Here is a 144179-nt window from a genome sequence, read left to right as displayed (position 1 = left end):
TTTTAATGATCATTGGTGGTAATGAGAAAACCGTCAGCATTATACATTGGCACTCAAAGCTGGATGATATGTTATTACTAATGATGTTTGCTAAACTAATGACCCAAGCAGTTAAATGAAATAAAGCTTCTAATCACCAGAAACATAAATTTTAGAGACAATGAAATGTGTGTAGACAGATAGATCACATGCAATCCCACACTAATAGCACATGTTTATCTGAAAAGTGTGTATTTTTTGGAGGAAGCCCACAAACGTCACACAGATCCTGGAATCATACAGTATATATAAAAAACAATAAGCACACACACTATTGGGAAAAGGGAAAATAGTATGTCAAGAATGTGAAGCGTTTAAGGTGCGAAAACGATTTCAAAACATAAAGATCTATGTAGACAATTTAAAAATCATTACATTGCAGATTAAGTTTCCACGACCACAGAAACTGTCACCAACAAACGACTGGATTAAAATTTAGCACATGGTGAATTTTAATATGAGTAATAAGTCTGATTGCAATTAGGTCTCTGCCTGTTTATTCTCGCAAAACAGATGGTGTTTTGCAGCTATGGAGTATCTGCAGTGTAAAAAACTCTAAAGTCCAGGAGTGTATTGTATATACATCAGTAAATAATAGATCCTGTTTTGAGTTATGAGAATAAAGGTCACGCCAAGACTCAGTATTTTTTTCCAGCACTGCAGTGCAGTAAACAAAAAGAAAAATACATTTCACTTCAGGTACTAAGTGGTCTCTCTAATGAAACGAGTGTCATTAACATGTAATAGCTGTGAACCATATCACAAGTCATAACAAAATATGATAGAACATTAATCTGCCTCAAGCCTGCACAGATCCAGGAATGTCAGTGATGATGTGGCCCCTCTACCCTGCCTTCACCTTTGTCCCTATTTATGAGGTCCAGACAAAGGAGGGAGGAACAGCAAGGTCACCTGGGTGACACCATCTAATGGACTCCAAAGATTCCTCACACATACAGATATACACTTACTGCTCAGCTTGAAATCCACTGAAGTTCCCTGTATGTGGAACTTGAAGACTCTTTATCAAAGCGTCAAAATGATGAACAATGCAGGTGGAAATGAGGAGATTTATTGGCCAACCTTGTGCATGAACAATGAACAGCATACAGTGCAAATGCATGGTTTGCTGTATAGTGACAGACATAGGGAGTGTTCCTCCACTGAATGTAGTAGTTGTTTACAGAGATGGTTTTGGTGCATAGGGTTGGATCTGATCCATTGGAGGATCTGGCCATTGTGAAAATGAGATTAATGAGAAATATTACCATTCAGATAATGGGCCTACATCAGCCGACTTTGGCCTATCCCTACATACCCTCCCCCAACCCCACCCATACCCCCATCCCATCTTACAGTGAGCAACTTACATGAGACAGTCGCAATATTTGAGAATTTTTATAATACATCTATATGTGGTCTAAAAACTTTCCCCCTGAATCTACCTCGACATTTTCCCTATCTTGACCCAAAGTGAATCAATTTATACTGTCTTGTGTAAACTAGGGAATGCGTTTCTATCTGACAATGACAAACAATGAATATTATTGGAGTGATAAGACTGCAGCAGTTTGTGTTTCTCCTGATCCAACTATACAGGAGCATTTGGGCGAGTTTAAAACCATTAGGGTGTTGTTAGTTCTGTCATTGGAGAACACACCACAGGCTAAGATGAGGTCATCAATAGTGCCATCTGAGCCTAGTGCTAATAATTGGGTTCGGGGCAGAGTACTGTATGTTATTTCGGTGTAGCCAGAGTGCGCTGTGGCCTGCTTGCTTGTGACTGGTAATTGCACCCTGAAGTGAGGACAAAGGGACCTCTTGCTGACTACGCAGAGGAGAGTTTCAAATACATGTTTTTTTGAAAACGACAGCAAAACATCATTACAAAATTAGGCATTTATTTTATTTATATATTTTATTTTTCTCAGGTTAATGAAGCTACAGTTTTCTCGAGGTATATAATTAAGCAAAAAACACATTCTCAATGAAAGTTTCACTAGACTTTTTAACCTACTTTGTAAAAATTCTGAAATAATACCTTGTATGAAATTAATGTTGCTCCATAACTTAGTGCCCAGCAATGTTGGTGAATTTCTTGGTAAAAACTGGTAGTGTTCTATCCTGGTACTTTGTACCTTCTCATAAGTGGTGTGTTTGTATCCTATAGACAGAGAATATAATACGTTTGTGTACATCAGATTTGTGCATTAACATATAAGTAAGCAAGATAGGTTTTTTTCATTTGCCCCTCAAACATGTCCTCTGACTATGCTTAATCCTAAATCCCATGCGGAGTGATATTACTTGGAATCCACCTACATTGGTGGCATATCAATTCATATATGACAGTGAATTAACATTATTTAACTGATGACCTAGTAAGTGTGAAGTAATCACATAAAGCCACAGTGACCTCATGAGTTCATGGTGAGCAACAGGAATTCATGATAGATCTTGCATTCATTTATGCATTAAATCATCATTAGTTAAGCATTACTTAAGTACATGATTTGTGCCCTTAAGTGTGATCAATACCATGGTCCAATGTCAAGCACAATGAGGGGTTACATTGAATGAGGTCATACTCCATAGCTATACAAACATTTTGGTGCTGGTCTCTGCCAGTTAGGACACTGTGATCAGAATGTTGCTGGTTCAAATCCCACAGTCAGCACTGTTGGGCCCTTCAGTATGGTCCTTTCCTCCAGTCGCTTTGGATGAAAGAGTCTGCCAAATAAATGTAAAATCTTCGATTGCATTCCGACAAATGACCAGCACTCTTGCTGGTGACTTAGAGACCATGGGAATGTCTCTGCCATTGGGCCCACATCCCGTCACACTTGAATTATGTTCAGCCCGCCAGTGCCTGTCCTCAAAGGTAGTGCGGTTATCGGAGCTCATCCTTGCCAATCTGATGCATGCGAGTTCACCCGCCTGCCAGTGGCCGCCTCTCCCTGCGGCCGGATCTCAGCAGTGAAGACGCTCATTCACTCAACTAATGTAAGCAGTTGCGTCCATGTGGATTCAACTGATGTTTCTCCCTCCTTTTTTATGCCCTTTGACGTTTGTTTCTTTGACATTGTTTTTTTTTCCCTTTTGAAGCCAGAACTGTGCTGAGAAAGACAGACAGTTTTTTGCAGTTTTCTCCCGGCTTGCTGCAGTGGAAGCTGGGAATGATTTTCAATGTCAATCTGATCGAAAAGCACTAAAGCCCTTCTGCATCATGTCTATAGCGAAAACTCTTAGACTTATTTCAGCAAAAATCAGCCCTATTCAACAACATTTCTACCATATCCTTGCAGCATTTCTGGATGGTTGATTGTAAGGTGCCTTGAATTATTGTAGTCATTTATCACAGTGTAGCCTGAATATCTCCTGTAGCATTTTAGCGTCATGCAGAGGCTACGTAACAAAGGAATGTGATCAATTACAATTATCTGAAATGTATTTAGAGATGGATTTTGGGGGTCGCCACCAGACTTGGTTCTGGCTATTCTGGACTCTGCTTTAGATCCTGCAACTGGGCTGGGTTCTACATCGTATGGTTTTCCTGCAGTCTGATATGTCCCTCCATGTCTCTCTTGTGTAAAATGAGTATCCTTTTTACTAACCCTTGGCCAAAGAGTTTTAACTTAATCACATACTTGTGATGTAATTTAATTCCGTAAAGGCCCCTAAACTCAATTATCTATTTACCCTTTTGTGTAACTGTAGCCCCCTCCCCCCCAGTCCTGTGACCTAGACCAGGTTAAGTGCTTAAAAGATGTATTGACATAACAGCAGAAGGCAAAAAGACCAGCTTCATTTTCAGTGTTTCATTCCAGTATCAGTTGGTTGTCATGTCTAGCATCAGCATCTAATGAGGAAGAAACTTTGGTTGAAATCAGGTCCCAGAGAAATACTTGTCACACGTTATACAATTAGGCTGAAATTAAATCAAACGTTTAAAAATCTGTATGCTAGTTAATGATGTTCTGCAGTTTCCTTCATCCTTTCACAGCACTGACGTGTACATGACACATCATGGTGCGCATGCAAGCATCCATCCATCTATCATCCATCAGGGCCCAGGAGTCTATAAGAAGCGTCACAGTACATAAAACTGGGCTATACACTGGGTGGGATGCCAGCCCACCATATATACACCACCATTCAAAAGTTTGGGCTCACTTAGAAATTTCCCATCCAATTTCCCAATTTTGAAGAAAAACAAGTTTTTTTTTCACCAAAACAACATCAGCTTGATCAGAAATACTGTGCAGACATTGTTAATGTTGTAAATGACTATTATAGCTGGAAATGGCTGTTTTTTGTACATAGGTGTACAGAGGCCTATTATCAACAACAGTTAGTCCTGTGTTCCAGTGGAATGTTGTGTTTGCTAATGCTGGTTTATCATTTTAAAAGGATAATCGATCATCGTTGGACTAGTTCTGGAGCATCAGCGATTGCGAGTTCGATTACAAGCTCAAAATGGTCGGAAACAAAAAACTTTCCGGTGCCCGGAGTGAAGCCAAAGGCGCAGGATGGCAGAAGTCGAGGAAACACAGGGTGTTAATGAAAAGTAAAGCAAACGCAGACGGACGATACAGTGACCAGACTGTGGAAACGAACAGAAACGCGGACTAAACACATTGGACTAATGACAATGATCAGAAACAGCTGGTAAACACAGGGAATCCACATGGGGTTAACGAGGGGGCGTGGCACACGGGACGATCGGGGCAGAACACTTTCTTCTGAAACTCCTTAGTGTATTGCTGTACTGAGGATTTAAGGCTATTCCATTCCAGAAATTGTCAGGAAACTGAAGATGCTGTGTATCACTCCCTTCACAGAGCAGCACAGACTGGCTCTAACCTCAATAGAAAGAGAAGAGGGAGGCCCCAATGCACAACTGAGCGAGAGGTTAAATATATTAGAAGTCTGAGAAACAGACGCCTCGCAGGTCTTTAAATGAGCTCGTCCCTTATTATTTATCTGAGCTTTTAAGTATCCACATCCCAGTTAGGACGCGCATGTATACTAAATAACTAATAAATGTGAACATTGAACTTTAGATACCATTATTGGCCCTAAACTTTGTTTGTTGGCTTTATGTCGAGCTGTTGGTGCTCATAAACACTAGGGTAGGCCAATGAAAAAAATATTCAAATTGACAAGATATTTAGGTAGCAATTTTCCTAGCAGAATATTGCCTAAAGTTTGTTGAATTTATCAACAAACAGCAGTTAAAGAAGTTTAGGGTTCTCTTTTACATAATTTTCCTGGCAGGAACATTTTCCTCTTCTTTCTGCTTTAATTACATCAATCATAGACAGAGAGGCCATTACCCAGGGTTCAACATTCTCTTTTTAGAATATACTCTCACGGGGTGTAAGTGGTGTAAGTGCACCTACAAATAATTACCACTAATTATCACCCTGTCAGGGGAAATACTTTCAGCAGCTTCTCTCAAGTCTTGGCCAGAATGCTCCAAAACGGCCACATGCTGGCAGGCCTCATGCACACATGGAGAGGCCTGCCCTCCCTCACACATGGAGAGGCCTGCCCTCCCTCACACATGGTGCTCCAGGGCCCACTGACAGAGCAGCTCACCTGCAAACGCTGAGCTAACTGACAATGACCCAAAGAAGGGGGCTGAGCGCCGACAACAGGCCATGTGTCTGCACTCACAAAGCTCCTTCTAAATCAGGGTTTTAATGTGGTGTTGATGCAGTACAGTTAGTTTCTGGGTTAAGAAACCTACGAACAATTTATAGTTACGAACAGAATACCATAAAGTAAACTGGATAAAACACATAATAACAAATGTAAGCACTACTTTGTGACGCTCATGAAATCACTGGAGCTTCAGCAGTTCGTCAGCTCAAGGTACAGTATCATGTGTAATAACTTTTATTATTATTTTACCATTATTATTGTTATAAATGTTTTTCTGACTTACCTACTAATTCAACTTTAAGACAAACCTTGGGAACAGATGTCATTTGTGACCTGGGGACCACCTGTGTACCACTCTTCTGGTTGATTTTTCCTTAGTCAGACACAACAATGTCCTAGTAACAATGTCCAAGGTGGAAAATTTTCTTTCTGTTCCATCACACTACAAAGGAACAGAACTGTCAGTTATAAAAATAATAGAAACTATAATAGAAATAAAAGTGAAGTTTTTGAAGGGACCCAAAGGGAAAGATGTGGGAATTAATAACTTGTTCTAGGGATGGAAGTCACGTGTGCCTTTCCTGCACAAGCCGGGAGAAACGAAGAAACAGAGAAACAGAGAAACAGCACCTCCTGGCCATTTTTGTGTTCTCTCTCTCTCTCTCTCTCTCTCTCTCGCTCTCAAAAAAAAAAAACAGGATCTACATTTGTATCATTGCATGCTTCACCTCTGTGGGTCGTACCTCTGTTATTCGGGCACTTGATTTAAAATTAGAGATTTATTTGGGGAGATGTGCAGAATGAAGAAGCCTTTCGGGAGATTTTGTTTACAAGTAACTAAATTTGTTTTCTCGCTCTTTCTAAATCTGGGCTTTCCAGTAGAGTAGCTTTATTAGACTTTCCTCAGTTTTTCTGGTTTTTTAGCAATTTTCACAGATTACGTGGCAACGACAGTAAGCTGAGGGACACCACGTGTCCAAGGTCACAATCCTAGCACATCTTCCTGGTACAGTACATGAGAGAGGGCTGACATACAAACTGTCCCCGACTTATGACTGGGTTCTGCTTTGACGGACAGGTTGTACATCGAAATGGACGTATGTTGGAATTGGATGATCACTCTGATTCTTAGGTGTGAGATTGAGACTGGGAGTTGCACTTGGGGCTGGGATGGTTACGTTGCCATAGAGTATAGTACTTTCCTGTGGCAATTATTGTATGGTGGGCAGTGCACACTAGCTAGTGTAATGGTGGGAGTCATATGTGTATGTTATAATAAGTCACAGTGTTTGTAAGCCAGGGGCAGTCTGTAGTTCCTTGTTCCTCATTTGTTTTTAAATCTCCTCCTCCATCTCCATCCTCGGTTGGTGGGCCTTCAGCTTGGCCCATTTCTGGGCCTCCTCTCTTCTGATCGCTCAGACGTTGCTTCTTTTTCAGAGACTGGTCTGTGAGGAGGAATTTCGCCTTACTTTCCTCTATGGTTTCCTGAACAGGTGGTTTTGGGAACAGATAATTGGTTATTGCAGTTCCAAAATGTTGTGTAATTACACTAAGACCCATAAATAATAGAGTTGAGTGCCTGCATCTTGGTACTTTTCCTTCGCATAGCTTTATCTTCCCGAATGACTTGTTTTTCTCGTTCACTAAGATATGTATCTTCCAAGAAATGTTTCCTTTCAGAAGGCTGGGGAACAATGAGCTGTGTAGGTGGGTTAGGGTTAGGGTTAGAAACGCGACGGTCCTTTCCTTTCCTTGGCAGTCAGATATCAACTATGAGAACAGCCTTAGATGCAAACCTTACAACAGGAGCTTATTGCTTAACCTGCAGGGGCACCAGAGAGGGTTAGACCAACGCATGTTTATTTACTAACCACATGTGGGGAATGGAGTCATGAAAATTGTTTCCTGCTCATTCATTTTCTGAATCAGATGAATCTTTTGCCAAATTTCACAATGTGCTTATGGAACTGCCTCGTTCCGCATCATCCAGCATGAGCCCACCTTATGTAGCACGATGAGACTGACCTTAAATACATATGCTGCAACAGTAACGTCCTGCTTCCTTCCTGCACTATTGACTGGTGCCCTCTATGCTCTGCCATCATTGTCTTCCTTGTTCGCTGTCGCACACAGTCCATATACTTAACCTAAAGGTTTCTATAAACTATTGAAATATTCTTGAAATATTGAAAAGCACTAGTATTAGTAGTAATGAAAGTGAATATGAAAGTTCAAACAAGGAGACCTAAAGAATGCCAGCATGTCCAATCACATCGGTCCAGATTTTTATATAAGGAGTAAGTCTAACCCGCTTCCTTGCCGTTACAGCCATTCAGTCCACCCACCTCCTCCCCTCCACCACATTCGGCTCCCCATCCTGGCCTGGGATTGGCCCCTTCTCCTCCTGCCTGGTCGCCCAGCCAGACCTGTCAGCTTCAGAGTCGATGGAGCCGACGATCAAGAGATGGGCTTCGCCAAATCACTTTTTTCATACACATTGAAATTGTTCCAACAAATAAACACTCTTGTCGAGTCAAACTATTGAGGCCTCCTTGGTTGAAGTAGACGTACTACTATCTACTGTGCTAGATTGTTTGTATCTGTTGGTTCATTAAACTGTGTCACCGGTGCTAGACGGGGATACCCAACATTCTCTTACTGCTCAGTTTTTCTGCTTGTTTTGGGCAGATAGCTACTTTTATTTTCTTTTTTTTGCTTAGTATAATTAGTAAGAGTTTGTGGGTGTGGCTAATGTTGGGTTAGGGTTTAGGGTTAGGGGTTAGGGTTAGGGTTATGGTTAATGTTGGGTTTTGTTTATTGATTTGGCTGTTTATTGACTTGGCTAGCCCCTGGAGAGGTGGGATGTTTGCCCCCCCCCCCCCGTGTGTGTTTATACCTGTAAATATTGCAAATATGTCTGTAAGTGGTGCCAGTAATATAGGACAAAGTGAACCACCGATGTGGTGTGTGTGAGCTTGAATGGTTACGTGGGTAGCAAACATGGGCCGTGTTTATATATCATGGTCGCTGTTCTGTTTATCCGTATATTTATATTTATTATTAATTTCCAGAACATCGGGGCCTTTTTGACAGCAAATCCCAACTGGCCCTATGACAGAAAGTGGGAAGTATTTACTTTAATTACTTTTGCAGAGAATGATTTTTTTTTCAAGATAAAGTAATAAAATAAATAAATTAAGCATATCCTGTATTAGGCAGTTAATGCCGCCATAAAATATTTCACTGGAAACGTAAACAATTCTGACATGTTTCCGAGAAGCCTGTCAGATCCTTTGCCTCGTTTTCCAGTGCACAACCCTAGAATGTAACACGGAACATCTCAGTGGCAAAGTAATTCATTTCCTAGGGGGTGGAGTTCCATTTATTAAATATACAATATTGGAGCCTTAATTTTAGAGACTCCTGCATGATGTTGTTTTGTCTAATAGGTTAAAATACATGAATTAAATTCCTTTTCTATCATGCCCATGTTCCACTAAGTGCTTAGACTTTGCACAGTATGCACTATAATCAAATGCCTCACAATTATAATGCCATTATTATAAAACAACCTCTTGTTCTTTATTATGTATGTTATTAGGAGTGCAACGAGTCTGGAGCATATGCTAGGAATCTCAGGACAGGGGTACATAAGGAACAGGATGGCAGGTGATCAGAGGGTGCACACACATGCATACTCACACACTACGGATGACACGGAGACAGCAATTTGCCAAACCACATGACGTCGGACTACAAATGCAATCCAGTGCGACACAAGTAAGACTTACAGATAGCAAACATGCAGACTTACAGATAGCAAACATGCAGACTTACAGATAGCAAACATGCAGACCAGGACCAGAATTCAACACACACACCTACAGCACTGGAGGTGTGAGGCAACAGACCCATGGCAGCCAATGGAGAACACGGATCAGCAAGCTTTTAGATCGCCAATGTTAATATTCTCTTTACCCATTTCTGAATTATTGAGTAAAACACATAAAACTCTCATTTAAACTACGCGACATGCAGAACTTCTGACTCATTTGTTGGGGGGGGAGCATAGGCCCTTTAAGGCTCCTATACCCAAACAACATTCCTGACATTAGCCTGACATAATACGAGCGTCAAAGCCCCCATTTACATATCAGAGAGCCCCAAGCCATGACTGCATGCATAGCCAGCCGACCTTCTCAGCACATTCTCACGACTGCCTGTGTGAATTTCATTATTTATAGTATCATTCATTTACTATGCTAGCTGTTGGCTTGAATCAGAATGTTAGAGTGCTATATTTGGACAGGCAGATTTTGACATTTGTTCTGCAGACCCTCAGTGGTTTATGAAGCTCTTAACTCAGTTGCTGAGCAAAGGTTACTTTTTTGAAAGACTTATAACCCCACATTAAGCAGCCATAATTGTACATGCAGTCTCAAAAACCCCATCTTTGGTATAGCATGTTCTATTTAAAGGATTGATATCACTGGACTGGATCTCAGTCTGAGATGAATGACTTTAACCTGCTGCCAGAACATTCTAACAAATCAATCCTAGGTCATTTTTCTGCTGTCGATGGACAATTTTGAGAGTTAATTTAGGATTGACTAAATGTCATGCAGCTGTAGTATAATTGCTTTGTTGCTGTGGTGTACTTATGCTGGAGAATTAAAGAGATCCCTCATCCATGCACTTTGGGGGCACACTGGGTTCATTATGGTCTCTTCTACATCAAGCACGTCCATTTACGTCAAGGGTAAACAGAATGTCTTACAGATCCTCTGTAAGAACAGTCATGGTCACTGTAATATTTGAGAGATGAACAGGTTCTTAGATTCTGATAACATTCCAGGAGTCAGCAGCCAGATCCCAGTGTCCCATGCAAAAGATCACTGGTTTCTAAATTTCCTTCTGGATAAACAGTGTCTGTCTGTCTGTCTGTCTGTCTGTCTGTCTGTCTATCTATCTATCTATCTATCTATCTATCTATCTAATCTCAGATTCCAGTCTTCCACTGTGAATATCACTGGTCAGACTCGAATCCCCAAACGAGCTTGATGGGCCAAATGACCTGCTCGCATTTGTAAATTTCTGATGTTCTTATGAATCCCAATTGCCCATTCTGAAGGTTACAGGTCAGATTCAAACGCCACTAATCTATGCTAAAGGCAGCACCACTAACTGCAGCAATAAACCAAGATCTCACAAAAACAAGCAGCACTTCTGGCCAGAACATTAAGATCTTTACATTGACTGCAGTACATCATAAACATACACTCAGCGGCTACTTTATTAATATAGTAACAACTAACAAGGACTCACCTTTGCCCCCAGAAGTGTTTCAATGGTAGATAATAGTTGTGTGCTTGGAGAAACTGTTCTGCTCAGCACTGTTGTACTGAGCTGCTATTTTGGTACCTGTGGTTCTCTTGTTAGCTTTTATGTTCCTGCCTATTCTGCTTTGACCTCTTTCATTGCGAAGGTGAGTTACAGTCACTGAAATGCCCCAGATGGGATACATTCTGTTTATTGCATCATTGTCTGTAAAATCTAGATGCGGTAGTATGTGAAAAGCCCAGGAGGTTGTTTCTGAGATACTGGAAATCCCACGTCTGGCACCAGCAACCTCCCCATGTCTAAAATCATCCAGTTCACACGTCTCAACTGTTCTGATGCTTAGAGCAGTGACTGACCTTCTTGACCCCGTCATGCATTGAACTGGAGCCACACAGTTGGCTGTTTGGAGGTGCAGACTGTTTGCAGTGGTACCTAACTCACCTGACCTGGCCATTGTACCTCCATGTTAACATATAATTAATCGTCATTATCTGTTCATGAGGGAGCATTTCTAGCACAACAACTAATGTCAGAATTATACAACTTTTTTTTTTTTGTAGAAACAATGCTACTATAGCTTTTAGTGATCATTGTTGACATACCACAGCACACAACAACCAAACATGTCCCCTGTATTTGACCCATATGTGACAATGTGACATAGCAGGGGGCAGCTAATTCAGTGCCCGGGGAGCTGTTTTGCTCAGGGTACCTCAGTGGTGACTTGCTGGTTGGGGATTTGAATCTGCAATCTTTCAATTGCAATTGCACTTCCCTAAACATTAAGCCACCACTGCCCAAAAGCAACTGCTTGAATTCAAGGTCATATCTGCTTTTGCATCTATGTTAGAGGAGTCTATTGAGGATCAGCTATAGTTACTTCTGCTTGTAATCAAGCAAGATGTGTCTGAATTCATTCTTAAGATGGAAGAGGGTCAGCACTGCCTCTGGGTACGGATATGTCCCCTTTGTATGTGTGCATGCAGAAAAAGACATTAAAATGATTTATTGCATTGTACAGAGGTATTGGTTGGGGTGCAGAAAGACACCATGAACTCCTTATGGGACCAGTATGTTGTCGTAGACTTTACTAGACAGCCATTACCCATAGACTAACCAAGGCTGGTGATTTTGAATTCTTAGTAAAAAAGAAATCGATGTACAAAAATGTTATGAGGGCAGAGGGAAAAATGATTGGTTCAGAGAGATAACAAATCAGACTGTAGAGGAGGTGAGGCCAAGCAACTAGAGGAGGCGGGACCAAAACAGCTGATTTGTTAGTCCTGCCTCCTCTAGTTGCTCTGTGATTGGAAGGTTGCTGGTTCAAGTCCAGCTTTGGGAGAATAGCCCCATGTCTGTGGGTCCTTGAGCAAGGCCCTTAACCCCCAGTTCCAGGAGTGCTGCTACAGGTGGCTGCCCTTTGCTGCCAAGCTTGCTCTCACCTATGTGTGTGTTATGGACAGCAAGATGGGATCAGTGAAAAGAGAATTTCCCCTTTGGGATCAATGAAGTGCCATTATTATTATCCAATAAAACATGTGAAAGATGTGAAATGAAGACTTTTTGTGTCCTTTCTAAAGCCTCATTTGGTGTGTTCCTGTTATCAAGGCACAATTTGCAGATTCATCCACATGGAACAGCTGCCAATATCATGATTTTTGGCAGGAAATGCACACGTCTGTTGTATTTCTTCACTATGGGGCAACAACAAAATCTTCTAAATAAATATTATAAATTGAATTTTCTACACCCCACCGGTGGCTCTCTGATTAATATACTCCCTCACTTTGTTTCTCTGCAGAATTTATGAATATATCGTCTTACCTATTAAGCATAGAATCTGGTTTCTCCTGCCTCCATAATCCAATGAATAACAGTTATCATTCATTAGACTATGAAACAAGTCATGGGAGTTACTAACTCTGATCACTCCCCAGGAAACAGTCTGCATACAATACATATTACACGTGTAGCAATGAAACACTTACACCTTTTAAAATATGAACAATGCACATTAAAATTCCAAATCAGAAAGGATTCTGGTGTATTTTGTTATTTATATGCTGCATTAGCACTCTTCCACCAAAGACATACCCTGAGTCTTACCCCCGAAGGACGAGCGATCAGCACATTAGGCGCCTTGGGCGCCATCCCCTGGGGGGGCGCTGACTTAGCCGCTGACATCACCCGGGTCTCCACACTGACACTGAGCGGAGTGCAGGGCTCAAGGCAAGAGAACACCTAGCATGGGATCAATCTGCTGAATTAACCACCCAATATACCAGCCCACAGTGTTCTGTTTCTGTAGATTAATACATTGCCTGGTTTTGTAAATAAAAATGCCTGGTAAACCATTCAATGGACAGACAAAGGCTGATTTATAATTGTACCTATTTTTAATTCCAATCCTTGTATTTAATGGGTTAATGCTGTATCAACTTGTTATAAATACAAACTGCAATATTGTTTCTGTGAGATATTTTCTCTTTATCGTTTGTTCTCTAAAAGAGATTCCATTATGTTTCATTTTCTTACATGGAAATTTGTTCATCAGTAACATGGATTCAGGCAGTATAACATGAGCGGTTCATAAATTCAGCTGTATATTTAGTTTATGTAGGTTTATGTTGCTTATCAGGCAGGAAAATAGCAGGGAATTCTCTGCTGTAATTCTCTGAGAACTTGTCTCCTCCCTTCTGGCACTGCCAAGTTCCTAAGTGGGTTACTGTAGGAATGAGTGTGGAGCTCGTTATGTCATTTTAATGAGGTGGTTTTTCTCAACATAGCTGTCTTAGAAGTTAAGGGGGGAAAAATGAAGGAGGCTATTTTAATGAACTTCTCATACTCAGAATGCGAACCAGTTATGGGCCTATAAAAGCTGTGAATATGGAGCAAGATATTTGGTGCAGGAAATGCATCAGCCTGCAATTTTTTCAAGGACCCCTTTATGTTAAAGACAATAAGCATGTTAAATGGGAAGAAACTAAGTAATATCCAGGTTGATTTTCACCTGTCACTGCAGTCGAACTGTCAGAAAGGGAAAAAGAGGGACACTGTCTGTTGCCCTAGAGCAGAGGTATTCAAACTGTGGGGCGTGCTGCCCTGGTGAGGTAAGAAGGAATTGCAGTGGGGGCACAGTTGATGGAAAGATGTAACAGAGAACTGTAGAGGGGTTTGAGGGGGGAGGGCAGATTTTTATTTCAAAATATGCTAAAAATAGAATTTGATAAGCTGTGTACAGGAAAACAGACAGTTTTCTCATTGAGATGCAAGGTAAAGTTTATTTGGGGTCTATGTGTGTGTGTGTGTGGGGGGGGGGGGGGGGTTAGGACAAGTATACCTGCCCTAGGGAGACCCTGTCAAAAACGATTTGAATACCACTGCCCTTGGGCAACAGGACAGATGGCCACAATTACCATAGAAAAAATTATATCAATATCAATACAAAGGCAGATGCACCACAAACATTCATCTGTTGAGGAGTCAGCTTAAGGGTTAGGAGAGATATTCTCATCGAGTGCCATGTTGAAAAAGTTCAAAATACAATTCCGTTTTTGCCAAGAAACCTTAAACAAGGTTGTGAGTCTCTTCCTTTTATACCGTTCGGGCTGCCAACATTCAAAGTGCAGAACTTAGACTAATCAGTGAATCTGATGAAATAATGAAGGACTGCTCCTCTACTCCAGCCTGCCGTGGTTTATTGATTCACTTCTGTTTGCCCGAAGGAGGCTTCCGTGAGCAGAACTGCGCTGGGGAACTCAGGCTCCGGCAAGCCAGGCCCCTCAGAATCAGGTGACTGTCAAAGTCACGGTTTATTGCCAATCGCTCAGCCTATCAGGACAGTTTGCCGGTAATGAGGTGGATGGAAACGATGAAATTGACATAAAGTACATTAAATGACAATGAAACCCACATAATGAAGATTTAATGATGGTGCATGTGAAAGGCAGGGATAAAAAAACAAATAAAAAAAAAACATGAGGTCATGAGGTCACAAGTGTGGAGCCAGATTGTTGCAACCGATACTTTATAGCTCTCTGAAGATAGATCATTAGGTTTGGAATTAAGTTTATCTGACAAATAATGGAACCCATAATGGACTTGGCTCCTCTCCAGGGTGCACCCCAGCCTTGTGCCCTCTAATGTCTGGGACAGACTCAAGCCTCCCATAACCCTGTCCAGAATATGCCGTTGTCCAAGAAGGTTGCATGGATAAATGCACGTTAAGATGGACTGGCATCCCACTCAGGGTTTTCCCATCTTGTACCCAGTGCTTCTTGAGAAAGGCTCCCTTATTGGATGAACTGTATAGAACAGGGGTGGGAAATCTTATCCAAAAAGGCCCATTGGGTATGTGGGTCTCTGTTGATTGGTTGATGAGTCCTCACACCTGGGACCTGTACTACGAAGCGGGGTTACTGGCTTATCGGGGTAACTTGTCAGATTTAAGGTAGTCTGGGCAAAATGAAAGTGAACGAATATGAAGTTCATTTAAACTGTGGTACCTTTAATCCGACAAGGTACCCCGACAAGCCAGTAACCCCGCTTTGTAGTACAGGCCACTGGGTTTGAACAGCTGACCTAAAGGTTATCCCAAGAATGCATATACACTGGCCCTTTGAGGATAAGACTACCCATTCCTGGTATAGAAGATGGATGGATGGACAATAAAGGATGTTGCAGTGGCTCCGTAGGTGTAATTCTTTAGTTTTGTTGGGGACCTCCTGTTACCAGGCATAGTACAAAACATGATGTTAGTCAAAATGGCACCTCGAAATCTATCTGTAATGTGTGTTTTTCATGTAGTCCATCTGATTGAATAGAGGGCAGAATCCAATGCACCTCTTGGATATGGTGAGCTGATAACTGGGCATTGTCCAGTTTAAACTATTATTCTTATTTAAACTTTGAAGAACAATTTACCTGCTGTATTCAAAATAAAGTTAGACTCAGTGAACAGAGTCACTAAGGAGGACAAACAGAAGTAGAATGAAATGTTTAATCTTTTTTTTACAAGAGATGGCCTGTGCATTAAGAAACACTGACAGGGGAAGATTGACTTTAATGAAACTTTCTTACAATAGGGGGTACGTGAGGTGCTGCAATTTTAGCGCCTTGGGAGGTTGATAATTGCTTTTCATCTTGAGCAGAACGATCTCCGCAGCACTCAGCCAGATGTCTTGTGAGGAAGGTTGCGCATTTTGCCACACAGCAACCCTCCAGTGCATCCTCTTCAAAAACCTCCGAAATCTGCATGTGCAGTTACAGGTGTGTGCTGGACAGGTACTCGCATGTGAAGTGACACATAACCCACTGCAGACGATCAGCACTAACACACGCACATTATTAATAAGGGCAATTTTACAAGGAGCTTCCAGGGATACAGTCTTGAAAATTTAATTCCTATCCAATAAATAATTTCCAAATAGTAAAAATGATTACAATTTTCAGAACAATCCTCAGGGCAAGAATGGTGCTTAATCACAGGGAGTCTGGGAAGAGTGTTCCTTTGCTTTGAAATATCTGATTCTCTGTGTTACATTTAAAGCATCGTCCAGCATGACAAATTTAAACTTGTATTTACTTGAAGCAAATGAAACAACTCTGTGTTATTCTGTGATTGGTAACTATTCCATTTACCTTTTTTCCAACGCTGACAGGTCACAAGTCTCAGGGTGAATCAGCTGACCTTTCTCGGTGGTCCACCATTCTGATTGGCTGCTCCGGGACGCAGCGTTTGTCCTGTTGTCCTGTGGGCGCCTTTGTAGGCTGTAGGAATAAGCACTTGGCAAAAGATGGGGTCTTTAGAGGATGAGGATTCTCCCATGAGATGATGACTCACTCAAATCGTGACTCACACCAATGACTTAGGCATTTCCCAACTGAGCTAACGATGCTAACACTGAAGGAGATAGGGAAGGCCTGTGGGAGTAGACATACAAATTAGATGTAAACACTGGATTGACCTCCCTTCACTTGTTTTAATTATAATATATCTCTGTGCGTGGGAAAATGAAATGCTAATTTGTGGTACCCAGGGCTAACTAACCGTAACCCTAAGCCTGCATGTACGAGTTCTTCTGCTGTTCTTTTGTCATCTCATTTAAAATATGCTCCAATCAAAATGGAGAACATATAGGAACAGTTGAAATTAAACTACACTTTATAATTATAAATTTTTGATGATTTCTCACATTTTTAAATGGTCCTAATAATTTGTGTACCAGTATTTGTACCATAAATCACAATAAATCGTTCTCTTTTCCAGCTGCTGTTATGACTCCAAGCTCACTAGTTTTATAAAGCTTCATATACAAAGTCTACGACGAATCACCTCAACCTGGGCAGCCCATCCATCACGCCAGGTCTTCTGGCCCGGCCCCTGAGACCAACAGGCCCAACACTGCTGGAAACAGAGAACCAAGGGGACTTGGGCGGCTGACTGGATGTGACCAGAAGGCAGATTCAAACACAGAGGACTGGAGACCCAAGACCAGGAACTGGGGAACCCAGAAGGGGCAAGCAAACAAACCCAGGACACACAAGTAGACACCTCCAGAGACAAGACAGGAGGTGTGGGATGCCGGTCTGTAAACCACAAACCAGCTAACCAGACGCCCAAAGCAAGATTCTGGTCAACAGGAACCATGACCACTGCCCCCCCCCCCCCCCCCCCCCCCCACCCTCACCCGAGCCACCCAAACCACCAAGCCAGTACCTGCTGGCTACTGACAGGCACATAAGACACAGCACGACACCATATAATCTCATAAAACAAATAGTGATGGTAGTAAGTTAATCTTGCTAAAGTAAAGTCTAGTGACTCATAGCTGGGAGGCGGAGTTTGCTTCATTTAAGCAAAATCACATCACTGCTGGAGTCCAACACACCCTGAGGCGTCAGAGGTTTCCAATCCTGTCGGCACTTTGAAACTTTTATAAAAAGCGAGATGAAACCTTTGGGCGTCATGGAGTTCTTTTGTGGTTGGGGAGATTGATTGCTAAACAGTTTGTATTACATACAACACCTTCTGATTCATTATGGAAAGAGGATCCTCAGATGTCTGGGAAAATTTTGAGGTGATGAATGTGTTTTGATATGGCAAAATACTATATCATTATTATTATTTATTATTATTATTCATTATTATTATGAGACTTATTATTGTTGTTCTTGTTGTTGTTATTATGATTATTATTATTATTATTATTAGTAGTAGTAGTAGTAGTACCATTGCTGGTTAAATGGGAGAATTTTCACCTGTGAAATCAATAAATGTACATTATATTTATATTATTTATCATTATTGTACTGGCTAGCTTTGCGTTGCTCCAAACATCATTTGGCAATAACACATCCTAAATGTGCTAAATCTCTCCACTGCCCCTGAGAGACTGTCAAGCTATCAGCACTTCATCCTCTCCTCAATCCCCCATCTCCCCAGCTTAAAAACTCCCCTCTAAATCCCAAGTGGAAATGGTCACACATATTGCAGCACTTAACTGGCTACAACTAAACAACAATTAATGAGCTCATCCCAGGTCCCTCACAATATTTGAAATATATGACTGAAAATACAAATACGTAAACTGAAATAAACACTTATATTTTTTAAGATTATATTTAGTGTAACACAATCTGGCCCTGCTGTCATACTAGCGACATTATTTATTCAATGCAAACACAGAAACTTCATTCTCAGGGGTACATTTCCAAAATCTCCTGTTTGGGGGCGGTGTGTGGCTAAGTGGGCTAAACCTCCGCCTGTGATCAGAAGGTTGCCGGTTCAAGCCCTTGAGCAAGACCCTTAACCCCCAGCTCTCTGGATGTTGCTATGGGTGGCATTCAGGCCAGCTTACTGTCACCTACAGAAAGCAAGTTGAGGGAGGTGTATAGAGAACTTCCCCATGGGGATCAATAAAGTATCTACTATTATTAGCAACTTAAACAGTAGGAACCATTCTGTCGTATGGTTCCAACCCTGTAAGTTGCAAATGTTGATAGGGAAATGTACCCGATTGTTCAAAGTGTTACTGAAACCCACTAGGTGTCTTCCTATATTTGCAAAAAAGGTTTGAAGCCTCAAAACATGTTCCAGACATTATGGGGAACACCCCGAAAACTTAATAAAGCTTTTTCGGCCCTTCACTAATAACAAACCTCTGAATGAGAGCCAACTGAGCCCAGTGCTCTAAGATCAATGTCGATGACTGAGAGCAGCCTGAGCCCTATGCTCTAAGAGCAATATCATCATGATTGACAAGTGGGCAGGGAAACTTGAATGCATGAATTTGTCCGCTAATCCACTAACTCAAGTAACCATTTATAATAAAATTGATGTACACCTCCCCCAACATAGTAGGGTGCTTCTGACAACTACAATAGTCCAAGAGCCTCTGCATGTGTGAGAAAATTGCTGATGTGTGTCTTATCTAAGATATGCAATGAAAAAAGCAGTTTCTTTTTACCGAGATGTCAGCTGGAGTGTGTTCGATAAAGTGTAACGGCACACACAGCAACAAGTTACCAAAGCAAAGCTAATTATGCTTCAAATGTTTGCACAAAGACAAAATACTGTCATTCTTTGACAGGGTCCACACTCAGCTTTTACCAGCACTGACCTGAAGCACCAATTTAACAATGGCAGAAAGAGATAAAAACGATTTAGGCACTTGTGTTGTCTTTCAGGCTAACCTGCCACTCTTGTTTGATGTGGACTGTGATCAAAGAGTCTTGTGGTGGTCAGCCAGCCCACATGCTGTTATGTCACTATTGCCAGGACTAACGACAAATTGCTTGGATGTCAACCATGTGTTTTTTATTTGAACATTTTTTATTTAATCATCTTAAAAATCTGCTTATTTACCCAACAGTAAATGAGCACCTCTAACTATAGCCATATGTGACATACAGTAGATGGTGTTTTACCTGTTACAGTAAGTATGTTTTGTCTTGCATATCTAATTATCAACCTTCTCCTCACCCCGGTTCTTCACCAGAACAATCCCCCAGACTCTAATTTGTTCACATGAGAAACAAACGCAGCCGTCTAGATAATATTGTGGATTAACAGAGGCAGACGCTGTAATCAGACTCAAACCAGACATTGCTGGGCTCTCCCTTTAGGCCCTATCACTTCTTTGGCTTCGTGACAGATTAACACTGGCGAGTTTATTAACAATTAATGAATAATAAATAAACAAGCTACGCAGCAATGCGGCCATACAACAAAAATGGCACATTGATTATGCACTTAGAAAACCCGCCAAACTAGCCCTGTATCATTGTGACCATTAGGAATTGGATTTTATCAGCATATTTATAACAATACAACAGGCGTTGAGCTGCTGCTCGTTACACTTATCCGAAATTCTGCCTTTATTAAATTGTCTACTATTAATCCAAATAATATTCGTCATGTAATATGCTATTTGGAACAGGTGGGGGAATCACATCTATATTTATTGTCCAGTAAAATTATAGTTTAACTTCAAAAAACATTGTATTAATGTGTTGGGCCTTGATATCCGGCACAGCAGCAGATTCAGCAAGCAGCAGAAGATGAGAGTAATGCGACGATTCGACCGCTGTGACACAGGTGACACCGCTGACGATCGCTGGCGGAGATGACAGGCACCGTCACCTTTCCGGGGGCAAATCAACCGGGGCTGAGAACCACAAGCGGGGTGCTCTTGGCGGGAGGCAGTCATTTCTAAAATAAGAAACATCCTTCCTTTAAACTGACTGCAGAATTGTTTTTGTGTGTGCCGCCTGGTATAACAATATCAAGGATGCTTGTTTTGGATTCATACGAAAGGCAAATATGCTCCATAAGAGCTCTCTTCTGCTCCTGGTATGTACACTTATTATACCTAAAAAGTAAAATGTTAATTCCTGAAATCTCCCTGATATTTAAATGACCTGCACCTTTACTGAAAAAAAATCTTTTTATTAAAAGTTTATTTTTGTTTCATGAATGATTTGCAAATGCTAAACATCACGATTTTGTAATAAGTGAGATAATTGTTTCTTTAATAGGATGAGAACAAACGCAGGCACTGCAGGATGTCTTCTGCTCATTGCTGCCCCCTGGTGGCACACAGCCAGAGTCCTCGGCTTTCTAATAGTGAGAGTGGAAACGCTTTACTTGACGGGGCACAAATAATATTGTAATATTTGGTTTTGTCAGAACTCTGAAATGTAATGAAAATGTCCTTCAGAAATCTCTGTAAGCAAGCAGGAGGATCACAGACAGACACAGAGAAATTGGTCAGTCTCAGAAACCATTGGGTTTAAGGGTGATGCATTTTGAAACATCTTTGCCAGCCATGGGATTTGAACCCACAACCTTCTGATCATGGGATCCAAGCCCAAACCGACAGGGGCACTCACCACCCTATCAACAGCATCTTTGCAAACACAGTTTCTGATGGGTTTGACGGCGCAACATCTGTGCCAACCAAAGGCATAAAAATCATTAAGTAAAAATACTTTGTTTCTGTGCTTAAGCATTTTTTCCCCAGGCTTGTATTTTACTTGAGGATTTCAAGCTATTGCAACTTTACTTTCATTTAAATATACATTTCTGACCTAAATAATGACTTTTTACTTTGCTAAATTCTGTATGAAACCATAGCTACTCACCCAGTTAACACATACTATTTGTGAAAAGCATGCAGTACACCTGACCGGAGCAACAAATGGGCAGGTCTTGATCGAGGTCCAGATTTGAAGAGCCCTGTTGTAATTGCTTATCTTGTTCAAGACTCTTGGCGGGAAGGAGGGCGGGGGTGGGGGGGGGGGGGGGGATGCCAGTCCAACACAGTGCTCACACACAGTACTCCTTCTACGAGTCTTGCAGCAGTTTGCTCCGGGTCTGCATGTGTAGGATGCTAATCAGTCTGCCTGGGCTTCGGGAGTCAGGTGAGTGGGTGTTATCTGTGCTGAGGCCAAGGCTCCAGTGTATAGATCATTGTACTCCAGATATAGTGAGACGCAGTGTGCATGCATTCATTCAAGTGAGGAAAAATTAAAAAAAACAACGCTGCTCTCTAAAGTGACATTTTTTTGTGTTTCACAACTACGGCACATACTTCCTACTGTACACAGACACATACTGTAAACCACGGCAGGACCTGATGTCCGTAGCTTCAGTCCGTCTTTAATTCTGAGAAATATTTTCTGTGCTGATTCCCCCATTGAGAGCAATTCACATAAATTATAAGTGCATGTGTTGATAATGTGCCCTGCATTGCTGAACTGCAACTCCGTCCTGCCCTGTGAACCGTGACCTAGCAACAAATACAGACTCTGAAGTATCATATTGCTTGATATGCATAAATCATCATTTATCAATGTATCTGGAGAGAATGAAAGTGGAAACCATAACAAGTGCAACATGTGCCCAGAGCATAGCTGCATACTGCGTTATGTGTAGAAAGTTCTGGTGTGACTTTTCTGGAACACTAGAGGGCGTAGTCTGACCATGAACGGAAGCATGCTCACAGCTGTCCACAACCCTACGCTGCCAAATATGGCAGACGCTGTGACTTATTTTTGCTAATTGAATACAAACCTCCCTGCAACCATGACCACAAAATATTTTTGCATTTATGTATGCATGATTATCAGGTTAAGGTGCATAACATATGTGGCTGCAGATCTTGTTGAAAGTGAAAATACACTTAAAGGCAGTTTATGAGGCGGATGGTTGAGTAAATTAAACCCAATATCCCAACACACTCATAACAATCTCTAGAATGTAATTCAACAAACAGCTTTCAGATATGTCGTAAACACCATATGTACAATTCAGGCAAAGTGCCATAATAACCACGTTAAGCTATAGCACATAGAAGTTTAGTTGCCAAACTGGCAATTTTATCCAAAGATACTTGACTTGATCCAAAGTGTATTAGCAATTCTGGTTAGGTACCTTGCTCAGTGATGTAACAGTAGGGTCCCATAGTACCTAAAGCGGCACCTGTCAGTTTTTCATACAAAGAATAATTTAGAAAAAAAAAAAATTGACATGCCCAGTGATGTCGACGATACGGCTTTGAAAGCCATGTGCTGATAGGCCAGGCACCACGGGCCTCCTGCTTATTGATAAATTCAAGATGGCCACCCTGGCAGCCATAGTGTCCAGGGGCCGATTCTAGAAACGTGAATATGCAGAAGTTCAGACAGACAGGTTCCCTGCTGCTCGCTCGAACAATTCATGAGATTATAGCATAAACTTTAAACAAGGCCAGTGCAGCGAGCATGAAGATTTACACAAAATCTTTCAGAAATTCTAAACATTTTTATTAGAACGTCTTGGTGTTATAATCCAATGCTTTAGGATTTTGTATTAGCAATTGTGGCAGCATTTAAAATAGATACATAAACTAGTTGGCTGTATATAATCAACTGCTTCCAACAGCTTACAATATACACACACACACACACACATTGGGCTGGCCCCCCATCCTGGGTTGCCCATTGCTTCCGGGATAGGCTCCGGACCCCCCCAGTAGGATAAGCGGTTTGGAAGATGGATGGATGGATGGATATATATACATATATATACATACACATACACTATATATACACACTGTTATTTGAAGTTGGCTTTGTGTAAAGTTTCTGAGATACTAAAGGTGAAAACAAATATTAAGCATTAAATATGGACTTGAATATGCAAACTGCACAGACAGAAACCCCAGATGTGTGACACCAACACGTCCCCCTGTAACTACAGCTTATTAAACTTGGTTATATGATTTAATTACAACCATATGCGTACATTAAGTGCATCGTCCTTCTGTTTATTTATTATTAATCATAATCTTAATGAATTTGTGTATAGTAAAATTCTACTCTAAATTCAACTGCATGGATATACTAAGATGTATATTAGCATATATATTTCAGACATATTTTGTGAGTTGAGAGTCTTATTTGGTTTTAAGGGTGGTTTAATACATTGCACCTTAATAAAATTAATTAATTGCACATTGATAAAAATGTATAACATACACAAAAGAAGCCACATTGGAAATTACCGCAAAATTCCTTGCAGGTCTTAAAAGGGGTTTAAGAAGGGGGGCGGAGCTGGCGTTCTCAGGATAGGTAGTTCCACAGGTATGCTAAATACTCAGTCCAGCTCTGGTTTTTGTAGAAGTAGTAGCTAATCTAGATCTAATCTACCTGCAAACCTCTAAAGCCACGCATAATTGTACTGAACCAGCTTATACTGTGCACTTCATATATGTCAAGAAAGAATAAAGTTGTAGACCTATTATCAATTTTTCGTACCCTTAGAAAGCATAGTGGGTAAGGCAAGAAACATTGCAATAAAATGGAGGTGGAGTCCCACTCCAGTAAATGTCTTACTTTATTATTAAGGGAAACAATTAGTAGCCTACAAAATACCACTTAAAATGCAATGTTCGGTACACGCCCAAGGTCAGGTCTGATCTAAATAAGAAGAGATAAAGTAGGAAGTTTTTTCTTCACTTGGGAAATAATGAAGGTGAAGGAAAACAAACAGAGGCAGCGGTGTTTTGTCGGATGTGTAATCGGCTCTCGGAAAGGCGCCCCGATCCAGGCTCTGCTCCTCCCGCTGCTCCTGCGCTCGCCGCGCATTCCTGGGATTCCTCCTTTCTGAAGTCAGGAGGGACGGACCGCACGCCTCCAATCCTGCGCTCCCCCTCCTCCTCCCTTAACCCATTTCGCGTCGAAATAAAGGACAACATCCAGAAACTCAGGGGCAAGCTGGATCAATCGTTTTTTCTTTTTTTTTTCTCGAAACTTCCCAGTTATTTTCTCCCAGTTGTGTGTGATCGTGCGATTCCAACAATAACTTCCCCCCCCCCTCTACGACGCAAACAAAAAAAAGGCTGAAGTGGGCTTCCTGGCGTCCAAGAAATGTTTCTTCGGGAGCTTTGAACAAAACGGGCCCATCTTTAAACTGTTCGGGACTCCCGTTTGCGGTTTGGGGTAGCAGCGCTCCGGAAGAGGATTTACACGCATTTCATATTAGCGGCCCGATTCTGCCCGGAGGGATTCAAACATGTTGGATTTCTTATGCGAGGATCAGGTTTTGTTCTCCACGTAAATCTGAACTGGTGGGTGAAGATTTTATACTTTCATATTTTTGTGCATTTTGTGTCTTAACCCCGGGTTGGAATAGGCTGATCGTCTAAGAGCCAATACAGGGGACTAAGCCGCAGATAAGTGAACTGTAACGTAATGTCGATGGCCTGGTTTCTCTCCAAAGTTTGGAAATGTCTCTTTTCTCCATGCCGAACCCAACAGGAAAAGGAATGTGCACTAGATCAGTCGTCTTATGGCGTACCTGGTTATTTTTCACACTCGGCTTGTTTTGCCCCGGGGCTCGTAGGGGGGACGACCTCTCCGGAGCATCTTCATTTTACTTTTTTTAATCGTAAAAACCATTTAATCATAAACCATTTCCTCCGATGTATTTGGTGGTCATAAAGCGCTAGGGGAAATTTTAAAATTTATAATGAACAATGTGCCGCCTGCAGCAGAGCGCGTTATATATTTCCATGGATTTATCTTAATCTTTCTTAGTTACATCTATTTCCTGCTTTTACCTATACATGTTGGTTATAAAGTTACCAGCGACGCCTTTAATATATGTATTAGCTGTATTTAGATCTGACTGTGTTGGTGTATTGTAGGATTGTAGGATTACTCATTTTAGTTGATGGCAATTAACTGTAGTCTTTTATATCAAATCCATATAAGTTATATTTTTTAAATATATTTTATCATCTTTATGAGGCCTTGTTAATCTGTACTTGTGTCTGAGTGAACTCGGTCTTTACAAAATCAGGTTTAAATTGTTCTTCCTTCTCTTAACCAGTGATAGTTCAGACTTAGATTAGATAAATGTGTTGGAAATCAATCAAATCTTGCGGTTTTTCCTGTTAGCACTTCTTTTATGGTTATACTGCAATTTAATTTTGAATCATGGTTACACAGTGAATCATGCTCAGCCCTTGATAAGACGGTCTTTCTGTGATTTCCTTGCGGTATTAATGCAGTGCTACACTGTAATCTAAACTGTCTTTTAGTAAACAAGAATCCACCATGTACGTAGTGCGCAAATAGGCTGTTTCTCTTTTGTCACTGAGAATTTCAGCTTAGGTAATGTCAGTAAGTGGGTTTTACCCATTTTGATAATGCTCAGTAGGTTTTGTGTTCTGTACCCTTTGGTTTCTGCAGGCCACTAGGGGTTGATTTTGTTGTCAACAGGCAAGTATTTGCACAACCTTGATGTGAAGAAAATAGAAAAATGTCAAGGATCACTGTTAACTGGCGGTCAGACCTGTGCGTTTATAGAGGCCCTCTAAGAAAATACAAACGTAAAAACCAGTCTGAACAAACATTGATAATGGATATCCTGGATGGAAACTTACATTGGGGTGGTAGGATTTTGTGGATTACTTTAATTTTTTCGGGGCACCACCACTGAAATGAATCTTCCCACCATCTTTGAGGGGGGGGGGCAGACGCAAGGCCGCAGCACCTCATCTATTCCCAGATTTTGTTTTGAGGGAATTTGTTTGGGCACGTTGCTTGTGACTTCCTTGTCGGTGAAGGGGATTGGCTGGGGGAGATGTGACTGCATTGCTGCTGGAGGTGAGGGTCTGCATCCTCACATCTGGTTGGCTTTGTGTGTCACTCGAATGAGTCCGGCTGATGGCTAATCTCCACTAACGGCTGCTGGTTTTGGTCCTGTGTTCGTTGGTGGTTGGCTTTCAGGGTAATTGGCCTTTTTCAGCCTTACTGGGAGCTTTGAGCCCAAAACAGAAAGGGGAAAACATCCACCGTAAGACTGGGAGTCACTTAGCAAAATTGTTTAGTCTATAAACTTGACTGAAATCTTGCATTATCTCCGATCATTTGTTTTAGCAGTTTTTACTTTTTTTTTTTATTCACACTAGCTTGTAGTAATGGTCAAATCAGAACCATGTATTTATTTGCAGTGCAAGTTCTTGCTGGTTAACCTTGTAGATGTAAATGTTTTTCAGTAATTTTACAGTGTCTTAATCAGTCAGTAGATTTGTTCCTTTTGTAGCGAAGAGATCTTTTTTTAACCTCTTTTGAGACAACATATTATTGAATTCCAAAGGAATTGTTTGCCCCTTTTTCTCAAGTATGTTGCTCCTATTTTTTTTTTAACCATCTCCTGGAATCACATGATTTTATCACCATGGAATCAGACCAATGTTATGTCTATGCAGTGTTTATAAATAATGGTGGAATTTGGAAATTGCCATCTGTTGGTAAATGTAGTGTGTAGATGCAGGTACTCAGAGTGACTGAAGGTCTTTTCCAGGAAATGGAATCACCCCTATGTTCTACCAGAAGGGGGAGGGGGTCAGGCTGAGACAACAGTTAATGGGTTCATAAAAAATTAGTCTTTCCTGGGGGAGGGTTTACATTTTTTTTTTATTTTGCAAATTATCTTTAGTTCAGCGGGTTGCATTTTTTTCAGCGGCTCACACAGCACCTCTAAAAGCTGTCAGGTCCAGGCTGATACCATTCCCGCTGTTAGTTTCAGAAGGCTATGGCTACAGGGATTTTGAGTTCCCTGCCTTAATTTCGCCATTGTGCTGTCCAGTCCTGCCCCATCTGAATAAAACCTTGGGGAAACCCCACTGGACCGAAGGAGACAAGCAGACGCCTGTTTCCATGAGGCCACATGTTGCAGACACATGCTTGTGGCAAAGACAGAGCTCTTGTGTTTGCCGAAGCCTTCTGTGTCCCGGAATTCACCCAAACGGGGGAGCAGCGGTCACCTGTCATAATGTACTTGCACTTCCATCTAGGGTGTATCTGCTCGGTGAAAAAGTTTCAGATGCCTGGACTAGTTCCCTTCGTGTTTTATTAGTCGTTCTTTATTTTCTCATTACTCAACTGATGATGGAAGTGCACAAGGCTTCAGTCTATTTAACGTACAATATATTTCTATAAAACATGTCTGCTTATGCTTTAAGTACAGTAAATTGGAAGCAGAATTAGATTAGCACTATTGATTGCAGAGGAAAATATTTGTGCATTAGGTAGCAGCTATGGAGAACACGGACTAACATGTATTTAGTGCAAATGACATGGTGCAAAGACAATTCACAGTGCAAACAAAAGTGCACGGTATACAAATGGAATACCGAAAAACGGAATGGTTTGGCATATCAATGAGCTGTTAAGAAAAAAAGTAAACAAGCAGTTTTAAATGCCATTTTATTGGCCAGTTGTTCTCCGCATTGAGCTTTAAAGCTACCATGCCTCATTAGTTCGTCATATTTTGTTTACATAAGAAAGCCGGTTGCTGGGAGACCCAAACAATATGCATTAACTGTTTTGGCTGCCTGAAACATGCCTCACAGCGAGCACTGGTGAGTGGCAGTGTGCTATTGTCACCTCTGCATAACTCTGAACGCATTCCTTTCTCAGTACTCAGTAATACCTCAAATTCTTTAATTCTTCGGTTGGTATGTTGTGCTATGTTTCTTCTGAATAATTAAAATCTTCAGTAAGTATAATGATCTGATAGGTACTTTTTATTGATGGATTCTTTTTCTGTGGACCCAATGGGTAGCACTGTTGCATCAGACCTCTAGGGTTGGGGTTCGATTCCATCTCCTACCTTTTTGTGTGGACTTTGCAGGTACTTTTCACATTGTGCAGATTTCCACTGGGCCCTTTATGGGATTGGTTGACATCCCATCCAGGGTTTACCCCAGCCTTGGACTCTGGTGCTGGGATGGGCTCCAGGCCCCCCTCATGACCCCTAACCAGTTAAAAGGTGGGAAGATGGAAGATGGGTGGTTTTGTAGCTAGTCTTGATCTGAAGTGACTAAAGGATGTAGAGGCCTGCCGGGTGTGGGTGAATGGAGTAGCTGAGTCAGCCGATTCTCAGAACACAGATTTAAATCCAGTCACTTAAATGAAAAGGGAGTGCTTGCATGGCTGGTGTTGGAAGGAGTCACACCCGAGCTGTTGGATCTGTGCTCAAGGCTTGGCATGAAAGGGTATCGCGTACGACACAGGCGGTGGTGTCAGGCATGGAAAAAGTTACGGCCAGACGGCCGGATGTGGGGTTATAAACAGCTAGGGAATGGTACCATGTGACTTTGTATACTGCAGTGGGAACACAATAGATCGCAGCTTCAACCTCAAGCCAGCCCCACCCTGCTGATGTAGATCCACCCTCAGCCTGAGAGCGGCTGTCGCAGCCTGATAACTGCGGGAGGGAAGCCCCTTCGAGATGGGCGATGGCCTATAACTGCGGGAGGGACGCCCCCTTCGAGATGGGCGATGGCCTATAACTGCGGGAGGGACGCCCCCTTCGAGATGGGCGATGGCCTATAACTGCGGGAGGGACGCCCCCTTCGAGATGGGCGATGGCCTATAACTGCGGGAGGGACGCCCCCTTCGAGATGGGCGATGGCCTATAACTGCGGGAGGGACGCCCCTTCGAGATGGGTGATGGCGTAACATTGGCATCACAAATCAGACCCGCGTCATTCTTTGGAAAATCCGGCCTGATGTTCCTCAGCTGCATCTGATAATCTGTTCTACCTGCTCCATTTTGCCCTGCCAGTTATTCCAAGCTCCTTCCAAACTTCGTCATAACTGTACTGTTCGTTTGTATTTCAGAGAGAATGTTATATCATTCTAACCCGTATGGGGAATTACACAGGGAATTTATATTTACAGCAAAGTGACTTGCAGGTGGCAGCTTTGTGCGGTAACATCTAGACCTGGGAGAGCTTCTGGGAACCATTTCTCCTAATGAATTTCGCTGTTCGCATTTAAAAGGCTTTTAACCCATTTGTGATGGTTGTTTTTTTTTGTTTAAATGCATTTTCCTTCAGTCCTGGCCTCAGGTGTTTTCTTCAAATCTTTGTTCTTCCTAGAAGAACCATCTGTTCACAGAGAATTAGTGGAATGCTCCTTGTCCTTCTCCTTGGAGGTCTTCTACTCTTTTGACCCTGTTTGAAACACCGCTTTGTAAGGCAGCTGGAAGCTCTGCAACTGCAGCCATGGCAAAACCAGTTGGACAGAAAATCCGTGCTTGTCCAGGATTAGCATGTTTGTAGCTCCTGCATTTATTTCCCAGTCTGAGTTAGCGACACTGTGCCTGTCCTTTGGAATAGCTGAGGACTTTCCTCAGGTAGTTCAGGTTAAATGCCTCGGTCAAGGGCACAATGACAGGGGGTTCCCTTGCGATGGGAATCCCAGTGACTTTTATGATTCATGACCTTAACGGCTATACTGCCTTCGGTGCCTGCATGGTTCTTCGTAGTCGGTTTCTCGGCAGGTTTGTTGCGAGTATAAACAATGCCAGCTGTATCAGTTTCATTTCAAAATATGCTGATTATTGAACTTCATATGCAGTCGTCTACGGCAGGAGGGTAGCCAGTGTTTTTACACCTGTTATCACAAGGGCGTTTGTGACGTGGGGGGGGGGGAGGGTGGAGAACAATAGAAGTGTATTATCTTTTTGGTCTCTATCTGTGTGTGTGTTCTGGGATGTTTGGGAGACGCCCCGGTTGCCCCATTAAGGTCTGGCAGGATGGTCTGGCAGTAGCAGTCCTGACAGTCCTGGGCCCTGCAGGGCTGCGGTCTGTGTTTATCTAGGCGTCAGATGTGGCTGTTTCTGGCCTCTACTGTTTTTGTGCTTCGCCCTGGTTTACAGTAAAACCTGAAAGTCCGTAACTGGAATGCTAGAACTTTTCTGTACAAAAAAAAAAAAAAGTTATTCCTCAGAAAACATGCTGCGAACAGCATTAATTTTAACATGATGTAAATATTACCATAAATTTGTGTTTTCTTTCCAAAAACCCGTTTCACTGATATAAGAAAAATCCAGCTCTGATATGAATAAAGCCTGTGCAGTTCGCAGGTCCAGGTCCAGGTATTGCTCCCATCTGCTTGATTTCATTCTGGATTGGGGGAACCAGGACGTAATCTCACTGTCTCGCTATACACAGTCTTGACCAGGACGTAATCTCACTGTCTCGCTATACACAGTCTTGACCAGGACGTAATCTCACTGTCTCGCTATACACAGTCTTGACCAGGACGTAATCTCACTGTCTCGCTATACACAGTCTTGACCAGGACGTAATCTCACTGTCTCGGAATACAAAGTCTTGACCAGGACGTAATCTCACTGTCTCGCTATACACAGTCTTGACCAGGACGTAATCTCACTGTCTCGGAATACATAGTCTTGACCAGGACGTAATCTCACTGTCTCGCTATACACAGTCTTGACCAGGACGTAATCTCACTGTCTCGGAATACATAGTCTTGACCAGGACGTAATCTCACTGTCTCGCTATACACAGTCTTGACCAGGACGTAATCTCACTGTCTCGGAATACACAGTCTTGACCAGGACGTAATCTCACTGTCTCGCTATACACAGTCTTGACCAGGACGTAATCTCACTGTCTCGGAATACATAGTCTTGACCAGGACGTAATCTCACTGTCTCGCTATACACAGTCTTGACCAGGACGTAATCTCACTGTCTCGGAATACATAGTCTTGACCAGGACGTAATCTCACTGTCTCGCTATACACAGTCTTGACCAGGACGTAATCTCACTGTCTCGCTATACACAGTCTTGACCAGGACGTAATCTCACTGTCTCGCTATACACAGTCTTGACCAGGACGTAATCTCACTGTCTCGCTATACACAGTCTTGACCAGGACGTAATCTCGCTGTCTCGCTATACACAGTCTTGTCCAGGACGTAATCTCGCTGTCTCGCTATACACAGTCTTGTCCAGGACGTAATCTCGCTGTCTCGCTATACACAGTCTTGTCCAGGACGTAATCTCGCTGTCTCGCTATACACAGTCTTGTCCAGGACGTAATCTCGCTGTCTCGCTATACACAACATTTTTTCCCTCGTCACCAAAATGTTTTGGGGTGGGGGGGTAAAACCTTTGCTGGGACAGGTTCTCACGGCAGAGCCCGGATGCCACACTCCATGTAAGCGCTTCAGTCATTATCTTTGCAGCGCTGTGAGCGATGGTGTTAGTGTGACCATGCGGCGTCCCCATTCTGGGCTCTCCGATAACCGCTTGGTGTCTTGTTTGCATTGGCCCTTGATGATGCCACTGGACAAGTCTGGCTGGCCTGACCTTTAGTACGGTTTCTGTGTGGCACGTGCAGCTCCAGGATGGCAGGAATGACACTCGCTTTTCATGTCCTGAGCCTGCCCTGTAACTGTCTTTGGTATTCGGTAGTGGGGGGGGTAGAAGAAAGATGGCAAGCCTGGGGTGAAGACAGTGAGGCGTTTTACGAGAAGGAGACCTGGGTATATTTCCCAGAAGGACCAGTATAAAGTGCCATTTCTTTTCTTTGGCACCCTCTCCAGCATGCCGGCAGTCCCGTGTCATACGGCTCGGAGGTGGGGGCTGAGGGACCGCCACCCACCCAGTGTCCCTCGGCCTTGATGAGCGTAGCGAAAGGCAGGCATGCCGTGGACAGCTGTCACTGGGGCCTGCATACACACATGCTCCTGTGTGCAAGGCCCCTACATTTCTAACAGCAGCTGTATCCCCCCCCCCTCCCCAAACCCAGAAGAAAAGAGAAGCAGATGGACAGAGGGCTTTTGAAAAACAGCAGTCTCCTGGCATGAATGGGTGCAGTGTCCTTATGAAGAAGATGGGCCGCCATTAGCCGTCTTACTATTTGCCTGTAAGAAATAACTGTCGTGCTTTATTTCCACTTGGAACAAAACATTGTCCTCCGTTCCCTCAATCAATATTTTCTTTCCGTGTACTATTACTTGTAAACAGGTGTTGCATTTAACATTTCTGGCCATCTGGTTATTAACCCATTGAATTTTAACTTCTTTAGGTTTAGTTTGTATCAGTGCATGCATGAGCAACAATCCTAACTCCCATACCAATGAACGTGTTTTAAATCTCCGAAAAATGTCATTTCTTTTGTGTTCTGTAAATATGCAGTTTGTGCGTGGGAACTTTTGGGAAGCGTGTAATTGCTGCTAATGCATTCATCCGAACGAGGTGTCCTGCCCAACCCGGCGATTCTCCTTTTATCGGGTTTCTGCTGCGTATTTGTCTTTCGCAAATATTGGATTCCCGTTTATCGCTCTTATTTGCATTTCATTAAGCGCATTAACGCCCCCTAACACGCATGCGCAGGGTGTTATGCATGTAACCTGTTGCCTGTGGTTAAATGCACCCCGGCCTCCACAGGCGTGCTGCCGCCCGCGCAGCTCCCAGCGGGGAAAAGGGGAAAGTGTCACACCAGCTGTGATCCCGATGAAAGCGGCGCTCCTGTACCTGGACAGTGACTCTGCCCGCTGGCTACGGTTAGCGCCGGCAGTGGAGGCGGCTTCGCTCTCTGGAGATTACAGGTTATTAACCGCTTTAGCCGCGAGTCCCGGTGGCACTGCACTCGGGTTACCCCGACCAACACCTCACCCTTAAAAGGAGGTGTAAAGAACGGGAGGATCAGGTGCGCAAGAGGGACCGAGATGCTACTGATCACGTAATACTGATCCCGATTTGTGCAGTTGGACCTTCACATCTGTGTGCTTGTGTCCTTCTTTCCTTCCATCCATCCTTCCATCCTTCAGATGCTAGGAAAACGTACTTGCAGGGAAAATATTCCTGTGTGATTAGGAAACTGTTAAGCATGTTTTTAATGTTTTCTCACTCTTTGAAAGAGTTACATTGCGGAGAGTCTGTATGAAGATAAATTAGTGTGCGTATAGTGACTGTTTTACATTTGTTCGTGGGCTTGTTGTAGGAGACCCCTACCCTTCCCCCAAGCCCCATCAATACAGTGCTGTCCCTAAATGGTTAATAGAACCAGTTTCGTTGCCAGGGCACCCACACGAAATCCTGCATAAGACAAGACGGTCTCTGTTCAGCAGATCCCGTGCAGCAGCGCCGTAGCCTGCAGCCGGATTCCCCTTCAGCCGGATTCCCCTTCAGCACCATCTGTTCTCTTCTCCTCTTCAAGCACGTCGGACCTGACTGAAGCCTGACAAGGGGTCTCTAATACCCCCAAACACTTCATTAGCTGTGCCACGTGCTGACGGGAACCTTGTATAATTTGCTTCATCCAGTCGATAGACCTGCTGTTTTCTTCTTGATTTGTTTGTTGCTTTTGTTGTAACTTTGTCTATTATAATAGTTTTTTCCTTCCCCCACAGAAGATGCTGTTCTGTTATACAAATTATGAAACCCCAAACACCCCAAAGCTAGCATTAAGACCATTAACTGAAGACCTGTGAATGTTACTCTGTGTCCACATAATTTGTTTGCCTCTAGAGTGCATGTGTAAGAAAGGGCGGAGCCTTCTTTTTAATCTCATTTTTGTTTGAGTAGCCGGACGTGTCCTATTGAGGTGCGAGACGTTTTACATCATCCAGACCCATTGATGATAAATGGTAAAAACAAAATTAAATTTCTTTCCATGTACAGTTAATTTATGCACATTTCTAACAAATTAGCATTTGAAACAGCTCTCTAAAAGTGCCAGGGAGAGAGGTAGGGCACCAAGAATAGGGCGCGTTACTGTGTTTCATGTCTTTGCTTTTGCAGACGCGATACCGTAGTACCAGGCCGCACTTTTCAACAGGAACAGCTGCCTAGCGAATCCCACTGCGAAGGAACAATTTCACATTAAACCTCGTTATACTGCAGAATACAGATGAAAAACAGCTTTTCCAGTCTCTTTCCCAAGTACCCCTTGTACTTTCTGCACCACAAAATTACAAAGTGCATATTTAAAAGCTGTGTTTATGCGCACTTTAAATAAATCAGACTTGAGACGTTTTAGGCCGTTAAGCAGCTCTTTGCCCTGGTCCCTTCTGCCTGTCCTTGGCTGTAAGGTGATCAGCAGAGTTTTATTGATTTGCAATTGGATTTCATTACTTTTGTTGGGGGAGATTTTTGGAGTTTTTGCGCTTTTGGGGGTGGGTGTGGGTGATGGGAGTGATTGTCACTTCCTCTTAAGAGTACAAAAAAAACCTGCATTGTCATAGCTTTTCAGCAGCACTCGTAGGTGTTTATGCTGTCATTGTGACGCTCGAGGCTAGAGGACGTGAGCCTGCCGCTTGTCTCTCTCATGTCACAGGCCTCTATAAACTTGCCCTTTTAGTTCATTCAGCTTGGCTCTGGGCCATGTTAATGCTAGGAAATGTGCCGTCTGACCTGCCCTTATTTCCACCGATGTAAACTCAGCCTTTACTGCCACCTGATGAAATTGTTGGCGCCGCATTGAAAATGACAGCATTGTCCGGCTTGCATGTGAGCCCAGTTAAGGAGGATTACTGCATGTAATGGTATGTGTCAGTGAAACTGCTTATTCTGCGCTCCGCTGCTGCGCTATGCATTTTCAGCACGACAGTCCTCAGTCCGGTCCTTCTTGGGGAAGCGTAACCCGCTGCTTTGGAAGACTCGAGTTAAGCATCGTCCTGTTGCATGTGATGAGTCAGGTGTGGAGTCTTTGAAAATGCCTCCTTCCCTGTTTCAGGCTCCTGTGATGCTGTTACTTTGTTTTTGCTCATTAAAATGACTCATTCTTTTCTTTTTGTCTGCTCACTAACTCTCGCTGTTCAGAAGGGGTAAATTCGCGCGCACGCACACACACACACACACACACACACACACACACACACACTCACGCACCCCTAGAAGCACGCATCTGAATGATGGTATCAGCAGCTGCCTCTTTATCTTTCCCTTTGTCTTGTTTGCATTTCCTAGCCATTCGAGGGAATGCAGATGGTCTGTATCTGCCCTTGTCATCCATAAAAACTGGAAGCAAATAGTAAAATCAGTTATTTATTGAAATCAATGGCTTTGCTGGTGATGCCTAACAATTTTTGCACCCTGTATTTCAAGTATTTCCGATATCTTTATCCTTAGTAGCATACATTTTTGACACCCTAGGCTCAGCCAGTCCCTGGAGCAGTTGGGGTTAAGGGCCTTGCTCAGGGGCCCAATGGTGAAATGCAGTCCTAGGATTTGAACTGGCGACCTTGTGATCACAGGCACTGCCTCATAACCCACTAAGGCGCACACCCTTAAAAAATGGTTTTGCTTGTTGGTTTTTGAGATACAGAAATTACAGAGAGTCTGATGGAGGTTTTGTAGAGGACAGGATACAAGCAGCATCTTTTAAAGTGAATTATCACCTCTTTGTCTGTCTTGGTGTCACGGTCTTCAGTCAGTACCCACTGTCATTACTCTAACAGGAAGAGTCACACACACACCCCGCTGCCTTTGGTATACGAGAGGCTCGCCTTTAACTGTCCTCTACCATCGTAAGAAAATCTGCTGACAGCTACATAATTTCCCTTTACTGAGAACCTCTTTCATTAACGTGTTCGGCACATTCTTAACTTTTTGCCCGCAATTGATCTTCCATGATTTATTTTGTCTTTCGTCAAATCCTAACATTGGAAACCAATGCAGTTCTTAGTGTTGCAACTGAATTGGGAAATCTGGGGTCAGTTAAAGCCAGCAGTAATTTCATTTAGAATTTAGATCTGTGGACATTAATAAGAATAAACGCTGAGAGACGCATCTATTGGCTGCAGAGGGGGGTTATTGTTCGATAAGAGACAAGTCAAAACCCTATTGCTTTTTTTTTTTTAATTAGTTTTAAAGCTTAGATCATCCACCTTTTGTGCATTGGGGATATTTTTTTATCCGCATGCCCTGCCTGGGACCTTCAAATTCCAAGTCCAGAATCTTCTACTGTTTCTATTGTCCTTGCTGCTGTTCTTCTAGTAACAAGGATTTAACTGTAGTATTAATATCATTGCACACGCCAGTGGTATGTGGTGTGTTTTCCATCTTATGAAACAAAATATGTTTGCTGTGCATCAAAGTCGGCTACATGTGACTCATTCGTCTTCAGCGTTTAGTCCTCCCCGTGGACATAAAAGCCTCGATGTGACGACTGATCGCCGGTTTCACATTCAGAGTGTGTTTGTTGCTTGGAACCTGCAGGAACCAGACAGCCCCAGGGCACTGTAGGAGAGTGCATTTGTGCAGTGGCGTTTAGGATATCAACCATAAAAATTGCTTTGGCGAAAGCGCTTTTCCCTGCCGGAGTCTATGGTAAATGTCATAATGAACGTCTTTTAAGAGCATGTGATGATAAAACCTTATAGAGATGGGGACAGTAGGGCTGGAAAATTGTGCGTCTAAGAAGAAAATGCACAATCGCCTGTAAGCTGCTGCAATGATTCCTTCTCCATAAAACATTTAAAGAACTGTCTTCCAAATTCTGCTGGGTGATGTCACATTTGTAGGTGTCATAGTTAATTATAATAAACGCCAGTGCAGCCAAGATCTGCTAATTTCTCGCTGAATTTGCACAGTGACTCTTGAGAGCAGCGGCACCAGCTCCACAAGTGACAACCTGATGTCATTTTACTATGTTTTACCATCTTCGATTGGCTTACCCAGGATTTAGATATTATCTGCATAAAGCTCATTATAGCAATGATGTCAGTTCGTCGTCGGTGTAAGAAGTTAAATTTTCTCTCAAAGCTCAAGGTCAGTTAATGCATGGCTGTGTCCTGGTCAACTGCCCTGTCTGGTAACTGCTGAGAGACCCTTTTCCTTTCTGGGCATCCTATTATCAGAACCCTAGAGAGAATAGATGGAGAAGAGGGGCGATATGAGACTTGGTGGGTTAGGACCCCATGCCCATGATTGGAAAGTTGCCGGTTCAAATCCCATGGTTGGCGCAGTGTCACTTTTGGGCTCTTGAGCAAAGCCCTTAACCCCGGTCACTCCAGTGACTGAGTGATGCTGCTTTCTGCTTTTTTATCGTATGATACTTTGGATAAAATCGCCGGCTAAATAAATGAAATACAGATTATGTAAATGATCTGATTCCGCCTAATTCAAACCTCATGTCTGGAATGCAGGGAGGACCACAGAAATCTATTTTTGCATCGTAAGCTTGCAGATACATTCTGGTGGGTAGCAGAACATGGGTTCATCCAAAGTTTATATGGATATTACAAGTGTCTTAATCTCTTAAATTTACGGTGATCCGAGTTTAAACATGCGACATAGACTGCGAAAGTGTGGGAACTGAGGTCTTGGTCATTTTGTTGGGGAATTTCTGAATGTGGGCTGTTGCACTTTCAGGATTGCTCAGGATATTTAAATATTAACGTGAAACAGAGGCCAGTTGAGTCCTCAAAAAGAAGGCTTCCAGAATCACGTCTGTGGATTTTTTACTAATTAGAGCAGCATGTGACTGATAACTGAAACAGTGGTGTTTACAGATGGATACTTCAAAGAATGGCCTTTGCAGACTGACATGGGACAGAAGCCCCCCGGAGATCCAGGCTTTGTAATTCTTTTTAAAGAGTAAACTGTGCCTTAATTGTGAGCTCGTCTGTTCGCCACTGGGGGTTGGTGTAAACAACCCGCCAGTGATACTGACTCTTGCACCCTCTATTGCAGGCCTAAGGGACCCTCTGCCATTCCCTGGGAATGGGACAGTGGATTTCTGCTTTCCAGTCCTTCCTCTGGGCACATGACGGTCTGACACAGACAAGAGCGGCAGCCTAAGTCAAAGCGCAAGAGAGGCTGGGTTGGTGAGCCCCGCCCCAGCCCCGCCCCCACCTGCCAGCCCCGCCCCCACTCGCCAGCCATGCCTTTCAGAATCAGGCTCGGAAGGCACCGTCGCTACGTGCTGAGCAAGAACTGCTTTGTGACGCGGATCCGTCTCCTGGACAACAACGTTATTGAGTGCACGCTGTCCGTGGAGAGCACAGGACAGGAGTGTCTGGAGGCTGTGGCCCAAAGACTCGAGCTTCGAGAGGTAGGGGCCTGTGTGTGTGTGTGTGTGTGTGTGTGTGTGTGTGTGTGTGTGTGTCGGCGACAGCCAGTCAGAGAGAGATCTGTCGCTGTCCCATCCCAGTCATTCTACATGAACACAGCACCCTGATCCTATCGCTGAACATCGAGGTCTTTGTCGTCGAATCTAGGATATCTCGGATTTTTCCCCATGGTGAAAGTTTGAAGACAGCAGCCAGTTCAACATCTCATTAAGAAACCAAGGGTTTGAATATGCAGTCGGTCGGCCCTTCGTTGCTGCGACAGCCTCTGACCTTTAGGAAAAGCTTTCCATTAGACGTTGGGACTTCTGGTGACGTTTGCTCCTTTCATGTTGGCTGATCAGGTCCTTTTCTATGAGTTTGTGTCACCTGCCACTTCAAACTGATCTTGCTTCCTGATGTTTTGATCTTTTACAGTCATTTCGCTGGCAGTTGACCAAGGCAGCTATAGACCAGTTTTTCTCAAACCAATCCTTGGGGACCCCCAGGTGGTCCACGTTTTTGCTCCCCTCCCAATTCCCTGGGAGTTGGAAGGGAGCAAAAACGTGGACCTTTTGCGGGTCCCCAAAGACTGGTTTGACAAACGGTGCTCTAGCCGAACGGATTTGTGGAAAGATTGCAACGTATGATGGTGCCAAATGGGAAGTCGTCAGCCTCATCTGTACAGCCACCCATTCTGCTACTGATGCATATTGCTAGAGATCTCATGGTTATGTTCTTAATTACGCCATACAGTATAACTTTGAGCTTGATAAAAGGACAATGTGCTTGATTCTATGCAAACATATCGCAGAAATCACAGAAGTCAATGGACACTGAAGATCTGAGCTCTCCATTGAATCACTTCGACCCCCATCTTGTGGTTGTCTTAGAGAAATGCCACAGGGTTTCAGTTGCAAACTCTCCCAACTTCACCTTCAACAGAGGTCTTGCTTTTGAAGTCCTTCGGTGTCCCCCTCCCCCCGTGTTCAGGCTGTGATGAGGCATGTAGGCTCCAAACACGGTATCCGCAGCATTGTGCTCCTTAAAAAATTCCCCTGCAGGTAAAACATGGTGACGTGTTGGTTCTTGAGTAGACTTCCCTTGGAGAGCGAGGGAGTGTATATGAACTATTGCCAGTTTTTCAATAATGTGTCGCAGCTTGTTTGGTTCTCCAGCGATTTAGCGAAGTGTAGGGTGCACGGTGGTGTTGGCTGTTCTTGTGCAAACAAACCAGAGCCCTGACCACACCATAGCTGCAGCCATCCCGAAGCAGCTTGCGTCATTCAGCCTGAATGGGTGGTATTCTCATTACTCCCGTGTTGAATTTATTAACTTTTATTTTACAGCTGTCATAAAAGAGCATGTTAAAGGGCCCTTTGGTTTACTGGAGGCTGTTCTAAGGAGCTGAGATCAAAGCTAGCTTTGCTGTGTGAAAAGGGGGGGTTGGGAGTTTCCTTAATTAGGTCCTAAACGTTTGATGCTAGGGCCCTGGGGGACCTTTCTGAGGGCTACAGAACCTGGGGTTACTGGGTGAGGTCAAAGGAGGCAAGCTGTGAGAGAGGGGTTGAGGGGTGCTTAGTGCTTGTCTTGTAATGCATCAGAATTGTCAGAGATGAGTGTAACAGGTGTTCATGCCCTGAATGGATGTACCTGTGTTTGCGGGGAGGGACAGAGAGCGTCTGGTGTGATTCTGTACACCCTTGAGCAGCCTGGCTCAACATCTCCGCCCTGCCTCATGGGCATGCCTGTCCACAACCAGCAGGGGGCAGGATGGTGACCTCACACACCCGGTGCTGAGTGCTCGATCCCTGCTCCCAGCTCTGCATATGGGAAGTTTGCATATCCGACCCATTTTGCACACGGCGTTGTGTGGGTTTCAGTACCTGCAAACGGAATGTTGCCTGTTTGAATCCCATCCTGAGCGAGGCCCGTAGCAGCCTGAAATACTCCAGAGATGCTGGGTAGCTCTGACCCCTGGCTTCTGACCCCAGGAGACCAGAAGAGATATGTGAAAGCCGAAGAATTCCGCACTGGCTACGCACTCTGGAGCTCAGACATCCCAACTCGTGTAATCTTCTATATATTTTGCGAATGTTGGTTTTGTGACAACATGTGGTTCTGACAACAGAAAAAATGCAAATTAGGTCACAAAATGAAAAACGCAATTGCTGATAAATGCAAATGCCCTGAAAAGTTATTGTGCTACATAAGGCGAGGGCTCGTGCACGTGAACGTTCCCAAGAGCACGTGATGCGGCAGCGCCTCTAGAGTCACAGAATTTGATGGTCACAGAATTTCGCGTAACACGGGCATGGTGGCTACGGTGCGATGTAATTCGTTTGGTTTAATGAATACGTAGGCTGCTATCCTTGCGACTATTTTCGCTTAAACTCTCCCAGTGGTGAATTAGAGGGAGTAGTCAAAGAACCACAAGAAAACAAGAGGTTTATTTTTATCGGCAGTGCGTGGAGAGCTTTGGGTGCTATGGAGTGCCGTCCCTCCCCTCCGCCTCCTCCTCTAGCCGGAGGTGCCATGTGACCCGCTCCTTACTTCAGTGAAGGCTGTAGGACTGTGTTGTGAAATGTAGCAGCGCCCTGATATGCAGGGTCGTCGGGGCTGTCGTGAGATACACAGCCCGCCTTGGGCAGCGCTGTGTAATAATCGCTGTTCCGTCTGGAGCCAGAAGTTCCACACAGATCCACGTTTATTGTCTGGTCACTGGGTCATTTGTGTTGCTCGTTTGAACACTGTATGTATTCACTCATCATCCCCTGTAATTTTTCTACCTCTTTAGACAATATGTTGCTTATCTTATTTTTTTTGCCCCCCCCTCCCCCACCAATAATTTAGTTTTTTTTACTTAAATTAGGTGCGGTCTTCTTTTTCAAAAAATTACGAGCAGCCAGCGAGCTCAGTGCTGTTGTGGCATTTGGGGGTGAGATGCCGGACTGAATCATCCCGTTTCTCTTTAAGAAGTAGTGCCGGTTCTGGCTAATGGACCCTGCGTGGCTCGTGCAATTTACCCAGCCCGTCTGTAAGCGAGAGGCAGCTGCTTCTGTTCCTGCTGTTAACACTTTTTTTCGAGGGGGTGTTTTATATTTTTTTAAAAAAGTGCCACATGTAATCGCTTCTGTCAAAGTATGCCTCAGACTAGTGAGTGTTTTGCAGTCTGTGGTAGAAAACCATCTCGGTCTTGTAGGTTGCCAGCAGCAGTACCTGGAAGCGCAGGCTGTTGTGATCCATATCCCGCATGTCTCTCATGCCTGTGGTGAAACGACTCAGTCCATTGCTAGATTTGGAGCGACGGTCTTGCGTCATGGTCGTAGATTTTTCTGAGCTGACTATACCCAGGCACTGCCAGGAGCCGTGCCCAAAAGCAGGTAGAAAACAAAGTTATTTTTACTTAGACATACCTGAGGCATTTCACCTGTGTCCTGCTTTAGCGGTGGCTAGGTGGAGCTGTCAAGTGTTAGCGAATGCTAATAGACGTTAGCGGAGGCTAGGAGGATTTAGCACGGGCTGGTGGGTGTTAGTTTAGGCAATTGAGGCTTAGAAGCGGCTAGAAGAAATGAGCACTTCGACTGAGAAGTCGCAGGTCATGTGGAGGCAGCCAGGGTTTTTCCAGCTTGGGTGAGAAATTTGGCTGAACTGGAAGGCCTCGGCGTTCATGGCGACAAGCTGCGATGTGACAGGCAGCTACAGAGTGCATGGCCTTCATCACCGCGCTTCAAAGGAAAATGTACACATAGATTTCCTTGGAAACCGCAGAGAATGAATGATTTCTCTGTGTCCAAGTTAAATTTCAGAATGGAGTGGAAAAATTGTTTGTGGAATTGTTTTTGAAACCGTTACCATAAAGTGACTGTAGTCCTCATTTTAACATTTTAATTCCTCTTGGTTTCTGTCCCCTTTACCACAAAAAAAACAGACGAGAGAATCTGGAGCTCGATTGCTGGCTGTTTGTTCATTCATTGTGATGCTATTTTAAGCTGTTGGGTGTTGTTCTGGATAAAATGTGTATTGCTTAACCCCCACAAATGTGTCCAGTATTTACACAGTCTTTTTGGAGAGTTGCGTTTTAATTTTAAGTGAGTCATGTTAGCTGAAGCCGTAATTTGGTCATGTTTTATTACCATGTAGCAGGTTATCCCTGACTACAGTACAGTGTGATCCATCGTTAAAAATCTCTTGAGGAGGTGAGGAATTTGTTTATTTCTCCTTATAAATGCCAACTGGTCCAGCCTAGCCGTTCACGTCAGTCCTGTCGCCTTTTGGCTTGGACTTAACCACCGCAGTGATATTTGGTACTCCGATGACACTTGGCAAAAGGCCCCCAAGTAGGCTGCCAAAAAGTCAGATGACGGTGGGGGTACAGGGGGGCTAACCCTGGCGTTTGGAATGCTCCGGCTCGTGCTCCCTCCCCTGATACCGAACACGCACCCCTCCAGCCCCGACCCATATTACTGCAGCACGAAGAAGAGTCCTATCTCTCGTTTGCACAAAGATAAGATACGAATTGTGGTGAACGCAGAAAAGGAGCAGAGCATCGATCGGGGAATGTGGTCCATGTGCATTTGAGCGTAAAGGGCGAGGAGAAGAATCCTTTACCATGAATAACATCTGTTCAGTTTCGTTAGCGCGTTTTATGTATTTATTTTCTGTGTTTCACTGGTGTTTTCCGTAGTTGTCTACAAGCTTCCTTTTTAGGTGACTTACCAGTGGGGAGGGAGCTGGGGGGGCCAGGCCTTTGTCTGATGTGTGTCTTTGGGGGTCTCTCCAGACTCACTACTTCGGCCTGTGGTTCCACGGCAAGTCCCAGCTCCAGCGATGGGTGGAACTGGAGAAACCCCTGAAGAAGCAGCTGGACAAGTACGGCAACGAGCCGCTGCTCTTCTTCAGCGTGATGTTCTACGTGCCAAACGTCTCCCGCCTGGAGCAGGAGGTGACGAGGTATGTGGGGCCGCCGGCGAGCGGGGAGGTTCGGCTGGTCGTGGGAAAGGCTGGGCAGTGTTTGGACGGCTTCATCTTCTCGGTCTCATTAAGGCAGTGTTTCTCAACCCAGTTTCTCGGGGAACCCTGGACAGTCCACGTTTTTCCTTCCTCTCAGCTCCCAGCACCCCCTGTACCAGGTATTCAGTGTTCCTGATTGGCTGGGAGTTCGGAGGGAGCAAAAATGGTAACTGTCCGGGGTTTCACAAGGACTGCGTTGGGAAACACTGTATTAAGGGGTCAACGGAAGCTTGAAACAAACCGTAGCAGTACTTTCTCCTTTACTGCTGCAAGAAAGTGTTAAGGGGTGGTAATTACCGACCCACACACACACCCACAAAAAAAAAAACTAAATTTCTGTGCCCAACTGCCCATCACGCTCCAGAGATATTTAATGTCAGAAACCACAAGTAGTAAATCTTTTGTGTTATATCATCCATGTTAAGCAGTGTGTTTAATTAGTTTAATCTGCTTCAGGACCATACAGGTTTCTGTCGTCTTTTCCTTATATACACAGTCATTGAAAACCTACAACATCATGATGTCACTGACTGTAACCGGCAAACCATTTAAGGAACATAAACCATGATCCGATGGTCAGTGATGCCCAAGAGGCCCAGGAAGTCTTACTTAGGAAGTATATCTTATTGCTATAGTGGTTTATTTAGGGTCAGTGTTCCTGCTTTGATCACAGAGTCATTAAAGTGACACATGACCAAGAACCATATTAAGCTTAAACACTCAATTGTCTCAAGTTACCCATAGTTTGGGGCACGTGGCTCATAATAGTCCTGAGGTTTTTTGAAGGTCTGTTTCAGTAAATCAGGTACCACTCCTTAAAATGCTCCCCTGCATGTTTCTGAGGACTGAATTCTCTATATGCGGTGCGCTGAGGTCAGATCTCTGAATAATGGGCCTGCGTCGCTTTCCTTGTGTCGCACAGCCTGGCCCGGGGGCAAATGCTTCTCGCCGACTGTCGTGAAATTGCACTCGGTAGTAAAATCTATCCTCTCCGCCTCTCAACAAGATGCAACAGGCCGACGGTAAAGGAGGTGGTGAGGAGGCTTGGGGGGGATGTTCATCTCCATCGTCAGCATAACGGGGATGGGCAGAGATTTTTGGGGACTCTCTGGAAGATATCTGACTATTGTATAGGATCCCAGTTGCTGCCCGGTTTTTAGCGTGAATATTGGCGTTTTTACGGACTGTAGAAGGGCGGCTCATTTATGCACCCTGGAGAACTGGGGTGGCCTGCTAGAGCCAACTGCTTGTCCATTGAAGGTTCTCGCATGCTGTTGGACTGCTGCATCTGAACTTTTAAGGCTTGGAGAGCAGTGGCGTGAGAGGGAGTGTGTGAGTTTTGTAGTATCATTGATCAGGTATGATCTACAATGCCAATACAGTCAGCGCTTGTTTATCGCGGTTAATCAGTTCCAGACTACCGCGGTAAGTGAATTTCCATGAAGTAAGATTCATTTATAAATCGAATATTTTCGTAGAGCATAGAAAACCTGTTTGCGACCTTTTAAATACGGTTTTTAACATTATTAGACATGAAATAACACCCTTTAGTCACCATTACTGTTATGATTGCTGGACACAGAAGCAGGAACGGGGAGACGAGGAATCAGGATCGAAGGGTTTATTTGGAATCACGCCAAATGCAGGACACAGGAACATGCAACATCAAAACGTCAATGACAGACCTGGGGTTACAGACTTTGACGTGACTTAAATACACCGGAGGAATCAAACTGACAGGAAACAGCTGGTAACGATCGGGGCTGCACACGTGGTTAATAAGGGGGCGTGGCACAGAAGAGGATCCTACAGGCAGGTCATGACAATTACACTCGTATTACCTAATATATTAGACAAAATAAGAGAAAATAAGACACATTAGACATTACAAATATCATATTATAATTATTGTACATTTAATTACGAAGAGCAAAGATGCTTCCAGTGCTTAGCGATGTATCATTTTTACTGTCCTCATCAACTTTTTAATGAATATACAAAAAACCGCAAGAGTGTGAAGCCGTGAAAGTCGAAGTGAGAAGTGGCGAGGGACGACTACTGAAATTGTCGAGCCGTTTGTTCTGATATTGGGCCTGTTTAATACCTGTTAACATCACACACGAGTCAAAGTACTCTGGTGTCCTTCCTGTGAGGTACTTCCTGGGGAGAGTTAATGCACATGAAATCTCAGCACTGGAAGCCTGCTGGCTAGTTTGACCGGTAGTGTCTGGAGTTTGGCCGTTGATACTTGGCACTGAAAGGGGTACCGCAGTGAAAAGAAGTATCTGCTGATGGCAGAATGGAGAGGTCAAAGGAAGGTTAAATCCTGAATTTCTTCTGCTCCCCAGTGGCCTCAGCCCTCAGGAACCTGGACATCCCTTTGTACAGCTGATTTCTCAGACGCACCTATCTGTGCTGTTTGATATTTGGAAAGAGAAAAACAACTTCCCTTTCTCCATCCATCCACCCATCACTCAATCTTGCAGTCCTTCCACCACAGTTCTGCTGTGGTTTCATACCGGATTCTACCTGAATTTAACAGCCCCTCACACAGGGAGGAAAAAAACCTCACTGACTCACTGAAATGCAGTGATTAGTAGCCTTTCATCACTTAAACCGGCAAACAAGTTCCTGCAGGAGAGGTTGGCGAACAAAAGCCACAAAGTTTAACGCCGCAAAATGCTTGGCTCAGTTACGCTGGCATGTTTGTCCCAGTGAATACCAATTAAGCCATTTACAGTGTTTTTTTTTTTTTTTAATCTTCATTTTTCAAAACAAAAAAAAATATGCAAATAATTTCAGTGCCTTTATTGAGTTAGAATCTAGTTTCTTACCTGCCTACGGAAATCCATCAGGAAGGTTGTGAAATTCTTCATGAAATACCATTCCTGATTTATCATCCCGAACTGGAGCTTTGCCCATTCCTGTAGAGAGCAGGACTTTTGCGAGGTTTTGTAATAAATCTTCAATAACATTTCCATGCTTTGACTCAGTCAATTGATTAATATGAAGGTGAAACGAGGTCAAAGGTTCTCGAGTTGTTTTTGCTGTCGTTGTTGTCATTTCCCAATTTGTCCAAACTTGCTGTATAGTGGTGGAGCAATTTATTTAATTTAATCCATAAAGAATAAATTTAATGTCATGGTGAACGATGTTGCACTGAACTTATCCATACCTGCAAGCCATTTTCCTTGTTCTTTTTTTGTGATGTTGTATCTGGATTCACTTGAAAGAAATTCTAGTACAAAAATGTATAAAATGTGCCATTCTGACTTGTCTTTTGTTCTGGCTGTAGTGCAGAGGATGAAGAGAGCCTGCCTTTGTTTTCTGCGTGGGATGAAATAAGCCGTACTATGGCAGGCAAATCCCAGCCATGTTAGCCACTCGCTTATCGTTAGCTTGCTCTAGCTTCAGTTTCTTTTCTTTCTAGCAAACATCGAAAGAAGTCTTAGAAAGTGTGTCACACCTACAGATGAAATTGAAGACGTGAATGATTTAACAGGCGAGCAGTACAGAAATGTTGAACTTTGCATGCCAGCTGGGCCTTGGCAGTCTGTGGATCAAGGAAGCCACAATGTCTTAATGTCGGATTATATTGTGTTTAAATCGGGGATCAGGGGTTAGAAACGTTACTGAAGACATTCTTGTCTTTTCTTAATTTGATATAGTGGCATAAACAAATTTTGTTTGTCTGAATTTATCCCTGAGTAATCAAACCATGCATAAGAATGGGTGATGACTTGGTAGAAGCTGATTGGATGTTGCTACATGCATGTGACCCCACCTCTTCACTCCAGCTGACTCCTACTGCGTTCTGTATTTTTTTTTTTAAACCAGCAGTGGTATTCACTCTGGTTCAGTAATTAAAGGGTTACCAACGCAGTGAGATTGCTCCTCAAAACAGCTTCTTCAGAAGGTAATAACAGCTTTCTAAAAGTGGGCAGGGTAAGATTATAGCCTCCTGAGTCGTCCGGGCTGCAGAGTACGAGTGTGGCCTACAGGACTGTCGTGTGTGAGGGTACAGCCGCCTTCAGAGGACGCCGGACCATTGGAATGAGGACGTACTCGCACTCCACCCGGGTGCCCTGTACCGAGTCCGAGGGCGACCGTCCCCCTTCCCACTCCCCTGCTGGTCTGCACTCACATTGCACTTAATGTTCTGGGCCCAAGCACGCTTCTGTCTTCATGTGGCTTTTGTGTTGAAGAAAATGCAACACAATGGAGTTCTTTAGCATCTTTATTTTGTGGCTTATTTGACGTTATTTTGAGTGTGATGAGACACGTGGCCTTCTTAGATTGATCGAATACGCAACACAGCGATTTTCATTTAACGGCGTGGCACGTATAAGAAGACAGTCCCGTATTTTACCAGATATGAGATTTTGTCTGCTGCATCCAGTTGTTCCTGGATATTCTTGTAAGGTGAAATTTACAGCGAACGCCCCACCTCTGCAGTAGACCAAAGTGATGCCTTTTGCCGCCATGTTTGTTAAATGTGTGTGTCTACCTGATCTGTGCAGCCTACCTGCTCCATTCATTTTGGGTCCAGTTCATGTACAGTGTACATGTGCGCATGCGTGTGTCCATAGTATCTTTGACGTCATGTCTGTGCTCCATACTCCGACACAGCCATCACACTGGATGTGTATCGACCCTGAGGGCACTATGTCCAGGTGCACCTCTTCAAGCAGGCCAGGGCAGTACCCAGACGAACTGCACTTTGGAGGTTAAACGCGCTGAGGCACACTGCGAATCGCCTGGTGTCTTCCGCGCGGCAGCTCGTGTTCATACTGCATTTGGCCGTGGTCGGCGCATGCATACAGCGGTGATACTCCACCAGACCAGCAGAGGGCAGATGAATTGCAACAAACACAAATACAAACAGTGTAGTGAAACGGGTACACTTTTATGAACAATTTTAAAGTTACTAGTCATGGCTTGGGTAGTATTATGGGAATAAGGCAAACCATAGTATTTTAGCTGCTCACCAACAGCAGCAACAACAGCTGTTCTTCCTCTACTCTTTCGTTGTTGACTACTGATCTGCGAAATTCGGTGCTGCCACCTACTGGAAATATCTAATCAGTTCTCTTGCACATGCATGGTCAATGCACATGGATGTGCAAGGTTTCCGCTAGAGATAAAAAAAAAATTAAAAAGGGGGGGGTGAGGGTGTAGCCTCCTCAGAGGAGTCAGAGGATTTAAGAAGTACAAAAAGACAAAGTGGAAAAATTTTCACGTTATCAGATTTTTAAAAAAGTGCCCGTTTGTGTTCGCCTGAAGTGGGACAAGAATTTTCCTGAACAATAATGTTTATCGTTGCAGATATATTTGTACCACCTGAGAGGAATGGGCAGTTTCATCTTGTAAAACAAACAGTTTTTGTTGAAAATATTTCCCAGGGCTTAACATTAACATTAGTGTTACACGGCATGCATGGTCTGCAGGGGTTGGGTTCAGCAGCTCTCCTCTGTTTGTTCAGTGTTGCGACAGCTGCACTCCAGCTGAGGTATGAATCCACATCCTCTTTGATCGAAAGCTTCGCCCGTCGACATCCATTATGCCGGCCTCCTCACCCCGTTCCACAGATAACGCTTTTCCATTGCGGTGTCATAAGAATATAGACTCTCGGTAATATATCATTAATCCATGTGTGTTTTAGATTGCATGCGTCAAAGGACAGAATTATTGTTTCAATTCAAGGGGTGTGCGTTTTCTTTGTTTAAACGGCTGCATATTTTCATTCTAATTCTTACCGTTTCTTGCACTACGGCCAACAAATTCTAAACTCCATCGCATCATGTGACTCCTGCATCATATACCTGAAGATGATGATAAAGACTTCTATAAGATCACCATTATGGAGGCAGCATTTTTTCCCAGATTGTCATTCCTGTGCTGAGGAGTTCTGTCTCACAGACCTGGCAGAATCTCCAGAATGTGCAAATCCTCCAGGAAAGGCTGTTTCATGTCCACAGTTTGTATATTCTGGCCCCCAGGCTTTTGACAGCCCCTAAAACACTTTTTTTTCTCTCTCTCTCTCTTCCAATCATGATGTCTTTCCTGGAAGAAAACATAAAGTGTAGGTATCTCAGGATCACAGGAACATTAGCCAGTGTAGCTGTAAATACTACCTATTTTGGTTGAAACACTTTTGGGTCTCTCTTAGAATTATCCCCTGTTGAAATTGTATTCATCCAAAGCACGCTCTAATCACAGATTTCATCCAGCAGGGCTGACTGCAAAGCTAACAATGACAGACAGGGCAACACAGTTTTTAAATAATTTTTTTGAAAGTCGTGCTGGCAGCACCTCTTCGGTAGTGTTTTGTGTGTGTGTGCGCGCGTTATATTAATATGACACACACACACACACACACACACACACACACACACACACACACACAGTACCAAGGTAATCCCACTTGCTGAACTCACCCACAAAGCACCAGAAAGTGTTAATATGTATTGTGCCCTGAAGCTTGGCATCAGTCCCAGCAGTCAGATTCATGTGTCTTGTCTCCCTCCCCCCACCTCCGATTTCTCCATGCAGGTATCAGTATTACCTTCAGGTGAAGAAGGAGGTGCTGGACGGCCGGCTGCAGTGCTCTGTGGAGCAGGGCGTCCGGCTGGCTGGCCTGGCAGTGCAGGGTGAGGAGGCTCTCTGCTCCCGGCTCGCTGCTGCTCCTGACTTCCGTTCGTGTCCAACTGGACAGTCAGAAAAAGTCAGAGAAACAGAGTGACATTTAGAAATGCAACTTCAGTAAAACATTACAACCTTTCCAATATAATAAACATTTTTAAAACTATCTATATATATCTATAACCTAAATTCCATTTTCAAATGTATGAATTTAGGGTTTTGGGAACATTGTCCTGAATTCCAGGGTTACCACAGTGGTAGCGCAAACAATGCTGGCCCAAGCCTTGAGCAATATATGTTTCCTGAAGATCTTTAGGAAAATATGCAGCTGTTTGGTTATTTGGGTTAACGTTCTGGGTCAAATCATCAGGTAAATTTTAATGTGATCTCTTGCATCGTGTATGTTAGTTGTTTCTTCACTGTTATGTAAAAAAATTGACGTAAACTGAAACCGTAGTGTCCAAGCTTATGTGCATTTGTGACCCAACACCTCAAAATGAGTCGTCTGGGTGTATTTCTACCAGTGTGACTTAAGACTCATTTCGTGGTGATGGGTCACATTTGCGCCGATATGGCAAGAAATGACCGTGTATTTTAACCTCTATACTGCAAATGAAGTATGAATTAGCGTATAAATGTTAAAATGCATGATAATTTCGTCATGTCGGCACAAACGCACATAAAGTATGTACGCATTCACGCTGTTACAATAAGCGATTGCCACCCATATAACTTTTTTAAAGGTGAATGCGCACTTGCATATCAATCATGCCAAGCTCTGATTATATCTGCGAGTATTAACTGTCTTGATGTTGAGGGTATCTCCATTTAGGGAACAGTGTGAATTCCAATTCTCCCCATCTTTGGCATGTGTGGCTGTTTGGTGTCAGCGGGTACTTGCGTACCATTCGCCGCTATGTTGTCGTGGAAACATGCTGAGTCACATTGTCTCTGTTTTCCCTCATGCAGCTGACTTCGGAGACTATACCCAGTTCCAGAGCCAGGACTTCCTCAGGGAATATGTGCTGTTCCCCGTGGTGAGCTATGTCATTTACTGCAAGCTTCCACACCTGGTTCTTTGATGACGAGCAACCTTAGGGCACTTCTCCACCACACCAAGTATGGTACCTTTGGTGCTTTTGCTATTCCATTGACTTCCAGTTGAATACCTGTACCAAAAGTTCCAGTACCAAGTGTGCCAAACCAGCTGGGGTTGTAATAAAGGTGATCGGCAGGTGTTGGTGGGCGTGGGTGATGCTTCACAAAGCAGGCGAGCAGAGCAGGGACCCAAGGAGTCAGACACAGTAGAGAAGCATGCTAGACATGACTGAATGGCTAAGAGGAGTACCTGGAATTTGGTGATAGTTTAATCCAAACTGTCCCAGGTATGCAAAGTCTCTGGGTGGGGGAACGAATCCCTACAGAGCTGATGCATTCCTTCATGACACTATCAGAGAGGGCCAGTTTAATAGAACTGTCTATCTTCCTCCTCTAACCTATTTGATTAGCTAGGCTATGCTAGTCTGACTCAGTAGGTTTAATGTTCAGGCTGATGGACGTTTCCTTTCTGTTGACCAGCGGGGTGTTCCAAGGGGTTAAAAGCTTTGTTGTATTTTTTCGAGTAGTTACTCATGGCCAGCATCATGTAGTCTCCAAGTGAGTCCTTGGCTTCACACGTTAATCACTTCTGTGCAGTAAGCAACGGTTGGACCTTTCAGAAGTCTTTCTATGTGAAGTTTTCAAAGTGTATCTCTAACTTACTGGGAGTTGGTGAAGGTACACGAGAGGCAACGGCTTATGTTGTAGAGTTTCCTGGAATTGTTTATGCATTTTTAAGTTGCTATCATTGCTGCATCATTTTGAGGCTGGTCTGGTAATTGTAGTTTGTAGTATTTATCTATGTCTCCATGCAATATAATGAATGTGCATATTTCGCCTGGTGCTGTGCAGACCTGCCAGCATCAGAAATCACACAATGACTGTATTGTTTATGCTCCACACGCTCCTTCAAAGACCATTTACATTCCAGTGCAGTTTGCAGTGAGCTTGGGGCAGCCAAGGTGATCCATCTGCTCATTCTGTTTTATTTCCATGATCTGCAGAACTGGCCTCACGTGGAGGAGGTGCTGGAAGAGTGGACCCAGAAAGTCGCAGAGGAACACAAGAGTCATTGGTAGGTTCTAACCGATTTCATCTCCTGGTTTCCCACCTAGCAAGAACTCGGGGTGTTTCCGAGAAACGCTGGACCCCTTGGGGTTGACGTCATAAATAATGTTGTCTGTGACTTTTATTTAAGACTTGGGTGTCCGTCTAACCACATGTCTGTCGTCGTCCAAATCTGTGATCACTGGGTTTTCTGGGGTCACTGGTTCCCCGACCCAATTCGAAGTCGGGCGGGATGAGGTCATTCTGACTGTTAATGGCTTCCTGTTGTGTGTGTGTGTGTGTGTGTGTGTGTGTGTGTGTGTGTGTGTCGCTCCCCAGTGGAATGCAGCCTGCTGAAGCGGAGCTGCTGTACATTAAAGAAGTGGAGAAGCTGGATGGGTTTGGTCAGGAAAGTTTTGCTGCCAAGGTATACATCTGCCCGCTTTTCGTTGCCAGGATGCGACGCCTTGTGCATGACCGGGCCTCCAACCCCCCATTCCTCACTTCCTTCCGCTTGCCCTTTCTTTCCACAGGACAACTACACCAATGACATTTACATCGGCGTCTCCTTCATTGGGGTCTTCGTAAAGCACAGGAATGGAAGATCGATTATGCTCCACAGGTATGGGGCTGGGCCTCCACCATTTTCTTGCATTCTGAATGCTACATGCCTCATGTCAAGATGGAGGTGGGAATAGTGGTGGTGAGGGGTGGGTGATGTCCCTTCATGGAATGGTGATTAACTGAGATAGCGCCCTCTCTGAACGGCAGATGGAAGGACATCGGCAACATTGCGCACAACAAGTCCGCCATCACCGTGGAGATAACCAGCAGAGATGACACCATCATGTTCCACACAGTGAGTATTGTGTCTTCAGATAGCAAAGCTACGTCTGAAGCCAAGGTTACCTCGCTGGATAATGCAGGGAATGACAGATGAAAGCATGTGCTCTTGATCTTCCACTGGTCATACTATGCGACAGGGAAAAAGGATCTGGGCAAAGCAAATTGTATAAACAGTCTTTTACACACATTTCCGTCATTAGAACATGTCTGAATGTTATATTTCATGGGACTGAACTGGAGGAATGAAGATCATACGGTTTATCCTTGTTCTTAAACAACTAGATTAACTGCTGTTTTTTTTGTCCCTCTGTCCTTCAGGAAGACATGGAAATGGCCAAGTATATTTCAAGGCTGTTCACTGCCAGACATAAATTCTACAAGCAGAACAAAATCTGCACAGAGTGAGTTAGTTTTTAAAGCGTTTCTCTCCATTGCCCAGCGTGGGCTGTCTGTCATTAAGCTTGGTGCTGGTGTCTCTGCAGGCCTGCTCGCTCCCCAGTGCCCATCCGGCGGCGCCCGACGTGGGCCGGCTCCTCTCTGGTAGGTCCTGTCACGCACCCTCCCCAAAATACGCTTCTCCTACCTCCCACTGACCCCTCCTACCAGACAGTCCATGCCGGATCCTCAGCTTTAGGCTTCATACTCACACCGACCTCGTGAAAAGGGCAGGGGCTCCAGTTTCTTTTGAATCGGCTGTGGGGCCATATTTCAGATTGTAGGACTGTATGGGACGTCGAACAAAAATGCCATTTATAACTATGAAAAGAACAAAACCCATTGAATTGTGGGTGGTAGGGGCTGGTCGAGGTTAACTATTCATAGGTCTATGAGCATGAATCATACACTCTATGTGCTCCAAGGCCGCCTCCCAGTCAGTCCCTGTGTTGGGCTCCGTTTCCGGGATCACAATGGAGGCACGGATTTCTTATTTTCTTTTTCCCATCCACTTTCTGAACAATGATACTAAATGAAGTCCAGTTATTTATACAGTAACTGTACTAAGTACTGTGGGCCCTTGTTTTCCCATAATCTAGCTTGTAGTACAGTGTGTGCGTGTTTAACCCATTTAACCGTGTGTAGCATGCTTCTCTACTGCGTCTGACTCTTTGGCCCCCTCCTGTGCTCACCTGCTTTGTGAAGCAACACCCATCCATCCACAAAAGTCCACCTCCTGTGAAATGTCAGGTTTCTGGAACGCCTTAGCGAATGTAGTGTCGGATGTCAAGCTCTGCATCTCGCGTGGTATTGGTGGTCACCGGTCACCCATTCTGTACTTTTGCTCCCCACCAGCCAAGACCTCGATCCTGTATCCTTCAGACCATGCATTCCAAGTATGGCGAGCCATACCAGGACACCCAGAGTTCCCAAGGTATGTCTGGGCTCGCCTTATGCCTGCCTGCCTTGTACTGCGTGTATAGAAATCCATTTAATTGTATCAGATCTGGGTGGCATGGTGATCAGTACATTACACTGATTTATGTGATCCCTTTATGCAAAGCGACACAGATCTTTTAAGAAGGCAAGGTCAGACAGTCCCTGATGCACTCATACCAGGTGTGGGGGTGCAATTCCCACCTCTGTTGCGCATGTAGAGTGATCTTCCTGGTTTCATCTGTCAACTGCAGTTTCCTCCTGCAGTCCAAAGTCATGGACTTAGAGCAGTGTTTCCCAACCCAGTCCTTAGGGAACTCCACATAGTCCATGTTTTTGCTCGCTCCCAGCTTCCTGTCAGGCAGTCCCCTGTTTTTGCTCCCTCCCAGCTTCCTGTCAGGCAGTCCATGTTTTTGCTCCCTCCCAGCTTCCTGTCAGGCAGTCCCATGTTTTTGCTCCCTCCCAGCTTCCTGTCAGGCAGTCCCATGTTTTTGCTCCCTCCCAGCTTCCTGTCAGGCAGTCCCATGTTTTTGCTCCCTCCCAGCTTCCTGTCAGGCAGTCCACATATTTGCAAAATCATGGACTGTCTGGGGGTCCCTGAGAATCGGGTTGGGGAACACTGACTTGCTAATTGCTATCTCTAAATTACCTATGAAGTGATGGTTGCATGTCATCCAGGGTATCCTTGGTATCAGCTATAGGTTCACCGTTACCCAGCTCTGGATAAATGATTATAAAATATGCATGGATATATCAAGCATGCCACAGTAAATGTGTATTGGAAGTCTTAACATAGTTAGGATCATGGTATTAGGTTTCCTGCATTGCATATCTTCAAAAGGGATAACATTCTCTAAGGCTTTTATTCATTTTGCTTTTCATTTCCCATTTTCTTGCTCTTATCTGGAGGATGCTATCATTTATGTTTTTGTTTGCTCGTTTAATTATTTTTTTTTGTTTGTGAGCTACAAAAAACAATGTGTTAGTAGTACATAGCGATGGCCAAATGAAGCTTCATGAGCCATTTGCCGTATTTTCTGACCCCACTAGATGTTGTTCTCTGTTCAAAAAATGGCTCAAAGCAAACCAAGTCGTCTTGACAAGTCGTCATACGGATCTCAGGTGACTTTTTTTCCCCCCTCTTCTGTCTCCACAGACAGTATTTTTCATGACGACTTGTATTACAAGTCAGAGACGAGCCTGGACCGTTGTACGGCTGACTTCTTCCGCAACGGCTCGGTGCCCAACGGCAGCGTGTATAGCACGTCCAGCATGAACTCGCTGAACCACTCGCAGAACTTCATCCAGGCCTCTCCTATGTCCTCCAACCTGAGCATCCCGGGGAGCGATGTCATGCGGCCCGACTACATCCCTAGCCACCGCCACAGCGCCATCATCGCTCCCTCCTATCGGCCCACCCCTGAGTACGAGGCCGTCATGAGGAAGAGACATATGGTTCCCCCCGACTGCCACAGCCAGTCCTTGCGCAACCTCAACATCAGCAACGCCTTCGCCTACCGCCAGCCAGAGGCCCTGGTATACAGCCAACCCGAGATGAGGGAGCGGACCCAGTACCATGGCCCCTACAACCCCCACGTGAGCTACAGCAGGCCGATCGCACCCTCTGCCCACATCAGCCCTGGTTGTGGCCCAGCTCCCTGCCAACCTCCGGGCAGTGCCATCTCCCACACGGTTAGCACCCCTGAGTTGGCCAACACCAAGCAGCAGGGCATGCAGGGATACAGCACCACCCATATGCTGAAGAACCACCTCTCCCGGCCTCCGCCGCCCTACCCCAGTTTCCGGCCTGCCACCAGCACCCCTGACCTGGCCAGCCATCGCCACCGGTGCATGGGGGGCAGCAGTCCAGAGCTGGTCACTCGCAAAGTGCAGCTGTCGGTGAAGACGTTCAAGCCAGACAGCTCGGCAGTGGTGCACCAATCCCTGCAGGAGGTCAGTGAGCCACTGACGGCCGCCAAGCACCACTCGGCCCTCAACAAGCGGCCCAGCCTGGAGGTGATCAGCAGCATGGTACGTGGTATGGAAGCCATGGCTATGAAGACCCTCAACGCACCATTGCCCCGCAGGAACACCTTAAGGGAGCCCCCGGAGATGCCTGCTCAGAAACCTGCCGAAGCCCCTGCGGCAGCCCCCTACCAGCACAAGAAGACTCTTTCCAATGCCACAATGCTGATCCACAGTAGCGAGAGTGAAGAGGATGAGGAGGAGGAGGAAGAGGAAGAGTCCCCCGACCTAGATGTCCAGATCCCGGCGCTCAACGAGGACATCAGCGTCCAGCTGCAGGCCGCCCTGGCCAAGATGCCCAATAAGCCGCCCCCTGAATACCCCGGGCCCCGGAAGAGTGTGAGCAACAGTGTCATCCGGCCTGAGCGGGGCCACGAATGTGGGCCGGCGCCCGAGGAGGAGGAGGAGGACAGCCAGAGTCAGTCAGGCACGCTAACACGCACTGAGCCTGCTGGCCTCAATGGGTCCGTGCTGGGGCCGTCCATCTCTGAACCAGACCTGACCAGCGTGAAGGAGCGAGTCAGGAAAGAGCCAGTCAAGGAGAGACCGGTGTCTGAAATGTTTTCCCTTGAAGACAGCATCGTGGAGAGTGAAATTAGGCTCCGGGTAGGCCTCTCACCTTGTCTTTTGTAGCTATGTTCCTCCTCCCGTTCCTCATCCCGTAAAATTTCCTCATTCTGTTGTCTTCCAACACATGGGACACCTTAAAGATTTGTTGGCCCTGACGTATAAGCGGAGTGACCCTCCTTTAAGGGCTACTCCCCACATTTTCCACATTCTTCCCCGATTGTCATTAATCTTGGGATTCCGCACATGCAGTAACGTTTTAGGTCTTATGCGATTAGCGCTAATTCCCATTAAAGCTGCCGATTATGCTGGGTGTTTTGTGAGTTTCGCATTTCTGAGCATGAATGGGAGCCGTTGGTTTTGGAGGGGGTAGTGGAGTGGAATGAAGTACAGAAGAGAGACTGAGTGATCATATGGGCTGTCTGCAGTATCATACCGTTAAAATTTTTGTTTAGGAATTGGATCAAATAGTATATGTCCATGCGAATATGCATCAATTCTTGGTTCCTCTCCAAAAATATATTTTTTAGTTAATAGTAATCCACTTGGAATTTTAATTAATTGTATTTTCAGTGAAATGAAAATTGAAGCTTTTCATCTTGTGAGAGTTATAATTAGGTCTCTTAAATCTGCAGTTTTTGTCATGTAATTCTCATCTCACATTTTTGGGTATCCCCGCAGACTTACATGCACGGAATTTCATTCTACTGGAGTGCTTATACACTCGATTTAACTAATTATCATACTAATTGAGCCAATTTAGCTTTCTCTCCCGGTTAATGAGGGTGGTATTCTTTTACGTGAAGTGGAATACTCGTACCCACGATGGCCTATCAGAGCGAAGGGGAGTGAAGCGTATTTTAAAAAGGCACTGAGCCTTTCTGAAGTGAAAATTCCGCCTGGAGTTCTTGAGAACGACGCAATACCTTTTGCATTCTTGAGCGGCACAGTCACCATGCTCATCCGCACCTCATTCAACTCAACTGTGAGCCATGCTGTTTTCTGGCAGACAGCGGAAAGGCCTCTTAAAATTAGCCGATTAGTCCCTCTAATCCCAAGCCTCCCTTGGTAAGTAGGGCAGGGTTCGTGGCTGCAGTGAGAGAACCCAAGGGTCAGGTTTTAACGAGCATGGAGAAGGCATTGCTTGTCAGGAAAATGTCCATGAACACTGCCGGGGGCAAGCCCCTGTGGGCGTCCCTCACTCTGAAACCGCAGCAGTAATCCTGTCTCTTTGGACATGGCAATGACAGCAGACTTGTCCTCTCTCCTCAAGACACTGGAGAAGCAGAAGATGTCAGCGGACTCTTTGAAGAGGCCTCTCATGATGGCAGCTCTCAATGGGCTTTATGTGGCCCGAATGCCTGTACCAGAGAACCAGCCTGAGGACCTCTCTAAATCATCCACAGATGAGTTGGTAAGAACCCAGAGGGAATGGGTGTAGGGCGGGTTTCACATCACAGAAGGAATTCACTAAAACTGTGTTTCCCAATCTGGTTCTCAAGGACCTACAGACAGTCCACCTTTTTGCTACTGGGAGCTGGGAGAGAGCAAAATTATGGACCATTTCTGGGTCCCCGAGGACTGGGTTGGAAAACACTGCACTAAAAGATTTATTCTTTCTCAAGAGCTCCTGCAAAAGGCTGCAGTGTTAGACAGGGTCTGCTTCTAGCTATGCGAGATTGTCCTTGGTTAGTTCCTGAATGGGATTCCTCTAGGGCAGCGTTTCCCAATCCAGACCCACAGCTGGTCCACGTTTTTGCTCTTTCTGAGTTTCCTGCCAGATAGTCCAACTTTTTGCTTCCACCTTGCAGGAATTATTATTATTATTGTTGTTATTATTATTGTAATAGTCATTGTTATGGTTGTTATAGTTTAATTAAAATTTTATAAAAAGCATGTCTGTCCACGTGGACAGAATTAAGCATGTTTTTCTTCTCATGAGTATTGAACCTTTGGTAAAATGAAATAGGACTTTCCATGAAAAATGAGGAGGGCAGGCTTGTTGGTACTAACTGTGAGTGCCACTGGGGTTTTCAGTCTTAAGAGGTACTCCTGAAGTGACCTGTTCACCCTGAGATACCACTTTGCTCCCCACACGTCTCCCTGGCTCACCATAGTGTAAGGTCCTGGAGCGGAAGGTCCAGGAGGAACGGGTTTTCACGGAGTATGAGCAGATCCCCAAGAAGAAGGCGGAGTGCGCGGTCACCACAGCCATGCTGCCCGAGAATGTGGAGCGTAACCGCTTTCGGGACGTGGTCCCTTATGAGGAGAACCGGGTGGAGCTGGTACCCACCAAAGAGAACAACACAGGCTATATCAACGCTTCGCACATCAAGGTGGGTCCATGGGGTGGGCATGGCCAAATAGCATGTACCCATAATGCTTTGTGTCAAAAAAATTGCTCTTAAAATGAAACCCGAATGTTTCTTTTAACAGTATTGGTATTTTTTGGTATTTACATGAAACATACTGTTTTCCATGGATGTTCATGACAGCACTGCCAAACAACATCATATCCCACTGTGTTTGCACAGTTCGGTGTTTTTCATTACGCACCTTTCTGTTCAATCCTGGAAAGCCCCTGGGCATGGAATAGTTAAGAGTCTGAGTCCGATTCTCTGCTAGCCACTGAGGAAACACTCATGCACGAATTAGCCTTTTCAAAGGTGTGATAGCGATTCCCAACTTAGCACTTTTTTCGAATAAGACAATTTGCTTCAGCAGACTCCGCACTGGAGTTTGGTGGACTTTTCTTTATTGATTTGTTGTAGTTTTTCTACTGACAATAAATTACATAATTAGTTTATGCAGCCTGTTGCTTTAACAAAGCATGTTAATTTTTGCTCTTTACTGAATTCCTGGCCTTTTAAGTGCTGAATCACAGAAAATTTGCAAGGATCACAAGTAAACCTCTTATTTCCACATTTCGACACAAATTGTTTGTTCTGGCTGATGTCCGTTTTAGCTGTCATGGGGCACTTTATTTTAAGAAGTTTTGCACAATCACCTATCTGCAGTGAATTTCAACAGGGTTGTTAAAGTGGCAGTGACTCACTAGGGCAGGAAGAGAGTCTACTGACCTTCTGTTAATAAACACACAAAACTCAACGTCGTAGTGACAAGCATAGGGCCAGAAAAGCAAAATATTTGGAAATACAAGTTATTATGATGTAATAAAATGAATAGTTCTGATTGGATGACAGTCTTGTTATATTTAAACTGCAGCATTGGGTGCTAAAGCTGTCATACCAATTAGGAGGACTCCTGGTCTGAATGGCCACATATTAAACAAGAACATAGACTGTGTACATGGCTGTGAATAATGAAGTGAAAATGTGTGAAAGAATCAAGAGTTGTGTGGATATTATTTTATTTCCAAAAAAGCAATAGCACCCCCTTCTGGCTAATTTGTGCATTATATTCTGTTGTAATACAACATATTAATATGACCGTTATGTATTATTATTGAAATATAATTTGATTTTCAAAAGTTTACTTATTGATCCAGAACAGTGTACAAGCTATTTTGATCATACAGTGAAGTTTTAAATAAAATGTGGTATTTTCAGCACCTTAAGAATCAGCTCCTCCAGCATGATGTAATCATGCTTACTCGATGTTTTCTGGAGGCCGCCTCTGTGCCCATCACATTTCAACACACTGGGCTTTATACCAGGCAGATGAGCAAGCGTGTGTAATAGTTTCTTGCTGATGGAGATATGCAGAAACTAATGTTGGGTTTTGTTGTTTTGTCTGGGTCTGTGTCATGTCCGTGCTTGTCCCCTTGCTTGGATCATTTCTACGTGCGTGTGTGCGTGTGCGTGTGCGTGTGCGTGTGTGCGTGTGCGTGTGTGTGTGTGCGTGTGTGTGTGTGTGTGTGTGTGTGCGCGCGCGCGCACTCACACGCTCACCTTGCTTGCCTGCGATCAGGTGATGATCAGTGGGGAGGAGTGGCACTACATCGCCACCCAGGGGCCACTGCCGAACACATGCCAAGACTTCTGGCAGATGGTCTGGGAGCAGGGTGTTAATGTCATCGCCATGGTTACAGCTGAGGAGGTATGTAAGACTTTTTCAAGGAACTATTTTCAGTACCCTGACCCCCCACCCCCAAAGAGAGGGACGAGCAAGAAAAAACACTGCTGTCCCATTTCACTCAATTAAATGCTTTATATATAATATATACACACACACACACATTCATATAGAGATATATATGCACACATATTTACATGCATATATACACACCCATACATATATTCACACACGTGAAATTTCTAATACAGAAATGAACATGCAGTTTGGAAGATGCTAATTTTAGGTGATGTTTAATCACGTTTTTTTAAGCTCTGGTGGGATTTCGGCCGCATTTTAGCCGCTTCCCCTGCCCTTTTGTGCGTGAGGCCCTTTCACAGCCCTGTTCTCCTGGCTGTGTGTGTTTGGAGTGTCGAGCCGTCGGCTTCTCGTCTGTCCTGGCAGGAGGGGGGTCGCTGTAAGAGCCACCGCTATTGGCCTAAGCTGGGATCCAAGCACAACTCGGCCACCCACGGCAAGTTCAAGGTGACGACCAAGTTCCGGACGGACTCGGGCTGTTACGCCACCACGGGACTCAAGGTCAAGCACCTGCTGTCGGGCCAGGAGAGGACGGTCTGGCACCTGCAGTACACGGACTGGCCGGAGCAGGGCTGCCCCGAATATGTGCAGGGATTCCTCTGTGAGTCCTTCAACACTGTAGACACACCCATGACCTGATGTCTAGAAACTGCAAAGTACCCAGAATGCACCTCCCACTATATAACAATGGAATAGTGATACTGTACCCATCCCTGCTGGCAGACAGTTTTTGAAATATCCCTTCTTACTCATGATGAGATACGCAGATAAATATAAAATATATTAGGAGTGTAACGGTACACGTAATCGTACTGAAATTTTCCACATGGGTTTTTCGGTTCGGTATGCATGCATCCCAAACGAATGCAGCAAATCCTCAACCTGTCTGTGTTTGTGCATTTCTGTGTTTCCCGTTCGGAAAGGGCCGGCTGAAGCCTGGCCAGGTGCTGCACGGCTATTTTTCTTAATGCTGCACCTTAGTGGATATTTATTTCGTTATGCTTTGTATTTTTTGAGACGGTATTTGTGTTGCACAGTTCTGACATGAAGCTGAAAGCTGCCGATGTGAAAACGGCACAGATCAGGTGCAGATCATTTTCTAAATATGCACCATAATGGATATTTATTTTTATTTACTTGAGAGAATGATTATTTTGATTTACCTTTAAGTCCATTTTAGTTTTTTTATGAATTCAAGTCAATTTTATCTGTGTAGTACATTTTCACAGTACATTGTCTCAAAGCCCATATTAGTAGGTTGCAACAGTACTGATAGACTTTTTATTTAAGTAAGACAGTCATACTTCGGTAAACCACCATTTAATAAAGAAAAAAAGTCGTTTGTTTTGTTTGTTTTTCCTCCACTGTACTGAAAGATGTACCGAACCGTAACTTCAAAACCAAAGTATGTACCGAACCATGATTTTTGTGTACCGCTACACCCCTAATATATACATAGGTGGGAGTGAGATTATGGTCAGAGAGGGGGGGCAGGCAGGGTCTCGTAAGGCCCTCGTTGAAGGGGCCAATGATGGCAGCACTCTGCCAAGCACTGGATTCGAACCTGGCACTATATTATTATTAATAGCATTGTTATCTGTCCTGCTCAGTATTGGGTGCCGTAGGGTCGGGGATGGAGAGGTTTACAATCCTTTAAGCCTCCATCTTGTTGTATGCACTTGCCAACACTGTGTCTGCGCTTGCTGCCACGCTCAGCGTATCTGGAGGAGATCCAGTCAGTGCGTCGACACACCAACAGCATGCTGGACACGTCGCGGAGCCTCAACCCCCCCATTGTGGTCCACTGCAGCGCTGGGGTGGGCCGTACCGGCGTGGTCCTCCTGACCGAGCTCATGATCAGCTGTGTGGAACACAACCAGGTAAATATAATCACCCTTTTATTAACTCTCTGTACAAATATGACCACATATTGGACCCCTACACCCCTAATATATACATAGGTCGGAGTGAGATTAGGGTCAGAGTTGGGGCTGCACAGCCCCACAGCACCCCCTGCTGTCCCACATGAGACTGCAGGCTACAAGCAGCACTGGACACACAATAATGTAGGCTTCTCCCCCACAGAAGGTGGATATCCCAGGGATGCTGGGCCGGCTCCGGCAGCAGCGTATGCTCATGGTCCAGACCATCTCACAGTACAAGTTTGTCTACCAGGTCCTCATTCAGTTTCTCAAGAACTCCCGACTCATCTGAGAGTGTTTCCACAGCTACCTGTGGGTCCGTGAAGCAGGCTGTTCAGCACGGAATTTTAAAGAAAGTATTGTGTGTATCTCACCTACTGCTTTTATTGTATTTAATTATTTTTTTTTTTTCGTTTTTAACATTATTCTTTATGCCTGATGCAGGATGCTACCCGATGTTTAATGTCCGGTGCCTCTTTCAGTAGCTACTTTTCTGTCATTCACATGGGTCTGTGTTGTATTTGTTCTTGTGGACCACAAAGTTACTCTTTTGGGGGGAAAAATTAAACAGTTTATTCAATAAAAAATAGGTAAGATTTTATGATAAGTTGAGTAATGTGTGGAAAAAGGATAGCAGTATATATATTTTAATATTAAAATGTCTGCTTAGAATTTCACAGATGTAGGTGCTGCAAAAATTAACCATAACATCGTTTAATCCTGTTGATATTAATAGGCTGTTAGTAGGGAATGATGTGGAAAAGGCCGTGTAACAAATAAGGATCCGTTCTTATGCAGCTAGGGATTTGTTGGCATTCATTGTTTGTTTTTTCTTTGTGTTCATGTCATAAAAGATTTTGGATGTAAAACCATTTTAAGAAGCACCAGCGCAGTTACATTTGGCCATGAAAAGTGACGAGCAGCCCGACCCTTTTGGTGGACATCAGCAGTTATACGTTTATACACTGGCGGTGACTTAAGCGGTTTCTCTAGTGCTGCACTTTCCTGAAACTGTACTTTGATAGATAATTGTAAGATACATTGTCAAGACATTTCAATATTTAATTTTTTATATTCTATTTTATTACTTTAATTTATTTTTCTTCACATTGAATCCTCCTGTTGTTTTGCTTTGTACTGTTTGCCTGTAAATTTGAATGTTGACATTTCCAAAAGGAACCAAGATTCGTGCTGAGACATGGCTGAGTAAGTAACACGTAAAGCTGCACAGCCTACATCATCGCCAATAACTACGTCAGACGCATTTCCGGAAAACAATGTGTTAGACGTAGCTGCAAAGTGTGTCACCTACATTTTTTAATCTTCATTTCTTGTTCACCTGCGTCTTATTTTCTCAATTCTCCGAAGCTATTTTAAATTCATTGTATATTATCTAAAATTTCTCTTGGAAATTTAGTCATCTGATTTTTTATTTTTTTTTGAAATGCTGTTTCTCTAAATTAGCAGCGACAAAAAAATCTCTCGCGTTTGTCAGAAAGCCGACTCTGCCTGTTTTTATCTATCTTCTGTAAATTGCCCCTTTCCATACTTATTCTCTCCCCAGATACAGATGCTGCTTCACTAATATCCATTATTCTTTTTTTCCATGCTGCGTTGGACCTTTAGTCTTCGTTTTCTATGCATTGTTGTTTTTCACAACTTCTGTGTAGTTATGTGGGGGGGGGGGGATGGCAATGTAGTTAAAGCGTAGCGCGCCTACTGAGAAGTACTTTACGGATCCACAAGTAAGCGTGCTTAACTTTAGGGGGCTGTGAGCAAATTCTAATACCTCTCACCTGAAAGACGCAGTCCTCAAAGACGGTGTTAAAAATAGTCACCATTCTGTTTATTTTCACCGTCTCCCATCTTTATCAATACTGCAGTATTCACACAATATTGTGAAGTTGATCGACTGAGCAGTCATTGCACCCCGTAATCAGTATCGGCGTCTACAAGAAAGTTTTGAAGCCACAACTTCTACTCAATGTAAAACATAGATCCAGAACTTTTTCCAGGTACAAATACTGTGCCTATATGTGTACCTTAGACATGGCTGAAGACCTTTTACTCGCTGATGTTACCCTGTTAGCTCCCCACCACCTTTCCCGTGTTTGTGGGACATCGCGTAGAACCGGACAGCCAGCCATCTGATAACTGCAGGGATCGAGGCTGTTTCCAGAGAATATTAAGTGCCTACAGTGTTTATGGGATGTAAAATTCACGTGTGGTTCATCTGACTCCCCCTTTTTGTAAAGCATGTGATAACTAGTCACAAGGAGTCTTGTCCTTGTGCCGTATTACTATTTGGAAATGCAATAATTTGTATGTATGATGTATGCCTTTGACTTGGTACTTTTTGATACCATAAAGATAACTATGCATGCCTTTTATATTCTAAAGTGTATGTGTACTCAGACTGGTGTAGCAGCTTCTGCTTTTTAGATACGCGTTTGCACTTCCGTCGTGACAGTATTCTCCACTGCATTCCATGGTTTTGGTCTTTCGTGCCACGGCTACATCCGAATCGGTTTCATTTTGTACAGACATTTTGTATGTGCTTTTCAAGCCTGTTAAATCTTCTTAAAATTTGATGTTGCTTCCATTCCCACTCATTAGGCAATAAAGCATTATTTTCTTTATTGGTTTTCTGTTTCGTACTGCATTGTTCTCACCCATTATTTCACTGACAATAGATGTGTGCCTTCTGTACACATAGGGTTTTTGCATCATTGATTCCATTTCTCATTTATTGCCTAAAACCACCTACCATACTCTTGGCCCTTTAATCACAATTGTGTACTCTAACTTGTGGGTACACTGGTTCTAGCTGAGATTCTACGTAAGCTTAACCGATCAGTTAAATGAACTGCGAAGTGTCCAGTGGTTTTAAGTAATTGACGACGACACATCCTAAATATGGCAGAATTTATTAGCTGTTGTCAGAAGTTCACGTGACAGAAAATTCTTCATTATCTTCTGAACGATTGCAAGCTTCAGGCCTGTAGTGGAGGTTTGCGGTAATATTTGGTCTTTGTTTGACACCCGGTTCCCTCGGTGCGCTTCGCCAGAGCCTGTTACTCATTATGTGTGTTGCGGAACACAGAAAAAATACACTTGTGTGAACCTTTCAATGACTATGAGCAACACTTTAAACTGCATTTCAACTTGTTCTTGTGAGTCGGAGGCAAACAATGTATTTTCTGTAATACCACTGACTTGTGGAACCTGGACATAATTTGTGAAATTAAATCAAACAGTTCATGTCCTTTGTTTTCTGTGGCAATGATGTACTTCACAAGTGTCCTTGAATTACAAGTTGCCATGGAGTTGCTAAGTTCTAAGCCCATAAGCCAGTGTTTCTCAACCCAGTCCTTGGGAACACCCACAGCTGGTCTTTTGCTCCCTCCCAGTTGTCACAGGGCACATGGCTGGGCTACACCCTGCATGGGATGCCAGTCCATCAAAGGGCACTAAACTTGCCCATCTCAAAATTATTTAGCATCTCCTTTAAAATGTATTTTGAGCACTGGAAATCTGAAATCAGATTATTTTTTATCTTTAATGCTTTTATCTTAATGGACTATACTTGAAAGCATATCTTTCTGTTATAAGGTAGCGTGTGCCTAGAATTTACCTTTTTACAGAAGCATCTTTTTTGCCATAAAACAGTCATAGCTACACATGGAATTGATACATTCATTTGCACATTAAAACTGAACCGCAGTGCATCTCAGAAATTCAGTATACAAGAAAGGTTTTTTTTTTTTTTTTTTTTTTTTACTGTTAATAACCCCAAACCCCTTTTCTTTGAAAAATGAAAAGCATACATCTGAATTTGCATTCAGAAAGAGCAGAAACCCTTGGAGAAATACAGGATTTCACTAATTACTGCCAATTTGACCATGATGTTTTATGGCAAATGCTTCACTGTAGTTTTGTATTAAATTGCATGCTGAACAGTGCCCAGGGGATGTGTTATTTTTATGAAAAGGGACTAAACTGCAATATTGATAGCTTCCTGAGTTTGAATTTTGCTTAACGCCTATCAGGTTGCAGGTATATGTTTGTAAAGTTCGCATTTTCTCCCTGTGTTGCATGAACTTTCTCCAGTAGCCAAAAAATGTGGTTAGAGCTGTGTGATGGACTGGTGTCCTATGCAGGGGATTCACATAGCCCAAGACCCGGCATTAAATAGGGGTTAAACCAAAACACATTAAATATGACTCATATTTTCCTTCAAGTAAATACGTTCAGGCAGTTATTAGACATGGGCCAAGTCCACCTGCATAATTTTTGACACCAGCAGTGAGCTGCTAATTCTTTTTACAAATCCTAATTGTGATAGCGCCCCCTGCTGTCCGGCCTGCACAATAACTGCCGCGTGCATGTGGCTTTCATGTGTTCGGAATCCCGCTGTTCGTAACAAAAATAGCACCGTCTCTGGATGTCACACAGCTCAAAATGGCCAAAAACTGAAAAAGCAATACGGGGGACATTAAGTATACAACCGTCTTCCTGTTTCAAATACTGAAGGTACAATACTCAGTGTACAAAAACTGACATCTCACTCACACTGGAAAAACAATCAGCGCACTTATTTGTAAAAAACTGCACATTGGCTTTTAAAGCAGTAGTGCAAAAAGTGAAAGTCAGTGAAAACAAAATCCATAGCAATTATAACATCACACGCATTTTTATAATATTTTAGACAGGGTCCCTTTAATTTAGTAAAACCCAGCAAATCCAGTATCCTCCCTAATGCACGGCGTTATAAAAGGTCTGCTGGACGGCTGCAAAAAGCCATTGTCGCGTGAATAGTGGCAGCATTCTACTTGACGTCCTTCCTGATATCAGTGACGTAATGGTGATCCTTCCCGTAAACCACCTCCATGATTTCTATGGCCTGAGGGAGACAAGAGTTCGAGGAGAAGCAATCTGATGCCAAAAATCACCACATGGGAAGGTGGGCAAACCAAGTACATCCCATGTGATCCTTCCGTCAAGCAATTACACGACACTTAAGTAACATCCATGCAGCCACAAACGCCCCTTCATAGTATCTCATAGCATTTCTGTCAGTATTTCAAATACTATCAGAACAGGCACATGTTCCAAAGACGTCCAGTTCAGTTACACTTTAAACAACCATTTTACCATTTAATTGCCTGTGTTGATAATCTGCTTTCAATTTAAATTTAACTGCATATTGATCACAAAAAGTTTTTTTTTATACCTTTTTCAAGTGTTTGACTCCAATGGGCTTTTTCTCTAGTCCCAAGTATAGTCTTCCCAGCTTGAGGTACATGGAGGCCACATTGAGGGAGTAGGCTGGATAGTGTATGCTGAAAATGTAACGGATGATGTGATCATTACACAGCCACAAGGCGAAACTACTTACTAACTTCAGACATTAAATCCAGTTTCTACATTACACATGCTAAAGTATCGACTATGTCCATTATAAAGTATATAAAGTATATTAAACCTGTACGGCTTGATGATCTTCTCCCCGTATCTCAAGGCCCCATCCCAGTCCTCCATGTAGAGGCACACCCCCATGGCCTGGTACATCATGTGCAGCACGTACACGTTGGTGTCGTCCAATATCAAGCCCATTTTATCCAGACTCAGCTCGCACATCTCCAGCAGCTCACTAGGGGGTGCTAATGAGTCAAGGCTCAAGCATTTTTGCATATGGATTTTTTTTTAAAGTGATTTCAGATTCTAATGTTGCTGTTATAAGCTAATTAATCATGATGTCACATCTTTGTTTAAAAAAAATATTTACTATTGCAATAAGATGAAAAGTAATATATAGTGTTCAAATAACAGCAAGAGTAGTACTCAGTACTGTACATATATTGCAAAAATGTATGAATGCATGAAAATAAAGCGCTTCATTTATATGGGCATTTTTACAGTATGAATGCTCTGATTTACCAGAATGTGCCGTTATAATTTAGCTAACTTGTTGTCTTGCTCCCAAAAAATCTAAATACAGCTCAGTCAATTCCAGGTACTTCGACGTCTGGCTGGAACAAAAGTGTGAGTGTTTTTGTAGGAGTAGAAGTTAGAAACGTGGCACAGAAGAGATGAGGATATTTTTGGTGTGTTTCGCCTTCCTGAACTCCTCAATGATATTCCTGCCATATTTCACCATCTCCCTGATCGTCTCTGGCGCAGGACTTGTGCTCAGTTTTCGTATTTTCATTTTTGCTTTGTCCTGAAAAAGTTGATTGTTTTTAAACCAATTATCAGAGGAAATGTATGAAATCACAAATTGGTTGCTGATGTTACATATGAGACTTCAATCACTGTGATTTATGTAAATCAGCATTGTTGAATGTTAGTATTTTTCACAATGGCATAGCAGAGAGTTTGATATCAGGGGGGACATAAATGGTGAAATGAATGAAGCCAATTTAAATATTGGAGGGAACACCCCTCCCCCCCCCATGATTATTCAAAAAGTTAATAGTAACAGGAAGATATTTTATCAGAAGCATACTCTTAAAGTTTATGAATCATTTGGGGGCACTTTTCCTGTAATGGGAATGATTTTTAACATTATAGTTTCCATGTTATACAGTACAAGGATCAGTCTTGGTTACAGCGGATCAGTCTTGGTTACAGCGGTTCAGTCTGCTGTTGTGTGTTGCTGTAATGTTTCTCTCTCTCCACCGGAGGCAGTCCTGTACCTTGGATTTTGTGCTGCATTCTTTACAGTCACAGGTGAAGTAGTACGCATCTCTCAGTCTCTCGATCCTGTCCTCTGTTGGATAGAGCAGGTCAATGTAGCTTGTGAAAATCTAGAGGAAGAGAGACATGAGGCGGAGAATTACTGATGTTTGCCAGTGTCAAGGCAAAGCTGCAATAAATTAATGTTTGTTCAACAGAATTCCAATCAATCTCATGTATACAAAAAACATCGATATTCTATTCTGTTCTATTCTATTCTACTGTATTCTATTCAATATGTGGAAGGTAATTCATATAATATTATAAAAGGTCTGCAATCCAATGGAGATTTAAGAGATGTGTTTTCATTGAGTTCCTTTTTAGCACTAATACTTATTAATACTTCATGGTTTAAAATATAAAGTGTGATTCTCAAAGAGCAGACACCACATTAAAAAAATATCAGAGGATTCAATGGCTAATTAATACTGTTGTCCTCCAGAAATTATGTGCAATTAAGCAATTAAAGTGATGCACTATACAGGTCTCCATGACAGTGTTTAGCTAGCTCCACATATCAGAAATGCTTTGCATGCTCCTCAGGAAGCTCTACCCCCCACCCATAACCCTTCCCAATCCAAAACCCTGGTAGCTGGCTTCAGGCCTCACCTCCTCCCCTGGGTGGATGTTTGCAACAGCCCGCACCATGGCAACAGTACCACTGTAGGTAACAATCGCATTGGGGCAACAGCTGTGGTTCATCAGGGCAACGCTAGACATCCAGAGAAGGGAGGAAGAATGAAAAGAGAGAGAGCAAGTGAAAGAGAATGAGTGTGGGATCTGTACCATCCATGTCACCCTCTGACTAAAAGATCTGCCATTAGCACTCAAATGTGGAAACCTGCTTTAAGGTCCAACATCAACTTCTGAAAATGTTCACTGGGATTTTCACACCACATGTTTGCCTTTGGGTCCTACGCTTACTCTGGGAACAATGCAGAGCCCAAGTGGGACAGCTCTTCGTCCTCAACTGTGAAGCCATTGCAGTTAACCTGCAGAGGAGAAGGATGAAGTTTAGTCTGATGAATAGCGCATCCTGGACGGGGATCCGGACTGATCATGTAACTACATCACTTTCATTTTTTTCATTCTTGTTTATACTTGGGTCTTTCAGGTGTCTTGCTCCTATAGAGGAGCTTTTCAGACTTTAATTAGCAAAGCACTGATAATAATAAATGAGACTTTTTTGATCCCCATGGGGAAATTGTATTTTTATGCCTCCCTCAACTTTCTCTTTGTAGAGCAAGCTGTCCATGAAGGGCAGCCTGTTGGGGCACCCAGGGAGCTGGGGGTTAAGGGCCTTGCTCAAGGACCCGCAGACGTGCTGAGACTGGCTTTGGTTACAGGCACACAGGCTTAGCCCACCGAGTCACACGCTGCCCTATAATGACAAACATTAATAATGCTTCTGCATCCCAACTGAAGACACCTGAGGAATGGGACTCTCAGATGCATAATCCCCCAGTGTATGATGCCTGGGGAGGGGTCAGGAGGCATAGGGGGCAGGATTAATGCTATGTTCCATTTACCTCTGAGTTGGGAAGTCGGAGCTGGGAATGACGTCACACCTGAGTTCACCATGTTACAGTAAAACAAGTCAGAAAGCCATTTAGCAATACCAGTTCTAGCTAGGATCACTGTTAGCCATTGTTAGCAATATCAGTTGTTGATAATACATTTCCCAGTATTTTGCGCAAACAAACACCGTACCAACAGGTCCACAGATAGCGGTTGGACGGTGCTGTGTGTATGACCGATTTATTGAGACGCTAATAATCCATGTGCTAATAAACAGTATATAACTATAGATATAACTACAGCTTTCACTTCTGTTGATGAAAGGTGCAGCCACTTTGAATTCTGAGGTTGATGGTCGTGTAGTTTCCTCCGACTTTCGGAGTCAGAACTCCGATTTCAGGGGGAATTCCAGTTGAAATTTCCAACTAGGAACTTGGAATTTCCGACTTCCAATGGAATGCAGCATAAGGCTTTGGTGTGGAGCCCCTTTTAGGAGCTGAAGGATTCAAACAGGCAGGGGAGCAGCTGAGACCCCGGCAGCTGGTGCAGGAGGAGAACACTAACCAGGTAGCAACACTACCACTTAGCTGTTGTGTAAGTTGTGTATGTAACTAGCATGCCTGTAGCAAACATGGCCGCCAAAACTAATTGGAAGTCAAAAGTCTTGGGAGGGCACCTGAGCGAAGAGCACGGTGAGCGCAATGAGGTCGGGGAACTCCAGGTGCTTGGAGTAGAAATGGTGCAGAGCAGCAATATCAGCCTGGTTTATTTCCCTCCTCTCATTGTCCATCTCATCCAGGTCTGTGGGAAGGGCACAGTCATGTGGGTTATCCTGCTTGTCAAACTGCAGACTTAATTTGCCTTAGATATTAAACCCTGTCTTTGCGTTTTTCACTGTACATGAGGCCCTATGAAGGGCGGCAGCCGTCCATGTGAGCTGAACTTAATGGTGGAAACCTAATGAAGCTCAACCACAGGCACCGTATGACATGAGCTACATTCATAACCTAACAGACACTTCAGTGCGAACCTACAGCCCAGAGTAAAATCGTTATGCCACTAGTAAACAAACAATTACAATGGATCTCTACAGGCAGCAACTTCCATATTGTACTCAACCGGCCATATCTAGCTATGTAGCACCAACGTGAAAGGCGCAAAGACACTATTCCTCAGCGGACAGATCTGTGGGTATTCCTATTCAAATGCTCGGTTAAAGTGAAGTAGGGCTATGTGACAAAAACACTAAAATGGATAAAAACGCAGTGAGAGTCTTAAGAAACATCAAGTTCTTTAAAAAGGATATTACAGAGTCTTCTTGGTGCAAATGCAGTTAACATATTTAATATGAATGAGAAATTTTGCAGTAGTTAATCAGGCAGGTATGTATACAGACCTGAATTAGTATGATTAATATATACAGAAAAATTCTTACGTGCTTCCAGCTCTTGCACCGGTAGCAGCTTCTCTGAAGAGCTTCTCCCTACTTGTGTTTTCTGATAAAGAAAGGTTCGGTTCACTGAACATGAAAATACCACATGAACCCACCCAACCCTATTTCTCCCAAAAACACTATCTGGACAAAAGTATTGGGACGCACCTCTTAATCATTGAATTTGGGTATTTCATTCAGACCATAGACTGTCTTAAAACACACTTTTATTCTTTGGCTTTAACTCAGTATAGAAGCTGCCTTGTGTCTTTGTTATTTCTACAATACAGCCGTGGAAAAAATTGAGAAACCACAGCACAATTTTTTATTTCACTCATTTCTCAATTTATGGGTGTGTGTCTGAATAATTTACATATTGTTTTCAAACTGCAGCCTGGCTCTTCCCTGCTTCTCATTGATGAAGGGCTTCTTCCTTGCTCTATGGGTCTTTAATGGCTTCTAGGAGTCCCAGCTGTCTTAGCAGTTTAATGTTTCCCATTCCTTTTGAAGGTCACTTGATGTCTTCTTCTGATTCATGAGAAATAGTCAGATACGTCTTCTCCGGCATTAGGAAGTTGCTTCTGCCCTTTACCTGCCTGGTTTCTGCTCTTTCCCAGTGTCTCCTGGTTCACCTTGTTCTTGTGTACTGCTGGCTTACAAATTCTGAGCCTTGAAGCAACCTGCTGCTCAGCAGAACCACAATTAAACCAGTATGTAAAAATGCAAATTTGTCTAAAACTAAAGAGTGGTCTCTAATTTTTTTCCACGGGTGTTGTGTTATTTTGATTGTACAGCACTTTGTTCAACTGCTGCTGCGTGAAATGTGTTTTATAAATAAATCAAACTTAAACTTAAAACCCCTCTAAAATCATTCATACAATATAGTCGACATACTCATATTTATCCTTAATGTGTAATTCAGTAGAGTAGAGTGGGAGGAAGGTATGGTCTGCATTGACAATCATTTAAAACGAAAGCTGAGGCGATTTTCTTATGATCATTTTTACTCCTGTGCCCAGATGGTTTTGCATCTATTATAGGCCTAATACATTATAAATGTTTTTGATATTCTGTCAAATTGCGCTGACTGCGCTAACCGCGCATGCACCTGATGTCATTTTTAGCTCGCATCACTACCCCTATGGCCCTGTTTGCCAGGTACGTGCCCTGGGTCCCTCACATCCGACCAGACTGAGAAATAAGATACCAGACGAAAGTGTCCTACAAATTACGGGACGTATAACTAAATATCAGAATTAATTACAGGCCAGTAAACGGCAGGCGTACAAACCATCACTGTGCACTTCTACTAAAACAGGTTACAAATGTAACCGTAAATATGTTTTCCATACTTGTTTCGTGTGCGTGGGGGTAATATTCCTGTTAATTACTATCTTGTGGTTCTCGTTATCAAGATGGATGAATCTATAAAGACAGGTTTCAATAAACAGTTGCTTCCCAAAGAAAAACATTAAAAGCAACAATTACAACTGAGGTTATTGTAGTTTTATCCTTTCCCCACCCATGATGACAAATGATTTATCCTTCCTTTTTTACCTGCGAAATTCCCAGGTAAGCAGCTGGCTGTTGAGGTCGTTCAAACCTCCCACACTCATTCCTTTCTTCTCCCTTTACGCCTTCATCACCCCTTCCCGAAAAAAAACGAGCCCCGCCAAGAGTTTCTCCACGGCTCAGCGCACCTGCTTGGCGATGATTCTGGCCGCCAGCCGGACCGTCTCCGTAGGACACCAGTTGTCGCCATAGTCGCACATGGCCGCGCATTCCAGCTTGTGCATGGGCCAGTCTCCTCTCTGTGGGGACAAACAGGTCACTGCACTCCACGTACGGACAGCAACACAGGATGAAGGCAAAGGGCGTTTCACAGGGAAAAACGTCTATATATATATATATATATATGGACAATATTTATGGTCATTTTATATATATAAATAAGAATCCATGCATCCATTGTCTGAAACCGCTTGTTCTGTTCGTGGGGTTATATGAATAATATAAAATGAATATGGCACGTGCACGTCTTTTACAGGAGAAATTGAACTTGTCTGCATTGTTAGTATACAGTTTTGGCAGTTTTGATGTGTTCTTTATAATATGTCTAGTTATCCTTGTGTATAAGTGCATCACAGTAACAATAAGAAAGAAAAATGTTAGACGCTTGCAGATATCTTTATCTTATGTTCACATAAAAACACATGATGTAATAATAGTGGTTTCGCGGGTCCACTTAACTGGCAGTCGACATTACAGTAGAAAGCTTTCTTACACTTTCCGCACTTAGACAGACCGTCCTTCCTGGGGAGGCACATGGGGAGAGGCAGAGCGCATGAGCAGGTAAACCACCTACAAACATGGCGAACTACCTGGCAGCGACTGCAACGCAAACTGTTCAGCAGATTGGAAATTCAGGACATTTCCTGTATAGTTCAGGTATCTTTTTTTTCATGGTAGCGAATGTCGAAATAAAACCACACACACATTTAAAAAACCGCCGTGGAAATCGCAGTCAGATGTATTAATATGTTCGCGCAGGTATGCCACAAATCCCAGTATACGATTGCTGATAATGAGAAACATCATTTTAAATTAGGCCTATCACTTCTTTGTGAAATATATAGTATATCCCCGGGGAGTGATTACTTTCCGAGAGGGCATTAACAAACAAACAATTATGCAAACAATTAGCCCAGAGAATGATGTTTAGCAATGCAAAATGAATCGGGCAAGGTTGCAATTGCACAAGATGTAGAAAATCGGCCTATATGCTTAAGTTTCACCTGTTCCACATACGTTAAGGGAAAGGGTGACCGATGGTAATGCAGTCTCTCGGACCGTAGTGGAACTCTGACGTTTTCAGTGACTTATCTCATTCAACGGACCTTATTAATCGTTTTGGAAGTTTGGTAATATAGTGCTGAACGACTGGACGAGCAACTTCTGTTTGCTTCCGGTTTAGAAAGTTATTGTGTGCTTCATGAATCACTTACAGCGCTCATGCTGTTGGTTTTACTATCCTGACCGAGAAGTTCTGGTTTTAGGTTTGCCTGGATATTAATAGCCGTGACCCTTATCTCGACCATCTGCTGTGTAGGACAGCATGCGAGAAACAGAAATGTCTTACTATACGTTAGTGAGACTTAGTGATAGTGAAGCGAGGCAAGAGAACAGATAGTGTCTCTTTGCAACTCACTCTGTTTCTTAACATTCGAAAATGCACCCTCTTCAGATGAAAAATGATTTTTTTAAATGTTCAGAAATAATGCATTGCACACAACTATCAGTTTCTTTAGACTGTAAATCGACCTCATTCAAGACGAACGGAAAGGTTTTATTTTCATTCAGATCAGTTAAGACCCACTTGCAAAGTGCAGGAGTAATTGTTTCACAGTGATCTTCGATTTCTGTTCACTTGTCTCGGATTAAAGTAACTTTCAGTCTAATCTGTAACTAGTTTTTAAAGCCATAGATTTTTTCAATGCTTTGGACAAGCAATAAGCGTTTTGATTCTATTTAGGCTTCGTGGTCCATCTGTGGTAAATATTAAAATATGATGAGTCATTAAACAGGATCTTTTGGGAAAGACACCGTATGTTTACGATTTAGTAAAAGTCCTAACGTTTTAATTACTGCTCTCTGTCCTCTGTGTTTATGGCTGGTTGTATTTCTCAGTTATTAATTTTGTTGAAATGTACAATTGCAGTACGGCGAAGGGAACTAAAGACTGTCTAATAACATCGATCCAGTTCATTGTCAGACTACATTCTCTCTTCAACCGGAATCTGTCATGCACAGGCCAGTTTATGCAAATAGTAAATAAAGTCTGCTAGTTACTGCTGGACTTTTTGTTTTTAGATTGCTGAACTGTGGAGGTTACCATATGATGCATACTACGCACAAAACGCATTGGTCTGCATTTACAACAGGCACTAGGGTGGTTGACGTGTAGTGTAATCACAGGCACACTGTGTAATAGCTATGATAGGCTTAGGTTAATGAATGTGGTGTATATACAATGGCGCAGAGGGCAGTTTGATTTTAGAGCAGGGAGGGCACGCGATAATTTATATACAAATGTCTATTTGTTGGGTGTTTATTTTGGGATACACGTCACCCCGGTTCTTACGCTTCTCTGTAGCCTATATAGGCCTGTGTTTAGGAAGGCTGAGATCCTTTTTGGCTTGTGTCCAGTAAAAACATAAAAAACAGTATTTTGCAAGTAAAGCTATTTTGTAGGCAGTTTGCCTATAGTACGAATCCGTCCACATTGTGTGTTGGCGAATGATGTTTGCATCTGTTACCCCAATCGTATCCCTAATTAGATCGCACGTGGCTGACCACTTGTCCGAAGGCGAGCGAAGTCAGCACTGTTAACTACCAGTGTGAAGTAGGCCCTGCTACTTGTTAAAAATAGATGTTATGCAGTGCCCAGTGTCCCCATTACGCCAAGCTAAAGTCAGGCCACTCGTGACTCGTAGCCAGTTTTTCTAGATTTCTCCGCATTTAGATGATGAGATCGGTTAATCTTTAGTCTTATTTTAAGAGATGCAAAGGCAGCAAAAAACAGCATTAATGACGGCAAAACCTGACCGGTAATTTTGACTGAAGTGCAGTTATGCGTGCTTGCCAAACTGAACGAATTCTACATTATTTTTATTATTATTATTATTGTTGTTGTTGTTGTAATCGCTAAATGATTATTACCCGAACAGTGGAACCCCTTTTAGACGGGCTTAACTTACTCATTATAAGTTAATATTTTTTAAACATTAATCATTGTATGCTGGCCACTTTCCAAACGACAGCCTACCTTAGGAAGCAGAATTCACAGTAGCCGCCCCTCTCCGAGACTGTTAACACGGACGCGTACGCCGGACAGGAAAACAGGAGGTCCCCAACTTTGAAATGTTTCGCCGCCTTCAGTCCTCTCCCCTTACCGGGACTATCGAACTTTTCGATACCTTCTATTACTGCAGTTTTCATTGTCCCTTATGGTTTTTTTTCTCCCCTCCTGTCCCGTTCTTTCCAAAAAGGTTTAAACTAGGCTGCAGTCCAAGCGCGCCGGATTAATTACCCCTGCACCACTAAGGGGGAAGGTGTAAAATGCCCCAGTGTCCGATTGCTCTGCACCGATCCGGGACGGTGGCTTCGGCAATTCCGGGGTAATTCTCAGTCGCCAGATCCCGCCCATATCTGTGTCCGTCCGGGCGGGGAGTGGCAGCGCTCCCGTTTGCCAATGTACTTATCTGCATCCCTTCTTGTTTAATTTGTGGTATGGATTCCAGTTAAAAACGTCCCGCTATTCATCTGTCTGTGATGTTGAGTGGCTAGTAATTTCTTTTTTTTTTCTTCCCATATGGCGAATATGCTAAGCCTGTAAAAATCGTTTTGTTCTGCTATGCGTGGAGCAGTAATTCTGCACTAAAGCACTTTAAGTTTGAATAACAAGGAGGTAAAGCTGCTGTACTAGCTGTTTCACATCGCATTTTGTAACTGAAATTAGGTTGTATTTAATCGAAGTTTAGATATAATACAGTAGAGGTATTGCGTTATTCTTGAGAAAACCTAACGTTACACGTTCGTTATGTTTTATTCAAATTTAACATATTGGAATAAATGCTATATCTACAGAAAACTCTCTCAATTCACTTTATTTACAATTAAAGCACAGCTTGTAAGGCGTCACGCCAGTCACCGACCAGTTATACCAACGATATATATCACCGAGTCCGTTACTGGACTCACTGCTGCAGCAGTTCCTCAGATTTTAGGCTTTCCCTGAGCCTCAGATTGCCTGGCTGTTTACAAATGAGAGTTTTCCTGGAAAAATCGCCGAGATTACCAAGGAGCTAAATGTAATATAGCGTAATTGCTAGGCAAGAGATTATTAAAGCGGGATATTCTTAAGAAGTACAAAAATACAAGCTTATAGTAATAATATCAAATTTAGTAATACGAACAAAAATAGTCCCCTCGAACCCTGTTTTGTCGTGGACCTCATCACACAAGGGCGCACTATTGAACACACAAGGCATGGAAACCAGAAGTGTACATATATTTATTCAGCACAGAGTGTGGTCACTCGGGGTCACAGCATAGGGTCTGCCAACATCCAGGACCCCTGGAGCAGTTAGGGTTAAGGGCCTTGGTCCAGGTGATACGAGATTCTAAGAGCCAGAGTATTCAGATCAAGCTTCTATAGACACAGAGACAGAGGCCATACCCTACTGAGGTAAATGCATTATTGCAGTATTAATGAATATAATGTTGGGTCAGCTGGATGGTGCTGATATCACAGGAATGGAGTATTTATATCTGGAACTAGCAGAACTTTATGCATCGTAGAATTTAAAATGTGTTAACTGCATTATATTTCATTAAAACAGAATTGTTTTCATGATCAGGAAAGATTTTTATGATAATTTTACCCCAAAACAAGTAACATAAAATTTAAGAAAACACCAGAAGCAGAAGATACACAAACATACACATCTTAGGAAAAATGTGGCGGAGAGAAGCCAGTAGACGCGATTGGAGTGCCCTCTGGAGTTACGCGCTGAAGTGCGTCCTGGAAGGTGACTTCTCTGCCCCTTCTTGAAGTGTGAGACCGATCCTGCAGTCGCCAAGCTCCGGGGAAGAAAACAGATGGGACTTTTATTTCCAACTTTTCAGGCCTGAAACTGTCAGATGACATGCTTTTATGTCGGTCTTGGTGAGATCTTGTAGATATGGAGAATCTGTTTGCAGTTTTGGTACAAATTCCAGGCTGTAGCCAATGAGAGAGAGAAGGAGGGGGCGCTTGAGGTTGTCAAACACAACTGAAGAGGATTTTTAAGACGACCCAGAAGCTCGTCAATAATAGACTTGCAGAAGTCAAGGTGAGAGGTAGGGCAGCAGCAGGGGTTAGAGACATATGGGTAGATTTGTTAAATATCTAGAAACCTCATATCTGCAGAACTGGATTACCAATGATCTGCGATGCTGCTGTTCATACAAAGGGTGGCCCTAAGGCCTTTAAAACAGTTATTGCTACATCGTGTTACTTACAGTTATGGTGAACTGGTAGCTAATGAACTGGGATGGTTGGGAAGTGGATAATCACACTCTCCCACTGATTGGGAACTGACGTAGGAGGTGATGGCCATGTCAGGACAGCATACAGCAATCTAAGAAGAAACATGACAGTTAGGGTTGGGATGACGTCTAACCTTGAAGCCAGATTGGTGTTGTCCAGTAATGAATTCTGGGAAAGCAGCACATTTGAGGGATTTAGATAGACAGCGGGGAAAACTTGTCTGTTCTCCTGACCGTCAGTTGTCTGAGGGTCAACGTCTTCTGAGGAAGGGTGGCTTGCACCAATTTGAAAGGAGCCAGTGGTGAAGGAAGAGTTAAAACCTAATGGGACAAGTGGGAAGAGGAGGGTAGAAGAGAAGATGGGGTTAGGAGGACAATTCTTCCAATGCTGAGGCAGCAAGGATTGGAATACTTCTGTGTAAGAAGAAGAAGCTGTAAATAATGCACTTTAGAAGACGGAAGTAATGAGAGGAACGTCGGCCTTGAAAACTAACTGCCAATCATCTTCACCTTCAAATGACAGGCAAAATCACCCATGGTGAGAAATAGGGGGGGGGGTTTACGGGGGGCTGCAAATTATTCTGAAAGTAAGTCACCTTGATGTAAGAAACGGCTAAATGGAATGAAGCCAGGACACTCTCGTCGGTCACAATCCCGGTTTTCTTGAATTTGAAGCATTGTTGTCCTGATGCACATTGTGCTGGCATCTGGCGAACCTAAAAGCCAGGTACTTCAGAAAAGTCGTGAGGGCCTGTGAATGATGGTCAGTGAGCAGAAGTGAGGCGAGGACTGTGAAGAAGAGAACAGACAGTGGGTCGGTTTGATTGTGAGAGAAATGGTGCTTTTCCACTGCCACCAAGAACCGAGCTGCACTGTGAATTGACGATTTCCCTTTGTAAATTATGTGAACTTTGCGGGAGCTGTGCCTGCGCTGACGCGATTCAATTTTATTTATATAGCGCTTTCAACAACAGCCATTGTCACAAAGCACTTTACATTTAACCGGCCAGAACCCCACCAAGCAAGCCTGAGGCGACAGTGGCAAGGAAAAACTCCCTCTAGCAGGAAGAAACCTTGAGAGGAACCTAGACTCGGAAGGGGACCCCATCCTCCTCTGGGCAACCGGGGAGCATGAAACTGCATTTATACTGAGATTCATTAGAGTTCACATAATTATAAAGCCCCAGCTGCTTTCATGTTGTTATCTCCAGGAGTCCAGGTGCGGGTTCACTGGGTGTAGAGTCTGCAGTGAAATACCAAAGCGAGCTGGAACTGTCTCTCTTTGCAGTACATCTCGGGTATGGGTCAGCTCCTGTATGCCAGTGGAAAAACACCAACAGAGACTATCAGGAGGAAAGAACAGTGCATGAATTGGTAATGAGATTGACAAGAGGGTGAATTCTGAATGAAGTGTACTGTGGTTCCTAGTAAAATGCAGGGTACCCTGGTTGTCGGGCTTCAAGGCACAGACTGAGACGTGGTGAGGGCAGGTTAATTCAGCCAGGAGAATAGGGTTCAGCACTGAGCTGATCCAGGCCTATGAGAAAAGCCAAGATGATCTGCTGGCCAGTCAAATGCAGTAACAGAGAGGCTGGCTGCTATAGTTACAGTAACCGCAGGAAATTCAGATTGGGAGACAGATGTGTGAGAAAAGGAAAGATATTATGACCGTTGTAGAGTAATTAGTACACTGAACTGCTCTGCTCAAGGGGCAGTGTGTCCGATAGAGTAAAGAGGTGTGTTAGATTGGCTGTTGGATTAGCCATATCACAGGAAAGCCCATGTCATTGTTGACAGAACACAATGGTGGTACTTTAATCATTATTCATGTATATTTCTCCCTGATTTATATTTGCCCACAGCAAACATGCTATCCTAGTTCAAACCGTGAAGTGGGCTGAGTGATGTCACCCATTGGGCCCTTGATCCGGGCCCTTAGCCCCAGTTGCTCAAGGGACTTGCTGACCCTACTCTCTCAAAAAAAGGACGTCACTTTGGATAAAAGCACCTGCTGGATAAATGAAAAGTTACTTTCGGAGGGATCAATGCCTTCCATTGCCTTGGGTGTGAACACATAACATCCATTGTCTCTTTTTATTAACTGTCATTTGGCACTATCAAGGTATACCTGGTGTGTTGAAGAAACAGACTGAAAGTCAATAAAATGTCATGAGGGATGCTGGGGGGGGGGGGGGGGGTAAGTCTGCCAGAAAAAGGTTTTTCTAGAGGGGGCACCTGGGTTTGACTGCCTGTGCTGGGGTGACTGTTTGGGTAATTTATACATTGACATTTACAGTGCTGGCAGTGAATAATGCTGTCATCTAGGAGTGGTCTGATGGAATCCATAGCTTGAAAAATGTGTGCAGAAACATTTTAGTTGCTATGTGTGTTGAAAGAGGACCAATGCCGGCATTAATTGGCTGTTCCAAATATAAATAAATAAATAAATAAAATTAGACATAAAGGCTTCCAACTGTGAAGAAAAATAATACATGGAAAAGATGGAGAGTGGAGCAAGACAATTACAACACGGTGGCTTTTCTCTGTTGCCTGGAGGCTCTGAGATATAACCGTACAACCTTCAATTCATCACAGCGGGTTCCTTAGCGTGTTGCAACAGGGACGTCCTTTGCTGGTACCGGGCGTGAAGACGCAGAAACCGCCTTCCTGACGAATGCATTCATTCAGCGGGCTCGCGGTCTGTGGCCGCCTGAAAAATAAAAACATCCGCCCGGTAAGTTGCAGGCGGGCTCAGGGAGAAACCGATGTGAAATGAACCGAAGGAGGCAACGCTCTATTTTCGGGGACCGGTCCCGCTTCTACGTCTCTCGGACGGTCAACCGGTTCGCGTTTTCCTGAAGGAGAACTAAGCTCGGCGCCTTGGATCTCCATCATAGTGTCACCCTGTAATTGCTTTTTGGGCACCTCAGTGCCCGGTACCCGCTGGGCAGCCGCCGGTCACCTTCCCTAAAGTACCATCTGAGGAAAGTTAAAAAAAAAATAAAAAATTAACAGCTTGTTGTTCGCAAATGGGGGGTGTATAAAAGAGGTTTTTTTCAGGATGAATTAAACCTGAAGCAATACTTCATGAAGGCTTATTGCACGCGCATATATGTGTGTGTGTGTGTGTAATATATATAAATATATGTATATGTGTATATATATATATAAAATGTCTTGATAAGCATTGTGACCTACCTAAGTCCTGCCTGCAAAATGATGAATTGCTCTTCTGCTGTATCATTATGATGCTTAAAATAGTGGTCGAGCACTAAGAAGGGGGAGAATGATGTACTGTGACGTGCAGATTAGCACCTTGTTCAAGTTTCAAACCGTTATCTGTCAGGCACAGTGCGAAAGCAGCCAGCGAGGGGGTAAATGGTTTTTGTTTCTGTGCTAAATGAAAATGCAACGAAGCACCATCTTAGAACAGTATATGACCTTTACGTGTGCACGCGCGTGTGCGTGGGTGCCATGTATAACTAACTGCAAAATCTCAGTAGGGAATTACTGTTATACCGTACGCGTAAAAACATTATTACATGCAAAGTAAATTATCAAGCCTAAGTAATACAGATAAAACTATAATTGCCTTTTTGTTGGTTGCATTTTGGTGCTAATTAAATGTCGTAATCCCCAGTTGCCTCTAAGAGAACCAAGCTATTTTTTAATCCCTCTTCGCCGTCATCAATCTTCATAAGCAACATTGCACAATGTTATTCGTCTTTAACAATATCTTTCAATGCTCCCATGGTACTGTAGATTCAGTTTCTTTTTAATATAATGCTAGTACGAGTCATTTTAAAAATTTTATTTACCGATATATGATGAGATATCCTAGCTGATTTTTTTGGCGAAAAGTAATATTATATTAATTAAACCTTATTAATTTGGAATATAAGGTATTAATGCTCCATCTAAAAGTCAGGTAGGCAGTTAGGCATGCTCTTTTAGTAAGCAAAAAGGTCTCAAAACCAAATTATCTCTAAAGGCCTGTGGCACATGCGCCTTGCAGTCGGTCCGCGTGGTGCACTGTACCGGTACCAATAGTATAGCTTTGCCTGCAGCCACCAGCCTCCAGTTTGCATTAAACCAGCGCGACGTAAGGCTCAGCTGCAGTGTTCGACACTGTCCTCCCACCTTGGAGGGGCAAGGCACAATCCAATTTTATATACATCCTACCTAAAAATGCACAAGTTCTTAGTTCCGAAAAGATAATGAGCAGCCTAACTTTCTGCTTTCTGTTTTTCCAACTCATTTTACTTAAGCTTATTAAAGCTCTTAATAAACGCCAAACATTTACAGAACATATATTATAAATTTTACTATAGTGACATCTAGTGGCCAACGTACTGAATTATAATACCACTAGTTGTGTTATACTTCGATTAATACTTTATGAAATATTCAAATAACTAAATAAGCAAAAAGCAACGAAAATTATTTAAGCGTGTCAGGAGGTGTAAGTGACTGCACGTGCATGTGCCCTGCGTTAGTTCGTCCTGGGTATTACTCGAGTCATGCGTCGCACACTGCCTGGTTCAAGCGGTTGGAAAATAAATGGATAGTTTTCTCAAAATACACAGGCACACAAACAGTTTTTGAATGTCCCCCATGAACGCACTTTGATATATAGACGCACAAGTTTTGTAGTATTATTATCATTATATTATAACAGAATCCCATAAAAAAACATTTGCTCATATTGCAGCGCCCTCTTCTGGACACCTTAAAGCATCTGACTAATGAAGAGCCTTATCAAGGAGTCAGATTCCAGAAATATATACTCACTGTCGCTCATATTTAATGGGCTAACTGCTTTGCACCCAATAATTTTTCATGCTAATTTCCATCATTAAAAGCAGAAGGTCTGAAAAGAGAATGTCAAGAAACATTTTCCTACAAAACAGAGAGGTCATATAAAAAAAAAACGAATAAATGATTTTTTTTTGTTACATACGTTGCTGTTGATGCTGCTCTTGCCTTATTCCTTCAGAGAACAGTAAGACATGTTTTTCTGTTACAGAAAACCAGGAACAAACATGGGCAACACGAACATAAACGTTTATATGTTGACTTCCATTTAACACGCAGCGAGCTTTTTGTAGTACGTCTGTGTTTTTTAGAGCATTTGATTGGATGAAGACAGCAACCCTTCTGATCTGCTTCTGTAGAGGTGGCCTGCATTAATATTATTAATATTATTATTATTATTATTATTATTGTCGTTCCTGATTTAAATTTAAGAAAAGATCTGATCCTCTGGCCTCTCTCCTTTCATCCGCCTTCAGCATTATATTTCATAACACACTCTGTGTATAAATACAAAGATTTGGCTCACATCTGGGCCTAGGGGTGGAGGGACATCTAAAGCTCTTACCCCAGATGTACAGTTTAATTCAATTGTTTAAGTCTTTCTGACCTAAAGATTTATTTGTCATTCTGGTGAAAAATCAAGCCCGCAGAAATAAGGGAATTTCCATTTATGATTGCTGTTGTTGTTGTCCTACCAAATTGTCAAAATTAATTAGCAAATGCTTATACAGTAACTGTAGCTGTTTGCTGTCTCTCTAGAGCTCCTTCACTCTCAATAACAAGAATAATTCTGAAAGATGTGACTTAAAACATTAGATTGTTCCTGGTTATCATTATGAATGAAGGAAAATGATAAGGAGTGAAAAATCATAAGTAGATTTAGTTCTCAAGGAGACTCAGTCATGATAAAACATTACAATCTGTGCAGGTGACTCTGTTGCTGAGGATATTTCTGTACCTTTAATTCTCCCCGGGACAAACATGTAGAGATTAGCTCATGCCAAAGCTCGTTAAATTGCCCCAAGGTGTAGTGTTTGTTTTTCTGGAAATTGATGCAGTCGACTCCAAATATACGAGTCGCTGTAAATGCTGTATGAAATATCTTGCCTATGTGTGTGTTCTGTGAATTATTCTGCATTTCTGTGTATACTTTGATATCACGTCTGTCTGCTATTTGAGGAGAGTGCATTTCCTGGACCATTGTGTACACATATCAGCTTTAATGCATGCAGAAATGTGACTTCTAATAATCAGTAATAATTCACAATCATTCTGAGAACAGTAACGAATTTTGCGTTGTAGTAGTCAGACATGATTACGGTGACCAGCATCCATGTCAGACACTAAGAGTTCCTTCAGGTTTTAGACACTAAAATTGCTCGGCTAAATAGTTCAGATCTTCATGTACTGTTACTGGTTTAACATTAGTGACATGCGCATGATTATAGAAGACTGACCAATCAACACACAGCCAGAGCCCAGTACTTAGGTAAAATGCAGGGTCTTTTTAATTGAAATGGTAGTTTACAAACCCTGTCCTAGCTCATAGTGCCCCCCCCCCTTATGTAGACATGATGTTTTAGCCTCAATTAAGTTATATTCAAGGCAAAATGTGTAAAAAGGTGCTACAGTGAAAACTACAGTCAGCTGATTAATAATCGTGATATAAGCTGCTTCATACTGAAGGAGTCTGCTGATGGTGCCCTTAACAAATATGAGCCCAAGAAAGGTTTAAAGTCTGCTGGCAACTCGCTGCACTGCCCTTGGGGTGAAGGAGGAGTCTGGGTTGGTGGCAGATTTAGGGGAGGGTGGCCCGAGGGGTCAGGGGCAGATCTTTGGAGAGCACAGCAGGCTGGATGGAGGACGAGCTCAGCAGGGAGGAGAGCCTGACCGTATCAGGAATCTAGTGCTACGAGCTATGATCCGCAATGTGCCGTAAACGCCTGTGTGAAGCACAGTTAGAAATCGGCATGATATCCGACCACCTTGGTACCCATATGCGTGTTTTATACATGTGTCAGAGCACTGCAACCACGGCAGTAGCGCCCAGGCAGAAAACACAGATGATAATACTTTACTTTCCGGTTAGTGTCAAATCACAGGCAGTCTAATCCTCGTCATAATGCCGAAAGGTACATGCTAGCGTGGGCTGTATGGTATTTACACCTTTTTACGCGATTAGCTTGCCTGGTAGCTACATTTAGCAGACACTGTTTCACCAGTTAATGCTCACGTTTAAGAGCTGTCAAGTTATTGCCCTGTCAACTATTAAAAAAAGCAAAAAAAGGTTGAGCCAGCGTGCTTTGTTAAATGAGACAGCTATAGTTGTATCCATTACATTACAGGGAGATGAGTTTGGGGGGTGGGGGGGGGGGGGGTCAGGAGGACAGGTAGAAGGTGGATGTGAGTGCTTAGCAATCCAGGATGTGTCGCTATGGAATTTGGCTGTCCTTTTAATAGGAGCGGCTCAATGCAAGATGCTACCCTTCTCTTTGCATCCCTTCACTCCTAGAAACATCTGTTCAGGATCAAATGAGTTGCACATGAGTCGTATTAAATTAAACATGTTTCACGAGTACATGCCAGCCCTTGCTTTCTATGACATTTCTGTCCTCAGCTCCAGAGGGCTTGTGAAAGACAATGTTGACTTTGGCAGCTCCAACATGTCGCCCTAGGAATCTCAGGGATGCTAAGCTATCTTAGCTTGAAAAGGAAGGCCTCCGTCTGTCCCGTTTATCCGCTTGTCTCTGGCTTGGCCCAGGCCGAGGTGCTGAAACGGTGCCTCATGTCACTCCCGTAAGCCTTGCTTTCACTGCGGGGCTTAGCGCTCAGCTCCCGGGCCGTTTATGACCGGACAGCTGCGAAGCTAGCCACTAAAGTTAGACACGACAGCAGCCGCTGAATGATCCCACCGCTAAATCCTAGGCCAACAGCAATGCCATCCCCGCTAATAAACCTGCGTCGCATTTTACGCCATTCCCCTGCTTTCTGCATCCTGCGCTAATGGCTGCAGCCGGGAGCAGAGTTTGCAGCTCACCTGCAGCCAGTGAACGCGTAGGTGCTGACGGGAAGCACGTGATGAGGAAATGCCAAAAAAATGCCATTTGGAAACAAAGGGATGTCATGCGTTCCTGCTCCCAATACACAGCTGATTTCACCCCAGCTAAAAATAGCTCCCCTGAATTTTTTCCTACTGTAACAGTTTAGCAATCGAAGGAACTCACTCCACAGATGATGAAAGTACTTACCTTTGGCCTATGTATAGCTAGAGAGATGCCACGTGAAAGTTAGGTGCTTTGGGATGACCTATAAAAAGAGCACCCCTGGGTTGGGGGTAGGGGGGGGCATCGCGGGAGGTATACAGTCACATGTCACGGTGAACATTCCGCCTTTGCGGTTAAGACGCGAGTCGCCATTCTTGTGTTCCGATCGATGCCTGCAGGAGGCGGTGCCGGCCTGAGGTCGCAGGGATATTCTGGAGCTGAAAGGTAATCTGATGGTAATCTGCAGTCTGTCATCGGGAGTCGGCAATGGGGAAGGACGGGAGAGCAAAGACAGGCGGAGAGGCACGTCTGGATGCATTTAAAGCGGCATAAAAATCAATAAAAAAAAACAAGACCCTCTTCTGGATATGCAGTAGTGGACAACGGATAAATAAGGAACACTTAATATCTTTAGTGCTCTATGTAGTCAAACATATTAGCCGAGGTAATATACCACCAATTCAAGGCGATCCTCATCCTAGACAGTTTAACCTCTGAAGATTCGCTGATGCACAAATTTGTATATGACAGTTGAATTACTAATTAGGAGTAAAGTTGGATTTATTATGTCTTATATGAGAGGCTCATTTTTCCAAAGTAATTTTCTGTGCAAAGTCACAGTTTTGCCAGGTTTTCTTTCCGGCTCACAGAAATGATCAAGCATTTGCATTAATCATTTTCTTTATTCTTGTCCTTACACAAGCAATATTCTGGAAATGGATCTGAAACACCTTTTTTTTTTCTCTAACAATATCAAGCAGAAATGCGTCTGCATTGGATTATAAATTTAGAGATTATCAACTTTAAGGAATATCCATCCATCCATTTTCCAAACCGCTTATCCTACTGGGTCGCGGGGGGTCTCCAACTCGAACCCGGGTCCCAGAGGTGTGAGGCGACAGTGCTAACCACTGCACAACCATGCCGCCCCCTTTAAGGAATATGTCACTTTAAAATGCAGCATAAAGTAACATCCTTTACTATGCAGCAGAGATACGAGTCGATAATCGGTGCTAGTTTGTATCTGCTGATGGCAAAGCCAATGAAAGGAACTTTAAGTCTTTAAATAATATTATACAAATAATATACAACATGATCCACATTCAGATGCGCTTTTGTAAATTATGCACAACTAAATGTCTCCTGTACATAGATCCTGTACATTCCCCCCTTTTATATTTAGTGTTACATTACATTGTCTTATATTATGAAGTTTACTTTGCACAGGTTCTCACTACATGTGTGGAAAAATTAATTAGCTAATTAACTAATTGTCTGAAAACCCACAGTGTGGTCCAGCAGAGTGCTCCACGGCTTCCTGTCTACTGCTAAACCGCCATCGTACGGCATTATGGGAAGTCGATGCTCATGTCAGCTACTACGGCGCTTCGGGTTTCGTTTTATGGTTCCCTGTCACGGATTTAGATCAGGGTTGAGTAGAAGAACCTGCTCTTACGTCTACAGAGCGACTGTGAAGATCCAGGGCACATCGTAATCTCAGCTGGTCGGCAGCCGAGAGAGGAGATAAAATGCTAGCTATCAAAAATTAGTAAGAGATACATAGACTGCAGTTTGGGAAGAGCAGCACCACTCAGAAAGGCCAGCCCAGGACCGGCTCTCATGAGGTTAGCTTAGCTCATAGGTGATGACAAGGTGGTCGTATGTTACTGGAAATTAAGGCTTAGTGTTATCAATGTCCTTCCCTTTATAACATAACGGCAATTCCCGACTTCAGTGTCCCAAAGCACATTACCTTTAATTTCCTCTTTGTTATCACCATATTAACGTGAACAGGGCGGAATATTTGGACACTGTTAAGAGACATCCACATATAATTTGCATATCTTTTACAAATTAAGTGAATGAAACACGTTAATACGTAAAAAAAAACTGAGATTCAAAAATATATTTAACGTATACATGAATTTTAAACATGTATGTAATGTTGCAGAAGACTAATGACAGGGGTGTGTTTCAAAAATCATTATCATAAATTTGCATGGGTGCCCATGTGCTCTGAATGTGCCAGGCTGTAAATATAGGGCGTGTTTTTACTGTCCCAACATCTAATAAGGCTGAGGGGTTCACTGGTGTACATTAGATTAAGCAATGGCATGTTCCCTATTTTTCCCTCATCTTTCCTTTAAAAAAAAAAAAATAAAAGTATGAGATGAGATTGTCCTTGTCCCTTTATGAACTGAAGATAATTCTGGAAACTTCCTTGGGATTAAACGCCCGGGTCTGGCCAAGCTCATCGCTAAGGATTAAGTCCATAAAACATCCTTGCTTTATTCCTGCACGATTATTGTGTTTCGCTGAGAACTTGACTCTCAGAGGTAATCTTCTTGTCTTCGACTTCTGCGAAAGGTCGGCAGACCACCTCGCTGCGTTTTGAAAACATCACAAGAAGCTTATTTTTACATACAGCCCCTGTTTTTCCGAACAGCTGAATGTCACCCACTCCTATTTTGCTCGGGGCACTGCTGATTGTGGGGTTAATGATGTTACGCCAAGGTCTGGTACAAAATCAAAATGCAGACAGGATCTACGAATGCATTTAGCGCACTTAAACAAAGGGGGAACGCGACTTCGTTGATAGCTGGTTTGGCCGAGCACAAGTCTGAGGTCATGCCGATGGCTCCACTTTCAAAAGGAAAACAACAGTCGTCATTTTACAAACTGGCGCAGTCAGATAAAAGACACATCAAATCAAAAGCTGCCGCTTTTCAATTCAGTATTATTATTAGCGTGTGGTCAGTGCAGCTCAGCTATCCCTGTCTGTTATTAAATTAGTTTTTCCCTTAAAAAAATCATCCTTTGATTAAAATGGAAAATTTGCAATGATTATTAAGAAAAGAAATGAAAAAAAAATATTGCCAATCTTGAACACTGAACATTCTGGAATTCTAAATATCTATGTATGTATGTGTGTGTGTTTGGGGGAAAAACATATTTTATTTGTATGCTTCCTTGCATGTGTTTCCCCCACTGAAGGTGACCTGCTAAAAATCTGAAAATGATGACTATGTCTAGGACACTCAAGAAGTCTCCTGTGTTTACATGCTACAGCCCCCAGTCTGAAATATACCCATGTGACGTTGCTGTCAGCATCCAAAAATGGCAAAGTCTGTCTGTAATCGCGAGGACAGTGTGACACACAGATAGCAAAGACCCCTATTTGAATGTGTTGATTAGTCTGTATTGTCCCTCGAAGAAGAAAAAAAGTTGAGTACGGTGAACCTCAAAAATCCAGCTCTGAGTCTCTGCCTGGTGAGTTTGGGCCAAGGGCACAAGGCCACAACACTCAGTCATCGGCTTCCCTGGGACACGTCGCCTCCATGATCCCTCAGCAGGGAATGAAGCTCGCTACATCAGAGCGTTATCTTCCACGGAACTCATCGTCTGTCGAGTTGTTGTCGCTCAGTTATCAGATTTATCAAAGAAAATGCAAAGATGAATGAAAGATCGGGGACAGACGGTGCCAGTGGGCACGTCATCCCTGAGCGGTAATCTAATCACAGGACAATTTGGTTCTTGGACTCTGCTCGGATCCGGAGTGAAATCCGCCCCCTTTGGGAGCAGAGATCCGCTTCGATTTGAGATCTGCATGTAGAAAAGTCTCATTACGGTCCCGGTCCGGTTTAACCCTGCTGGAAACAACACGGGCAGAGCAGCTGGTGACTGACAGCACAGGACAGTCCCGTCCATGTGTCGATGTTTGAGTCTTGCATCGTACGTGACTGAAAGTTGATGTTCCCCAGAAAAGCTGCAGCATCCAGGCAATTTCTCTGCCTCGACCGGCTGCTGTTTCCTCGACGATGAGACAGATCTATCTCATCTGCACAGGCCGGCATGTAAATAGCCAGCAGGAGTCTGAGGAATAAGAGTTTCTCTGTGGGATGCTTTCCCTGCCGTCGCCCTTAGCGGACATCGAAGAGGTCGCTGGCCCAGATGCATGAGCTGCAATCTATTACGTATAAGTCGGTGAGCATGTACGAAAACATATAACAAAAAACTGCTTTGCAATACCACGTTAAACTTTTAAGAAGCTCTGGAGATAAAGAGGCTTTTACAATAGAACATATTGTGTGGTTGGGAAGCCGGGCTTGATTAATGTGTGCGATAATCACGGCATCAAATCACTTTCACTTATTAAGTCATGTTTAATATCCTAATGAAGCTTTAGTGAAGCAGATTTGGCGAGTTCCTTGCTCAGTGTGCATGCCGTGGCCCCTACAGACATGAGGCAGAGTCTGGTCACCGTAATTCCCTCCAACCGTATGGTCATCCCCCCCCCCATCTCTCAGTGGAGTAACGGCAGCTGGTCTTCAGTGTTGGGCCGCCGTCAGCTCCCAAAAGAAGTGTTGTATGTAGGTAACATACTGGTGTCTAAGCAGGAAATGAGGGAGGCTGGTCAAAGGAAATTCCCCAATGAACTTGTGACTACTTGGTCAAGATGGTACTGGGAACCAGACCTCATAACTTTTGAGCACTTCACAATGAAGATAGCTTTCAAACATGAAAATCATGGCACTTTCTAATTGAATTTACACCCACAATTTTTCATTAGGTGTCATTATTTGAATTAGAGTAAATGACTTTGCCTGTCAACTATTTCCTTTCAGCTACAACTTTATAAATATTCATTCTCCTTCAGCTGACCTCAGAGGGCTTCCAGACAGCACTGCTTCCAAAAGAACAGCATGCCATTGTCTTATTTATGGTGTACATTTGTCAGCCAACATCTTGATAGTGGACTGGTAATGCACGCTTCTCAGAAGGAAGGAAAAATATCTCTGGTGAATTATTGGTGTCCCTCAATAGCCACAGAGACTTGCCAATGTTGCCCTGGGGGAACAACTGGCACAAGGTTACAAAAGGGTGTTCCACTTCTTCTGTGGGCGATTTTTTTAATTTATTGTTGGTCAGCAGCTGTCATATACCTGGCCTTGCTGGCCCTGTCTATTCAGACTATCTTGGCAGCGGGACCTGAGCTGCACATTCCATGATGAAGTCAGTCTTAAAGATGACCCCTTCAGCATATGCCTCAAGGGCCGGTCTCCCAAAAATTGCACAATGGTGCATCCTTCCCTCAAACACCAAGCTATTTGCTCTATTCTGAAGACAGAGAAAATGGAGGCGCTGGTAGGGCGCCCAAACACCTTTCCATATGGTGCTCTCCATCCCCTGTGAGATGACAGAACATGAACATGAATTCGCAGAACATGAACTCCAATGCTTGCAGATCAGTCAACCACCCTCCCTTTACCCTTCCTGAGCCCCCTGTTCCCTATATCCTCTTCACCACCCCTCCCCAACCCACTCAGATCTCTCTTTGTTCATCTGGAATGACACCCCTCTGTATCATACCTTGGGAAATGTGGCGTTATAAATAGCGAAGTATCGAGGAGGTAAGTTTTGCAACCAGTATCCATTTCATGACAAATGAAATTCCTTGGCCCAGTCGGCAACAATGAGCTTGGAGCGCCGGCTAGCTTAAAGGGCCGCTCTGCCGGCTGCAGCTGTCAAGCTCGTCATCTCTTGTCTTGAGGCTCACCCTGGGCTAAACGCATAATTTCACGGATAAAGCATACAGTACAGAGGGGCACAGATTGCTTCGGTCTGGTTGCCAAAGTTCAAAAGACGGTTCAACACCATGGACGGGCTCACGAGCGCCTCTGTGGGCTCTGACTCGGCAGCACCTGTTGCCGATCAGGATGTCGTTCGTTCAGCTTCAGCGTTTGATGACATCATTCTATTGCCGACTACCATCGCCGGAGCCTGGAGGTTGGAAGTGTGACATAAACGCAGAGGTGGTATTAAGTCAGGTACGAGCACGCTCCACGGGCATGTGGAAAATCAAAAGCCTCAACTGAGAAGGACACCCCCAGGGGTTGGTACAAATATAGCACAAACACAACAGAAGCACAGGCCTCATTTTGAAGAGCACAGCACATCCTCTCCATTTGCCAATCTTAAATAAGTGTCAGCTGATACCCAAAACTGGTGATGCTGGTACCATAAAGTACAGATACAGGAAAATCTAAATACCCATGACTGGTTCTCTCTGTGCGTGTAATGATACATGGAAAATGCTAGACTTGTGATATTAATGGACTCAGCAGTACTTCTATGGTTGTTTGAGGTTAGAGCTGATTTCACAGACTGTGAACACAATTAAAAGAATTATAATCTGCTAGGCGGTTTGAACTTCAGGTGTGTGATGGTTTGAGAATATTTCTTTTAAGATGGTGATACTTTATTAATCCTTGTGGGGAAAGACGTTTTTTGATTCACCCCATGAGACTTGCATGCAAGTGAGAATTTGCCCGGGGGGGGGGGGGGGGGGGGGTCACAGTGAGAGGGCAGCCACCTTGTACTTGGGGAGGAAAGAACCTTGCTCAGGGGCCCATGAACAAGTGACTGGTCTGCTGTGGTTGGGTTTGAACCAACAAACATCTGCTCATACTCACAGCTGCTGAGCTATACAGCCCCCCCCCCCCCCATTTTTTTGTTTCCTCATTTAATGAATCGGCAAAGTAAAGCTGAAACAAAGCTTTGTTGTCAATAGTGCTTCTCAACTTAGGGAAAATATTTATATTTTGACAAAATATTGACATAGACTTGATATAATAAATTCTTTGATAGGGCATGAGTAAATGCAAAATGTGGGATTTCAGTGTGTGGGGCCTCGTGTTTAATTTGTGTAAATGCCTCCTGTCCATTTAAGTAACTGTAGCGGAATCAGCCCAGATCATACACTGCTTTAGCCCTGAGTGTGTGGCTATTGCGTGTCATTACTACCAAATAGGGCAATAATAGCTCATAATTTTGAAGAACTGTGATGCTTGTAATGAAATTAAACATTGTCTCACTTTTTCTCTGTGTCACTTTGCCTGCATTCTGCTATTGTTTAAAAATGACAAAACATTAATCGTCCTAGCTCACAGTTGTAAGCATTATACTGAATACTCTTAACTTTATAATAGTACGATAAATACGATAAATAGTACGATAAATAAACCTCAATCATGTTAAGAATCTGACAGAACAGTAAGAAAAATGAAATATGAGTCATTTTTAAATGCAGATGTCTCTGGTCATCTAGACAGCATCTTATATTACAAGAAAGTCTTTCCTCCAGACCCCAAGGGCTTATGAAACTCTGAATTGAATATAATCTCTGTAGTGTTCTTGTCAATGATATGAGATTCGTCTTTCAGAAGCCAGAAGCGTCTAGTAAATCCAACCAAAGATGTTTCAAAATTGCTCTATTTCAGCATGTATATCCCAGAGACTGCCTAAGGGCTGATTTTGTCTTCTCAATTGTATTTTTTCAGACACTGAGTTGTTCAGCGACCTCTTCAAACAGATTTCGCCAGTCCCTGTCGAAGACGCCTTTTGAAGCCACCCGATGAGTCCAGTCACCAGCTGTTTCTGAAACAGTCATGCCGTACATGGAAAAGCCGAAGTCCGTGACGGATGCCTACCTAAGAGGTGACAGTCTGAGAGGAGCCTGAACTTAACTAGCAAAGACATGCGAAGTTAACCAAACACGGCCCAGTATGGTTTGATTATGTGCGAAAGCATTGAATAGTTAATCAAACCACAGCAAAGGTCATACTTTTCCTAAGTTCACTCCTGGTGGTGTAGATCTACTCTGGTGAGCCGTGTGGGCTGTAGTAGTTGTCTAGCTTCCAAACACTCTTCTTGCCATCAGATCTGCATTCTCCTCTACTTCAGATAGGGGTTTGTGTGCTTGTTGTTGGACAAGATATCAGTCATGGACTATCTGTAAGTTAGGATCAACCCACTCCAGACGGATGACTGGGCTGTCTCTCTAGACATGACCTGAGCCCCACTTTGATTAGTTGCTTGCACTCCTTCACCAGTTCGATGCTTGGTGGTTCGTGAGCGTCCCATAACTGGTTGTGTTGATTAGCTCCTGCTCAAATACTGCTTACACTTGTAAGTGGACATTCATTGGAAGTTCAGCCTAGCTGCACTTACGCCTACTTAACTCCTTGACAGCTGTATTGCTTTGAGCCAAAGCCTCTCGATAATAAAATTAAATGTCAATGTGAAGAATGTCCTAAGATTGCAGCCCCTGGCCAGCTCAGCTCATCAGCTAGGTTTCACACCAGTGTTACCTGCTCGAGACGAAAGAGACATGCCTCACAAATCGGACCGTCAGCCGACTCCACATTCCCATGGGTGTGCTAAATGACAATGGTCCCCCACCAATGATTTTTGGTTCACTTTGAACTAGAAGAGCTTCATCCTAATTTTGCTGTTACTGTTGGCATGTGACGATTGTCAGATATCAGCAGTGAAAACACCATCGTGCTATTTCGGCCATGGGCAAAGCAGATTTACGGACTGGAAATGCTTATATCTTATTCTGATATTCATTTTGCCTGGGAAATTATACCAATGGGTATCTTACTGGGAGCAGACTTTTTGGGAACAGACTGGGTATCAGTCTCAGAGATTCAATACTCTAAAAGACGTATAATTCATTGCTCCCTGACAGTTATGAATTGGTAGGGCTGCATTCTGCGTATTGAATTTGAGTACCAGAAATATTTAGGAGAAAGAGGTTAGGGATAATCCCGACCTGATAAGGCTCTATCGCGCGTAATAACCTGACAGTTCAAAGAAATTAATGTTTTTAGGCAGAAGCTAAGACGATTTCAGGGAGATTTGATTGATGCATTTCAAATCCTGAAGGAAATTGAAAGACGGACTGAGCCCTTGGAGCAGGAGGTCGCTGCCAGCTTGATATCCGGTATCGGCATTTCATCATCCACTCAGATAATCAAGATTATTTGTGTAAAAAAGGAAAAACATACAGATAAATAAATTCAAATGAAATAGCAGGTTTGGACTCCATTCCCAGCAGCCCGATAGCCCAAGACACGGTCAATCAGGTTCAAGAACGAGCCTATAGTATAGATGGAAATCAAAAATTCCAAGTCAAATTTTAGTTTATAAATAAGATGAATCTAAGAGTTTTAGTATGAGGAACCTGAGCTCTAGTGCTGGTCATAAATCCACTCTGATAATCTAGGATTTTCTTATTACAGAGCTTGTCCCAAACAGCCTGAGACCACCTGCGCTGATTTCCTCAGGGTACCTTCAAGCCATTGCACAGGCATTGCTGCAGGACACCGTTGTCCGGGCAACCACAGAACCACATGAATCAGCCTCACTTACCGAACCTTTGGGACACTGATAATCACCGGTAAGTCTTTATGGTGTCCTGGGAGCAGGTGGTGCCCGTCCCGTCTAAGTTAAAACATGGTGGTTCGGTCACCAAAAAGTTCTGGGCCTGCACACTGTCCAGCTCAATGAGAATACAGTAATAAATGTACTGTTTTGTCAGGAATTTGCAGTTTTCAGCAAAAAACCCCCAAAACACTAGCTGTGTGCAGAGCTGGATAACTCCTATGTATATTTTAATAGCAGAAATTAAAAAGTAGGAATGCATTAATCTTTTAGAAATGGAGAACTTTTGACCGAATGGCTGGAAGAGCATGTTAGTCTTTCGTAAAAGAGCTTCCGGCTTGATTAATACTCGCCCCACATAGGACTAGGGGCAGTGCTGTTCCAGGAAAATATCCAGAGGGGTTTTTACAATGGCGAACCGGTCTTGTAGGAGTCGGAGGCCCCAACGCGCCAGTCTTTGCCGTGCCGCACGCGAGGCGTTTGGAGCTGCTCAATGCAATTAGGCGGGAGCTGGTTTTGGCCAGACCCCCCTCCTCGTGTCCCTTTTAGCCCCTGGGCAAACACCTGTTGCAGGCCAGTCCGTCAGCCTCCTGTGAAGTCCCTGCCGTTCTCCACAGAGGCTCCTTAGCATGGCGCTAACAGTCGGCCCCTTTAATTAAAGGACCCCCTCTGCTTTAAGGCTGCAGCCAGCTACCCCTCACGCTCCCCCTCCCCAAGCCAAAAGGCACCCCAGGTCCAACACCCACTCTGAGCCGGTCACTGCACGGCTATTGCAGCGACATGGGCCAGTTCTGCAATATTTAAATGAGCAGCTGTCCGAATCTTATATTTTCCTCGTTCTTGCATCAACCATTATGAGGGCATCTCAAAGGTAAAACATATGACAGGGAGAGGACATGTTTTAGGAATTTTTCCTTTTATTCATAATTTCTGCGCTCGCAGCTGTGGCCTGAAGCTGCCGATTTGGCCCACAGTTCAATTAAAATGTGTAGCCTTTGTCTGCCGCTTCCCAGGCTGCCCTCGTGAGCTACTAACTCTCCAGTTGGGTAGAGTTTCCACATTTCGGCAAGAATAAAAGAGAGCACAGTGATCTGTCCAACTGGAATCTGCTTCTGAAAAAAGAAGGGAGGGGGATGGGGGGGGTTACAACATAAAGAAGGCTAACAAGAAGTCTATTTCAATCCAGCTGCAAAATGTATAACTGAAGCTTACATGTGTTAACAACACACCTGAAAATACTAACCCTAAATATTGAAGAGTCTTAATAGCTAATTAATACTTAATAGCTGTCCCATAAAATTTTATTTTCGTTGTTAATGGTAATTACAATCCATCTGTCTTCGTACTGCTTATCCCGGCAGCCTGGAGCCTAGATAACAACAAAAACAATAATGATAATACTAATATTGACGATGATGTGTGAGAGACAAAACATAAGAGTTTACAAAAAAAAAAAAAAAATTAAAAAAAACATCAAGAATGTTTTTCCGGGAGAAGAAACATGGTAGAGAGTGACTTCAGGGCCAAGTTCATAACGGGACGTTTTGAATCACTGCGCTATTTAATCCCTGTGTCCTGCTGCAGTCACGTGCTCTCTGCAAGCATGCGACCTGGAAAAAACGAATGTAATGCGTAAAAATCAAACCAGCTCACAGCACACGGGCACAAGGCATTTGCTGAGTGATCACGGTCTGAAGAAGCGTATTGTGCGGGACTAAAAGGCTGACACATAATACGGGAGCCCGTTTGAATTGCGGGGAATTCGCGGGTGTGTACAGACTTTACGAAAGGAATCTGACTGAAATGGAAATGCCAGTAGCTTCTAATGCCCTTGTGGTTTCTGTTGTGCTGGAAGTTTAAAGACGTTGGTGTCTTTTTAATGGACTTCGGAAGCTGTTAATAAAAAAGGCACATTGTGATCTAACCTTGCCACCACCGCTAATGCGGTTGCAATGGCGATTAGCGTGAAGTTCAGGTTCCTGCCACTAGGTGTCGCTAAGCCATCTGGTACCTCTATTCTTATTACCGATTTCTTCCTATTTACTCACAAGCGTTGCCTCCACAGATTTATTGCCGCAGAGTTCACTGGTTCCTCTTCTAAAGAGGACACTTTTTTTAAAAATAAAGCTGCGCGTTTCTATATTTTATGCCTCTGGGCCACTTTGTAAGTGTTTATTCGATTATCAATCCATCATGACGAAGAGCGAAGTTTAAAAATATTTTTTCTTATATATGCACATTGTTCAAGTGTAACGTTTCCCATGAGATAAATCTAACGTGACAAAAGCTGATATCGATCGTCCTCAAATTTTATGAAATAAACATTTTTTTTTTAGGGAATGACACACAAGAAACCCCCCAAGCCTGTTCGGCTCTCCTACTTGTCACCTTTGACAGAAGACACCACCCCTCGGCCTTAAATGAGGCAGAGGGACATTTAGGTGCCTCCCACCTCCAGGTTCAGGCCAGCTTCCAGGCTGGGTTTTAGTGCCATGCTGTCGGCGCCCGCGTGAGCATGCTGCCGGAACATCTGCTGTCGGTTTGGCCCGAGGTTCGTCAATTCAGAGGCATGTGCAACGTACCGCCCTCTGAGGGGCATTTTGCTGAAGCGCGCCGGCAGATCGGCCCAATTCTCCCCTCGGTCGCTATCCCGTCCTTAGCGCCATTTAGCCTAATAGGGCTTCAGTGAATGATCGGCTTTCAGGCATTTTGCTAGCAGGAGTAGGACCCGGTGCCTGGCAAAGGAAAGTGCGCTTATGAAGAGCCGCCCCCCCCCCCCCCCCCCTCCCCATTCGCTCCCTCCACCACCATTACTGTCCTCTGCTCCCAACAGGATCTACCATTTCCTCTGCTCCTGGCTACCCACCGCAGGCAGATTACGAATTAAGCCACCAAACAAAAAAAAATCGCCCAATGGGTTCTCTCATCACTTGCATAAAATTAGCGGGAAGATTTGGGGAAGGTAGTAAATACATATACATCCAGGCACCGGGCTGTGAAAGTCGCGAATTGGATTTTAAAGCTTTGTCGAGAGTGCAAGGCGCAGATGTTAAAGCCCCGTTCAGATGTAGCGACAGATGGTATTTGATCGCAGAGCAGACTGTTCGTACAATAAAAAAGGACGCCTCTTCGGCTGGGTGCGAGGGGCTGCAGGGCTGCTGCTGGGGACGGGGCGGTCGGACGGCAGGTGGTTCCAGGGGTCGTCGCGTGGTTTAGGACCCCTTCGTGGACGGGGCCGGTGGAGCCAAACGTTGAGTGGTCTGGCGCTAAAGCCCACCCCGCTCACCCAGGAGAGCAGTTTGGCCTTCACCGTTTCAGGCTTTCCCTTGTATCCTACAAGAGGGAAAGTGTTGGTCAGACAGGGGGTCTATCTGGAGTCGAGTGGGCCGGGCCTTGTGCTCCTGGGATGACAAGGTTGTCATGTACGTATGCGGGAAACAAGATGACGAACATCCTAACCGATCTCGTCTTTTTAATTTTGGACTGGGAAGAGCTTCTCGCCGAATATGGATCCTTAGCTCCTGTACTCACACCCCAGTGAGCGTGGCTCCTATTGGGATCACTCACACTCAATTGTTATTTTTAAAATAGACCATAGGAATGAAAGCGAAGCTCATAGTTTTTGATTAATTTGCCGTTTTACGACTGATACGGCACAGAAGCGATGTTGCGTGATTTTGTCATTTAGGGAAGACGGGGAAGCGAGTATTTCTGGGCCGAGCCGGCCAACATAAACACAGCTGTTTTATTGTGGCACCGTTAAGAGGTGGCTTTGGAAAGCGCAATGAAATCAAACAGAAGGGCCACCCCCAATCCCCCCCCCCACCCCCAACCCGGAGCTGCTGTCTGGCTCATCGTTATGGAGAAGAGTGACATCCCCCACCTTACCCCAGTACGACCCTTCCACAAGACTAAAATATCTATAAATCACCCCCACTGGCTGCAATCGGCCTGCCCTCCTCAGGCCCCTTTGCCCAGCCCCATTTTTTGCATTATTACATTATTACATATTATTTTAAAAGCATATAATTACTCATCAAATCCATCAATAACTGGATGGTTCTGTGTTATTACACTCTGAGCTGTGGCACGCAAACTTGAAACCTTGAACTCTTCTCGACAATAAACCAGCCCAGGAGATTTATCACTGGCCTGCTAATAATATTTATCCGGTAATAACATGGAGCAGCATGACACAGGCACATCAGACAATTAGAAGTGTCAATAAACATCTGTCAGTATCTCATATCTGATCCTGAATGGCTGTATCTGCCTGGAGATATTGTAAAGTCAGCGCAGTCTAAACGCATTTAATTATTTCTCAGCTTGCTGATAAAATAGCGAAAGATTTGTGGTTCTGTGTATCAAGATGTCCATTAACTTCATATGTATGTGCGCATCCTCGCAATCACACTCATTCACAGAAACTCTGCACAAATTATTACACATAATTCATGGACTTGTGATGAAAAACCTGAGAATTGAAACCTTTTAACCAATTTGATATTCATTGTTATTTACAAAAACAGTATTTTGTGACTATGGGAAATGGATGGATGGCTTCCTTAACATGCTATCTTAGCTAAACAGGTAAAGCTACCAGGTGGGCAGCTTCAGATGACAGTAGCTATAACAGTTTTCCTCAAACACTTATCCAATGAAGGGTCACTGGGATCCTGAGATCAATCCCATACAACATACGGGATAAGACTACGATAATCCCAGACAGGATGCCTTTCCTTTGAGGACATACACACTCCAACACAATCGCTTATGGGCACTCTTAGAGATACCAATTAGGCTAAGAAAACTAGATGAACAAATAATGTCCTTATTTTATCTTCTAACCACTTATCCTGGAGGAGTTTCAGGAGGCCCAGGAATCAGTACAGGGCACGGTCCAAGGGTCTTACGTCCAAGGGATGCCAGACCATCACAGAGCACATGCAGGCTCTCACACATAATCACACACTATGGGCAGTTCAGAAATGTCCTTTAGCAAAACTGCATGTCTCAGGGCTTTCAGATGAAACCAGAATAGAAAACCTGTGTGACACAAGGAATTAATACAAAGACATTCTAATCATTTTTACTCTGTGGGCATTAGCCCTAACACCGCTGATGACAATCTTAACCACAAGTAACTAAACATAATACAAAACTGAAGACTTTTAGCATTTTTAGATGTTTGATTGCACTCATAATAATCAGGAGTCTATTACTTCTGATTCTGCTAGAGACGGGAGACGTTAATCTATGCTGCAGTTAGTTAGATGGTAAACAACGTGGTTTGTCAGGTGAACAATATAAAGTAACGATACAGCATTAGACGTTAAGCTTACTGATGTTGTGTAGCTAAAGTGAAAAATATTAAATACCGAGTACAACGCGAACCGGCAGTGTGAAACGTTTATATAATAGATTATTATATTAACGAATATAAGAATCTAATTAAAGATCCCCTCGACCATCTAAATAATACACACTACAGTGTATACGAAGGACTCCAGCTCATTCTAAGGACAAGTAATTAAATATTCGGAGCTTTAAACCTCACCGCACGCAAAGGAAAGTACTTAAGTATTTAAGGGAACATAAAAACATAAAATCGCAAACACAGAAACTTTAATCAAGACATGGTGTTCATAAAACGTTGTACATACGTATCTACATAACCTGCAATATAAAATAAATAGATCTTGGCTGTCACGTCATATTTCACAGGCTTGTGAATGTCAGTAAGCGGCGTAACCAGAAGCGCCGCGTTATCCGCCTGCGCGCCAGACGCGGTCACGTCTGCGCGATCGTTCCGCACACAGGGCCGCCGGTAAGGCTCCGGAAGCCGACTGAAAATAGCAGCCGAAAAGGAAAACGAAGGCGAAAAGTTTTGGGATTTGTTTTTATTTTGCACAAGCTTGCATAATATACTGCACATACATTCAGTTCCGAAAAGATGGAAGGCACACGAGGCAGTAGAACTACCGTTTCGTAGGTGGTACAAAGCAAAGGTAAAAGTCTTGGATAGTATATAAAATGCTTAAAACACACAAAATAATATTTTCTCATCTTTTCCCCTCCTTCAAGCAAATAAAAAGTACAATTTCTGTTTCTTCAATTAGCTGCCAAGCTCGCCCTGGATCTTAAACTCCAAGGGTACTTGTACTTTTATTTTGTTTATTTATGCATTTACGTATTTACTTATTTTTGTTTCAGAATAATTGAAAGGGCTTCATTAATATCGTCTGATTCTACTAAATAGTATTACAGTACATCCTTGATCAAAAAAGTACACCATCAAATAAATTAGGATAAATTAAAACAATAAATTATGTAAAATCTGCATGACAAAAACTGACAAAAAAAACCACAGTCAAAATCAATATCTATGTAATGGTAATATAACTTAGCATGTATCATGTATAGCATAACATATGTATATGACAACGTATTGTGGTCATGTACATACGTGAGTTATATAAAGTCAGGTCAATGTCAGGTGGAATTACTGCACAGGAATCAAACTATTGAATTCAAAAAGCATAATAATAATAATAATGCTATTTACAACATATAGCAAAATAAGATAGAGGCAGTGGTTGTTCACTTCCTATTAATTATTTACATGTATATCAGGGCCAGTAAAAAAAAACCGGGAAAGTGACCTCTTTTCAACATACAGCAAAATGTATAATTTAACAGGAGAAAAAAAGAGGATATATGTAATCACATTTCGCTGGATAGCTGCCCCCCCACCCCACCCCACCCCCGCCAGACCCACACACACAAAAATACGACGCATATTTCTGTATTTCTGCATCTGGATGTTGCTACCTATGCAATGTCGCCCATGGCTGGATTTGAGAACCCACAGCGCCACAACGTTCCACCGCCAACGGCCTCCGGACCGCCCACACCCCCGTCATGAGATGGACTGTCCCACAGTGACACGTCTTTCTTGGGAGCATAGCGGAGGGGTCGCTAGAGCGTCACGTGACGCACCGGTGACCCCGACAGACGTACAGAGATATGGACTTGACTCTGCCCTTTGAAGGTGCAGGTCGGGTTAAGGCCCAGTAACGGGAACGACAGGGCTGACAGTCTGGAAATCAGGATCCGCTTAACGGGTACTGCTGATATAGTTAAGGGGCCTCCATGAATCCCTTGTAATAAAAATTACAACAGGGGGAAAGAGAATCTGTGGCACAGTAATACTATGGCCTAGTAATTCAAAGACAACCTCGCTTCCCCTGACTCTGGAGAGACCCATCATGCATGGACAGGCTGTTCGGAAAGCAGCAGGAGATTAACCAAAGTTGCACTTGTTTGAAAAGCTACCTCCCCCCCCCCAGTATTTTTTTTGTACCCCCTCCCAATCTCCGACTGTGACTACGGTCGTTATAATACTTTGAGGCACAAACCAGAGAGAACAAACGGCATTAAAAAACAAAAAAATACTAAAAAGTTCCCTTCTTAAAACATTCTAGTATCACATTTTATACTAAAGCATTTTTTTTCTATACCACATCAATTCAATACAATATAAAATGCAAATAAAACAACCTCTTTACAACAAAATAAGCAAAAAACAAACAAAAAAAAACTTATGAATAAACAGGAAAGAGGGCAAAATTAAACGTTTCAAACATTTTTCAAACTCTTAAGCATAGTTCTATGCTACATCAATAAGCAAAATAATCTAATTTTGCACCAGAGGAAAAAAAAAAAACCTACAAGAATCTTTACATTTTGAACGCTGCTGAATAATTAAGGAAAAAATATTTTGCTTTATCAAATGGTTTCTAAAAATGTCACTATCCAAAAAGGCTTGACCAAATATAACTTCCTTAATGATTGTTATCAAAAATGATGATCAAATGCATAGCTATCGTTTAGCTGGGAAGCCAGAAAGGAATTGAAAACGTGTGGTGCGGTCGCGGCGATCAATGGTGACGTCATGTGACTCAGGGCCAGTTTCATCAGCCACAGAAGGCACAAGAGCAGTTGTACACATTGAAGGTGGAGGTCCTTCGACAAGATGGAGTCTGTGCTGCTTAGGTGGAGGCACAAGGACCTTTTGCTGGTGGTTCAGGATGGAGCCTAAGATGGAGCCGGTGGCAAAGCGGCTGCGCTTTCAGCTTTAGTTACCGAATCGGGCCCGACATGGAGGCGGAGAGGGGAGGGGGTCAGGTGCGTAGATGGGCACGGTCACGTCAAACTGTGGTCATTTACTCTACAGAGAACCCCCCCAACCCCCCACCTCCGCCGTCTCAAATACTGTGTCGTTTCACCGACCAATAAAAACCTGCAGAGGGTAGGGGCCAACAAAACGCTGTTTTTATAAGTAATTAAAAAGACCGACTCTGTGAGCATTTAGGTCGCAAACGAGTTGTGGGGCTGGCGCAGGGTTCCATCACAGAGCTCTGCTTCCAAACAGGACATGCTGTACCCAAGTTCACGCTTAGCAGCAGGCCATGTTGCACTTTCAGGAAACAAACTTGTTCCTGAACATTTATAAGCACTTGACTGTCTTAATACTAGACCTTTCAAGGACTAATGGAGGTGATGTGTGATTAGCCTGTTTATATTTTAAAACCCCTCCGCCCCCCCCCTACGGCGACTGCGTCGGTTCTGTTCAGTCCCGCGCTGTCCAGAGGCGGCGCTCTCTGCACGTCCTCGCAGGCCTTGCGCCGGCTAATTTAGAAGTCAGCAGGTTTTTAAGGCATTGTGCTGACGGTAATTTGCGACGTCGCATTTCGGTTCATCAGCTTTATTTCTAAATGCAAAAAAAGGAAAAAAAAACGCAGAGCTTATGGAGGTCACAGGGAGGACTTTTGCCCTCTGTATTCAGGCATAGGGGCAAAAAACGAGGGGGGCGGGGGTGGGTGGACAGACCTGAAAGTGAACATGGCACTAACCCCGGCGGGCAGAGGGAGACACAAAACAGGTTTTACTGGAGATTCAGCCATGAATCAGAATGAACTTGGACTCTTATCTCCGCCATGACTTACCCCTATTTGACCAAGTGGGTAAAGTGAGCACCCGTTTATCTTTCCAGTGATAACCTGGGGGGGGGGGAGTGTCAAGGTGGAGGTGGGATGCAACGGGGGGGGGGGGGGTGGTTTATAAAACGGATTAAGTGAACTTTGCTGAACTGAACAGAAAATCAAAGGAGCAAAAAAACATTATAGACAAAAAAAAAATCTAAACTGAAATTATCTTTCTAGCTCTTGGTCGATGAAGAAAACAAAAGAAAACAAAAGATACTAAAAGAAAAACAAAACAAAATGAACTTTATCAAAAGACACCAAACCCTCCGCCTGCAACATTATGTCGCAGTGTTTATTATCAACTGCTGGTGATTTTGTTTCTTTTCCTGGTTGCATTATGTTTAACAAATTTCGTTTGTATTTTATAAAATGTGCATAATCACGTCTAAGAGATGGACTTGACAAAATTACACTTTGCCTTTTCAAATTAGTCACATATTGAATATGAAAGTCCCTTGTCAAAAAATAAATCTCATTTTCATAAGTGCAAGGATGTTTTAATACTTCTTGAGATACAAACAGTCTTTGAGGGGGCCGTTAAATTTAGAATTAATATCCGTTGTAATTGTTCTCTGACAGCTTGGCATTTATCGGCGGCAGCTAAGTAATTAATTATCGTGATATAATTATTGCCCTCTGGTCCTCACGTCGGGGAAAACTAAAGTGACGATAGCGTGGTCGATCGCACACTCGCACTTGTGTATCTGGTGCGACGGGAGAGATTATTCAGCGGAAAAGCATTTTATTAATCAGACTTGGTGCGGTAGGAGTGGCCCACCTGACTTAGCTCACTCTGCCGTGGGCTTCCCGTCGTTCCGAAGGGGTACATGGGTGTGGAGGGAAGGTCGGATCCCAACCAGTCGCAGATTCACTTTTCTCTTACATAGAATTTCTACACTTTTTTCCTTGAAGTAATAGTCTATTTAATGTAGTAATGAATAATTACATTGCTAATAAAAATAATCCACCCCCTGCGTATCCAATATAGGGTCTTGGGGGGGGGGGGGGGTCCCTGGAACCTATCTCAAGCAGCATAGGGCACATGGTAGACGTACCCCCCCTCTGAGACAGGACGCACGCACGCACGCGCACACACACACACACACACACACACACACGACAGGCAATTTATGGATGGAAATTAGTCTAACTGCATGTCTTTGGACCGCGGGAGGTAACCTGTGTGACACGGGAGAACATGCAAACTCCACACGCAGAGCGGGGGCAAGATTCACACCCAGCCATGGAGGTATGAGGCAGCGACTCGACCCATTCAGCCGCCACGCCTCCTGACTAATAATAGTAATCATGATGATGGGAATAGTAATAATAAATAATTACATCTATACAATCTATAAATGTAATGCCCTATTTCACATGAAACCCTCACACGCCCTCTGTGTCTGTTAGGGAAACAGAGCCATCCCGGTAATAAAGGGAATTTCAGCTCAGCAGGTTACCGATTAAGATTGCCCAGTGTCTGCGGAAAGAGCGATCATCCCATCGGCAATCATCCCGGGTGAGGGTGGGGGGACGGGACTCACACCGCCAAGTAAAAAATAAAAAAAAAAAAAGGTCCTGAAAGTTTTTTTTCTTTCCGAGGAAGGAATCAAGGAGGGAAAGGTTAGCTTGCTCCAAAGTAGCCTGGTCTAGTCAAATATCTTCATCTCAGGAATGCTACTTCATATGTTCAGAGGAACAGAAGAAGAAAAAAAAAATGAATAGATGTTAAGTCTTTACTCATGCAGGAGCTCTTGCAGACAGTTGGGGGATTTAAAGATCTCGGGGACCTCGCTGTCCAGCTTGCAGATGACCTTGTAGATGGCCTTCTTCCAGGAAGGATCGACATCCTTGCCGGCGATGATGGCGTTGAAAAACTCCCGTAACGTGATCTGCGCCACCTCCAGGAATCGCTCCGGAACCTGCTGATACACAAGGAGACGGTGACATTAGGGAAAGTTTTCGGTTTCAACCCCAAGTCTCTGGTCCGCGACCCGAGGCTCCGAGACCTCGCCTCCTCAGCGAGCTTCTCTGTCAATAAGCCCCCTCCCATAATCTTTACGGGTCGTGAAGTCGGTTTCGTGCCCTCGGGTAGCCCTGGAAAAGGACACCGGGTGACGTACTCCTGTGCCGGTTATTCAGGTAGTGTGGGGCGCGCCGGACACCCTGCCTGGAGGGTCCTGGTTCGCCACTCGTTCTCACGGCTTTAGAAGGACGTTGACGCGATTTTCGCCCCCAGCTTCCTCTTTCTTGACATAAACGTGTGCACATGACCTGTAAAACTTGTCAGATAAGGCGACGGTCGGCAGATAAAAGCCTCTGGGCTGCAGGCCTGTAAGCGACGTCAGGGCCACACGGTCCTTGGTGTGGGCGTCGTAAATCTGAGGGGAACAAACAACGGCGTGGGGATACCATTGTGCACGATGAGCCGGGCACGATGAGCATCTTACGGCATGGACACAAATGGCCCCAACGTTAATGCAGCAAATGCCTCATTCAAGTCGCAGCCTCCCTGATAACCGCATCCCCAGGGGTAAATTCACCTTCGTTAGCATTCCTGCATCGAGACCCCCTCCGTGGCCTCAAATCCTCATCCCAGCTCCTCCCTCCCTAGCCTGTCAGGCATCCCTACCCTCCGTACGCTAGATCCGTGAGACAGCTCTGAACAGTCCATAGAACACTGCCTGTACCCAAGGCAAGATTAAGCCCATGGTATGGGGTCTGTCTGCAGGACACCTTTCCCTCTTACTTCAGCACTAACTCTAACCCATGCGCTAATGCCAACCACTGGGCTACCGCTAACCTGAATGCTAAAGCTAACTCTAGCATTAATGCTAACCTTTGGGCTACTGCTAACCCAGCGTTAGCTGTAAAACACGCTCATACCGTAGCCAATGGCGTCACTTGCCAGGTTGGGCAAGTTGTGGTCACCGAACATGAGTTTTGTCAAGAAGCAGCTTAAAAGATAAACAAGACAACCCCCTCCCACCCCCCCAAGGACTGAAAAAGCAGACCAGTCCTTTGCCAGTGCTTTCGGGAACCTTGAACATCTAAACCGCTTATCTGTGGACAGAGTGTAAACATGAATCTGTCTTGTTCTCATCTGACCTGGGACAGTCACACACACACACACACACACACACACACACACACACACAAACACATGCACACACACACAGATATACACACAGATACACAGCCACACACACACACAAAGCCATCCACATTCATATACTCACACACCTACCCTGGATATACACAGACACTCACACACAGTCACACACACACAGTCACACACGCACGCCCCCTCCCCCTTCAGGGGTCACTTGGTTGATTATGCTGACTGTCCCCAGCCGCTGCGGCGCACAACAAAAGCCTGACATAGCAGCCCGCTCACCTCCCGCGTCCTGCAGAAACTCATCACAGGTGTCAGGACATACCAAGGTTAGCGGCGGCCGCTGGAACACAAGGCAGGGGCTCGCCGGTGCGCTTGGCTGATGAATGAATGTCACATGGAGGGGGGGGGGGGCAGGCGGGGGGCAGGCAATGGGTGCTGTGATGTGGGGCAGGGGGGCGGGGGGGGGGCGGTTACAAAGGTTACAGATATCTTCCATCCTTTCACCTCAGAAGCTTGCTTGCACCCCGAAAAGAATGTTTTATTTGACTGCACAAACTAACACCACCTCCCCCCCCCCAACACACAATGTGACCACCCACACGGGCCCGCTGTCTAAAAAAAATAACAATAATAATCTGTTGTCATGGCTAAAAGAAGGTTCCGGTTAAATGTACCTGTGCTGAATGGCTATTACTAGTACACATCCCCCCTCCGGAGCCAGGCAGCACTGTCCCCTCAAGACATTCGCTCTTTCGGGTCTTTAACGGCTGTTAATTTTCCGTGCCTGTTCGGCTGACGAGCCACGCGGGGGACAAAAGCCAATGTCCCGAGCCAGTCCCAGCACCGGAGGAGGGTTAGGTGGACCGGGGGGGGGGGGTCATTGCTAAGAATATTCCTACAAGGAATTTCTCCAGCCATTTTTACTATAAAAGGGCAGCAAAATGCTGACTGTAAGGAGAAGACAATGTCAAGGAGAAAAGGGTATTGGTATTTTGGATCCTCTTGACTGCCCGCCTTGGAAAGCGAGAGCGGGAGGTAGTGAGGCAGAGGGAGAGTTATTCCTGTCCCAGAGCCCTTTCTCTGCATTAGCTGACTGCTCGCCTGTTAGCCAGCAGCGTGCCTTAACCGCTTTGTCACCCGCTCTGCTTCGCAGAGATCAGCTGTTGGCCTTTTGTTACGGCTATTGTATACTCTAATCCTCTGCGGCTGCCTCTGTGTCGGCGAAACGCGGCCCCATCACGCCCAGCATGGCTCTTCGGAAATATTTCATATGGCCTTCGTGGCTCCCCAAACCCCCGGACAGGCCTGACGCGGGGGTGCGGGCCAGGCTGGCCTTTACACCACTGCTGCCCCTGTGCTTTTTCAAACAGCATCAGATGTTACTCAGATAACAAATAAATGACAAATGTTGGCTTGGTGATCTTAAAGCACAGCGCTGTTCCCAGTAACACTGTCAAGGAAACCATTAATAGAGTCATATTAATTAAAGCCTATCAGTAAAGGTGATTATCTTAAAATATGCTTAGTAAAGTGTTTAAATTAGATGATTTATGGGGAGAAAGCCTGATGTTAGATTCAGACGTATCAGAGGGAACCAACTATTAATGAAAACAGAGAAAGGAGGCAAAACGAATGATATAAGTGAGCTCACCCCCTCACCCTCCTGCTCCACCGCCCGCCCTCCTCCTCTTCCACCCGCCCTCCTGCTCTACCGCCCGCCATGTTGCTCCACCGCCCGCCCTCCTGCTCTACCGCCGCCCTCCTGCTCTACCGCCCGCCATGTTGCTCCACCGCCCGCCCTCCTCCTCTACCGCCCGCCCTCCTGCTCTACCGCCCGCCCTCCTGCTCTACCGCCCGCCCTCCTGCCCCATCACCTGCCTTACTACTCTCAGTTCCACCTTCCTGTCCACCCTCCTGCTCCACTCGTTCACCAGTCAGCCCGCCGCTAGTCCTCCTGCTTGCTTGCTCGCCTGTTTGCCAGCATGCTCTCCCACCCCACCTTTATTTCGGCTGTCTTCCTTCCCAGGCAGCTCTGGCATTCCTAGTGATAAGAGGACCAGCGTGAAAAGAGAAAATTATGTGGCCCTTTCCACTGTCTAACACAAGATGACAAATACAGAGAGAGGGAGAGAGAGAGATGGGAGTCAGAGGAGTGGAGGCGAGCAGGTCCCGGTACTTCACCCAGCATTCATTCACCCCCTTGTGTGCTCGCTCGCCCCCTGAGCAAACTCCCCCTGCTCCCTGCTGTTTGTTAAGTAAATATTGATCAAGGAAAGACTTGCCTCCTGACAGCAGAGGGGTTGGGGGTGAATGCAGGGGGGGTGGGGGGTGAGTTGTGGAATAGCCTTGTAAGTGACAAACAAGCTGCTTAAAACGCTCCTCTACTGTCGATAACGCCATGGAACACTGTACGACCCCCGGCGAAACAAGGCTTTCGGAGCCGCCTCAGAATATCGGCGCCATCTTCGGCCCCTTTCTGGATGCTTCCATCCAAAGCAATGGCATTTAGTTAACAGAGCTAATCCAAGACCCTCTTCCTGGAGCTGCTCGGGCAGAGTCATCCGGCCAAGGCCACCACCACGGTCCCCTTCCCCGACAGGACGCCAACCATCAACCTTGTTTACGAAAGGGCGGATCTGTTTGCGCTTTAAGCTGTTTTTTTTGGGAAACTGGTCAAAATATTTAAACATCTTTCAATATTAGAGGGCAGAAGATACCGCAGTGTTTGCTAGCGCCAATGGGGGTGCAGGGGGAGGGGGGAGGTGGTGCACAAGCGGGCTGCAGCGATGCTCACGGTCGATAGCCTTGAAGGATGCAAGGACCCCCACGTGCTCGGAGTTCCTTGGTAGTTAATCCCTAACCAGCGTTTGTCCTGATGGCACCTCCACTCCTGGGAAAACGTACAGCTTCTCAGACTGCCTTACGTCCGCAGAGAGCGATCCGAGATGTGCTCCCCACGCCATCTCATTCTCCGACTGGTAGAGGGCCGAAACAGATTCAGAGATCGAATCATGAACACCCCCCCCCCCCCAACCCTGATGGACATGCCAACATCTTCGCCTTGAAGAAGATGGACAAGTAGGGAATCAATTACTTCATCTGAGAGCCTCCATGGAGAATTCCAGTCTCTCTATAGTTCAGCCTAAATAAAACCAAAAAGCAAAACATTCAGTCAGCGAACATGGGTACGAGCCAGAAGGGCCGGACGGGGCTTCGAGAGAGTCGGCAAACTGATTATGAGCAAACAAGCCCCAAGGTCAGACTCAGGGAAAGGGAGAGTTATTTCATCTGTCATGGGCTTTGAAAAATACATGTGGTTTGGGGGGGGGGGGGTCCTCAAATTTTCACTAGAGTTCAAAAGAACACTGTCCATTAAGGAGAAAAAAAAACCTTGATGTTCTGCACACATTCATCTCCTGTAATCAATAGTGTGGATGAGCTAAGACCTTCCCGCTCTGATAAACTCTTGGCTAGGGGGTCACTTAGTCAAACAAATTCCAGGTTTTCCCCCCTGAGATAAAGATGCTTTCAAAAGCCACCGGTCTGATGCAACCAAGGTTCAGCAGGCGCGCAGCCTTGGATGGACGGCCGGCGAGCCGCTGGGTAAACAGGGTCCGTGCCGCGCTGATACCGGCCGGCCTTGCCGACCGCCTCCCAGTGGCCGTTCTTAAGGAGAATCGCCCGACAACCACCACGTGCCACTTTCTCAAGGTGTGAGACAAGTTTCCAAGGACTTGGGGGGGGCAGAGATAAACGCCCCCGCCTTGTTATTCTCCAGCACTGGATCGGCATTGACTCCAGAAGCTTTAGCAAAGCAGGTCAAGTCCCCCCCCCCCCACCCCGTGCCTCACTCCCCCGACTCCGAAAATTAAGTCATAACGTGGGTGGGGGGTCGGGGACAACAGGAACAAACAAATGCGTGTTAATGACCTGCATCTAACAAAGGAGGCCCCCAGCTGCACGGACCTAGAAGAAGAAAAATGACAGAGAGCAGTGTCGTGAAGAGAGACGTGAGGGGGTGACCTCGCTGTCGGGGGACATGGCGGCGGGAGGCGGGCCGGGGAGAGCGACCAGGGCCGGGTGGCGGCAGAGAGGGGGCGGGGACAGGACAGCCTTAGCCTCCAGGAGCAAAGCGGGCAGACGGAAGGCGGCAGAGGGCTACAGAGAGGAGGAGAGTGTCAGCTGAGGTGGGGTGGAGGCTGGGCACTGTGCCAGGGTAACGAGCAGACATGCATCAGACTACAGATGTGTCAAGACCCCCCGGGGCGAAATAATGACATAATGGCCATGGGTGTGTGTGTGCGTGTGTGTGTGTGTGTTGGAACACCCAGTCCTTTAACCGGTTACTGCAGAAAAACACTGTAAAACTTATTAACAGCTTTGACTAATACTAATTACAGAATCAATTTCATATTATTATTATTATTATTATTGTTGTTGTGATGGAGGTCGCAGGATAGGCTCTAGATTCACTGCACCCCTGCATTGATTCTGCACTTATGGAAGATGGACAGATGTGTTATTATTGCACATTATCCTGTTATTATTACTGTCATTAGTATAGTGATACTGCAAACCTCTTCTGTGACCAGCCCCCACAAAGCTGCCTACCCCCTAAGCAGGACCTGTGATCTGTGGCAGGTCCCTGCACCCCAGCAGCAGGCCCCAGACCCTGCAGTGGCTCCTCCAGAGCCAGGGGTTCGAATGTCCCTCCCCCGTTCGTGCCGGTTTCCTCCAGCACAGGCGTCTCGGAATGGCCCGCACAGTGTGACTGTGCCCGTACCCTGCGCCGGACTGCCACGGGTCCCATGATGCCCCTTGCCCTGTGCTTCCTGCAAGACGCCCCAGGCTCTGTGTGACCAACAGCCACGGAACACAGACCAATCCCAGCTGTACCGCGATGACCTCACATCAGCAAGGCCACAAATTTTGGGAATAAAGGTCACTTACACCTCATTTAATGTTGCATCAGGAACATAAAGTTGGATCTTGCTATTCCGCTTGTGACAAATCGGCCTGCTTCACTGTTAGAGATATGTATGCTAATGGACTTGGTCCCTGGGCCTCAGGAGAGCGAAATGATCACACGGACAGGCACGGGGGACCTGAGGAGTCCAGCGGGGACACCACGTCAACCCGGGCTCTACTGAAAGCAGCTAAATTTAAAGGCTGTTTTGCCAAGTCATCAATTCTCTCACCCTTTTTACATCAAGACTCTGTCTTGTGCCCTCGGGCCTGATTTCCCAAGCAGTAGGAGGTCTGACGGGCATTTTCCATGACATTATCTCTCTGACGGACATTTTCCATGCGCGAAGGGTACAGTGACGTGCTAGAAGACCACGGGGTCTGCTCCACATCCACGTGGGCCTCCATCGCTGATAATCAGGGAGCCGCGTTTCTAAAAAGGGAACAAATGCTCTGTCCTATTTAATGTAAAGAATACTGTATAAAAATGTCAGAAAATCTGACCCCCCCCGCAGACCTCGCCTCCTTTACGAGGAAGACGCTAAGTAGGTGCCAGTGTGCAGCCACCCTGGGGGGGTTTAAACGCCAAGTGGAGGGGGGGGGCTTGGGTACAGAAAGCCAGAGAAAATGTAGCACTCAAAACTTCTCATCTTTTTCTGGACGGAAAATCTCACAAGCACACATGCGTACGCACACACACGCACAAGAACACGCATGCAAGAATACGGACACGCAATCATATAGACACCTGAGCACACGCATATACAAGCACATGGAAGCATAAACATATTCAGTCTGAAAGGTGAGCAGCGACATCATAGTGTTTAAAGACCATGTGTCTGTTTATAGTTTATGTTCCATTACTGATCCTTCCTGCCCCCGGTCTGTGTGGCCCCACCTTTCCTGCCCCCTGTCTCTGTGGCCCCGCCTTTCCTGCCCCCTGTCTCTGTGGCCCCGCCCTTTCTGCCCCACTCTGTCCTGCCCCCTGCTTTTCTACCCCCCACCTTCCTGTTACCCGTCTAGGTGCCCCCACCTTCCTGCCTCACTCTGTTCTGTCCTACTCTGTCCTACCCCCGCCTATGTGCCCCCCGCCTTCCTGCCCCCCTCTCCCCCACCCCAATCTCGGGGTCTCCCCTGCCCACAAGCCTTCCCTTCCTCCTCCTTCTCCACTTCACAGAGTCCATGGGGACCTGTGGCATTTTTAAGTCGGGTTTCTGGGCCGAGCCTGTAACCCTGGCTGCCGATGTGCTCCCCGGAAACGACTGTCAACCACCCCCCGGGAAAGATGGCGGGGGGGGGGGGGGGTGTAGTCACCTCAAGTGGGGAAGAAAAAACCAGGTGAGCCCTGTCTCTCAGAAGCACAGCGAGCCGGTAACCTGGCATGAGGACAGTGGGCGAGGGGGTCACCTGCCGGGGGATGGATGCCCAGACATGGCAGCGAACCACAGGGAGCAAACAAAGAGGAAACAGCCCCCGCCATCAGCTGGCACGGCCAGAGAACGGGCACGGCTGAGCTGCTCCTCCAAGCCACTGGGGGTTCACATCTCCCAGTCTGAGGACCAGAAGCACTAACCCCCCCCCCCCCCATATAAAAAACACATCCACCGAGATACAAAGGACACTTTGAAATGCTTGATAGGAAATTCAGCACAAGACGACCGTGAGACTCTTTCCAATGTCAAATCCTCATTCCTATCTGTGGCTGGTTAAAAATTCACTGGAAGGGGGTAAATCCAGTGAGGTCCGGGAAGCAGCGAGCTGGTTTCCCAGAGTCTGCTCCGCTCCGCTCCGCTCCGTCCCACTCCGGCCCCCGTGTTTGTTCCCAGGACGGCAGGTGAGACTGGAATTGAAGGTGCCGACCTTTCTCGGGGTAGCAGGGACCCATGAGGCTGTAAGACAATGGCTGGCCTCATGAGGGGGGGGGGGGGGGGAGGTCACATGAGGAATCAGCAAGCAGCCACAGATCGCTCATTGTCAGGACTGCGGTGCCAGATGTGCTGGAAGGACAGCGGACGTCAGGCCGGACCGGCACTCGTGACCCAGACAAGATGGAACAAGAGATCGCCTCAAAAGTGCTTCACTGTCGCTTTGGTGCATAGGCCGGCAAACCCCCCCCCGCAAGTTATTCACAACCGTGGCTTGGAGGGGGCACCTACAATATGATTTAGCGACAGAGAGTTTGTGGGAATTCTCCGCACTTAGGTAGCCAGATGGGAGAGGGACGAGGAGGTACCTTTCCATGATTCCCGTTCCGTTCTGATAGAGAGTGACCGAGGTGTGAAGAGGCACAGAACGCAGAACGGATATGGGGGGGGTGAGAAGGAGGCGGGGGGGGGGGGGGGGGAATGGTGGCCAAGAAGGCAGCATCCACAAAGACTTTGAACCCGTCTCAAGAGGACTATTAATTACGAAAGGCCTTTGGGTAGGTCAGACCAGGAGAGGATAGAGGGAGAGTTGAGGGGGCTGGGAAGGGGGGGTGATGGATCTGCTAAGCAATAGGCTTAGGAGCGGAGAGAGCGCCCCCCACAGGCACAGTGGGGGTCCAATTCTCCAGTGCGTGACACCTGAGGGACAGGGTGTAAAAACAAGCTAGTTGGGGGAGAGGGGGGAATGTGAACGATGGGACAGAGGTGGCCACAAAACGGGGCGAGACTGTGCTCTGTTCTTTAAACTTTCCTTTTACCCCCCTGGAAGAGACTAAAGGGGTAAGTGGTGTGTCACTGCGTCACAGAGCCAGGCTGCGGATACCACAGCTGTCCAGAGACACGTCGTGGGGGGGCGGGGGGAGAGGAGGGGGGAAGGGCAGAGAGGAGGGGGAAGGGCAGAGAAAGGCAAGGTGATGCCTGACATCAGAGCCTTACAGAAATGTGAAACCATCCCGCCCCCCAACCACCACCCCCAGCAAGGAGCATTCACCAAAAAAGCTGTTTTATTCCTCACAAATGTGACTCTACCAGCCCACCCCCCCACCCCAAAAAAAAAAAAACATGCTAACAGGCCCCAGCATGGTGGACTCGTTCATAGCGAGTGAGGAAAAAGATTTCCCCCTGGTTACGATGCTCAGGACATCCCAACACGCTGGCATCCCAACACGCTGGCATCCCAACACGCTGGCATCCCAACACGCTGGCATCCCAACACGCTGGCATCCCAACACGCTGGCATCCCAACACGCTGACATCCCAACACGCTGGCATCCCAACACGCTGGCATCCCAACACGCTGGCATCCCAACACGCTGGCATCCCAACACGCTGGCATCCCAACACGCTGACATCCCAACACGCTGGCATCCCAACACGCTGGCATCCCAACACGCTGGCATCCCAACACGCTGGCATCCCAACACGCTGGCATCCCAACACGCTGACATCCCAACACGCTGGCATCCCAACACGCTGACATCCCAACACGCTGGCATCCCAACACGCTGGCATCCCAACACGACCAGTGCAGCGGTATGTACATTTACAAAAGGGGAGACTTATGGAGAGTCACAGCAAAGGAAGGGCCTCCTGTGACTCGTGAAGATCAGCACCTCGAGGGCTTGCCAGCTGTCAGCCAATGAGGAGTCAGTATTTAGTCAATCTGTCATACGGGAAGGTGGCACCGGTCTACCATGCCTTCCGGCCAGGTGACTTCACCATGGGCGGGGCCCAGAGGAGGAGAATGAGCCGTGGACCGTGGCTCGGCGAAAGCATGGGCTTTGATTGGCCAATCATGGCAAGTTGCCCATCACCGTAAACCAGTGTGATCACAGTTTTCAGTGGGGGGAGGGTGCCCCACGGTGCCAGGTGAAGGCTTCAACATGGCACCGCAAGCATTTATGTGTCTGGGAGTTTAAACATGGGGCTGCTCCCCCCCCTCACACTTCCAAGGCCGAGGTGCTGAACTCCAAAGGGAGGTGTATGCACCGAGAAACGTGGCCCTGAGATGCCAAAACGGCAGCAAACAAGGCAATTAGTGAAGCCTTTTAATTACCGCTGGATCCTGTCCTGCCGGCGAGGAATGCGGCAATTATGGCACTCAGCTCTAATTTATTTATTTATCTCCTTAATGGCCTTGGGGGGGGGCAATAGGAGGAATAAAATCCGAGGAGGATGAAAGAGGCGACACAGCAGGAGGAAGAAGGGAGATGCAACAATGATGACGTGAAAACGGGGAGAGCGGCTTGGTACCGGCGGTAGGCTGGAGTCACGGCAAAATGTGGCAGAATCGCACAGACGGGTGGGAATGAGATGCTGTAAGTTAGGGGTCTCTGAGGAAGGCCGGGGAAACGGCCGACATCATGCTGCCCTCTGAAGTATCACGGACAAGTTAAAACAAACTTTGACGCTTTCCTGAAATGTACTTCAGATGTTTCTCTCTCTCGCCCCCTCTCTCTCTCACATAAAAAAAAAAAAAAATTTGCATTGCTGGGCAATTTTCTTTGTGTCACGCCCTAATCAGCTCCTCCAGCTCCCTGCCCAGACACCTGCAGAGAAAAACCACCCCCCCCAATATTCAAATTGCCACCACCGCCCCGCCATAACGTAACATCTCCTGCAATAAAAGTCTTCTTCATACTGTCTTTCACCTTTCAGTTTGCAAATTCAAAGTCTCTGCATGTAAATTGGACAGGGCTCCTTAAAAAGTTCCCAGTAACGAGGGAAGACACACCCATCCCTCCTGCCTGGCTGCCCCCTTAAGCCTCCCGGACTTATTCAAATGATTAAAGGGGCGGACTTTATTTTCTGCGCGCTGAGAACCAGAAGGCGTTTTTGATCATATTTAAATGGACAGAGTCCCCGTGGACACAAGCAGATGTGAGGACGGTACTTTATGGCGCGCGCTGTATTTGACAAGGACGCCTCAACTCCCGGACATCACCTTCTTCATCCCCCCCCCGCCCCCCCATACGGAAAGACACATGACCTTGATGCTGACAACTCCATTTCACAGAGGGAGCGTGCCGGCCTGGAAAACACAGAGGACGTGGAGTAACCTTTACTGATGGACGGAGATTCCTGCTCTCGGGAAGTGTGGCTTTCATGTGAACGTGTGAATATTTCCCCCGGCTTGAGTACGTCCTGGGTGATGACATAGCTTCCACCGCAATCAGAATGTCGACGGCAATTCAGAACATCGCAAGCAGGATGGAGAAGTGGAGGGACGCCCCCTACAGCCAGCCCAGGAAGTGTGACGGACACGTCGCGTTTATAAATGCCGACGAACCACGTTTAGTAGTTTCCTGTTGCAAACATCGCGTTGCTAATTACAAATAAGCTAAAGTTCGTTAAGAAAACACGGAAACACAAACTCAATAAATCTAGAACATGCCTTAAACACCAACAACCAGATATCAGGAGAAGCAGAAATGGGAAGGATGACATCACAGATGGTAGGCTGGGGGGAGGGGGGATGAGTTAGGGAGGAGGAGCTTCTGGATGCCATGTGACTGAAAAGCAGGCTCCGCCTACTGGAAGGAGTCATACCTCAAAATCGTTGGCCTTGTTGTAGTGCATGTTGAGGGCGCGGAAGAGCTCGCAGTCACGGCTCACGGTCATCTCCTCCGCACTGGTCACGCCATCACCAATGGCCTGCCGGGCGAATTTCTCCATCTGGATGTAGTAGAACTCGCGAAAGTTGCTGAACCACTTGATGAGCTGGGAGGTGATGCACCTGTTGAACTGTGGGTTGGGAGGGGAGATGGGGGCGAGACACGAAACGGGCTGTTAAAGTCGGCAGCTGACCTTGATACGGGCAAAGAAGAAGAAGGACCCCACGCACCAGTCAGAGACAGTCGGCCATCTTTTCCTCTCTTACCAACCACAGAAGCCTTTGCAGTCTTCTGAATGGAATTTTAACCCAGTAACATTTGAAATAAAGCAAACTTGCTTTCCGCTTTCTTGTTCCAACAACCTCGGGACACTCACACACACACACACACACACACAAACACAGGTTTGTAAATTATATCTTTGTGGGGACTCTCCATTAATTTCCAAGGGGAGAACATTTTTAGTTTTTTGATTGCAGTTACATACTTTTATAAAATTGTTCCTCCTTGTGTGGATTTACCCCAAAAGGTAAAAAGTATCAGGTTTTACATTGTGGGGCCACAAAACCACACTCACGATGCATGCAGGCAGCTCAGCGACCACTTCGGACACGATGGGGTGGGGGCCAGCAGGTGCCTCACTGGCACAGCCAGGCGTGGACCCCGAATGTGCCCCCCCCACACACTCCCCCAGGGTCATTTTTAGAGGCATATGCTTTACTTTTCATTAATTTTACTTATATTCACCAAAAATGTGTTTCCTAATGTGATCCCTGGTACATGAATCACACCTCAGAGCTTCTAACCACACAAACACACCACATGGGTTCAGTATGACCACAAATGGTCCATTCTGATTCAGCACAGTCCCCCCCCCTCGCAGAGCAGACCCTGCTGTCTCGCCCCACTAGTCCCCTGGTTAAAATGTAATCACATTCATGCCCAGCGTCTGCTGAGCACCTGAGTGCGAATTTCCATACCTGCTAGAAAGGTTAATTGTCATTTGCCCCGAGGCATCTCCACACCGGGGCCCTTTAAGCACAGTCGCGGAGCGCGGCAGAGCTAAATTCCTAAGGAAAAATAAAACCTGAATATGGCGGGCTGCATTTGTCTGAGAATTACGGTCGTGCACCTCTGCTGAGCAGCGACGTAACAAGCATCTTAATCAGAAAAAAAAACGTCTCCCCTTCTCCTTCCATGACATGCACATTTTGCACTACTTCTGTGGCAAGGCCTCTCACGGAACACGGAACACCCTCCCTCTGTGACCTTTGACTCTGCCAGGTGACCCGTGCTATGCTGGGGGGTGGGGGGGTGGTTTGGGGTTCCATGCAAGGGTCAGTTGTATTCAGAAGTCACCCAATAAATCTGAAAGGATTTCTGCCAGGGATTTGTACCTAAACCTTGCTCGTCGTGGGTACTCACCCCCCCCCCCTCCCCGGCACACCCCAAACCCCAAAGTGTGGGTACATTAAAAGAGACATTAATATACATCAATTAAATATCAGAAAGCACTTATTGAAGTGGCCATGAGAATATGACACCCCCAGCTGAGATAGAACAGCAGACAGAGGAGGGCTTTTTTTTTGAGGGGGGGGGGGTTGCTAATTACTGTATGGAAGGACATCTTTGTGTTCGCAAATTCAAGACAATGAAGTGAATGAAAATTCATGGGAGCCAATCTGAGTGGCTTGGAAACAGAAGGCAGGCCTGTTTCCCAGAAGGCCTCCCCCTGAATCCTAATCGCAGAGACTCCTTACAGATAATCGAGCAGAGGGCCGATTGAGTCATCACCACACCGCTCCCGCCTCCGAGCGCTGAAACGCCTAAGTAACCCCCTGAAAAAATTATACACTTGCCCATCCAGCTCATGCTATTTTCTGGGGGGGGGGGCACACACACACACACACACACACAAACACACACACACACACACGCAGCAAGCGAGGGCCCCAGCTATCTGATCTCCCGGTAGCCGATTTCAATAGAACTTAAACCTATTAGGATCTGCTGAACTTGGAGTTCTTCCTGTTTTTATCTCGCCAGCAAAATACCCCCGTGCCCATTTCCAGACACTGAGATAAGGGCGCAAAGCCCAGTACCGGCTTACTGTGCCTTTCTAATTCTTTCAGAATAAGAAACAAAACATTACAAAATGATAGAAGGCTGCTCACTGGGGGATGAGAATTGCTTTGACATGGAGATTAGACTCCAGTATTGTTACAAGACATTGTCTCATACGAACAAGGCTATGGGGGGGGGCGGGGGGATTTTTTTTCTGGAATGGCCCCCGGATGACATAACGGAGACTACAAAAAAAGTAAGTGCGCATGACATGGTTTGACAGAGGCGCATAAAGGGAGATTTAAAGCGCATTGTTGGGGAATCGGAATTGCAGGAAGGCAGACAAAGGGCCGTGCGACGGCAGTATGACGACTCAGCAATTAAATGTCATGTCATCTGCTAGTCAAACAAACATACAGGCATGAACACACGCACATGCACACACAGGCACTGTACAGAAACAGTCACACGGACACACACAGAGACGCTGTACCAAAACATATATAAATGCACTGTAGCAAAAGGCACACACAGAGACACGTGCATTCACATGCAAAAACACACACATCGTATCAAAATACACACACATGCTCTCTTCCAAATTACATATAAAAACACACTTTATGCAAAACACATGCGTCTCACACACACACACTCTACCAAAAATCACAAAAAATCTAACACAAAATCCCAAAATACACACAGTATCAAAACACACATACACTGCACAAATTGCGTGCACACACACAGGTTTGTAATTATATCTTTGTGGGGACTTTCCATTAATTTCTATGGGAAAACTCTAATTCCAACATGACGACCTTAACCCCTATCCAGCCATCACCATAAGTAACCAAATAAAATACATGGCTTTCAGTATTCTTAGTTTGTTTGCATTCACAGATTTCTTTAAAATTGACTTCCCTGAAAAATTGTCCCCACAAGGTCTCAACATTGTGGGGACATTTGTTCCCCATAATGTAAAACACAGATGACCAGATGCACACAAACACACACACACGCACATGACCTCCAATCACCATATTCCATCATATTCAAGAAGGCAACAAAAAACTGACCATATCTCAAAGACAGTCACCGTTTTTTTTCTCCCGTACGTCTCAACATCACTTCATTAACATCTCTGATGCTTCCCCAAGCACTAGCAGCAATATTTACATCTGCATAGAGCCTGCAGTTTGAGACATAAACAATGATAAGGAAAATCAAAAGCAGAATCAAAGGGACGCTGTAATATCAGCGGGCAGCGCCGGGCCGGGGCCACGCTGCAGCATCTGTCCCGCTCTAGTTCCGTACAAAAAAAGGCCCTAATTGCTTCAGCGAAAGGTCAGCATTGCCTCCGTACCAGAGACAGAGACTTTGATTAACGCTTCCCCTGGGACACCTCTGCTCCAGTGTATTTGCAAGGGAAAATGTCTAAATATTCAAGAAACATGGTCGTAGGAGCCATAAAACAAATCAGCCTGACACCTTCATCTGCTCGGGGGGTGCCGGCGAGCCGCAGGGGCCGCCTCTCATGGCCGTGTTCACGGGCCTGTGAAAGGTCATCGCTCCTTAGCGCAGCCAGCAGCGAGCAGACGAGCGGCGCTCTTCCTCAGGGTCGCCGCGACTGATGCAATCACCTGCCCCGGACGTCACTCCGCGGCACAAAATAAAAACACACCTCCGGCAACTTCCTTCTGTGCGATAAAAACCTGATGAGGGACATGAAATCCCACCCCCATTTTTTCTTTTTTAGCCACTTTCTCCACCCACCCCCACTGTGTTTTCACAGGTTCTTAAGTGCACAGGTTCGAGCCTGGGATTTCCAAGCATGGCCGGAGGGCTCGCTTTGGCTTATTCCGAGTCCGCGGTGAGGCAAAGTTTTGGGGGAAAAGAAAATGTGCTGTTCTCTGCCTGCTCTATGTAACACTTCTGTTGACAGGCAAACTACTAGACACCCCTTTTACTCCGAGTCCCCACGAGGAGATCCCAGCTCCACTCATACAGAGTAGCACCGTTGCCTCACACTCCCAGGGCTGGGAGCTTGAATCCTGCCGCAGTGTTTGTAGAGTTTGCATGTTCTCCTTGCATCTCCAGGTTCCTCCCGCAGCTCAAACACATGCAGTTTGATTAACTGGCAACTCTAGTCTGCCTGCAGTGTGTATCTGCGCCCAGCGATGGCCTGGCTTCCTGTCCACACGGTGCACCACGGCCTTGTGGTCTATTCTGCCTAGGATACGCTGCAGGCTGCTCCCCCCTCACCCCCATGGTCCAGCCCTGGATAAATGACAGCGAAGGCAGTAAATGCATCCTTCTTGACTAATGTCCCTTCCACAGCCTTGAGGGAGGGAGTCGCAGCACAACGCTAACCTGCATAAATTAGCAGGCCGGTAAGCCAGTAAGTCACTTCACGCACCAGACATATGCTGAACAAATGTAGCATCAACGCAAGTCTCATCGCAGCCATCTGCTATGCTGGGACACATCAGGAAATTAGACAGAGACCGCTGTGCACCTGCCTGCGCTTCAAAAAAAAAAAAAAACCCTCACCTTTATGAAGACGCCCAAATGGCTTCCTGTCGTACTTCTGAGGAGGAGCTCAGATGCTAATCCCCACCTGACAACTGGCTGACTCCACACAATCGGCACCGAGAAACATGACCCCGTTGCCGGAACTAGGATCCAAACGGCAGGCTTCGCTAGGGTCTGCTATCACCAGGGGGGAGGATGGAAACCTGACTGACCCAAACTCCACAGTGCACTTGCAGCACCGGGACCACATGAAACAACTTAAATAGCACAATTGAGCAGATCTCCGTCAAATGTCGGTATCAAGCTGCGTAGATCTTGAAATAACATCTTGCCATTTTTGTAACCCCATTTAAACACCTACACCATAAAGTATGTTAACAAAGCTGCCCCCAACCTTTCCTTGAATGACTACAGAGATTATTGTCGGGCAAATCATCGATAAGCTAACGTTCTCAGTCACTTGCGGAGAGACGGCAGTCTAGCCAAAGGGATAGGATTGCAGTTTTCCCAATTAGTGGGTTTTCCCATGTGTATTATCATCCGTTCAGACCCCCAAATATACATCTTAAACCAATCATTCCCAGGGTCATTATCCAACAATTAGTTAGTTGTTTATACTTTGGTTCCCACACTTGGCAACTAGTCGATCAAACGGGCAGCCTGCTGCAGTTCTGTAGCAGTGCTGCCACCCGACTGCTTGACGTTGTTTTAGAAACCGGTCATGTGAGCCGAAAGCCAGCCCTGGGCCGGCGGGGCCCGCTAGCAGCGTCGCATGGATACATGCATCCTGGCTTCTCAAGGCAATAAAAGCTGCGTTGTGGCATTTTTGTGCGTCAGTACTTTATGGTTTACAAAACATTTAAACATGCAAGCGGCAAAATGACAAATTCTGTATTTACTAAACAAAACAAAAAAAAAACAAGAAACAAGATTCCCAAGAAAACGAAAGGACAAGGTTATGAGGGGGAAGAAAGATAGGGTTAGGGTTATGGAGGGAAGAAAGATAGGGTTAGGGTTATGGAGGGAAGAAAGATAGGGTTAGGGTTATGAGGGGGAAGAAAGATAGGGTTAGGGTTATGGAGGGAAGAAAGATAGGGTTAGGGTTATGAGGGGGAAGAAAGATAGCTAAAGATAAAGAACAAAGAATGCAAGAAAATGTGCTTAAAATTAGCAAGTTGTTTAAAAGTCCTAATTAGCTAAGAGGAAGATAGGGATAGGGTTATGGAGGGAAGAAAGAGAGGGATAGGGTTATGGAGGGAAGAAAGATAGGGTTAGGGTTATGGAGGGAAGAAAGATAGGGATAGGGTTATGGAGGGAAGAAAGATAGGGTTAGGGTTATGGAGGGAAGAAAGAGAGGGATAGGGTTATGGAGGGAAGAAAGAGAGGGTTAGGGTTATGGAGGGAAGAAAGATAGGGTTAGGGTTATGGAGGGAAGAAAGATAGGGATAGGGTTATGGAGGGAAGAAAGATAGGGTTAGGGTTATGGAGGGAAGAAAGAGAGGGATAGGGTTATGGAGGGAAGAAAGAGAGGGTTAGGGTTATGGAGGGAAGAAAGATAGGGTTAGGGTTATGGAGGGAAGAAAGAGAGGGATAGGGTTATGGAGGGAAGAAAGAGAGGGTTAGGGTTATGAGGGGGAAGAAAGAGAGGGTTAGGGTTATGGAGGGAAGAAAGAGAGGGATAGGGTTATGGAGGGAAGAAAGATAGGGATAGGGTTATGGAGGGAAGAAAGAGAGGGATAGGGTTATGGAGGGAAGAAAGAGAGGGTTAGGGTTATGAGGGGGAAGAAAGAGAGGGATAGGGTTATGGAGGGAAGAAAGATAGGGATAGGGTTATGGAGGGAAGAAAGAGAGGGATAGGGTTATGGAGGGAAGAAAGAGAGGGTTAGGGTTATGGAGGGAAGAAAGATAGGGTTAGGGTTATGGAGGGAAGAAAGAGAGGGATAGGGTTATGAGGGGGAAGAAAGATAGGGTTAGGGTTATGGAGGGAAGAAAGAGAGGGATAGGGTTATGGAGGGAAGAAAGAGAGGGTTAGGGTTATGGAGGGAAGAAAGATAGGGTTAGGGTTATGGAGGGAAGAAAGAGAGGGATAGGGTTATGGAGGGAAGAAAGAGAGGGTTAGGGTTATGAGGGGGAAGAAAGAGAGGGTTAGGGTTATGGAGGGAAGAAAGAGAGGGATAGGGTTATGGAGGGAAGAAAGATAGGGATAGGGTTATGGAGGGAAGAAAGAGAGGGATAGGGTTATGGAGGGAAGAAAGAGAGGGTTAGGGTTATGAGGGGGAAGAAAGAGAGGGTTAGGGTTATGGAGGGAAGAAAGAGAGGGATAGGGTTATGGAGGGAAGAAAGATAGGGTTAGGGTTATGAGGGGGAAGAAAGAGAGGGTTAGGGTTATGGAGGGAAGAAAGAGAGGGTTAGGGTTATGAGGGGGAAGAAAGAGAGGGTTAGGGTTATGGAGGGAAGAAAGAGAGGGATAGGGTTATGGAGGGAAGAAAGATAGGGTTAGGGTTATGGAGGGAAGAAAGATAGGGTTAGGGTTATGGAGGGAAGAAAGATAGGGTTAGGGTTATGGAGGGAAGAAAGAGAGGGATAGGGTTATGGAGGGAAGAAAGAGAGGGATAGGGTTATGGAGGGAAGAAAGAGAGGGATAGGGTTATGGAGGGAAGAAAGATAGGGTTAGGGTTATGGAGGGAAGAAAGAGAGGGATAGGGTTATGGAGGGAAGAAAGAGAGGGTTAGGGTTATGGAGGGAAGAAAGATAGGGTTAGGGTTATGGAGGGAAGAAAGAGAGGGTTAGGGTTATGAGGGGGAAGAAAGATAGCTAAAGATAAAGAACAAAGAATGCAAGAAAATGTGCTTAAAATTAGCAAGTTGTTTAAAAGTCCTAATTAGCTAAGAGGTTAGATTTTAACGGTGACTTAAAAAATGCTGTATTGGTGTAATTGTTAAAACATACAATAGCGTCTAGCGGTGGGTCTGACAGCTTCTGTAAGACAGTGTGGTAGGATTAACGCGCGGGTTACCAGGAGGCTCTGTGAAGGTGGACCCCTGGACCCTCGGATGGGAGAACGCGGCCTGGCTGCAGGGATGAGACCTCCATTGGGCACAGGGGTGTGGGGGCTGCCGGGAGCGCCAACCTCTTGCTGCCTCATCTGAATAATGTGCCCTGAATCTGTCACAATATCTGGCCCCCTCATATGCACACTGTACACCACATCAACAACAAATTAAATTGTAAATAAGAGACAATCAGGGCCATTGTTTCTATTCTTAATTTGGGCTCCTCTCATTTGACGCTCTCCACACGCAGGGACACAATGCACTGCCACACTCACACACAGCTCACAGAGCTTTGAGCGTTAGCTTCTGCTGATTACCACAGCGTGCATCGGTGTGATGCACAGATTCGAATTTCTGTGGGCCTCAAAAAAAAATATTTAAGTGAAATATAGCTAGATATGATTTTAACTGGGGGATCTATTAGGGAATTATGACCAAGCACATGCCTGAGATTAATCAGGACGGATCCACAAAAAAATTCTGGTAACAGTTTAGACGAGCACAGCAAGGCGGCAGATAGCGCGACCTACCTTCACGTCAGAGAAGAACATCTTCAGCATGTTGGAGCTGGGGTATCTGGTGTAAAAGAACATCAGCTTGGCCTTCTTCAAGTGATTAGGTGAAAGCCCTTCCTGAATTTGCAAAGCATGGAGTCAAGGAAGACGAGGCGATGGATCTGACCACCAGAAATCGAAAAGTAAATAAATAAATAAATAAATCACCTTAGCTAGGAAGCCTACGTTCTACAAGCAGACTAAGATAAGCCTCACCCTCCCCCTCCTAAAAAAATTTGCATAATACTGACAAAGAAAGCTGTTACTCCCAACGCTAAAGGGGAGCTTTCGATTGTGATCAGACATGCCAAGAAAGACAATACTCCATTCTTCCATTTAAAAAAAACAAAAAAAATTATAAAATGCACGACGGCGTAAAATCGACGGCTGATCAATACGTGCGGGACGGCAGATCAATAAATGCCTACTTACCGTAATAAAGGCCCTATTTATCTGGGAAAAGCATTGCCCTCCAGATTTGTAAACAGGAGCTGCTGAAGAGGTCCCAGGAGAAAGAAGGACTAACCGGAGCAATCTAAGCATTCCAATTATCCCCCTAGCTAGCTGGCACTTCCCCCACGCTGGCAGCCGGGCCGGCTTTGGCCACATCTGTGCCACAGACCGGCCATGCCATTTCCTCGGCAAATTAACGGCTTTATAATTTATCCGAAATGAAGACGCATGAGGGAGGGAAATCAATGTGACCCCCACAAGGTCAGTTCTCGCGCCATCCCACCCCTGGAAGGAGCGTAGCGAAAGTATCCATCAAAACATTACATGCCAAAACTTAAGCATGTCGATTTTTTATTTTATAAAAGTACACGACGGGAAGCATCACTTTCGGAGTTAAGCGGCCAGGTCCTTAACCGGGAACCTACAGAACAACATTCATACATCTATGACCACATATTTTATTGTGGTCTTCAGACTATAAAGTAACATAATCTCCTTTCTCGAAGTCTGGATGGACACCGGATGATAAAATTAAAAAGTAGATGAAATGTAACATTTTCAAGTGGTTAATTAACCATATTTAAATAGTTGGATAAAGTGTGACAGTGGCATCTTTCAGTTTTTCCCTTTAGAGATGCACATAAACACAACATCACGGACAAATGGCAGCTGGTGCCAACCGTATGTCTTCGTAGGTCAGCGAGTCGGGATCTGGCAAGAGCCTCCTCGCCGTTCCGGGGCTAAATGACGGCACAGATGATTGACAAGCTCCTTGTGCCAAAGGATGGGACTTGAGAGCCCAGAGGTGACCTCCATTAGTCTGATAGGGAAGAATAAAGGAGCCTTACTCTCCATACCACCATCTGTCATAAGGCATATGCGAAATAACAGCACAGGGAGCGGAGGCTGCAAGCTGTCCCCTCCTGCCCGGGCAGGACTTTTGAAGGAGCCAAACTAATTTCCCTCAGATCATGGGGAAAAAATGAAGTATTTATTATTTACTCAACAGAAAGCAGAGTAAGGGTTCAGCATGGAAATGAGAAGGGATAAGGGGTCTAAGTGGGATTCTTAATAAAAATTAATTAAACAGAGATGCTATTTTTTGAAACTGCAGGCGAGATTTGTGAACATTTCACATCAGGGATCTCAGTTAAGAGGCTTTCGGCTCACATCCTTTCTCCTGTTTGGTGCAACTGTTCTTTTCGTTCTTTGCTTTTTTGCTTTAATCCACCACCTGCACGACATTCCCTGTAAAACTACAAGACCTCCGGAAGAAAAAGACCCCGAATTATAACGAAACTCCAGAAACACCAGTTTATCCGCGTAGACGACGTATGACGGAAAACGTCGTTTGAGGCAGCAGCAAACCAGAGGTAGGGGGGGTAATAAATAGATGGACTTTAAACACAAAACTCAATTCTGGTAAACAAACATCTTCCAGGAAAAGAAGACGGGTTTCCAGGATACATACATGAACAATGAGTCATGAAAAGCATCCGTCAGTGGACATACGGCAGCCATGAAAAGTCTCACGTAAATAAAAGCATGCGGGTAGAAAAGGGAAGGTTACGTCAGCTTTTGATAAGGAAACATCACACGGATGTGAGGTAAGTCATGCCAACTATCTGCCTTTAGACATATTATCGAGCGAGAACTACAAATTCCAGCTGATTTTCATGTTAAGAGGAACCCAGTGGCAAAGCCTTGGATGAGGTCAAGTGAAAATTCACCACAGACAGCTGGCCGAACTCATCAGTGAGCCGGTGTCAAGAGCCGCTTAATAAGAGGCAGTCTGGACCCTAAACAGAAGAGTCTAGCAGGTAAGTAACTCAACAAAACCTATATATAGGTGGTACTAAATGATTTTTTTAACACACTCTTAAGAGATAAATGTGGCCGGAACAGGATGGAGGAAAAAAAAAAAGACAGTCGAGTTTTTAATCAGACTGTGGCAAAATTAGAAATGCTTTTCAGATGAAGAAAACGAGCAAAAACTAAGGGGAGGGGAGGAGGGTTGGGGTGGTGATGGGGGGGGGGGGGGGGGGGGTCCCGAAAGGCCTGACTTGAAATGGCCAATTCCAGGCGCAGTTAGCGGACAATAGGCCACTCCAGCAGCCCGTCAGGGCCCGGCTCTCCGGAGAGGGTCAGGAAGATTCCTTTGTGTGCCGGTACTTCAGGAGACACGGAACCGGAGAGGTGCGTCACCTGCCCCCGTCTCAGCGGCTGCGGCGCCTGCACCCCCAATGCAAATCCTCCGAGAAACTGAAAAAAGCCTGTTTTTGTGAGATGCAAAGAGACTGCATTAAAAAAAAAAAAATTTAAAAAGGGAAGGACATTCTTCCTCCAGGTGAAGACAATCAACAGTCTGTTTCTTTAAACCATTTGAATACAACTTATTTGATTACGCAGCTTTACTTTGCAAGCCTATAGAGGTTCTGTGTCCTGGCCGGGGCATAATGTACTGGCACAAGTGGCAAGTTTGAGTGCGTTCAATTTAAGAAAAGCACTTGGGCTCTGTTGGGTGTGCAGATCTGCCTTCCTCAGGGCAAAGAGGCAGGATCATGGGATTAAGAACAATAATTCCACTAATAAATAATTTCAATTAGCCTGAACGACGGGAACTAGAAATCTGTTATATCGGCCAACTGTGAAAACCACACTTCTTATAATTACCCAGAGAGGCAATCTGTTTTTCTCTTTCACATGGGGAGACCTGCTTTTGGTCAATGACTAGCCTAAATTCACAAACCTATATAATTCTGAAACCGTTTTATTCCTTTTTAAAGAGGCAGCCGTAATGCAACATAACAGGTTCACAGGCAGCTACTGTTTGGCATCCCAAAGCCTCAAAAAGATACACGTCTGTAGTTACCATCCCTGCTCTCATCAGGGTACGAGCACCAGTCCAGTTCATCTGACGTCCGCCCACCACTGTGACATCGCGCAAACTCGCTGGAGCGCCGATGAGAGCTGACAGTGCCGACTACTTTAGTACAACCTGGGTCCTATGAGTAAGAGGCCAGCTGAACCTCTGGATGACACGCTGATTACTTTACGGGGGGCTATATCATAAAATGTTGTTTTATTTACCATTATTTTTTCACTTTACTACAGCAGAAATACTATTAGCAGGAGAAATCAATGTTAAGGGGACACTATGCATATTATAAATTAATTAAATAACTAGTTATATAGTCAGATATACTATATTATATATCTATTTGTTGTTATTCATTATTACAATAATTAGCAATAAGACTGAAGGTGAAAAATGTTTCATGGTGTTGCTATTAAAAGCTGCCTCTCGCTACACAGCTCAAAGCACTGGGAGAATTGGGATTGGGGTGATTCTGGAAACCATTCAGTTCAGGGTCAAGAAAGACAAGAACAAATGAAAGATAAACAGCCACCAGCAAACACCTGTTAACGCAGCATTCAAAGGAGATGGGGGGGGGGGGATTATTTGGCTGCCTAGCAACAGCAAATAGGTGCCTCAGGTTGTCAACAAATCTTTATAACAAATAAGAATAGAAACTGCGATTATTCTTTTTTACAATGTGATAAGAAAGAGCAGACAGAACAAGGCTCTTTATTATACCCTACAGCCTATTGTAAAAGCACGAGTGGGGGGAGCAGACACGGTCTTCCTGCCCTCCCCTGGTCTTTCCTTTAAAAACAGGTCCTCAACCACATCCACGATTTAAGTGCCGCTTTGTACCTTTGCACACGCAACCCGTGCCGGAGAAAACGGAGCTTCTCCTGGCGATGTATCGCAAACGCGCCCTGGGAACAGAGCCGCTGCACCCGCTGTACCCGCTACACCCACTACACCCGCTACACCCGCTGCACCCGCCGCACCCGCTACACCCGCTGCACCCGCCGCATGGCCGTACCCGTCGGATCGATGTGTCGGGCCGGGAGAAAACAAAACGCCCACTTTTTAGCGAGGGCCTCCCACCCTTTCGAAAGCACTGAGCTCAGCTGCCTGTTTCCATTCTACCACTTGTACTTAGGCATAGTAATTAATTCCTGAGCGTTGACAAAATTAGTCTCTGATGCTCGTTTGTGATAATAGGAGAGCAAAATGAGCAGCGCCGTTCCAGAAGCCAAACACAGCAACATAAGAACAACTACAAAGATTAAATTGATTTTTACACCTCTAGTTTTTTATTAATAGACAGACTGAATATCCAGACATCTCAATCCGCAGACCTCCTACACCAATCAAGAGTAATCGAAACCAGTGGTGTGGCCAATTAAAATTGCAAGATCGCATCGTCAGATGTTACAGACCAAGCTGGATCTACCTGTAGGGACGGCTGGGAAGGGTGTCTATAACACGCCTGTTTGTGTATCTGAGCAGACATTTGTGAAGAAGGGGAGAAGCAGCACAAACAGAACTAGGAGCAGAAGGAGAAAGACTAAGACTGCACACCATTTCTTTTGAAAAAGGATATTGTACTTCCTGAATATGGAGAGATGTCAGACATGTCCTGAAGGTCCCCGCACTCAGATTTAATGAGCGACAAGGACAGACCCTCAGTGGTACTGGCTGGATGCGATGGCGAGAGGGAACGATGGTGGTGCAGGTGACCGGAAGTCATCTTGGTCCGCAGGCTGGTGGTTTCCCTGGACAGGTCCAGGGACTCCGGAGAGGACCTGTCCTTGCCGGGGTAGCCAGTCGACGGAGCGCCTAAAGGGCTCTGGAAAGGGTACCCCATGAGAGGAAGTGGAAAAGGGTGCCGGAAAGATGGAGAGGTGAAGCCCATGCTAGCAGCACTCAGCGGGGATGGGTGCAGAGATGGGTGGTGGTGGGTGCCATGAGGGCCCACTGAGGAGGACTGGTGGTCGGAGGAGTTTTTCCGGACCACCAGAGGCAAGGCTTCCGTCTGGTCGTTGGAACTGGAGACCTGGAGGCTGGCAAAGGAATCCAGGGGGTTGGGAATGATGACATCACTGAAGCACTGTAGCCTCTGATTGGCTGTATGGAAGTTGGGGTTCTCTCCATTCACCGCGAAGCGGTCCTGAGGCAACTGGAGGGGTGGAAAGACCTGAGGAACCGGGCGCGAGGGCTTGGAGAAGACCTTCACGACGGTGTCCACCACCTGGGACATGGCCGTGTTAAGCTCCTGCTTGAGGGTTTCGGCCAGCTGTTTCCCTTCCGCGTGCATGGAGGGCGGCCCCTGGCCCTTTGCCCGCATCCCGTCGCGCTTTTGCTTGTCGCCCTCGCCTATCAAGGCCTGCTCCTGCAGTAGGGCCCGGGCGCGGTCTAGAAAGTGCCCGGGGTCCAAGTCAGAAATCTCGTTGTCGGAGCGGTCGGTCGTCATGTCCTGCCCTTGGCGCTCAGCGCTGTCGGAGCGCAGGCTGTCCTCCGAGAGGTTCCCGTCCTCGTCGTTCTCCGAGTCGGTGCTGTCATAGATCTGGTAGAACTTCTCCTGCAGCTGCCGCAGCTGCTTCTGCATGTCCTCCAGCTGCAGCTTCAGCTGACGGCGCTCCTCGTGCTTCTGCTCCTTGCGCGCCGACACCAGCTGCCGGAAGCTCTGCTGCTGCTGGGGCAGCTTCTGCTTGCGCTTGTTCTCGCGGTAGCTCTCGCGCGGACTTCCGGGCGGCTGGGGCGGCCCCTCCCGCTCATGCTCACCGGTGCGCACAGCCACGCTGGGTGAGTGGCTCATGCCGCGGATGATGTTCTCCACTCGGGCGCGCTTGGCCCTCAGGTGCTCGTCGCTGAGCCGCTCCACATCCAGCTGGCTGGTGGCCGGCCGGCCGAAAGGCGAGAGGCACTCCTGGGAAGAGTTACTGCAAGCGTCCTCCTGGTGGATCTCGGAGCCCGTGCCGGAAAGCCCACCTCCTTGGAAGCTGGACTCGCTGCCGCCGTTCTTCATCATGTTGTTCTTCAGGAGCTGGGAGATGATGGTGGCGCCGGGGAAGGGCATCATGGCATCCTCGTACGAGTTTGCCCTCTTCAGCAGCTTGCGGAGCACGTTGGACTTCTCCCCGTCCGCGTGCTGCACCACCGAACACTCGACGTCCTGCTCGGAGCTGTGGGGATTCATGGCACTGAACACGGCTGCTTTCGCTCGAGTGAAATCCGCAGACGCTGTCCCTACAGTCCTTTTCACGCCAATGTCAACTCTTCGTCTCTTGGCTTGTCTGCTTAAGAGGGCTACGCTGTCATGGTCAGGCATCACTGGGCTGCTATTGCTCCATCCTCAAAAGCCTGTCAGCTGGGCACAGCTCGACAATCCTGGGACCCTGTCCAACAGAGCGAGAGCACAATGAATCGTTTTCTTTACATTTCTCCAAGTTTCCTGACCTCAATCCCGAATAAAACAAAATGCACCCGACGCCACTCGGATTTGCCGCACGCTACAATGACAGCAATGAATACGCTGTCTAAAATAAAAGTTTTTGAGAAATAATAATGATTTAAGATGGAGCGAGCAAAATAAATGTCTGTGCAGCACCAGAAAGTAAAATTCTGCTGTTCAAATGTCCAGAATGATACCTGTTAGTCACGGAATAGAGCATATAATCTCTCCAACAAGAGCATGTGACTAAATGTGCCACACTCAGGGAGAAAATGAACAAAACATCATATTCAGCCAACTGATCTCAGTATTAGACACTAATTGCAACATCAACTAGGTTTATTTTATGGTTAGAAATCTGGCAAAACACTGGTGGGTTTCAAATCCTAATCATAAGAAATTTTCCATACAGGTGTTAGTCATATGTCACACATTGCAGTACTGTGGTCACAAACCACGAATAGAAATGGATATTTAGGGTCATGAAAACATCAAGGAAGTGACAGGATTTCAAATGAAACGAAACGTTCAGATTCAACACGATCACTGATCACATCTGTCGAAACAAACCAATAGAAAAGACAAGGTGCTCTCATACAGCACAACCTTCGTCCCTATGGTCCCTAATAATTATGTTCATTGTTGGTTGGTGGGTAACTGCTCAGCGTCATGTGAACAATCTTCACATCTACACTGTACAGTCATGCAACAGCTATCTATGCTACTTACACAGCTAAGCTGGTCTGCAGAAAATTTCCCGCAGGATCCAGCAAAATAATAATAATAATAATAATAATAATAATAATAATAATAATAAATGTACAAATTACCCTCAGAATGTTAGAGTCGTGTACTGTCGACATTTCTACATTTCTAAGTCTTCGTTTCAGAAAATAAAACTCCCCCAAAAAACAGATAACAGATAAACAGTTGCCACCCACTTGAAATCTTCACAGCAAAGTTCATTTTGTAAAACGGTGGATAGGAACAGCACTCTCCTATATGTGAGACTTGTACTGTTCCAGTTAAGTAAAGCAATTCATTCTAGAAAGAATACAACCAATTAAAGTGCAATGTGTGTTTCTTAAGTTGGAATAAACATGGATTATTATTAAAAAGTTGGAATAATGGATAAAAAGATTCAAGAGTTCTATGACTATGATATACAGATATATATCATATACAGATATATGCAAAGAAATAGGCTGAGTTTAATAAAAGAGGTTATTAGAGCTAAGAAATTACATTAAAGGCAGCAAGTAGGTTAGCAGGTAAAGACAGCTATGTAACTTTAAGGCTGGGGGTCATAGTCCAAAGAGGGGTCGGCTGTTGTACCTTTAAACAAGGTAGGCTGCTAAACCCATGATGAAGTAAAACACTCTGCTCTCTTACAGGATAAAGCTGTCAGTTGCTTGCATTGTCTCAACTAAAAGGCCCAATACAACGTTTACGTTTTAACTCCAATTATAAAAGGTCAAACGGTGACCTAAACTGAAACTAGACAAAAATATTATATTTTTAAAAGCCTTATGTCTGCTGTTCTATTTCCGCACAATTCCTCATATATATGTAAAATTAGGGAACATAAACTGATACTATAAACGCACAAAGTCCGTAAACGAAGCACGCAGAACAGAAAACTGCTATTATGGAAGGACTTATTTATTTAAACTGCAGCAATCGTCGAGGAGAGAAAAAGGTTAAATTACTTGATTTCTGTGAGAGAAAATCTGACATATAATCGGAATCATAGAAGGGGGTGAAAGAAAGCGCCTTCGCCAAAACTGCCAGTGTAATTATTAATGCCGTGCTGGTAGCGGTCACCGCAGAGCATAACTACTAATCTAATGAAACCCCAGGTGAAAGCGCAGGTCCATCCTTCAGACACCAACTGGGAGGCGAGCGACTCATTAACGCCAAGTCGCTCCCAGAGAGACTGTGCTTTCTTCAGGGAAGCGAAGTCTGCAGTCCGACCCCACGCAAACTTTATGATCCTTGGTTGTAATGCCGGACAAATCCGATGGACTAATATTTAACGTGAAATTTATACAGCAAAATGTTCTATGTTTTATTAGTAAGTATTTATTATTTTACTCCATTCCGTTTCTGAAGCTCAGAAGCAGAATAAAAGGAAAAAATTAAAACCTTAAAACAGTGTACCGCTTTATTCTAACACAGTAAACCGGCCTCAACGGCTGAAACACACAACGATTCAGCTCACAATAGACCTCAGTTAGACAAACACATAGTTTAGCGCCTAGAGGTGTATATTATGCAAAGTCGTTATTACTGGAAATAAAGCAACTCGCACCTGTCTTTTTACACAATGCACCTGTCTCCTATTGGTCATGCGCAGTATTCCATCCGGACTTCAATATAAATTCAATAAAACGAGAAACGGCTCCCCACTATCCCAGGTCCTACATGTGATCCATCTCTTCAGAATCACAAACCCGAATGCAAAATGATGCTCATTTTATCATACTACCGGAAATAAGTGGGAAACGAAGCTGATACTCAATAACATAAACCAGTGTGTACGGAACAAAGATAGGAACTCGTCCAAAAAGTGCTGACAAAGAAAAAAACATAGGAATGGTTAATTTATACATTCATGCATATGTTTGTTTAGTAACTTTCTCCTGGAGTAAAGCCACAGATTGTACAGCTGAGCAATTTAAAGTAAACATACATTAACCGGGGCTTTGTGTCACCGATCCCGTTATACTTTAATTGTTTCTGATATTCCAGTTTAATTACGTTTCTTTTATCATATTATTATCCACACTGGTGTTTTCATGATGATTAAATGGTATCGCAGACATGAAAAGAGAGAAATCACCAACTGCCAGAAGGTCGTGTGTTGGCCGGCTTTCAGCGATAAAATGCAAATAACTTTTTTAAAAGAGATTTTACTTCTGGTGCAATATTATGATCCGCGTGGATAAGGGAAAGTAGTCGCTTGGAGAGACGAGAACGTCGGACGCCTCACTGCAAAACCAACATAAACGGAGACACCTCTAAACAGTTCAAAATTGACAAAATTAATTTAATGTACCAATACTGACGAAAACGAAAATGTGATTAATAAAGCAGAAAGAATATTATAAACGCATAAGACTAAACATTTACACCACTTAAAGCACAATTTACTGACTTAAAATAGTCTGAACAAATGTAAATAAACATATTTTCCACTAATCAGGAATCAGCTCGATTAAAGTCACGGGACGAATAATCAGCAATATCGCACCGCGCGCTACTTACTTTTTAAAGTTCCCAAATTAGCACTATTCTCACGATGAAAAAAGACAAACCGAAACACGTCATCATAACATGTTATTAAAACCATCTAAGATATAACACATATTGCAGTGTCGTACAGCTCAGTCGATCAGGTCAGACATCTACCGGCACATTTTCCAAGTTTCTTTTTTTTTTTTTTGTTTTTTCTCCTCCGCGCGCCCGATCCAAGCAAATAAGGGAGCTACCTAAAGGACAAGGTTACTTACAAATGAGAGGAAAATCGAGCTTCTTCGCTGATGAAAGAGAAAGGACACGGAGGGCTGCTCGCCTGGTGATGAATATTGCAATTTCTCTTAGCGAGGGAGCGACGCTTGCTGAGCGTGAGAGAGGAGCAGAGAGGAGGAGAGAGGCTCTTTTGCGCCGCTCTCCTTTCTGGACTGAAAGTGTATTTCTCTTGGAGACGAGCAGGGCAGAGCTGCGGCTGAGGCGCGCTCCCACCAACAAGATTCACTTTAAGACGCCGCTGAAGGAAACAGGAAGACGGCGCGTCATAATCATTGTGATGTAACATTTTCACCTACCAATAAGAATTGTCCGGCGGATATAGAGGAATACAAAACACTGAAGTTGGCCGAATAATAAGGTTTGGGTGATCATTACGTTCTAAAAGGCGACATTGTACCTTTGCTGAAAACGAGCAAGTGAAACTGGGAGACGTGTGAGGGGACGTGTGTTTTTTTCCATGCTCTAACAATAGATACGCGTTTGCATACAGCCGTAAATGCATATTTTAAACTGGTTTTAAATACACTAGAGTTGATTTATAGCGACAGTTACAGTAACAGTTTATAATTGATTTAATGATCCCCGGAGACATCACTATTGTCAAGTTAAGTACTTTCTAGCCTTTTAAACTGCCGTACAAGGTGGGTATTTTCTAGCAATTTGTTATTATGTTTCTGAAGTGTTACACAATCCAGGATTCAAATAAAACTTAATGTTATAAGCATCTTCAGTAAGGCTTCGATAAAACTGGAGCTTTTATGTTTTATTTCAATTATTTGTTGCACTACATGCCTATATTGTCTATGGGGATTTCATTCGTTTTAAAAAAAGGAATCGATGTTATTTTACCCAGCGATAAATATAAATATATAAATACTGCCGTCCTAAATGACACCCGAGACGCGAGGTCGTCGTACGATGTGCATTCCTTCAAGAAGTTTGGAACATGCCATAGTGAAAAACAAAGTAAATAAAACTTTACATCTTATACCATGCAGCAACATTTTAACCATCAATTTTTGTCACCGTTGCCTAAATACGCAATTTTCACGTTTAGTTCGTGTGATATTGCTTTTTTTGTTGTGTCACAAAGCAGCAACAAAAACGCTTGTCAGCAGAGTGCACAATTATCCGACCGGTGGGAGATCGTTAAGGAAATATCAATACCTAAAATTTCATTTATTCTAGCCGTCACAGAACGGGCTCCAGTTTGCAGACTAAGTCGCCTCTTGTTTGACTGAACAGACAGAAATAACACATATATTTTGGCTTTTAAGTCAAACTACTTCATAGTTAGAATGAAATATGACGTTTTTATTCCCTCACGAGGTGTTTTCCGTATTCGGTTATACAATACTAGGACTGGTTATTTTCTTTAAATAATATGAAAAGCTGATAGTTTACAAGACTTGCGACGAGAATAGAAACAACTGGATTACAGTAATGATATACGAATTATTATTACAAGTGTCCTGTTTTACAGCGGGTGTTTGCTGTATATTTATTGCCGCACGACCGGTTCTGAAATTGTGTCTCAGCATTCCTTTACGCACAGATAATGTCAACTTCCTTACATTTACACTTTGATCTCCACAGATAGTCTACTTTTGCCGTTTTCATTAGAAACCGACAACTGACTGTAAATAGACGCTGTCAATATAGCATTAGCCCTGGTTTTGTAACCGGAACAAGGTAAATTTATTTAGTGACAATTAGGGTGATATAGTAGCCTAATCTTTTGACGGACACCAATTTAATGTTAATTTGGTCTAAACTGCACTGAACCGTTAATTAAATGAGGACGTCTTCTTCAATGTGTCTAGCTTTTACTAGCCTCTGTTAAACGCGTTTAACTACAACTATCATGAGAAACATCGAATTACTATTGATTTAAACAGTGGGTTATAATAAATGTTTTGATTTTATTTTGATCCGCATAATTAAAAACAAATTATAAAGTCAGGAATAATACAAGCAATTACGGGAAAGTTATGGATGGTTACTCTAATCATTATATGTTCACGCCATCATTAGCAGTGATACTTTCCTCATAGTCACTGGAATAACATTGAATAAGTGTCATGCAATAACTCCGTTATTAAATGCTCACTTTTACGTGTCATGTTGATTGGTAGAAAGTAGGCCACTAGGTCTTCATGAAAAGGTAAAAATAAATATTAATATATCTGCTCACAGTCGGTTTAAAAAGCTTTTAAACCCGTACTTTTAATAGGTACAGAATGAATCAGAAAATGAGAATAAATAAATAATAAAGTCAGTTAAAGAATGCGACACAGACTATAATATATTCATGCCATTTAATAAATTGCCATAATTACCACCAATATTTAAAAACAAACGCAATATAATCTAGCATTGACTGTAGCCGTTTTTTTCTTTCTTTAAAATACATTTATCGGGTTTAAACTTATGGTTCGCTTTCACTAACTAACAAAAAACAGACACACCGGAGGATTTTAATATTCTCGACGATTTGTTAGGGCAAAAGGTCTTTTGAAATTCGATGTTAGCTTTTTTAAAATGAATAATGATAATATCCAGAATTGTTAACAGCTTAAAGGGATAAAGACTCACTCAAAAACGCCTCTGTTATTTGAGATGAAGCAATGAGCATCTCAAGTCAGTAAGGCGTTTGAATCATATGACATCTCATATCCACGTTATATTCATCAAATAAGATGTTCTCGTAATAATGAGAACATCTGGATTTTCTTTCCTCAAGTCATATTTATTGCTTCTCACTTGAAATGTTTCCAACACTGAGATTTATAACTCCAGAGCAAAGTTGCGCCGAAGTCCGAACATCATTCTGCGCGGAGAGGAGTTTGCGACCGCTCTTTATATGGGTGCCATTTTCTGGCAGGAATGAAATTCTCATTGCCCGTTAATTAGAGTGCATGCCAAAATACCACAAAAATGATTTCGCTTTGTTTCCTTCGTTGTTTTAAAAAATGAGGCAGTATTCAATATGACCTGTCTCAGAACTGCTCTCAACGAGTTCCGAGACTTTTCCCGCCTCGTAATTCCACTATGAAAACTGCCTTAATGATAATGCGTTTAATACCCTTAATGAGAAGCAGTTGATTATTTTTTTTCAGCCCACAGCAGCCAGAGCTAAAAGGGAACTGCAAACCGTTTTTAGCCTGTTTCCATAGCGCAAGCAAGTGTTTTTAAGGGCGTGTAAAATAGCTCGGAAATCAGAACTTAGGTGTCAGGCATTTATTTTCCAGAGCAACTCGCCTTGTGCCAATAGTTAATTCTGCATCATTTCCCAACGGTGTTATTGGTCCGTACGCTAAATGGAAAAAACACATTTCAGCATTAAAGGAATATTGTTTAGAAAAGGAAGACGCTGCTGAGGTGTAGAGGAAGTCTGTTTAATAACTCTGTCATCATTTTTATTGGAGAAGGCTGCTTATGTTTCAGCTGATTATGCCTTAATTATTGTCAACACTTTTTTTTTTATTGGTGAAGTATGCGAACTATATTTTGATGCTGGATGTTGAAAACAGGTAATATTTAACATGATTTAGACTTTGGTAGGATTCATACATGACTTAAATTGTCCAAAAATAAAAAAAAGCTAAATTGGGCATAGACTGTGTGTCCTTGTGTCATTCGTACGACCCTTGATATAATAAAATAATTATAGCTGTAGAAAAAAAATGTAGATTGCATCATAACTAATGCTTGTTACTGATTTCTGTTAATTTGGGGGCTGTAAGCTGTTTTTGTGTAGTATCTTGACTGTATACCGTAAATCAGGAAGGTGATTTTGGGCCTTTTGATGTTCTCTGCTCTGTCTCAGCACTACACAGAGGATTGCGTTCGCAAACGGCTCATTAAGCACGTCATGCTTCTTCTGATACCCTTGCTACTTGTCCCGCAAACTTAATACCGCATATTATGACACGTGTCTGTGCAAACACAGAATCTAAGCCAGGTGGGACTAGCAAAGAAATGCCTTTGGGCCCCATGTTTCAAGTTATCTCCAAACTGAGAAATTGCATTTTTTTCCTTTATGTGATTCAAAATTGGCTGGCAATTGAAAAAAAAAAAAAAAACGTCATAAATTCTAAGCGGGTGACATAAATCTGCCTTAGAGAAAGTCTGTTCAGAAAGTCTACACTGCCAGTTAAGCAGCTTACCCCTGCACCAGATAAACCCAGAAACAAACTATAGTGCAGTATAGAAAATCTAGAAAAATAGAAAAATAATATAACATTGGTTAGTATTGGTAGTCTTACTGCCAAACTTTGGTCTCTGGAATATAAGATGCTAACTTCTCCCGTTAGTAGCCTTTAAACTAAATACAAGTGTCATTTGTGTTTTATATCTTTTTTTTTGTTACAATTAATTATCATTTATTTTTAACTATGAGCACATGTATAACCATGTAAGCGTTATATTTAGTGTGTAGTATTCTACAAAAAAATAGATTTATTTTCACTTTTTTATTACATATTGACTTAACATTTTTTTTAAATCTGATATACTGATATCTCAGTGTAATACGCAAATAAATGCTTACTATTTTTAATTTAGAGGTTTCTGAATGCAGATTTGCAGCTGGTCATTGTTTCCTGTTAGTGAGAAGGTCTAAATTCAGGAGTCCTTGAGTTATATTGTACCTCAAATGAAGAGGGAACCTCAAAGCTTGTCCGAGATTGAGTCGCACAGTTAAAGCTCGCTATGCACTTAAAACGTGCATTTGTACTGATGGCCAGAGTCGATGGCCCAAGAACATTAGCAATTTAAATGCGCAATCAACAAACAAAGAGAATAAAGAAATAAGTGAATCGACCAGGCATGTCGGTTCAGTCATTCTGAGAACTCAGGTCAACAAAATCTTGCAGTAATGACTGCAACACCTTGAAAGAATAAAAATCCGAGTGAGCGCACTGGGAAACCTCTGTCCAGGGCCCTTACACTGTGCCTTTCCTTTGTCAGGTGAAAATGAACCTCGGCCTTTAAATGCATTACAGAAAACTGATCCCCAGACATGCTGGCATGCATGCAATCACAGACATATTGCTGAGGAAGCCCACGTTTCATGTCCAAATGGACGGCACCTGTGCGTTGGATTCACAGCCATGCATATCTGAGGAAATATCAGAAACTTTTTGTTTCAATATGGCTCACAAAGTTTTTCTGGAATTATTATTTTAATCACTGTTATTATTTAAAAGCCGCGATCGGAAAGTATCACATATTTTGAGTCTTATCATCGAGCACCTCAACCAGACTGGAAAGAACATGCGTGTGCAGTACTCAAGGTTTACGTGACTTTCCTTCGTAAGACATTAGGTAAACAACTAACTAATAAACATAATACCACCCTGTATTT

The 144179-nt window shown here is 44.5% G+C and overlaps 3 protein-coding genes and 2 long non-coding RNA genes across 21 annotated transcripts; 2 read left to right on the top strand and 3 right to left on the bottom strand.

The window, feature by feature from the left end:
* Nucleotides 1-38713: 38713 nt before the first annotated feature.
* Nucleotides 38714-66059, top strand: LOC125714479 (tyrosine-protein phosphatase non-receptor type 14-like). Its single transcript, XM_048985134.1, has 18 exons — nucleotides 38714-38922; nucleotides 43701-43870; nucleotides 50483-50580; nucleotides 51542-51609; nucleotides 52675-52745; nucleotides 53057-53144; nucleotides 53251-53339; nucleotides 53489-53576; nucleotides 53882-53964; nucleotides 54046-54103; nucleotides 54854-54932; nucleotides 56091-57565; nucleotides 58800-58940; nucleotides 59644-59862; nucleotides 61457-61585; nucleotides 62006-62240; nucleotides 63356-63519; nucleotides 63725-66059. The coding sequence occupies exons 1-18, from the start codon at nucleotides 38752-38754 to the stop codon at nucleotides 63851-63853; spliced, it is 3555 nt and encodes a 1184-aa protein (XP_048841091.1). The 5' UTR covers nucleotides 38714-38751; the 3' UTR covers nucleotides 63854-66059.
* Nucleotides 66060-66472: 413 nt separating this feature from the next.
* On the bottom strand, nucleotides 66473-78487 carry LOC125714480 (N-lysine methyltransferase SMYD2-A-like). Of its 2 annotated transcripts, XM_048985136.1 has the most exons (12): nucleotides 78075-78487; nucleotides 75495-75562; nucleotides 74950-75056; nucleotides 73253-73313; nucleotides 72494-72618; nucleotides 71224-71291; nucleotides 70909-71011; nucleotides 70260-70370; nucleotides 69664-69784; nucleotides 69047-69221; nucleotides 68795-68903; nucleotides 66473-68464 (listed from the first exon to the last, which is right to left on the bottom strand). In XM_048985136.1, the coding sequence occupies exons 1-12, from the start codon at nucleotides 78245-78247 to the stop codon at nucleotides 68390-68392; spliced, it is 1296 nt and encodes a 431-aa protein (XP_048841093.1). In that variant the 5' UTR covers nucleotides 78248-78487; the 3' UTR covers nucleotides 66473-68389. The 2 variants fall into 2 exon arrangements, with proteins under 2 accessions (XP_048841093.1, XP_048841092.1); XM_048985135.1 differs by lacking the exon at nucleotides 75495-75562 and having other exon boundaries at nucleotides 74950-75060; nucleotides 78075-78197.
* LOC125714482 (uncharacterized) lies at nucleotides 75569-100394 on the top strand. The gene is made up of 3 exons (XR_007383757.1): nucleotides 75569-75697; nucleotides 95757-95913; nucleotides 97503-100394. It is a non-coding gene; the product is annotated as an uncharacterized LOC125714482 (long non-coding RNA).
* On the bottom strand, nucleotides 79301-83670 carry LOC125714481 (uncharacterized). Of its 14 annotated transcripts, none has more exons than XR_007383752.1 (7): nucleotides 83537-83669; nucleotides 81782-83317; nucleotides 81596-81650; nucleotides 80935-81127; nucleotides 80573-80659; nucleotides 80312-80430; nucleotides 79301-80030 (listed from the first exon to the last, which is right to left on the bottom strand). It is a non-coding gene; the product is annotated as an uncharacterized LOC125714481 (long non-coding RNA). The 14 variants fall into 14 exon arrangements; XR_007383755.1 differs by having other exon boundaries at nucleotides 80935-81681; nucleotides 81782-81875; nucleotides 82918-83317; nucleotides 83537-83666; XR_007383751.1 differs by having other exon boundaries at nucleotides 80935-81650; nucleotides 81782-81875; nucleotides 82918-83317; nucleotides 83537-83666.
* A 7291-nt stretch (nucleotides 100395-107685) lies between the features above and the next one.
* Nucleotides 107686-139137, bottom strand: LOC125714900 (prospero homeobox protein 1-like). Of its 3 annotated transcripts, none has more exons than XM_048985962.1 (6): nucleotides 138793-139137; nucleotides 133431-135224; nucleotides 128496-128604; nucleotides 127929-128057; nucleotides 120249-120443; nucleotides 107686-108613 (listed from the first exon to the last, which is right to left on the bottom strand). In XM_048985962.1, the coding sequence occupies exons 2-6, from the start codon at nucleotides 135155-135157 to the stop codon at nucleotides 108428-108430; spliced, it is 2346 nt and encodes a 781-aa protein (XP_048841919.1). In that variant the 5' UTR covers nucleotides 135158-135224; nucleotides 138793-139137; the 3' UTR covers nucleotides 107686-108427. The 3 variants fall into 3 exon arrangements, with proteins under 3 accessions (XP_048841919.1, XP_048841920.1, XP_048841921.1); XM_048985963.1 differs by lacking the exon at nucleotides 138793-139137 and adding an exon at nucleotides 138548-138763; XM_048985964.1 differs by lacking the exon at nucleotides 127929-128057 and having other exon boundaries at nucleotides 138793-139133.
* Nucleotides 139138-144179: the final 5042 nt, after the last annotated feature.

The sequence above is a fragment of the Brienomyrus brachyistius genome, chromosome 19, assembly GCF_023856365.1.
Source record: "Brienomyrus brachyistius isolate T26 chromosome 19, BBRACH_0.4, whole genome shotgun sequence".
Classification (NCBI taxonomy): Eukaryota; Metazoa; Chordata; class Actinopteri; order Osteoglossiformes; family Mormyridae; genus Brienomyrus; species Brienomyrus brachyistius.
This window is presented reverse-complemented; position numbering and strand designations above follow the sequence as displayed.

Bases quoted from the DNA above. Each gene is read 5' to 3' on its own strand.
- LOC125714479 (XM_048985134.1), top strand. From the start codon at position 38,752: ATGCCTTTCAGAATCAGGCTCGGAAGGCACCGTCGCTACGTGCTGAGC. The intron at 50,581-51,541 runs GTGAGGAGGCTC...TCCCTCATGCAG, and splicing joins GGCTGGCCTGGCAGTGCAGG to CTGACTTCGGAGACTATACC. The intron at 61,586-62,005 runs GTATGTAAGACT...CTGTCCTGGCAG, and splicing joins CCATGGTTACAGCTGAGGAG to GAGGGGGGTCGCTGTAAGAG.
- LOC125714480 (XM_048985136.1), bottom strand. From the start codon at position 78,247: ATGAAAACTGCAGTAATAGAAGGTATCGAAAAGTTCGATAGTCCCGGT. The intron at 75,563-78,074 runs GTAGGCTGTCGT...GTGCCTCCCCAG, and splicing joins TGTGAATTCTGCTTCCTAAG to GAAGGACGGTCTGTCTAAGT. The intron at 71,292-72,493 runs GTGCCCTCCCAA...TCTCCTCTGCAG, and splicing joins TCACCGTGCTCTTCGCTCAG to GTTAACTGCAATGGCTTCAC.
- LOC125714900 (XM_048985962.1), bottom strand. From the start codon at position 135,157: ATGCCTGACCATGACAGCGTAGCCCTCTTAAGCAGACAAGCCAAGAGA. The intron at 120,444-127,928 runs GTAACCCGCGCG...CCCAACCCACAG, and splicing joins CACCTTCACAGAGCCTCCTG to TTCAACAGGTGCATCACCTC. The intron at 108,614-120,248 runs GTATGACTCCTT...GTGTATCAGCAG, and splicing joins ACAAGGCCAACGATTTTGAG to GTTCCGGAGCGATTCCTGGA.